This window comes from Hippocampus zosterae, chromosome 5 (genome assembly GCF_025434085.1).
Source record: "Hippocampus zosterae strain Florida chromosome 5, ASM2543408v3, whole genome shotgun sequence".
Classification (NCBI taxonomy): Eukaryota; Metazoa; Chordata; class Actinopteri; order Syngnathiformes; family Syngnathidae; genus Hippocampus; species Hippocampus zosterae.
Window position 1 is genome coordinate 1574737 of NC_067455.1, and position 139783 is coordinate 1714519.

The 139783-nt window shown below is 47.9% G+C and overlaps 10 protein-coding genes and 2 long non-coding RNA genes across 23 annotated transcripts in view; 9 read left to right on the forward strand and 3 right to left on the reverse strand.

The window, feature by feature from the left end:
* The window catches only part of ttyh1 (tweety family member 1), a 25398-nt gene extending 3490 nt beyond the window's left edge, over positions 1–21908 (forward strand). The window contains exons 2-15 of one of the 4 annotated variants that reach the window (XM_052065123.1): positions 1071–1238; positions 4219–4451; positions 5865–5976; positions 7819–8156; positions 9400–9495; positions 9583–9655; positions 12294–12369; positions 12537–12592; positions 12860–12952; positions 13069–13161; positions 13330–13469; positions 13966–14133; positions 19077–19155; positions 20530–21908. In XM_052065123.1, coding sequence (XP_051921083.1) covers positions 1104–1238; positions 4219–4451; positions 5865–5976; positions 7819–8156; positions 9400–9495; positions 9583–9655; positions 12294–12369; positions 12537–12592; positions 12860–12952; positions 13069–13161; positions 13330–13469; positions 13966–14133; positions 19077–19155; positions 20530–20613 — 1776 coding nt within the window. In that variant the 5' untranslated portion in view covers positions 1071–1103 and the 3' untranslated portion in view covers positions 20614–21908. The remainder of the gene's footprint in view (positions 1–1070; positions 1239–4218; positions 4452–5864; positions 5977–7818; positions 8157–9399; positions 9496–9582; positions 9656–12293; positions 12370–12536; positions 12593–12859; positions 12953–13068; positions 13162–13329; positions 13470–13965; positions 14134–19076; positions 19156–20529) is intronic. The other 3 variants (XM_052065126.1, XM_052065125.1, XM_052065124.1) reach the window with 3 other exon arrangements.
* On the reverse strand, positions 21608–25212 carry josd2 (Josephin domain containing 2). Its single transcript, XM_052065352.1, has 4 exons — positions 24753–25212; positions 23981–24106; positions 23517–23714; positions 21608–23423 (listed from the first exon to the last, which is right to left on the reverse strand). The coding sequence occupies exons 1-4, from the start codon at positions 24872–24874 to the stop codon at positions 23294–23296; spliced, it is 576 nt and encodes a 191-aa protein (XP_051921312.1). The 5' UTR covers positions 24875–25212; the 3' UTR covers positions 21608–23293.
* A 1904-nt stretch (positions 25213–27116) lies between these two features.
* ube2s (ubiquitin-conjugating enzyme E2S) lies at positions 27117–29229 on the forward strand. The gene is made up of 4 exons (XM_052065321.1): positions 27117–27298; positions 27972–28119; positions 28367–28557; positions 28654–29229. The coding sequence occupies exons 1-4, from the start codon at positions 27296–27298 to the stop codon at positions 29017–29019; spliced, it is 708 nt and encodes a 235-aa protein (XP_051921281.1). The 5' UTR covers positions 27117–27295; the 3' UTR covers positions 29020–29229.
* A 6900-nt stretch (positions 29230–36129) lies between these two features.
* On the forward strand, positions 36130–43207 carry LOC127600488 (protein shisa-7). Of its 4 annotated transcripts, none has more exons than XR_007962360.1 (6): positions 36130–36989; positions 39103–39257; positions 39642–39707; positions 40472–40657; positions 40738–42660; positions 42959–43207. XR_007962360.1 is itself a non-coding variant. In XM_052065097.1 (5 exons), exons 1-5 carry the CDS (start codon positions 36337–36339, stop codon positions 41706–41708), a joined length of 2031 nt encoding a protein of 676 aa, XP_051921057.1. In that variant the 5' UTR covers positions 36130–36336; the 3' UTR covers positions 41709–43207. The 4 variants fall into 4 exon arrangements, 1 of the variants encoding a protein (XP_051921057.1); XR_007962359.1 differs by having other exon boundaries at positions 40738–42367; positions 42661–43207; XR_007962361.1 differs by having other exon boundaries at positions 40738–42076; positions 42661–43207.
* On the reverse strand, positions 39440–62267 carry LOC127600697 (uncharacterized). The gene is made up of 3 exons (XR_007962401.1): positions 62224–62267; positions 61429–61501; positions 39440–39649 (listed from the first exon to the last, which is right to left on the reverse strand). It is a non-coding gene; the product is annotated as an uncharacterized LOC127600697 (long non-coding RNA).
* Positions 50926–59972, forward strand: si:dkeyp-69b9.6 (uncharacterized). 4 transcript variants are annotated; one of them, XM_052064951.1, is made up of 3 exons: positions 50926–51401; positions 51794–51934; positions 53645–59972. In XM_052064951.1, exon 3 carries the CDS (start codon positions 54131–54133, stop codon positions 58802–58804), a length of 4674 nt encoding a protein of 1557 aa, XP_051920911.1. In that variant the 5' UTR covers positions 50926–51401; positions 51794–51934; positions 53645–54130; the 3' UTR covers positions 58805–59972. The 4 variants fall into 4 exon arrangements, with proteins under 4 accessions (XP_051920911.1, XP_051920913.1, XP_051920912.1 ...); XM_052064953.1 differs by having other exon boundaries at positions 51794–51919; XM_052064952.1 differs by having other exon boundaries at positions 51797–51934.
* A 323-nt stretch (positions 62268–62590) lies between the features above and the next one.
* On the forward strand, positions 62591–71428 carry dbpb (D site albumin promoter binding protein b). Its single transcript, XM_052065255.1, has 5 exons — positions 62591–63210; positions 63331–63653; positions 65058–65501; positions 68190–68455; positions 69308–71428. The coding sequence occupies exons 2-5, from the start codon at positions 63464–63466 to the stop codon at positions 69521–69523; spliced, it is 1116 nt and encodes a 371-aa protein (XP_051921215.1). The 5' UTR covers positions 62591–63210; positions 63331–63463; the 3' UTR covers positions 69524–71428.
* Positions 71429–72622: 1194 nt separating this feature from the next.
* Positions 72623–86866, forward strand: ntd5 (ntl-dependent gene 5). The gene is made up of 9 exons (XM_052065262.1): positions 72623–72768; positions 73457–73581; positions 74973–75107; positions 76193–76384; positions 83046–83172; positions 84263–84339; positions 85005–85187; positions 85806–86003; positions 86119–86866. The coding sequence occupies exons 2-9, from the start codon at positions 73509–73511 to the stop codon at positions 86205–86207; spliced, it is 1074 nt and encodes a 357-aa protein (XP_051921222.1). The 5' UTR covers positions 72623–72768; positions 73457–73508; the 3' UTR covers positions 86208–86866.
* A 642-nt stretch (positions 86867–87508) lies between these two features.
* LOC127600473 (zinc finger protein 653) lies at positions 87509–92672 on the forward strand. 3 transcript variants are annotated; one of them, XM_052065064.1, is made up of 3 exons: positions 87509–87821; positions 89428–91326; positions 92185–92672. In XM_052065064.1, the coding sequence occupies exons 2-3, from the start codon at positions 89452–89454 to the stop codon at positions 92518–92520; spliced, it is 2211 nt and encodes a 736-aa protein (XP_051921024.1). In that variant the 5' UTR covers positions 87509–87821; positions 89428–89451; the 3' UTR covers positions 92521–92672. The 3 variants fall into 3 exon arrangements, with proteins under 3 accessions (XP_051921024.1, XP_051921023.1, XP_051921025.1); XM_052065063.1 differs by lacking the exon at positions 87509–87821 and adding an exon at positions 87828–88091; XM_052065065.1 differs by lacking the exon at positions 87509–87821 and adding an exon at positions 87828–88058.
* A 4766-nt stretch (positions 92673–97438) lies between these two features.
* si:dkeyp-69b9.3 (myocardin-related transcription factor A) lies at positions 97439–109950 on the forward strand. Its single transcript, XM_052066266.1, is given in 19 exon segments — positions 97439–98838; positions 101081–101134; positions 101479–101534; positions 101615–101805; positions 101808–101994; positions 102107–102238; positions 103718–103886; positions 103974–104124; positions 104822–104912; positions 105042–105527; positions 106050–106148; positions 106223–106370; positions 106449–106599; positions 107294–107384; positions 107500–107985; positions 108497–108595; positions 108670–108813; positions 108904–108958; positions 109036–109950. Coding segments are annotated over 19 exon segments (3231 nt in total). The 5' UTR covers positions 97439–98783; the 3' UTR covers positions 109422–109950.
* A 12108-nt stretch (positions 109951–122058) lies between these two features.
* On the forward strand, positions 122059–122558 carry LOC127600704 (uncharacterized). The gene is made up of 2 exons (XR_007962407.1): positions 122059–122152; positions 122356–122558. It is a non-coding gene; the product is annotated as an uncharacterized LOC127600704 (long non-coding RNA).
* A 463-nt stretch (positions 122559–123021) lies between these two features.
* Positions 123022–139746, reverse strand: pitpnc1b (phosphatidylinositol transfer protein cytoplasmic 1b). Its single transcript, XM_052065277.1, has 10 exons — positions 139456–139746; positions 133401–133549; positions 131094–131182; positions 130828–130835; positions 129782–129853; positions 129235–129324; positions 128712–128867; positions 127415–127478; positions 124656–124733; positions 123022–123389 (listed from the first exon to the last, which is right to left on the reverse strand). The coding sequence occupies exons 1-10, from the start codon at positions 139501–139503 to the stop codon at positions 123244–123246; spliced, it is 900 nt and encodes a 299-aa protein (XP_051921237.1). The 5' UTR covers positions 139504–139746; the 3' UTR covers positions 123022–123243.
* Positions 139747–139783: the final 37 nt, after the last annotated feature.

Sequence of the window (139783 nt, forward strand, 5' to 3'; positions counted from 1 at the left end):
TTACCGGGCCGCCACATGGCATACAGTCTGTGCAAAAAAAAACAAAAGCCGTCACGCTTTGTACAAAGTAAAACCGCTCTGCAGCTTATCATTAGTCTACTCATCGTCAAAAAAAAAAAAAATACTTAATTGCTCTTCCACTGTCTTAACTGGACATGATATCATGTTTGGTTCTATGTCAGGGAAAGCCGACCAGAGCAGCAAAACTTTATTTTGAGGACAGTTAAAGGCACCTGTGCATTTAGTTTGCCTTCCCCTCTCAAAAAAAAAAAAAAAAGGTTGAAGGCCACATTTATTCTGTAAAACGTTTTAAAATGATCTAACTTGGTCTATTTTTTGTTTCACAAAAACCCAGCATTTGAAGGGGGCCAGGTAGACTTTTTTTTTTTTTTTTTAATATCCACTGTATGTACAGTAGGCGGCCCGGTAGTCCAGTGGTTAGCACGTGGGCTTCACAGTGCAGAGGTACCGGGTTCGATTCCAGCTCCGGCCTCCCTGTGTGGAGTTTGCATGTTCTCCCCGGGCCTGCGTGGGTTTTCTCCGGGTGCTGCGGTTTCCTCCCACATTCCAAAAACATGCGTGGCAGGCTGATTGAACACTCTAAATTGTCCCTAGGTGTGAGTGTGAGCGTGGATGGTTGTTCGTCTCTGTGTGCCCTGCGATTGGCTGGCAACCGATTCAGGGTGTCCCCCGCCTACTGCCCGGAGACAGCTGGGATCGGCTCCAGCACCCCCCGCGACCCTAGTGAGGATCAAGTGGTACGGAAGATGAATGAATGAATGAATGAATGAATGTATGTACAGTTGAAGACACTTGAGCATATATATATTTTTTACCACGTGTGACTCCTATGTGACCCTCAGCCCACATCTTGACCCCGTCATCTCTCAGGTGATGCGGCTCTTAAATCATCCGCACTGCGCGCCGCAGGTCGGCGACTCCCGTGGAAGCTCGCCTGTCGACCTCGTCGTCCTCTGGGCTCGGCGGGGCCTTCGCCCCCCCCCCCCCCTGTCCCCACCGCTCGCACTTCACATCCTAACGACACGGACACTTCTCTCTCCCTTGCACAGGGTGTATACGAGGGCATCGAGTGAAGGTGGACGATGGCTGCCATGACGACGGTACCCAGCTATACCCCTTCGCTGTGGGTGCGTATGTGTCACGCTCTCCCTCGGCTGGACCTCACCATGCAGATGAGGGACAACCTCTTTGCCCCTGACAGCTGGGAGTACCAGCAGGTAGTGCACACACACACACACACACACACACACACACACACTTGCTACTAAGTCACATACTCTTTAGTGCATTGAAATCACACACATTGCGGTTTTCGTTACGTCATGCAATCGGTGTTTTGTCACGCAAGAAGTCCTTGAATGCAAGTCTAGCTTTCAAATTGTGCAAATTGACGGTCATGGGTGTCGAACGGGTTTTCGTGATGTGTGTAATATATCGAGAATTTGCCTTATACAAAAGTCCGCTAGCTTAATGCTAGCACGGAATGCAAAATGCCATAGATGGGCTAACGATACTAGCGTCGGCGTTGCGTCGTACTCTAGCAAACAGATGTTTGCACACAAACGGTATAGCAATACGTCAACGGACAAAAGAGCAATACTCACAGGCGTATATTAATAAACGACTACTCTTACTCCGGCTTACTGAGCCGTTCATTTTATATCCGTATGTCTCATACTTGCCCCTGATGGCCAATGAGTGCACACCAGAAAGAGCTGCACGTTGAATTAATCATGATGCACCAACTGTTGAATTATTTACACTCTATTTAAGTTTGTTGCTTATGTTTGTAAAAGTACAATTCTCTAGTGTGTTATTTTTTTGTTTTTTGTCCAAACACTGACCGACCCCATCATCGTCTTTCTGAGGGCTGCCTTCCCTCATCCTCCAGCTCGCATAGGATTATTTTGATTATTCATTCATTCATTCATTCATTCATTCATCTTCCTAACCGCTTGATCCTCACTAGGGTCGCGGGGGGTGCTGGAGCCTCTCCCAGCTGTCTCCGGGCAGTAGGCGGGGGACACCCTGAATCGGTTGCCAGCCAATCGCAGGGCACACAGAAACGAACAACCATCCGCGCTCACACTCACACCTAGGGACAATTCAGAGTGTTCAATCAGCCTGCCATGCATGTTTTTGGAATGTGGGAGGAAACCGGAGCACCCGGAGAAAACCCACGCAGGCCCGGGGAGAACATGCAGACTCCACACAGGGAGGCCGGAGCTGGAATCGAACCCGGTACCTCTGCACTGTGAAGCCCACGTGCTAACCACTGGACTACCGGGCCGCCCTATTTTGATTATTTTTATTATTATTATTTTTTTTTTAATGCTTCTCTACAAGGTCACTTAGCTGCACCTGCTCCTGTGCACGCGCGCAGCCTGCTATCAACTTGCGCGTGAAAATCCCAATTGCCGCTAGCTTGCACAGCTCGGAATTTCTGCACTTTGCCGTGCATAACATGAGGTCTCGCCCGTCTTCAACTAACTGTCTCACATTGCGTGCTTGTGACTTTTCTGTGGGACAAACGGGAGGATGTGGTGAGTGGAGGTAAAAAAAATAAAAAAAGAAAAAAAGACAGAGAGAGAGAGAGAGAGAGCAAATGATCCTGCAGAACACAAAGACAAAAGCAACTTAAAGTGCTCTGAGAAGGCAAAGAGAGAGGGAATGAGTAATGCAAGGAGGTTGCTGAGGAGAAGTCCGGGGCTGGGGGAGGCTCACAGAGAGTCAGCCAGCGGCAGCAGTGAGAGAGAGAGAGAGAGTCGCACTGAATGTGTTTAAGTAGGTCACAGATTATTAATAGAGATTCAGGCGCTGTGGATAGATAGAAAGAAAAAAGAGGGGAGAGTGGGGGAGAGAGAGAGAGAGAGAGAGAGAAAGGCGGCCGGAGTGTGGTGGAAAGCGGATGCGGACGAATGGGTCGGAGTGACAGACGGCCCAGATGGATGAGAGGATAATACGGGGAGATGGGCACTGAAAAATGTATTTCAGTAAAGTTGACTCGATGACACAAGGGCCCGATCCGATGCCTGATACGGCTGGATGACATCATCCGTCTCCGCGTGATAGCCGACGGCTGCGCAGGCAACCGCTGGTCACGAGCAAGGACTCGCTTGCTTTTGCACTTGGTGGCGGGGCACCGACCACTTTGGCGGGCTGCCTGCTAGCAAAACCGCTAGCAAAAAAAAAAATAAAAATAAAAAAGTTTAACCATGGGCGGCCCGGTAGTCCAGTGGTTAGCACGTGGGCTTCACAGTGCAGAGGTACCGGGTTCGATTCCAGCTCCGGCCTCCCTGTGTGGAGTTTGCATGTTCTCCCCGGGCCTGCGTGGGTTTTCTCCGGGTGCCTCCCACATTCCAAAAACATGCGTGGCAGGCTGATTGAACACTCTAAATTGTCCCTGGGTGTGAGTGTGAGTGCGAATGGTTGTTCGTTTCTGTGTGCCCTGCGATTGGCTGGCAACCGATTCAGGGTGACCCCCGCCTACTGCCCGAAGACGGCTGGGATAGGCTCCAGCACCCCCCGCGACCCTAGTGAGGATCAAGCGGTTAGGAAGATGAATGAATGAATGAAAGTTTATCATACTTATCTTTTCAACCTATCGCTGGCTCAAAAGTAAAGCGTGGGGAGTCTCTGGTAGCAAAAACGATCACCGCCAATCCCCTTTCAAAAAGATCCACTTTTTATTCCGGCATGTTCATACTTTGTCCCAACCACTTCCTCCTCGAGAGTCGCACCATGTTTTTATGGTTCAGTGAAAAAATATCAACATATCGTTTATATGTGTAGTCCTAAAACCATAAATACAGGGTCGCCGCTTTTCTGTCGCTCAAGTACGGCGAAGGATTGCCAAATGGATTTTATTCCCAACTGTTTAGGTCAGTCATGTTGGGTTTGAGCATTTAATTCAATATTAGAGGGAGAAAATAAATGATAATGATGATGATGATGATGAAGGGATTCACGAGCTAGTTCATTAATATGAGTGGAATTATTGAGTGTGTGAAATTGCAGAACATTATATTCCCGTAAATCTCTTGTGCCTGCCGCTAATGAGGGCCGTGCATTACATTGTAGGATAAGCAAGATGACTTTGTACTTTAATATCTTAAATTTTTTTTTTTTTAAAACAATCAAAGGGACATTTTTCAGAGCCACCCCGCTCACGTCTTCTATTCTGCCCCTCTCCCTCAGACTCTGCTGGTTTTGTCCAGCATATCGGCCATCGCCCTCGTTATCTCCCTCTTGGTGGTCCTGTCCTTCCTCATCCACTATTGCTGCTGTCACCGCGGCGACCGCGGCGAGGGATCTGAGGAAGAGGAGGAGGACGAAGATGGCAGCACGGGTCACGGCTACAGCGGCAAGAAGGGGGGCCGAGGGATCTGCTGCGTCACGTGGGTGGCCGTGGCGTCGGTCACGCTGTGCTGGTGAGGAGGCCGATGGATGCATGTCATTTTTTTTTAAAACGCTGTTGCCGTGGCGATGCACTGCCTTGACCTGTTAGATGGGGAAGACATTTTGAATATCGTGGAATTGGGCTCTGATCAATATGGAGGGTGGGGGGGACATTTCAAAGTGTGTATTCGGAGGAATCCTTCAGATACGCATTCAGAGCGATGGAGTAATTATGTAGAAAGAACAAACGGTAGTTATCACGTAATTAACTTGGTACATGTGCACAATCAGAAGAATTTCATGATATAATCGAACTGCGTCATGTTGGGAGTTGTTGAAGCGGATATAAAATTAGAGAGATCAGTTTGCCACATACACAATGCAGTACTATATATGGAGTACAGTACTGCATTGTGACATATTCACACTTTTCATACAGTGGCTAGAAAACGTCTACACATTGGGGGGAAAAAAAACAAACAAACGATAATTAGTGACGAAAGTGCAGTCCGTACAATATTTGCCCTATAAAAAAAGTATCCAAAGCAGGACGTGACATCAGCAAAGTCGTGAATCACGTGCTGTCATCGCCTTCAGCAGCAGCAGCAACATCATCGTAATCATGTGCTTTTTTTTTTTTTTTTTCTCACCAATGTCACCAGAAACGAGAGGAAGGGCCTACTTGACATCTGACTCATGTTGTGCTGCTCTTTGCTAACCTCGACGTGTGACATGATGACACACATTCTATGACTACCATTTATATCTATTTTTTAGATTTTTTTTATTTTTTTAAATCTATCTTTTATATCTATCTATTGATATACATCCTAGTGATGTCATCAGATGTCAACTTGACATGCGGTCTCCCCCTTATGGAGCGTCCTTATGAGCAGATGTGCGGGACAGCTAATGGCGGTGTTTTAATTGAGTCTGGCTCCCCCTGTACGGATGGGGGCTTTTTCGTCTCTGCTAAGAAAAAAAAAAACTGTTTCAGTGATTTCACGTAACGTTTGCATTGGGTGGCTCGCAATGCACGAAACACACAGGCAGACGTTTCTCCCTTCAGACACCCCCCCCCGACTCCCCACTCGCCCGCCCGTTTTGTAATCTGGGTCACATTCTATGGGAGATTGGGTCATACCATTTGTCTGCGCTCGGAGGGGATTTGATGAACAGCTGGCCCGAGTCTTAATCTGAATATTTGAATAAGAGAATGGTGCGTAAACAAAAATTTCCATCGCTGTCCTTCAAGTGGGCCTCTTTAATTCTCAGCATTGTCCTTTTGCGCGTCCACCAAGACATATCGCATCCCTTGCCATCTCATCCGTTTCAAAATGTACAGTCACACGCATCGCTCTCCCAACGCCTCCGCTATCTGCTCGCGCAGTCTTTTCACGTTTCCTCTCCCTCCTTTCCTTCTCCTCTGCCTCCCTCTTTTGCAGTGTTGCCATAGGCATCGGTTTCTATGGCAACAGCGAGGCTAATGATGGGATGTATCAGTTGACCTCGTCTCTTCTCACAGCCAATTACACGCTAGCTTCCATCGATTTGCTGGTGAGTGGTGCTCTCTGCAAGTAAAATGTCATGCGGAATCCCTACCCTGGCTTCGCGCTGCTTGCAATTGCGCGTATGTGTGACTGTGTGTGTGTGTGTGTGTGTGTGTGTATTTAATCTAAAGGAATGTATTGGCTAAGGGCGCCCTCCTGTGTTTAGAAATGTGTCTTTTTCATTCCTTTGTCAAGCAGAAAGGGTGGTCCTCGCTTTGTAGGCCTTTTTTTACCTGGTCCTCACTGTGCCACAAGTACAGGAATTTGTGTGTGTGTATTTAATCTAAAGGAATGTATTGGCTAAGGACGCCCTCCTGTGTTTAGAAATGTGTCTTTTTCATTCCTTTGTCAAGCAGAAAGGGTGGTCCTCGCTTTGTAGGCCTTTTTTTTTTACCTGGTCCTCACTGTGCCACAAGTACAGGAATGTGTATGTGTGTGTGTGTGTGTGTGTGTGTGTGTGTGAGAGAGTGAAAATGGCATCCAAATGTCGCTCTGATTGATTTTCCCCTCCTGGTCAAACAGCGGTTAGTGTGTCACTTTGCTAATTGTCCTCCTTCCGGAGCAGTCTGCGAAATTTTGCAGGTCAGTCAAATCCGATGGTGGATGATGAGTTTTTGGTACCTGGTCTTTCAGTGGGGACTTGCCCAACTTTACCCAAATCTGATTACCACCATTATGATGTTTCGGTTAAACTGTGATCCAGGGACAGTGTGAATTTGTGCGTGTGAAAATTGAGACCATTGATTGCCACAAAAACGGTTGTCAAAATATTGTGCCAAGAAGGGGCCACTTTTAAAAGCGGTTGCACGGCAAGGAAAGAAATGGAACTGCGCTGAATGTTTTATGACCTTCAGGAACAGCGAGTGCAGGTGCTGCTGATCTGATCTGAGCAGCACTATTAGGGGGGGATGATGCTCTGCTCCACTTAAAAAACGCACGCGCGCACTCCCCCGAGGTAAAAAGTTGACTTCTTCGTTAACTCTCTCACAGTATATAAACGCCTTAATGCACTCACACATAAAAAAGAGCTTTCGGATAGAAGGAAAAACAAACAAACTGGCCGATACCCCCGTAAAATACATCTGGCCTGCAAGTAGGCCACTGGTGTGTGGCAGGTTTAGAGCGCCCCGTTGTTGGCCCCGAGTGCATGCGCGTCACACAGAGAAAGGCCGAGTAGTGATGAGGGAGAACCTTTTTCTCGGCACAGCGATCGACTGGGTAGCACGTCCGGCCCTCACAGTGCAGAGGTGCAAGGTTCGATTCCGGCTCTGGCCCTCCTGTGTGGAATTTGCTTGTGTGGGTCCTCTCGGAGTTCTGCGGTCTCCTCCCACATTCCAAAAAGCATGCACAGTAGCTGAATTGTTTACTCTAAATTGTCCCTATGTGTGACTGTGAGCGCGAATGGTCTTTTTTTTGTCGACAGTGTGCGTGAGACCTGCGATTGGCTAACAACCGGTTCAGGGTGTCCCCTGTCTACTGCCGGAAGATGGCCCGGGATAGGCTGCGGCACGCCCTCGGCCCTCGTGAGGATAAGTGGATTAGAAAGTGGATGGATGGATGGATGATTTTAAAAGTCCAATTTGATAGTCGGAGAGTAGACGAGTGCTTCAAGCTTCTTTCGAGTGCCTCGTTATTGTGACGTGGGAAAGCCTCTAAGCACTAAGCTTGTGTCTCGAGACTTTTGTTTGTGTACCGAATGTGTTGGGCAACTTGGTGAAGCACTTCAGGCATACTTGCGGTTCAGACAGAGGGAGGACCTTCACTTGTCCGTCACAGATCTGACCACAACTTGAAGTGCATCCCAAATTTGCGGTTTACTCACATCCTCCTCCTCCTCCTCCCTTTCCAGATTTCGGATACAATCAATGGTCTGCAGCTGTCCGTCTCGGGCCCGCTGACCACAATGGAGGAGATGTTTACGGGCAGCAAACCCTTCCTGGTTTCCACGCGGAACTGCCGGCGGTTATCCGAGAACGTCATCAACCTCCTCTCCTCCATCTCTGCGGCTCGCTCCGGCTTGGACGCGGGGCCGGGGAATGACAGCGGGGTCAGCGGGGCCTCCATTATCCCTCTGACCCCGGTGCCGCCCTCGGCGGCCCCCACGGTGGCGCCGTCCGGCGGCCTGATGCCCGGCCCCTTTTCACCTGGCTGGGCGGCCAACACCTTAATGATGAATGAGGACTACAGGTGAGGGGAACACGAACAAGGGTATAATAGTTTGGGATTTGACATTAGTGTAGATATTTCGGAGTATCTATCCATCCATCCATTTCCTGTTCTGCTTATCCTCACGAGGGCCGCGGGGCGTGCTGGAATCCATCCCAGTCGTCTTCGGGCAGTAGGCGGGGGACACCCTGAACCGGTTGCCAGCCCATCGTAGGGCACACAGTAGTTAACAACCATTTGGAGTGTTCAATCAGCCCCCCATGCATGTTTTTGGAATGCGGGAGGAATGCGGAGTAGCCGCAGAAAACGGATGCAGGCACCGGGAGAACATGCAAACCCCACACAGGAAGGCATTCATTCATTCATTCATTCATCTTCCGAGCCGCTTGATCCTCACTAGGGTCGCGGGGGGTGCTGGAGCCTATCCCAGCCGTCTTCGGGCAGTAGGCGGGGGACACCCTGAATCGGTTGCCAGCCAATCGCAGGGCACACAGAAACGAACAACCATTCGCACTCACACTCACACCTAGGGACAATTTAGAGCGTCCAATGCCATGCATGTTTTTGGAATGTGGGAGGAAACCGGAGCACCCGGAGAAAACCCACGCAGGCCCGGGGAGAACATGCAAACTCCACACAGGGAGGCCGGCGCTGGAATCGAACCCGGTACCTCTGCACTGTGAAGCCGACGTGCTAACCACTGGACTACCGGGCCGCCACAGAAAGGCATATTCTCCATTATTTTTCAGTAAAAATTTTGCTTTGGCGCCATCTTGAGGTCTGCCAACATGTTGAAGTGAGTCGAAGATCTTCATGTAGTGCTTTGCCGCCGCCATATTGTGGCATTTACAGCAAAACATTGTGTAGTCCAGATCAGATTTTTTGGGAGGGGGTGGAGGGGTTGTTGAGAGCGGAGAGCATGGCTTGGATTTGAAGCCTCATTTTATTCCCTTTTTTTTTGTTTAAGAATCCAAACAAACCGCCCAAATGTGTTGTTTCTTCATTTGGTTTTCCATTAAAAACTTTGCTTCCGCGCTTTAGCCGTACACGAATGCTTCGGAATCATTGAACAAATCATTTATCCATCTCACCAGTGTGTCACATAAACAAACCACACACGCGGAGGAGAAATGGCGCAGCCTTTCCCCACAACATCCTCACCACACATTCCTCTCCTCAGAAACGGAAGTGCTGTGTTGCATTTTTTTCTTCGCCAACCCTAAAATGGAAAATCTGTTTTGCTTTTGTTTTTTTTGTTTTTTAGGTGGTTGTCATACGTCATGCTGCTACTGCTGGACCTCATCGTGTGTCTGTTCATCCTGCTCGGACTGGCCAAGCAAGCACGATGGCTGCTTATTTTGTGCGTAAGCCGTCACAAATTTGCGTCTTTGTCCACGCGCGTGTCCTCCGGCATGACGCCGGCGTTTTTACGCTATTCCCCCCGCAGGATGACGGTGCTGGCGTGGCTGGCTCTCTTCCTAAGCTGGGGCTCGCTGGGCTTGGAGACGGCCACCGTGGTGGTGAGTGGATGCCGACGGAGGTGGCAAAAATACTCCCGCGGTGCACAAGTCGAAGTACAGATACTCGGTGACATACATTCCCGATTGGGGCGTACAGTGCAAAAGAAAAAAAATAAAAACAAAACACATATTTTGTTTTCATCTATCAGTGCGGCCTGGTACCAAGTGGCCCCGCAGATCTAGCACGGGGGGAGGGGCGCTTGTGACCCCCCCCCCCCCCCCCCCCCGGGAACATGCTTATGCTTGTCTGTTTTGCCGTGCTAGAATGAAATGTAATTGAACACTTTTAATAACCAGTACACAATATTTGTGAAGTACATTAACCTTTGGCGTCAAATGAATTCGTTTTCACCCATTTATTCATTCATTCATTCATCTTCAAATAGTAAAACACACTAAATAGTAAACACACTTTTCACTTTCTAGTGTCACAAACAGTGGCAACGTAAGATGGCTGCTCTCCGGATTCATTGTTGATAGTCCATTCAGAGTTCTTGGGCAACAAAGTCAAGATGGCGTCTGCCGACAGCAGACTCCCGGTCTACCGTATATTCATTCATTCATTCATCTTCCGAGCCGCTTGATCCTCACTAGGGTCGCGGGGGGTGCTGGAGCCTATCCCAGCTGTCTCCGGGCAGTAGGCGGGGGACACCCTGAATCGGTTGCCAGCCAATCGCAGGGCACACAGAGACGAACAACCATTCGCACTCACACTCACACCTAGGGACAATTTGGAGTGTTCAATCAGCCTGCCATGCATATTTTTGGAATGTGGGAGGAAACCGGAGCACCCGGAGAAAACCCACGCAGGCCCGGGGAGAACATGCAAACTCCACACAGGGAGGCCGGAGCTGGAATCGAACCCGGTACCTCTGCACTGTCAAGCCGACATGCTAACCACTGGACAACCGGGCCGCGTTTTCACCCATTTAGTTTGGTCAAATTTTCATTCGATACGATTTCATGATTTTTATTTTATTTTATTCATTTTTTTAAACCCCTGATGGCATGCCAAGCGCAGCCAGCGTGTAAGCTATCTGCACCCATCGTGTCGAACCGAGAACCTCGCAGGGAGCGCCGCAGCGATGGCGGAGCACCAAAAAGACAGGGGGGGAAAAAAAAAATGGAGCAGCGATTAAATATTCAATGCGCAATGTTTCACGAGCAGCGTCTCCGAGCAAAGCGCCCCCCGGTGGATTGCGTGGGCGTTTGGCTCAGAGTTGGAAAAGGTGGTGGAAGACGGCTTCCCGTCTCTCTTCTCGGGGCCCTTTGGGGGATTTCGCTCGGCTCAAACACAAAAGTGGCATCAGCGCCATCCAGTCAGAGTGAAACTCACAAACGTGGGGGGGGGGGGGGGGGGGGGGAGTCGTAACCTTTTTTGACATGAGTTGGTAACGGCGCGCAGAGGGAGCTTTTCCAGCTTTCCCCTTGAAAGAATGTGTCGAGAGGCCAAATGGTGGCTGTTTTTCTGCTCTGCTGCCTGTTTTGTGTCACCCGGAGCTGATGGGAGATGTCCCAAAGACCGTTTTGTCCACACAGAGACGCTCTGTCTCTGGCTCGTGAGAAGGAAACAAAGGGCTCGCTGTGGGCCCAGTTTATTCTGTCCTCCGTGGCCACTTTGACGTGCCGGATTGGGCTTGCTTCTCTCTGGGACTATCGCTCCCTCTTCTGGTGAGCGCATCCAGCTGGGGGAGCGCCACGATACTCCACAGCAGCCTTCGCCCAGACGATCGGGGTGCATTCATAACATCTTCCAGCACGTCACCAAGCAAAAATGCGACATCCTCATTGAAATAATCGCAAATCCCAAAGAAAATTAAAAAAGGAAAATAGCACTGTATATTTAAAAAAAATAAATAAATTAAATATTTTAAATTAAATAAAATGATGCGAAAAATATTATTTATAATTTTTTAAAATATTTTTTATATATTTATAAATAAAAGAAAATATTTAAAAAGCAGTCATGTCACAAGTCAATTGAATGAAAAGTGAAAATTGTTTTTTGCCATATTTTGTGCTTCAAAATATGGACATTGTGCTGCTTGCTTCTGCTGTGTACGCCCTGGCCACTTGGTGGCAGTATAATGCAGACATATGGATAGAAACGAAGACCGTCCGTTCCTATTTTACTCCTCGGTAAGCCGCAGTTATATTCGTCATTCTTTGCAGAGGATGAATAATATATGCTTACATGTGCCTGTTGTTCGGCTCTCGCAGAGGGACGGGTAGAGGAGGAGATGAGCGTTTATGCGATTTTTAATCCTGCCAATTGGTTCGCTGTATTGATTCGTGAAAAAAACAGGAACTTGAAGTTTCTACCTGACATTGAACAAATATTGAAATGGAGGTTTGCAAATAGAGGCCAGTGCTTCACAGAGTGTTTGGAGCAGCAAAGAAGGCCGCTCTACTGCAGTCTATTGACAATCTGGGGGGGGGGGGGCTTTATGCGAATGGAAAGATATGAGAGGCTGGTGGAAGTTTATTGAGAACAGCAGCATTGTGTCAATTTGTGTCCGCGTGCCATCTGCATCCGGTCAGATATGTCAAGAGGCGAGTATGTCACTCGGTCATCGTGCTGTCTCTCTGTTTGACCTTGTTGTTTGACCTTTTTTTTTTTTTTTAACCCCGCTTGCAGGCCCTCAGCGACTTCTGCACCGATCCAAACATGTTTGTGCTCAACTCCACAAACTTCAACACGGGAACCAGCTCAGGTACCCATTGCCACCCCCCCACCACCACCACCGCACACACACTCACACAAAATGGCGGTTGTTGTTGTCATCGTCCCCCTCGGCCGCCATGCATCTGTGCCCACATCAGCAGAACGACGATAATCCCACATGACCTCCTTTGTGTTCTCGCTCTGTTTGCCGCTCAGATGTGCTGGATTATTACCTGACGTGCAGCCGACGCATGAACAGTCCGTTCCAGCAGGTACCAAGGCTTCTGCCTCCGTTGTACAGAACACGCATGCATGCACGAGCTACACTTGCACAACCTCACCAGAGCCAATAAGATGCATCCAGAATTCCGCCTGTCCGCCTCCATCGGAATACATGGCCATGCATTTCGAGTTATCGTAGTAAAAGCCGAATTTTTAATACGGCTCTTACTTGATTCGATATAATCAACCGGATGTAATGTTCTAGCGTAGTGCTTGAATGCGATGCTCGTCAATAAATCTCCCTGCTCTGTCTTCAGCTCCTCACCCAGTCACAGAGGGCGCTGTCCAATATCCACACACACCTTTCTAGCGTGCAACGTAACGCCCTCACACCGTTCCCCAAAGCCGAGGTGGGTTTGAGTCATCCTGGGGGGGGAGACCCCCCCCCCACCCCCCCCAAAAAAAAACGTCGGTCATGTCCCTGTATTGATTTCCGCTCGCGGGACACTTTTTTTTTTTCTTGCAGAAATCACTCAGGGATGTTCAACAGATTCTCAACAGCACGGAGGGCAACTTCCATCAGCTGGTGGCGCTGCTCAACTGCCGAGGCCTCAACAAGGTACCGAGCAGTGGCGGGCGGGCTGTGATATCTGCCCACTCAGCGGTGACTTAATCCACCGCAATCGCAACGTTGCAATTCTAGAAACCGACGGATAACATCATGCGACTGTTCCACATACATGATGGGGTCAACATTGATTCGAACATGTCCGTCCGTCCCCCGCAGGACTACATCGACTCACTGAAAGGCCTGTGCTATGACGGGATGGAGGGGCTGCTATACCTCTCCCTATACTCGTTCCTCTCGGCTTTGGCCTTCACGGCCATTCTTTGCTCTCTGCCCGGTGCCTGGAGGAGTTTCCCAAGGTGAGGGAGGAAGACCCTTAAAAAAAAAAAAAAAAAAAAAAAAAACATCCACCGACTGTTACTCCGAATGAGAAGTTTATTCTCGATGCTGCTACTGCACACGATTTTTAACCTTCTTCCCAACTGCCGCAGTTTGAGGTGAGGTAAATTGCCTCCAGGGGAGATGAAACCCATGCGGTAACTTTTACATTTTAACAGGTAAGTTGATTCCAATATAGACGTGGTGGAAATTCCAACGGAGTTAATTCACATGGCCGACCGTTAGAATTTGCTCACTGACTGCGACGACTCCATCAAAGATTGTAGACAAACTCATGAGAAAATGTTCTCCACACGCCCCGTGGAGGAGGTTTGGTGATCAGCCACTAATGCAAAGCCAAAGACGCCAAGACTAAAAATGACTCTTGATGTTCCGTCTTTATCCACCTTCTCGATGTTCTCCATCCATCCTCACGCGTCTCCATCTTTCTCTCTTCCATGGGCGCCGTTTGGCCAGTGATTCGGAAGAGTACGAGGACTCGGACAGCGAGAGTGAGGACCCCTTCACTTCCCATCAGGCACGTAGACAGACGGCCTCGGGGTCTCAGCGCGGGGCCATGGCCCCCTTCTATAATTACCCGGGGGCCGGGTGGACACCCCCCTTTTCTAGCGCGCCGCCCCTCCCGTGAGTAACACCAGACACACGGACACGCAGACAGACAGACAGTCAGACAGACAGACAGACAGACGGAAGCTTCCAGATGTTGCAGGAGAGTCCGTCATACAAATCACATGTAGACTTGCGTATTACATATACCAACCAGCCATAATATTAGATACGCTGGCACAATCTAATGAAATCCAATTGAAGAGGTTTATATCTTGATCTATCTATCTATCTATCTATCTATCTATCTATCTATCTATCTATCTATCTATCTATCTATCTATCTATCTATCTATCTATCTATCTATCTATCTATCTATCTATCTATCTATCTATCTATCTATCTATCTATCTATCTATCTATCTATCTATCTATCTATCTATCTATCTATCTATCTATCTATCTATCTATCTATCTATCTATCTATCTATCTATCTATCTATCTATCTATCTATCTATCTATCTATCTATCTATCTATCTATCTATCTATCTATCTATCTATCTATCTATCTATCTATCTATCTATCTATCTATCTATCTATCTATCTATCTATCTATCTATCTATCTATCTATCTATCTATCTATCTATCTATCTATCTATCTATCTATCTATCTATCTATCTATCTATCTATCTATCTATCTATCTATCTATCTATCTATCTATCTATCTATCTATCTATCTATCTATCTATCTATCTATCTATCTATCTATCTATCTATCTATCTATCTATCTATCTATCTATCTATCTATCTATCTATCTATCTATCTATCTATCTATCTATCTATCTATCTATCTATCTATCTATCTATCTATCTATCTATCTATCTATCTATCTATCTATCTATCTATCTATCTATCTATCTATCTATCTATCTATCTATCTATCTATCTATCTATCTATCTATCTATCTATCTATCTATCTATCTATCTATCTATCTATCTATCTATCTATCTATCTATCTATCTATCTATCTATCTATCTATCTATCTATCTATCTATCTATCTATCTATCTATCTATCTATCTATCTATCTATCTATCTATCTATCTATCTATCTATCTATCTATCTATCTATCTATCTATCTATCTATCTATCTATCTATCTATCTATCTATCTATCTATCTATCTATCTATCTATCTATCTATCTATCTATCTATCTATCTATCTATCTATCTATCTATCTATCTATCTATCTATCTATCTATCTATCTATCTATCTATCTATCTATCTATCTATCTATCTATCTATCTATCTATCTATCTATCTATCTATCTATCTATCTATCTATCTATCTATCTATCTATCTATCTATCTATCTATCTATCTATCTATCTATCTATCTATCTATCTATCTATCTATCTATCTATCTATCTATCTATCTATCTATCTATCTATCTATCTATCTATCTATCTATCTATCGCTAACCACCGAGGTACCTAGCTAGCCAACCTCCTAGCTAGCTAGCTAGCAAGCCATTAATCTATTTTGCTATTAGTAGTTGTAGGAGTAGTACACGTAGTGTAATAGAAATAGTACAAATAGTAGCTGTTTTAGGTGTAGTAGATATCACAGAAACAGTAGTGGAAGTGGTAGACGTAGTATTGGAAGTAGAATTAGTAGTAGAAGTCCAAGTAGTCGACAGGTAGAATTGGGAGGTAGTAGCAAAAATATTGGGGGTACAGTAGAAGCAGTAGGAGTTGTGGTAGATGTAGCAGAGGTAGTAGTTGTGTTCAAAATAGAAAAAAATAATAGTATTTGACTGAATAGAAAGTAGTTATCGAAGTAGGAGAAAGTGTAGTGGAAGTACTTGTTGTAGTGCCGGTATTGTAGTGTAAAATTGGAGGAGTCATGGTTGATAACCATATTGGCATAATGGTTATTTTTCTGATAATGAAATAAACATTATAACAGTGGGGGGTGGGGGGGGGGTAATAAAGGCAAAATAGTTGTAGTCGTCATAGTGATGGTAGAAGTCGTCTTCGAAATCGTCCGAGTGGAAATCGTATTGTAGATAGTCAAAGTAGAAATCATAGTCGTAGTCATGCTAGAAGAAGTAGAAAACCATCCGACCACCCCCGTGAGGGTATATTCCACCACTGCCACCTACAACAGCAATCAAAGCTCACTTTTTATTTTTATTTTTTCCATCCAGCTCTTTTATTGGATCTCACCGGATTGTGCAGGTGTATCGTTGTGCAGGTGTATCGAAGGTTGCGTCCGCTCGGTCTGCATTTCAATTCCACGTCCCTCCTTCATCATATCCAAGTTTGACCGTAACCAGGACACACTTAGAGGCAGTCAGCGAGCCTTGGCGCACGCTCCTACGCTACCATGCGCTATTCCACACGCAGCACTAGTCGCTCCTCCGCAGACAGACAGATATACAGACAGGTCAACACGGGACGCCAGTGTAGACAGAGGAGAGCGGACGCAAATACACAGGCCTGTCTGTCTGTCTGTCTGCCCGTGTTTCTGTCCAATCCGTCCGTCTGTCTCGAGTGTTTTCCCGGACAGACCACGCAGGCCCGCCATTTTTTTTTTCCCCCTTCACCCCAGACTCGAAATTCCGGCGTCACAATCTCCACATAGTAAGACCACTGCTGTGTGTTTTTTTTTAAAAATGGGGATTCGGGGAGGGAGCTGGGGGGTAAATTGGCAAGGAAACCCGAGTAAGGTCACGACCTTTTCCTACCCTCCGCATCACTCGTCATCACTTGTCTCTTCACTGTGATCTCTCCTGGCCTTTTTTCTCATCCTCACACCTCTAACATCTTTTGTTAAGCGCAGTCCCACGACGGAAAGCCGTTGGAATTCCGTGTACTAGTACACTGTCCTCATGTCTAAGATATTTCAGGGCGATAATTCAAAACTAGTAAGCTGCAGCACTGAATTGCCTTCCCAGTGAGGTCCGAGAGTGTCCGGGTAGAAATTGATCAAGGATATGGACCAAATGCTCCAATGGCTTTCCATGTAATCGACTCACTGCAGGCCACCACATTAGGAACAGCTGTGCAATCCAATGGCAGTTTCTCGCATTGTCCTGTCAGATTCAAAACATCGCTCAATGTGACACGGGGGCAGTTTTGCATCAGGAGAATGGGAAAAAATACACCTTATTACGATCATCGATTCAAAAGTTTGGGGGTCACTTTAGATTTTTATTTTTTTTCATGGCACATTAATAATGTCGGGGCGGCCCGGTAGTCCAGTGGTTAGCACGTGGGCTTCACAGCGCAGAGGTACCGGGTTCGATTCCAGCTCCGGCCTCCCTGTGTGGAGTTTGCATGTTCTCCCCGGGCCTGCGTGGGTTTTCTCCGGGTGCTCCGGTTTCCTCCCACATTCCAAAAAACATGCGTGGCAGGCTGATTGAACACTCTAAATTGTCCCTAGGTGTGAGTGTGAGTGCGAATGGTTGTTCGTTTCTGTGTGCCCTGCGATTGGCTGGCAACCGATATGGGGTGTCTTCCGTCTACTACCCGAATACAGCTGGGATAGGCTCCAGCACCCCCCGCGACCCTAGTGAGGATCAAGCAGTACGGAAGATGAATGAATGAATGAATTAATAATGTCAGATTTGTATTTACTGAGCTGAGGAAGAGCAACACATTTTACAATTGAATCGTCCTTCCGGACATCAAGGAGGATGAGTTTTTCATTTTCTGTCCGTCGCTGGTATAGCGAAATGAACAAAGACAGGCGATTTGAAAAATCGGACCGATTACCTGAAGTGAAATTGGATGACTGGGAATCACTGCTCCAGACTGCATTTCTGTTTCATTCAGGGAGATGGTGCTTTTCTTTCAAAAAGAAGGACAATTCTTAAGATATCCTTTATTTGTCCCACACTGGGGACATTTACAGCCTCCAGCAGCAAGAATGTGGGAAGAAAGACGAAAAACAAACAGACACCGTTCAATTAAGTGCAATATAAATACAAAAGGGATCAATCGCAGTGCTATTTACAATTGTTTTTCCACATCACGTAATTATTATTATTATTCATTCATTCATTCATCTTCCGTACCGCTTGATCCTCACGAGGGTCGCGGGGGGTGCTGGAGCCCATCCCAGCTGTCTCCGGGCAGTAGGCGGGGGACACCCTGAATCGGTTGCCAGCCAATCGCAGGGCACACAGAGACGAACAACCATTCGCACTCACACTCACACCTAGGGACAATTTAGAGTGTTCAATCAGCCTGCCATGCATGTTTTTGGAATGTGGGAGGAAACCGGAGCACCCGGAGAAAACCCACACAGGCCCGGGGAGAACATGCAAACTCCGCACAGGGAGGCCGGAGCTGGAATCGAACCCGGTACCTCTGCACTGTGAAGCCGACGTGCTAACCACTGGACTACCGGGCCGCCCATTTTTATTATATAATTATATAATTATATAATAATTATTATTATTATTGTTATTTTTATTCGGAGGGACTGCAAACTTTTGAACAATGTCATTTCATCAAACGAGATCAAAAGCGAAAAACCAGAGAGAGCGGAAGCAACCAGGAAGGTCTACTCTGCTTTCTTAAAAACGAAATTAGAGTTAACATGGACTTGGATGTGATTGGACTGCGCAGGTCGACCCAAGTGGCACTAACACGCACCAGTAACCAGTGGGAGTGCTTTCCAAATAGCTTTTTTTTTTTCTCTCTTCCCCCCCCCCCCCCCCCCCATCACGCATTCACGAGCACGGCAACCGAAATGCTTGCACCTCTAGTCAGGAGCGCGGAGATGCACGCCTACTCAAAGCGAGCGAGAGGGAGAGAGCGGGAGCTGTGCTTTGTGCGCTTGATCTCTAACCGCTGATTCTCCCTCTTCCCTTTTTTGACCTGCCCTCGACTCCTGTGCCACCGTCTCCCGTCCTCTCTCGACGTGTCTTCTTCATCCTCCACCCCTCCTCCTCCTCCTCCTCCCCTTTTGTCTCTTTCTACTCTCTCTACGCAGGACTCCAAACGTTTCCTCCAATGGCAACCCTGGCTATGAGAGCCTCCCCTTGACTGACAGGCAGTCCCCACCCCCCTCTGTGAGTTCCTCTGTTCTTGTGTGTGCCATTTTATCATCATGCTCGTCGCCGACTAGTGCAGGACTAGGGAAAACTTTGTTCTACCGGAGCTCATTTCACGTCACTTATTATTATTTTTTTTGTTCCCCCTCAAACCGCGCATGAAATTGAACTCTATTCAGGGATTGAGGCCTGCCGCGAATATTCCCGAATACTTGATGCCCCCTGTGGTGGGGCAAAGTACTACGTTGGGCTGAATAAAGATCCTCAGCTCACTTCAACGTAGTTTCTTGGTACCAAGCTACCACAAGATGATGCACAAAAAAAAAGCAAATACCAGAGGGTGGTTTGGAAAAAAAAAACATGAATGTGTGACTTTGTGAATGTCAGACCACAAATATGCCGCAAATATGTCACAATAGCAAGAATCCACGGACAACACATTTCTGGTGCCAAGAAAGTTTCAGGGTATTTTGAATCAGAAAATATTTCTTCCAATTTGGTTGTAGTTTTGAAGTGTTCCATTTTTTTGACAAGTGCCAATAATCCCCAATTTATTCATTCATTCATTCATTCATTCATTCATTCATCTTCCGAGCCGCTTGATCCTCATTAGGGTCGCGGGGGGTGCTGGAGCCTATCCCAGCTGTCTCCGGGCAGTAGGCGGGCCCTGAATCGGTTGCCAGCCAATCGCAGGGCACACAGAAACGAACAACCACTCACACTCACACCTAGGGACAATTTAGAGCGCCATGCATATTTTTGGAATGTGGGAGGAAACCGGAGCACCCGGAGAAAACCCACGCAGGCCCGGGGAGAACATGCAAACTCCACACAGGGAGGCCGGAGCTGGAATCGAACCCGGTACCTCTGCACTGTGAAGCCCACGTGCTAACCACTGGACTACCGGGCCGCCCAATCCCCAATTTATGACTTTGATATTCTCTTTTTAATTTTAAAAATATCAAGACCTAAAAAAAAATAGAGCCAATTCAACGGACAGATGGCATTGAAGATTTTTCAAAAATGGGAGGAAAAAACAAAACGTTTTTAACAACCCCCCTAAAAAAACGGCACTCAACCACCCATGACTGTTTTCCTTTTTTTTTTTTTTTTTTAATGAAAAAAGTCTATTTTTAAGTATTGAGGGGAAAATACAAATAGTTCAATTTCCATGGGTCCTACTTTACTCAGAAAAAGTTTGGGATGTTGCTCACAGGTCGTAGGTCTCCCACCCCCTACATTAGCAGACTGGTGTGCAGGTGGGGGGGGGGGGGGTTTACGACATGAAATGATCTGCGTTTTCCGGCAAAAGGCCGTCAGCTGTTGTGGCGTGTTCATGGATTCCAGATGACATCGACGTGCTTGAATGACATCTGTGTTCTTTTTCCGCAGTACTCTCCCAGCATGCTGACTGGTTACGGGGGAAGTCAATCGCACCCTAACCCCGCCCATTCGAGGAACCTGTATTCACGTTGATAACTATTTTTTCTTTTTTAGGAAATGTATAGATAGAAGAAGAAAACAAATGTTTAGTTTTCATATGAATGGACACTTTAAAAGGAACGGAAACTAATTTTAAAGAAGCAAAACGATGGCTTTAGTGTTGCGTATAATGAGGCTATCACAGAAGTGTATTATTCTGACAATTCTGATGATTAGAAGCACTTATTATAAAAAAAAAAAAAAAATGGAGCAGGACTAAAAATGACTGTGGGCACGCCGGTAGGATGTGAAAGCAAACCCTCCCCCTTGTTTGTCCAAACTGTGTAAGCTGTGAACAGTGGTGAGGCACGTGGAGAATGTTATTGACGTGACTACATGATGTAGTTTTTATATTCTTCAATGTATCACCCGTTTATTTGAAAGTTGTTTTATATACATATAAATATATAAATATGAAACTGTTGTAGAAAAAAAAAAAAGCACTGGCACGTAGCAACAAAGCACATTTTTTTTTCTGTCAATGGTTATGCAGTTCCCCCTCACTTGCTATATATTTTTTATTATTACTTTTTATAGGTGGTAATTATGTATTTTCTGTGTATTACCTGAATGGTATTGAGTATATCTCACTGTCTATATATCGGAAGAATAATCATTTCTCTTTTTAAAAAAAAAAAAATAATAATAATCACCACGGTTGAGGGCTACGAGACCCTTCTTTGAATGGAGAACCCTTAAAGAACAGCAGCGACAGCGGGTACAGAGCAATAAAACTAATGTACAGTGGATATAGAAAGTCTACACACCCCTTGTTCAAATGCCAGCTTTTTGCCATGTAAAACAAAAAAAAAATAAGACAAGATAAATCAGTTTAAAAAAAGAGAGAGCTGTGTACTGTATATCCGAATTAGGGTGTGCACATTTTTGCAACCACACAATGTCTTTTGGTTTTGCTTACCCTCCCAATCAGATTTCGCTTTGGCCACAATGGTGGTCAAAGTTTCAAAAAGGATTTATTTTGCACTCATTTTTATTTTTTTAAGATCACAAAAGCCTGCCATTTGAACAGGGGTGTGTAGACTTTTTCTATATCCGCTGCAGAGCACAGCGTTGGGTCTCCGCAATTGTTTTTTTTTTTGTGCGTGCGTGTGTGTGTATATTACGGTATGTTGGAGATTTCATTGAGTCCTCCTCAAGCCCTCCCACTCGACCGTGTTAACCCCCCCCAACTGAGTTTGTACTCTCAATGCTCCTTTTGAATGGCATCCTTTTACACTCAAGAGTCTAATATGAATAACAGTAATAAAAAAAAATGTAACAATAACCTCTCACGCTCAACGTGTTTTTGGCCGTCGTTGAACTCCGCAAAGATGCACATTGAACCCTCTGACGTGTGTCCATCTCATGTCCTATTTTTGGACCAGTTTTGTGGTGTTGATGCAAATGTAGTGAAACGAGGGATGTAGCAGACATTTTATGTTCGCAAATCAAAATGGTGAACATCATTCGAGGCAATGTAATACAGTACGTTTGTGTCCCTGCGTCTGTGCAGAGGAGAGTGACAGTTAAACAAAAAAAAAAGAACAAGTGTAGACCGATAACAGAGCAATATTCAGAGACATATTCTTTCTCCTCTGTGAAGAACGACAACTACGACTGCAGCCTACAAAGAAGCCGCAACCGTGTCCATATACTGCATGTCATCTAAAAGAGTTTAATTCTTTACATTCTGTTCCAATTGCCCAAAAAACAGACAATCTTACCGAGTACGTACGGGCTATCTGAACGTGTTGCTGAAAAGTCAAATCAAGCAAGGCCCGAGTGTTAAAACAACAACCAAAGTTTATTATAAACAATGTCAACCATTAAAAACTTAGGTTGTCAGTCAATAAGTCACAAGTGCGCACCGCAGACGGACACGCACGTCGGCTATGCATAGATCGAAAGGAGACACCTGGAACGGGCGTGCGACTGAGCTAATTCGTTGCTGTTGTTTTGATACGTTGCTAGCTTGACCGTCACGGCAAAACAAGTTGGACAACGACTGAAGTAAAACTGTTCTTTTGCCTCGCTAGAAACAAAAACCGAACAGTTTCAGTGTTTTGGAATGAGTCTTCTTCGTTACAATCATGAGCCACCACTGTTATTAGTAGTCGTAGTAGGAATATGATGACATCATGTCGGCACTTTGTACCACGAAACCGTTTGAGCGTCGAGTCTAAGATGGCTTCCCGCGCGACTTTAGCTGCAGAGGAAAAAAGTTACAATCATCGGATCTTGGCGTCAACCGTGCACAAGTGTGTACTGTGTCTTGGAAAAGCCGGTCGCGCATTTCGTTCACATCCTTGATATCCGGCGACGGGTCCGTGTACGAGTAGTGGACTCTTTGGCGCACTCGTTACGATAGCTGTGTGTGCGCTCGCTAACTGCGAGCTGCTAAAACGACAAGTGATATCAAATTCTAGGAGACACCTATGACCTTGGAATACGAGTAACAGGCAGACATGAACAAGTGGCAGAATGCTGATTTGTCTTACTAGTGAGAACAAAGAGTGCACTCGTGCATGGACCTTAAACTGGATAGCAACGACGTGGAAAAAAAAATGTACAAAAGCTTTCCAAACGAACGTTTGTTCCCTGAATAATGTACTTTCCTGGCATAAAGTGTTAAAAAAAAACAACAAAACAAAAAACAAAGTCCTTTGTTTTGCTCTCAATCCATCCTGTTCGCCCCCTCAACGGCGGCGTCGGCCTTCAGCCAGGATCCGTCCTCCTCCACCTCCCGCGGCACCACCAGGAGCATCTCAGCTACGTCTTGAGAGAGCTGCTCGCTGAGAAACGTTCTGAGGTAAGAGCACCCCGAATACATGTCAGTGGGTGTGACTTTTTTTTTTTTCGTCCAATCAGATTTCAGCCTGTGTGAGTCAATCTAATACCGTAGTTGCGTTTCCCCGCCGATGCAGACGGGACTCTTCAGCTTGGAGTCCAGGTTGTAGTACTGCTCGTTGACTTGGCGGACGGCGAGCCAGTGGCGCCGCCGCAGCAGCGGCAGGGAAAGGATGCCGAACGAGACGCACGAAGGAACGTTCAAGATGAAGCCCTGAACCTTGGAGATGCACAGACTCTGGACCGTCCTGTCGGGAAAGGGAAAACATGACGCGCAATCGTTAGGTAACAGCCTTCATATGCTTTACAGTGAACCCCCCCATAGGCAGTTACATGGTCAATTGAAAACTTGTCCATCTAAATTTGGTCGGTTTCAAATTTCTGAATCCGAATGGGTTTTGGAGCAGCGAGGAATTCCGCCCCACAGTGACCTGAGCGGAATAGTTTAACAAGTGAAAAAAAAAATCCCTGATGTCCCGTCACATTTTCCCTCGTTGTGATTCTTTTGAGCCACCTGCGTTTGTCCCACCACACGGCTGCCAGCTCCCTGCTCTGGAGCGCCGCCATGATGACGTTGACGTCATAGTTGCCCGTGCCGAACACTGAGCGATGTGGGTTGACCACACACTGTGGAGCCAGCCTACAAAAAAAAACAAAAAATTCTGATTCAGTAATGAGGAATGTGAATTTCCATTCACCAAGATTGCTTCCAGGATGCGGCCACAGTCGCAAATCGCTGATTCATTGCGACGACGTGTGTTCATTCAAAGGCATTCTATGGTCGGGATGGTAAACAAGGCAACTGGACAATAACACTTCCGATGCCCATAAAGTCACCACTTTTTTAAAATATAATGAGTCGACATAACTTACTTTCTTATATTTCTTACAATATAATCTATTTTTCTTGATTCAAAACTCGGTCTTGTTATAGGAGGGTGGGAGCGAGAACGCATTTATGACATCTTCATTCCAAGAGAGACATTTCATTTGAAATGTATAGTATGGGTTAACTTAGTTCAAATTTGTCCTTGGAACGTATTAAAGACTTAAGACTAGTTAGCATCGTACAACCTAATTGGCCTAGGAACCGAACGCAAATGAAACTTCACCCGAGGAGGCAGATTTCAAAGCAACGCCCCTATTACACATCGACATACGTACACACACACGCGACCTCAAATGACATCAATCATGTTTTTTTGATCACCGGATTGCAAACGCGTGTCCACACAAGCACACGCATCGTGAAATAAAACGCTACAGTATATCATTTTGCGCCGTACCGTTTGCAGATCTCGTCGGCCGTCTCTTTGGTAAACACCCGCTCCTGCAGCACGTTGTTGAGCGCGTGGATGGCGCACAGCTCCAGACGCTGCTTCTCGTGGAAAACGCCCCCTTCGCTCATGATTGTCGCAAAAATAACAGCAGGATTTATTTTTTTAGGAACCCAACCAAACTAAAGTCAACCGCGTTGGCGCCTACATCAGCAGCACCGAGCTAGCTGGGCATGTTAGCTAGCAAACATGGCTATAAGGACGCCTACCAGTCTAACATAATTTGTTTTTAAACGGCGTGGAATTGTTTGGCTTGTTTTTTTTTCAACGAGTGTGTCGTGTTGTTGAGAGCAAATGAAATAAGTTGATGACGAAGCGATTCTCAGCCAAAAACAAGAAGGCGGTGTTAGGCGCTTGACAGCTCCATCCAGAACCCGGAAGTGCTCGCGCGTTGTTGTTGTTGTTGTCACGAGTGTTTCGTATCATTCAAAACAAAACGTTTCCACAGTTTATGATTTTTGCCCCCAATCCACGCATGTTTTTCTTTACTCGGAAAAAATCTTCATGTGCAATACGCTTCCAGAAAAAATATTGTAATTTATTTAGTAAAAAGTTGATTCCCAATCACCTTCCGTACTGAGAATACATTGTCCTTTTTTCCTTGGTTAAGGGATACGGATACTTTTTTCTTATTATTACAAATGTCTTTCTGAAATCTATGCACAACTATGTAATTTTTTTTGGCAACTTTTACTCTGTTTGAAAACAAACATCTGGACTTGGTAATACCTCATCAAATGAAGCTCGTTACGTTTTGCAATGGTGGAAATTAAAACATTTAATGTTTTACTTGGTTATTGCAATTGCGTATTTTTCCTTTGCAATTGTATGTGAATGTAATACGTACTTTTCAGACCTCCTTTTTCCAACTTTACAGATCTGTTTTTGTGATGAACTTCCGATTATTTCATTTATAAAAATGGGCTTACTTTTAGCGTTTTTTTTCAGTACACCACTGTTTCGTAACAGGGGTGTATAAAATTGACAGTGAAAATTATTTTTGACTATTTTAGTAAGTACATTTCATTCTGTACTTTTCCCCCTTGTACTTAATTACAGAAGTTGAATCAGTAGTTCTACAAGACATTATTTTACCTTAGGCTTAGGTTTTGTTTTGTTGTTGTTGTTTTTAAAGAATTCTTAAGTACTTTGGCCTATGTCTGGTATGGTTACGGCCGTTTCATACCATCCAAAACAACACTTCCCATGGTTCCGTAATGAATTGCTGTCCTAAAAAACAGAAGTGAATTAACTTTGCTTATTTACTTTTTATCGAGAGGCACAGGCATCAGATTTTTGCCGTTGTGTAGGAGCGCCCCCCGGTGCCCATTCTTGGTTATCTTTTATTTCTTGTTATACAGCAGTTAGCAGCAAAACGTTATACTGTAGTCCATTACCGCTACCTACTGTACTACATTGTGAATTAGTCGAAATGCAAGTTGCTGAGGTGTTCTAGGATGCACAGGGCAAATTGGCTAAGGTAAGCATCATAAACAATAACGCTAATGAATTAAAAGCTTCATTAAATTGGAGCGAGTGTGCACGGAAGCGCATCATAGTTGAATGAGTTAGCTACCAGTTACTAGTGATATCAAACATCTTGCCATTATTCCAAGATTCCTGACCACATATTCAACATTTCAATGCGTAAAATTTAAGTTTAACCAGATATTAAATGAGCACCGCAAACGCAACTATGTTCTTGATCCAGTCTGTTTCATAGCTTGTAGCCGCAGACTTTTCCGGTGTTATATTTTATGGCCAGTTCCCTCTTGGAAGTAAAAAAAAAAACAACAACTTTCCACTCCGGTACACACGAAAGCTATACGTGTAGATGTTTGGGAAAGTATTTAAAAAACTAAACAACTAACTACTACTAATAATAATAAAATGCAAAATGCAACATCAATATTTTTTGTGCAAAAGAAAACTGAAACAGGGATTTGTTATTGATGAGGCTTGCTCTCACAGTTTGTGTGTTGAAATTCCTTCTAAATTTCCCGATACATACCCCGTTGTACATCGTCTGTACACACAGTATAAAGTAATGTAAAAACATCTGTTTTATTGTCTCCTTTGTAACAGGAATGTTTTCCTTTGTCATACCCAGAAAGCGTTTATTCCAGTCTATTTTAATAATTTCCTCGTTTTTTCGGGTTTGTTCCGTGTATTTTCAAACGGACCAATGACAGACAAGTGTTAAACCCCTTCAAGCGGATGGTTGGGCTCTTGATAATGACGTGTGCTCTATGTACATTCTGATTGGTTGAATTCAAACAGCGCACCCCACTGCCACGATTCCATTGGGCCTTGCTTTTAGGTTAACCGAGCGACGTATTTTTGTTCCTGTGTCAACGAAAAAAGAAGAAAAGAGCAGCAGCTCGTGAAAACCCAACAAGTTATTCCCAAATATTTTTCTTCGTCGTAAATAAGCGTGAATTCCTCGTGTGTGAAATCTAAAATCCGCTCTTTTGAAATAACTCATTTTGAAAATGGTAAGACGGACGATTGTACGACTAGTTTCTGTTAGCCATTAGCTTGTTTTGGTGTTTAGCTGTCGCCAGGCGTCGAGCTTCCTTACTCCGATTCAGTCATATTAACACACACGCTGATGTCATTTAATTATTCTGACGAATTCTGTTTTTAGTCTGGCGCGTGTCTCGGTGCAAAGAAGTACTTTACATCAAGAGTGTTACACGCGTTATGGGTTTTTTTTTGTGCTAGCGTAGCTAACGTGACGTCTATTTAAAACCCAATCTGATGCCGCTAGGCTAATGCAAACGTTTACATTGGCTTTCTTTTGTCTTTAAACAACGACGGCAGCTTTGTGTACAGTCACAGTGATACACGTCTTTATAAATAATTTAGTCTCGTCAACAACCACCGTGAGAGTAAAATTTGACACTTCGGTTTCAGGCAACGTTTATTAAATGGATTTTAAATATGCAGTGACAAATTGTGTGCGGACTGTTCAAGCCTTTTAAAGGGTGCTTACTGATATATTGTTTGCTTGAGTTCTATATTGTTGGCTAATTGTTTGTGTGTGTTTGTAATGAAGCTTGGTTACAATACAGTGAACCCCCGTTCATCGCGGGAATACGTTCCACATCCACAGGCAATAGGTTAAATCCTGTGCAGGACTGATTGAACTTCTCTGACTTCCAACAGAACTCCAATGTGGAGAATTTGCCCCCCCACGTTCTTCGCTTGGTGTACAAAGAAGTTTCAGCCTTAGCCGCGGACCCGCCGGAGGGTATCAAGGTCTACCCCAGTGATGAAGACATAACGGAATTGCACACGGCCATAGAAGGGCCCGGTAAGACGCTTTTCATATTAATAGTACTCAAGACTCAAGTACACTATTACAGTACCTCTGACTTGCTTCTCTCTCGATGATGTAATTTGTGATTGAGCCCATATCATCCACGTTATCTGGCTCAAAGTGGCCTTCGTAAGGTTTTAAATTTGCCTTCCCCCGAGTTGGTGCGGTGTTTACCGGCTCGGCTCATTGAGTATGACTGGCGGGGTCGACTTGATGTGATGAATTGTTTACGCGTCCACAGAGGGAACCCCGTTTGCCGGCGGGGTGTTCCGAATGCGCCTGGTCCTCGGTAAAGACTTCCCCGCCGTTCCTCCCAAGGGGTATTTCCTCACCAAGATTTTCCATCCCAACGTGGGCCACAAAGGCGAGATCTGTGTCAATGTCCTCAAGAGGGACTGGAAGGCAGAACTCGGGCTCAGACACGTCTTGCTCGTAAGATCTACCGCCTGGTCTTTTCTTTACTTTCTCCCCCTCGCACGGTTTCTAATGGGCCCCAAATGTCCCCCCGCCCCCCCCTCCTCCTCACAGACAATCAAATGTCTCCTTATCCACCCCAACCCGGAGTCGGCTCTCAATGAGGAGGCGGGGCGCCTACTCCTGGAGGACTACACGGAATACGAGGCCCGCGCCCGCCTCCTCACAGAGATCCACGCCATGACGGGGCCCGGCTGCTCTTCGGGGACCTCGCAGGACCCAAACGACGGGCCGCAGCCCAAGAAGCACGCGGGAGACCTCGGCAAGCGGGCGGGATCCGGCGCGGCGGCTGTGCCCGCCGCCCTGGGAAACGGCGCCAGCGGACCCAGCACGACCGCCAGCAGTAGTAGTGGTAGCGCCGTTAGCAACGTAGCCGTCAAAAAGAAAGCAGATAAAAAGCGCGCATTGAGGCGACTTTAATGCAACATTTTCAGCTTGTGCGTGTGTGTGTGCCTGTGCGCTCGTGTGTGTGTGTGTGTGTGTGTGTGTGCGTGGGTGGGTGTAAATACAGATATCCAAGTTCCTTTTTTCATTTTATTTTCCTTCTCAACCACGATCCAGACTGTCCACTTTGTACCATAGCGTTTGACTTGTCAGAATTAAATTCCAAATGAAAATATTAACATGTAATGAGTCTCCCCGCTTTTAAGACACACACACACACAAAAAAAGACGAATTGTGAGAATTTTCAGAATGAGCTAATAATGTATTCAGGAGGAGCGATATTCCGATTCAGAAAACTTTATTTACCCCCGTGGGGCAATTAGATATTGATCTCAAGGTTGTTTTAGGATGCTGAGACAACTCGGGGGGGTTCCTGCACATCCTTGAAAAGGCATTGAATCGAAGAATTGAAAACAAAGCCGCAATTGGCATCAGAATGTCTTCAATCAAACTTTGTCCGGGCTTCCCTGCTGACGCTGCTGCGCCCACGTCAGCAGAAGAGAATGAATAGATGACTACGGTCACATTTTGTGATGTCGTCGTCGTGGATGCTTAAAAGACTGCGCGTTAAATGACTGATAATAATAATTGTCTTAAATGTTGATCTGTGCTCCATTTGCCTTCACGTATCTATATATGGATCCATCCATTTTCTCAACTCCTTCTCACGGGCGTCGCGGACAACACAAAGTCCACACAGGAAGGCCGCAGCCGGACTCAAAACGCTGCGCCTTGAGGTGGATGCGCTAAACGGTCGACCGCCGTCACATATCTTGAAAACAGCAGCTGATGTTTATTGTCATACGGATTCATTTATTGTGAGTTTACGAAAATGCTGGTCGCCATGGAAGAAAAAATGGCGTTTTAAATCGCAATATGGGGGGGGGCATTTGCAATTCAATTATTTCGCCCTAGTTGAAATAAGTGTTGACGTGTCTTTCCAAAAAAAAAAAAAAAAAAACACGAGCGTGTGGAGTCTCCTGAGCAGAATATCCGGTCCAGTGTGCAGCATGACTGTTTTGGATGAACACAAAAAAGACGTTTGTGGACGGCTGGCGTTCGTTTCCCAACGAAAACCGTCCAGCTCTGCTTGAAATTGGATGGAAAAGAGTCTTTTGAAAAACGACTGGACCGGATGTGAAAACTGCGGGTGGGGGGGCTTTTTAGGTCACTTTGACATTTTCCCCAAGAAGGCACAAATGAACAATGTATCTTCCCGTTTTGTGATTTATTTTTTTTTCTTTTCCTTTTCTTGTGTGTGTGTGTGGTTTTCGTCTTGTCAGGGAGCGGAGCTGCTGCAGCACGGCAGCGAGTGGTTTGCTTTGCGTTCCGAGGCTCAAATCTCCGCTCTGGCCCTTTTGGAGCCTTTTTTTTCTCTCTCTCTCTCTCTCACTGTGCCGGTTTTGTAATAAGGCGACTGCGTAGGTTTCATTGAAGACTAAATCACAGGTGTCGAACTCAAGGCCCGGCCGGCCCACCCACTGCATCGTATTTTTTTCCCCTTCCCCCATCTCGCTTTCTTGTGGCTCACCGAAGAAAATGGCGCGGCTGCTTCATGTTTTCTTGCTAACCGGACATTCCATCCCCAATTACAGTTTTGTTTTTTTCCTCCCCAGTCATTCTAGATATTCGAACCATTTTCCCCCTCCCAAGAGTTCTACAGTGGGTGTATTCAAAGTCTACACACCCCAGTTCAAAACCTACCCAGGCTTTTGTGAGACCCAAAAACAAATGAGTTCAAAACGTTTTCCATCATCAATGTTTTGATGATCTTCTTACTGGAGATGCTTTCAAACTCGTGTTAAAAAAGAGACGGTGCACCCCGCCAAGATTTCAATTGCTTCCGATTAGCCCCCGTGCCCCAAAAACCTTTGCTGTTTTCTGATACGTTGTCTTGAGTGCTAATACTGGACTGCTATTTGGATCTGTTCGTAATACCCCCCCCCCCTCCATCCCCACCTCATCTTAGACCCAATTTCCAGCTGGATTCATGAACTGTCCTGATTACCACTCAATATTAGCACAAAATGTTCAGCAGAAGGCCACCAAAACAGCTGAACTTTATTTGAGGTTAATCAGAGGTACTTTGAGCTGGGGGGGTGTACACTTCCACTGCTTCAATATTTTGCGTTTGCGTCAGCGTCTCATTTTCTGACCGAGTGAACGTACACGGCGAGCTTGTCACCGTTCACGTTGTTTATCGTCATCCGCGACGGAACAAGCATGATGAGGGGAGCTCGTAATTGCATGCAGAGCAGCCGATGGGGGGGGGGGGGGGGAAGCACACCCTGTAGAGCGGCACTGGAGCGGATCTAATGACGGCCCACGCTGCCCCCTCCCACCTGTACGGCAATCGCAGCCTGACATGCAAGTAATTACACCCAACAGCCCCAACCTTCTTTTTTTTTTTTTTGCTTCTTCCAGGCGAACTTTTGGCGCTCGGCCCCAAGGGCCAAATTTGCGAGCCCAATTCGCATTGACACCAAGCTTCCACTTGGACGTTGCGTTTCAGAAATGGCGTCTTAACGGGCAGACCAGAGGATGGCTAGGCTTGCAATTAGCGATGCAGGAAATGGCAGTTGGCAAACGTCTACCATTTGGTGGCGACTCGCTCACAATGACGCGTTCTTAGCTCATTCACTCCCAACGACGTTTCTAAACGTCTTTTCAGACTTGCTACTGTGATCAATACAGTGATCACTCCATCCATTCCCGATCAGCATCCATGCATGCACTCCACACAAGAAGATGGGAGGCCCGACCCAAAATTGAAAACTTTGAATCTCGGAGACTGCGAGGCAGACTTGCTCACCACGAGCCCCCCCCCCCCCCCCCCACCCCCCCGCGCATTGTACAATACTCATTTTGCACTTGTGCCCCCCCCAACAAACGCATTGAAGGAGGATGCCAAAGCACTACTTTCATGCACCATTACAGAGACCATATGCGACACACCGTGCCCCCCCCCTCAAAGGAACAGCACACACATTTGTCCGTCACAAAGCAGCGTCGCCTTCTAATTCTTCCATGCAAATGACGAGTTTATTCACGCTTTTTTTTGCGCCAATCTTTTCCCCCCTCCGCTCGCTCCTCTGGTTTCATCTCTTTCATAATTGCCACCAACATAATGACACTGTTGCCTTGGCAACCATGTTTCTATGTCTTCTCCCCCCTCCCCATCCCCTCCTCCCCTCCTCATCTTCTTCCTCCCAACCCTCGCACATTCACCGGAGGCTGATCACCCTTCTGTCGGCTGCCGCTTCAATTAAACTTCTTTGCCGCTTCTGCTTCTGGGGTTGGGCTCGCACTTTCAGTGATTAAAAACGGGAGGGATGAGAAGGCGCCTAATCAGCTCGGAGGAGAGTTGAGAGTCTCATCAGCAGCGGCAGCCGGTGAGCGTCCAATCACAAGATGCGGCAGCGGCAGCAGCGGCAGCATCTCGGCGAGGATCAGCCTTGCGATTCTCTCCGACAAAAGTTGCATCGTTAAACCCCGCCGTGGGTTTCCTCTGAATCGGAATCTTCTAGCTGACATGTGTGAGAACATCTCAGAACATCTCGTCTGGTGGTGCTGACCCTCCCCGCCCCCCCCCCCTGCAAAGCCCCCCCCCCCCCACCCCTCGCTTCCCTATATGTCGTGCGTGTGCGTGGATTTATCAAGAGCGAGGACGACGGAGACCTGCGACACTTGCTCGTTCTAATTAAACAACACAGACACGGTAGTGGTCTAGCTCAGGATCCAGATCCAGGATCCGGGGTTCCGGGATCCGGATCATCTGCTGGTCTTAATAACAACAGGCTGCCCGGTCTGAGTGAGAGACGCGGAGGTTGAGTGCGCAGACCTCACACAGCTGCGCGCAGGTAAGACACGACGCTGCACTTTTGAAAATATTTGCATATTCCTCATCGATGATTAAATTTCTGTGAATTTAATCATGTTATTATCTGCTCATCACTTTTTCATTTCATTCGATTATTATTTTTTATTTTTTTTGTTATCGCAACCACGTGCACGATTCCTTTGCGATGATGTTTTATTTCATTTTGGGGGGATTTGAGCAATCCTATTGATAGTGATACACGAGCGAGCGTACGTGCACGCGCATAATGAGAAGAATGATGTTGAGAGCGCCGCCGAAGAAGCAGACACGCACACAGCGGCGAGGATACACCCACGCACCCGCAAGCAGCGAGCGAGCGAGCAGCCCCACAGCGACGTGCAAGTCATGTCCATTTCCCCGTTGCGAGTTCCAACTAATTCATCTGTCGGTGCGGGTGGGGGGCAGAGAGGGGGGAAACACGTCACTCATTAATTGTGCAGCAGCGGGATATAAAATATTTTTTTTAGTGTGGGGGGGTGGGGGATACGGTGCTGTGTTTTTTGATGAATCTGCCACTGTCGCGCACTCGTGTTTTGAATACCCCCCCTAAATGTTTCCAATGCATGCTGGAGTTTCCCCCGACAAGCACCTGTTGCAACGCGCTAGCGCCAAAGTAACACTCGGTGGGTGTGGCTCAATCACGCAGGATCATTTTGTGGGTTTGGATTCCTTCTTTTTGCTTGTTTGGGTCTCGTTTTGCGTCCTCCTCTCGGTGGCTTGCTCAGAACGATGCATCTTCACACTCGTCGATGTGTGCCATTCACCCCCCTCCGTCCTTCCTGCCGCCCCCTTGCTGCAGCAATGCCTCAGTTGACACAGTGCGCCTTTGCTGGAGGCCGCTGGCCAAAGTGATGCTTTTTTTTTCTTTTCTTTTTTTTTGGTCCAACAGAAAAATTCACACGGATGTTGAATCATTTTACAAGAACGCGTTTTCACCCGTTTTGGGGGCTGGTTTTTTTTGCCCACGGGTTGCAATTGTATTCGCTTCCCTTCCGTTCCCCATCACACAGACAGCGCTGCAGTGCTATTCTGAGAGAGTTGGCTGCCTCAACCCACGCACGGAATCTGAGAGAAAGCGAGAGGAAGGCCGAAGGAAAGAGGCGAGATTTGTCTCAGAAATTTTCACACAATTATCTCCGCGAGTTACACGGTGTGCCCTTATAATGGCTCATCATTTGTCAACATTCTATTCTGCTCGTGAATTGTAGAATCCGCGTTTGTGGATCCGCGGGCACGCGCATTTTTATTTGAGGGGAAAACGTCACGCAGTTCCAATGCACACGCTTCGCACTTCCGTTCCACATGTCGAAAGGCCAGTTTCCCCTCCGTCCACTAGGTGGCGGTGTCGCTGTCTCAATCGAACCCGAACGAGCCATCTCTCGTTTTGTTTCGTCCAAATAATTGACGTTGAAAAACGGAAATTGGCCTTTTCTGAACTACCTACGATGTGTTTATAGAACACAAGTGGTGGAATAACAAAGGACCGTAATTTGTTTCTCTCTAAATCAGTTCTCCTCGGGGCTTCAAGACGTTCTTCTTCTACGCTGTGGCCGCAGCCTAAAGAGGTAACCGCAGCAGAAGTTCTTCGAGGGAAACACATTACGGTCTTATTTTTAGTTTTAAATAAACACATTATTGAATGTTTTTCCAATTTCAATTTTTGGGCTGGAAAACGGGAGGTGACTTGCTCCCATGTAGTAGAGGGAGCAGCGGACGGAGAAGGGCCAGGCCTTAGACACGAGGATGCCTGAAAATCTCGATGCCATTGATCGATCATTTTGTTTTTTGTTGTTGTTGGCTTGTTTTTATTTTTTTTAAACACAAAATTACGATTACAACGGTACACACATTTGGGATGGAATTCAATATCCACCAGATCAGAAGAATCACGCCCAATGCACACACAACGTTCTGACTACGAAGAGGTGTTGCGGAATGGCCGCCGACTTTGCGCCACAAACACGGCGTCGGCGGTTATTTGGCCGTCTATACGCGCGTCCTAATATTGCAGCTCTCGTGTTGCCGTGCCGTGGCGCTTAAGTGCTGGGAGAACTGTACTTGATTGTGTAGCTCCCCACCCACGCGCCGCACTCCCACTCGCGGCCGTCCGTCTCTGCTCCTATACCTCCGGCGGCTCTTCCTCCTCGCCTCTCTTTTTTTTGTGTGCTTCCTTTCAATCCCTTCCCCTGGCTCACCTTTTCCTGGATTTACCTCGCCACTAATCACTTCATCTCTTGTTTGTATTCCAGCGGACCCACCACCACCTCCGAGAGAGGCCATTTTCTGCGCCCCTTGAACCAAACACCCCCACAAAAGCTTCCAGGAGCCCACCCTCCCCGCTGGCTCTCCCATCCATACGTACCTCCATTCTCTGCCACGCATTTTTCAAAATTACATGTAATTATATTTTATTCCCCGCCATCGTCCGATTATTTGCCGGCACAATAACTTTCACAAATTGACATATTTCTCCACAAAAGTGATCGTCTTTGAAAGCCACTCCCCAAATCGGAGATCGTTTTTCTCCCCGTTTGAGTTTGGTTGATTTTTATTTTATTTTTGGTGGGGGGAGGGGCAGTAAGGGTGAAAGAGACGTCATTTATCACACGCTTAATTAGTCACCCCAGTTGAAATGGGACCGGCAATTTGGGAGCCGAGGGCAGAAGAACGGCAAAAGTGGTGGCTTGCGGTGCCTCTCGCGGTGTCTCTCGCGGGCGGGGAGCCATTTCCTGGCTTTGTGCTTACTCGTAATTTCCAGCAGTAGCCTCCCCCACCCTCCTCCCCCTTCTGGCACTTAAAAGCTTCCCTCATTATCACCCACCAGCACCCCATCACAGTTACAGCCCGTGCCAGGCCCAGCGCCAACGCGCGCTAATCCAAACCGGGAATAAAAAGCAAGGAGATAAAAAGTACAGCGTGTTATCTTTAGATATGCCGGAGAAAGAGTTAGAACGACGAGGGGGTGGGGGGGAGTCTCCCGCGGGCTCCCCTGAAGTCACCGAGCGAGTGCCGGTCCGCGTTTACCATGCGCTGATGAGGTATCGAACGAGCGCCTACTTTTGAATGCGCCGTACCGTCATTACGGAAACTTTTGCGGTTGAATCGGTACGGGAATGTGACGGGCCGCCTCCGAACTTGAAGGGGTCACTTTTCCGGGCGTAGTCTGAAAAGCTTAGCCACGCCATTCGCGCGCACTCGACATTGGCAACAATCTCAAATCAAAGCTGCCAGTTTAAGAGTATTCGCCTGCGACCTTTATTTTTTTTTTTCCCGTCCACCAAATTTGATCCGGTCGGCTTTTCTGAATGAAGCTGCTTTTTTTGGCGTTGCGAATATTCACGAGTGCGCTTTTGGAATCAGCCGGCGAGCTCGAACCTGCACAACAGAAGCGGCGTCCCATCGTCATGTAAAAATGACGCCCACGGCCAGGCTCCGCATCCTGGCGCTGGTCGTCCTGCTCAGTGCCGGCGAGGACGCGCTCCCGTCCTCCGCCCCCTCCTCCACACAGCCCGGCCCCTCCGCGCCACGGGCCCCCGAGAAAGTTGCGGAAAGCCCCGCGGAGGGAGTCCTGGAGACCCCCCCGAAACCCATGGCCCAAGCGATGTTCCCCAAGAACGTGACGTCATCCGAGGCCCTGGCCCCGCCCTTGGGCGCCGCCCAGGTGGCCCCGCGCCTCATCGACGTGTGGATGGACGTGTGTCAGGGTTACTACGACGTGATGGGACAATTTGACAACTCGTTCAACTGCACCAAGGACATGTTCATCTACTGCTGCGGGACGTGCCACTACCGCTTCTGCTGCCCCGATCGCAACCGGCAGCTGGACCAGGACAGCTGCAAGAACTACGACTCGCCCGCCTGGGCCAAGACCGAGTCCAACGCCTTGGTCGTCGAAGAGGAGCTGGGGCCCGACCCGGACTTCGACCCCCTGAAGCAGCAGAGCCACAACACGGGCTTTGTGATCGGAGGCGTGGTGGTGTTCATGGTGGCCGTGGCCGTGGGCATCAAGGTGGTCTTCAACAAGGTGCAGCACGAGGCCATCCAGAGGGACCTCAACATGCCAAGGTCAGCACTTCGTGACCTCTCTCGGGCCTTCTGCTTGCATCTCTATTGATTGCAAATCTCTCCTAGCCCCTCTCTCTCTCGCTATCGCTCTGTTTCTCCCTCATCACTCTCTTCTCGCAGATCAGGGGTGTCAAACTCATTTCACATTGTGGGCCACATACAGACTCTGTAGATCCGTTAACATGAAACCGTACTGTGCTATGAATCACCCAAATCTCATCTCTCGCCTTTGTTTTGGTCTCAAGAGGCATCGTTTGGCGCTTTCACGTCGTTTGCTACGTTGGGTCTATCTCACTGAGCCTGCTGTTTTCTTCTCCGATCAAAACAATGTCGTCTTCTCCTGTGATCAAAACAGTGTGCCCTCTAGCGGATAATACACGAATTGCATTTTATTGAAACTATTCCTTCTGTGTCTTCAATGCATTTTTTTTTTTTTGGTTTCACTTTTAAATGATCCCGTGGGCGGATCGAACCTCCTTGGGGGGCGGGGGGGGGGGGGCAGTTCCGGCCACTCTGTCTCTATCATTCTGTTCCGCTTTTTCTCTCTCTCTCTCTCCGTCACTCCATGTCTGTCGACATGATCTCCGCGTTCTCAGTGGTGGAAAGTATTTACCGTTGTCTACTTTCAAGTAGGGCGGCCCGGTAGTCCAGTGGTTAGCACGTGGGCTTCACAGTGCAGAGGTACCGGGTTTGATTCCAGCTCCGGCCTACCTGTGTGGAGTTTGCATGTTCTCCCCGGGCCTGCGTGGGTTTTCTCCGGGTGTTCCGGTTTCCTCCCACATTCCAAAAACATGTGTGGCAGGCTGATTGAACACTCTAAATTGTCCCTAGGTGTGAATGTGAGCGTGGATGGTTGTTCGTCTCTGTGTGCCTTGCGATTGGCTGGCAACCGATTCAGGGTGTCCCCCGCCTACTGCCCAAAGACAGCTGGGATAGGCTCCAGCACCCCCCGCGACCCTGGTGAGGATCAAACGGCTCGGAAGATGAATGAATGAATGAATGACAGTTCCAAAAAAAAAAAAAGTCATTTTTGTTTGTCTACACCCCTAAATGTACACTTGACGCATCGGTACTCCTACTTAGATTTTTTTCTTCTTCTCAATATCTGTACTTGGACGAAGCGCAGCGCATGAGAACTTCTTTTCTGCACATGCGCGTGTGAATGATGTGAAGAAACGAGGTTTTCAGGACTCGATGAATGGCCCAGATTCATTATTCGGCCTTCGCAATCCTTCTCTTAGTCATCGGCTGGAAAGTGCGAGAGGCTGCCGCCGCAAACTCCTCCGCCGGGCCTTTCAGCTCTGATGTCGGCAGTGCGCCGATTCCATACGCGAAGCCGACATTTGATGGATCCAAGAGAAAAATGAGTCGTCTTGAAAATATTCTGCCGAATTCACTTTCTGTGGGAAAGTATTGAGATTTAAGCGGACATTTGGTTGGATAATTCTTTATTCTTGACGATATCCTTCTCCTTAAACCTCTCAACTTTTACATTCATAAATCAATTCTTGCCATCGAAGCCAAATTGCCCATTGAACAAAATTCCATTTCCAAGACTAAAACGTTCATGTCGTCAACCAACGTTTTTTTTTTCTCTTTCTCCTTTCTTTCTACATACATTCTTGCTGCTGGAGGCTGTAAATTTCCCCAGTGTGGGACGAATAAAGGATATCTTAACTTAACTTAACTTAAACAAAGCCGTGTTTTTCGCTAAGCCTTTTTGAAACGCTCCCGGTGCCTTGTGACCCCCTCCATAGTTTCTATCATCCATGAAAATAACCAGAGCCGGCCTATGTCTCCACAGGCCCCCCGCCCCCGAGCAAAATTGGATTTGTTTGTTTTTTTTTTTAGTTCTGCGAAAAATATTGATCATCTATACGCCTACTAGTGCACTCGAAGCTTTGTTGCAGTAGGGTTCGACGAGAAGCGCATGGGAATGGGGGTTGGGGGGGGGGGGGGACGATATCATAACAGTTCAAGTGACAAAGGGGGACCCCGAATATCATCTCGGATGACTTTTTAGCCCCAGAGGCGTCGCCTACTTTTGTAAAGCAGATGATGTTGACCGTTCAAAATCTCAGCGGGTCCTTATTTGGACTTTGCACCCTTGTAGAGCCTTGGTGGACATGCTGCGTCACCAGTCCAGTCCGGTGCAGCAGGACGAGAGGAACAACAGCGTGGCTCTGACCATGGGGGACGGCCAGGGGACGCTGGGGAGAGCTCCCAAAAACCTCTACGCCCCGGGACTGCCCAGCAAGGACAACAGATGTGAGGCCGCACGGCTTTTTTTTAAGAGCACAATTGTCTGCGTGGCCGATGGAATGTGTGGAATGCCTGCTTTCGAATAAATCGTGGAGATGGGAAAAAAAAAAGCGTTGGCCGACGTTATCTTTGTTGTTTAATTTTTATTTTTTTAATAACAACAGCACGACTTTCAAGGCTCATTGTTGTTGGTTTATTTTATTTTTTTTCAACGAGCAGAGGTTTGCAGCAATCGTTATTTAAGATTTTAATTAGCCATTCATGATCCGGGCACTTGAAAAACCTCCGTAAGGGTGTCGAGTGTGCTTGACCAAAAAAAAAAAAAATCTCTTAGTGGGATAAAATTGCCGTTGAGCCGATGATGAAGCATCGTGTTCTTTTTCATTCCAGTGGGCAACCTGCAGCACAATTTCATCCACACGTCAGGCTCCAGCCCCAAACACACCGCCACCATCGGTAAGTGCTGACATACGATTCGGGCCATGAACCGTGTTTGTACCTTAGGAGGAAAACAAACGGTGCAGCAACATGTCGACTGACAATCTAGAGTCAAAGGAGTGTTTTTTTGAAAGGCCGCTTCATTGACGTGAAGGCCTAGCGCAGGGGTGTCCAAACTTTTTGCCAAGGGGGCCAGATTTTATGTGGTAAAATGTCGGGGGGGCCGACCATGGCTGACATTCTTTACATTGAACAACAATATTGTTCAGCAAATTTTTGTAAGCCAGTCTGTTTCACATTTCCATTTTTATTTTAATTTCAACAATCTTAAGAATTTCTTTTGGTTCATTTGAAATATGACATCAGTCAATATAAACACGGAGTGATGTCTTGTTAACTCGTGAGTGATGCCCTCTAGTGTCTAAATGCTATTACTCATTTAGTGAATGCGATTACTCATTTGGCCACTAGAGGGAAGCAGTAGTCTATGAAACATCACTCACCAGTCTACGAGACCTCAGTCAATGCAACACGTGTTCCATTGCGCCCAACCTGCGGCCCAGACGGCACTGATTTTATGACAGGGGCCGAGGGCCGGATGAAATTCGACCGCGGGCCGGATTTGGCCCACGGGCCGGACTTTGGACATGCCTGGCCTAGCGCTTTGATCCAAAGAACAAAATGTGCTCAAATGACCTGAAATGCTCCGATGATTGTCTGATTTGGATGAGATCATTGAACGTAGCACACCCCTCCGCCCCACTCCCTTTGACTTGTCGCAGAACGCACGCCTCGGATGAACAACGCTCAGCTGGCGGCGGGGGGCACCTTGCTGTCCAGTAAGCACAACAACACCAAATCGCAGCCTGCCTTCCACCACTCCTTACACAACCTGGCTCAGCTGCCCCCCTCCTACGAGAGCGCAACCAAGCCCGAACTCAACCGATACTCCTCGCTCAAACGGCTCGGTGAGTACGGTCGTTTCCCCCCGCGGTGATTCTCTCCCAACCCCCTCACCCCCCCTTAAGGAATCTCCTTCCGCTTTCAGAAAAAGGTCTGGACGAGTACTCGTCCGGTTACTGCACCACCAAGCGCCGTCCGCACACGGCTCAGCCGGCCCTTCAGTCGTCCCAGCACCACCTCCACTGGGGGGGCGACTACACCCTCAGCGGGAGGGGGACGCTTCCCAGACACGCGACCCGGCCCTGGATTCCGCCGCCGCCGCCGTCCGGCATGCCGGCCTCGCCCACGCCCACGCCCAACCCGTACCCCCTGGACCTGCCGGAGCCCCAGTACAACCCCAACTACGACACCCTCTCCAAACCCAGGAAGGTCAAGTCCAGCGACCAGCTGCTCAACATGGGCGACGTCCCCGGCAACACCGGCACCCTGTCCCGTCTTTCCAAGAACCAGCAGCACCAGTACTACAAGGCCATGGCCGCCTCCGGTAAGAACTCGAATACGCAGACCCTCACCCGTAAGACCCAAGACCGGCAGGACAGACACGAAAGACACGAGAGACACGAAAGACCCGACCGGCTGCTCATGTCCCCGGACCACTTGGAGGAGAGGATGGGCGGGATGGGGGTCGTGGATCCGTACGCCCACTCGGGAGGGGGTGTCCCCACCCTGCCTCGCCAGCAGAAGGCCCAGTCCCAGCAGAACGTGTGCGCCACCCCCTCCCTGGACCGCCACCACATGATCAAGATGAACTCTCACCCGACGTCTGGCAGAGAGCAGGAGAGGAACCCGGGCGCCACCGGCCACATCAGCGGGGGGATGGGCTGGGCGGGGGAGACGCCCGGGGCGGGCGTGGTCATGGGAACGGGAACGCTAGGGGGCCACAACGCCCGCAGGATGGCTTTCGCAAACAAACGGCAGAACACCATCGAGCAGCTGCACTTTATCCCGGGCGGGGGAGGCGCCGGCGGCGGGTCCGGGGGGGGCGGCGGTGGCGGTGGGGGCGGCGGCGGCGGCAGTCAAATCAGGACGGGGAGCAAAAATGAGGTCACGGTGTGAGGGGGGGGGCCTTGTGCCTAATGACGAGCTCACCCCTCGCCACGGGACCGCAGCGCCCGTCTGCATTTAATCTCTCGATTCACCGCTGCCAGAAATCGAACAAGGCGACGGTCCAACACTCGCAAAATGTTCGCTTGAAATTTCAGGAGATCAACTCACGTCTTTACAGGTCAGGAATTTCAATTCGAGCGTCCAACTGTTCAAAGTTTCACTCTTTTCTGTTTTTTTGCACTCTAACAATAAAATAAACAACAGGTGCCACCCTCAATTGGGATTGTAATTGCCGATAAATAGCACAAGATGGCAGCAAAGGACTACTTTTGCCTAAATGAAGTTCCTCAACTCACTTTTTTTTTTTTTGCACCCAGGTGCCATGTGATTACTCCACAACAATTACTTTGGAGTTTCTCGGCAACTACATCTTAATGATGTTTTTTTTTGTGGTGGGACGTGCCTCCAACTCGGGTTTCCCACACCAACTCGGGCTTCTCTGTCCGAATTGATGAAGTCTTCTTGGGTGGGACGCAAAACGTCCTCTCAGACCAATCGAGCGGTCCAGTTGGGATTGCAATTGCCTATAAATAGCACAAGATGGCAGCAAAGGACTACTTTTGCCTAAATGAAGTTCCTCAACTCACTTTTTTTTTTTTTGCACCCAGGTGCCATGTGATTACTCCACAACAATTACTTTGGAGTTTCTCGGCAACTACATCTTAATGATGTTTTTTTTTGTGGTGGGACGTGCCTCCAACTCGGGTTTCCCACACCAACTCGGGCTTCTCTGTCCGAATTGATGAAGTCTTCTTGGGTGGGACGCAAAACGTCCTCTCAGACCAATCGAGCGGTCCAGTTGGGATTGCAATTGCCTATAAATACCACAAGATGGCAGCAAAGGACTACTTTTGCCTAAATGAAGTTCCTCAACTCACTTTTTTTTTTTTTTTGCACCCAGGTGCCATGTGATCACTCCACAACAATTACTTTGGAGTTTCTCGGCAACTACATCTTAATGATGTTGTTTTTTTTTGTGGTGGGACGTGCCTCCAACTCGGGTTTCCCACACCAACTCAGGCTGCTCTGTCCGAATTGATGAAGTCTTCTTGGGTGGGACGCAAAACGTCCTCTCAGACCAATAGAGCGGTCCAGTTGGGACTGCAATTGCCTATAAATACCACAAGATGGCAGCAAAGGGCTACTTTTGCCTAAATGAAGTTCCTCAACTCACTTTTTTTTTGTTTTTTTGCACCCAGGTGCCATGTGATCACTCCACAACAATTACTTTGGAGTTTCTCGGCAACTAGATCTTAATGATGTTTTTTTTGTGGTGGGACGTGCCTCCAACTCGAGTTTCCCACGCCAACTCGGGCTGCTCTGTCAAAAATCACCTGGACCAATGAGAATAGCCACAAGCATGATCGCTTGCAGGCAAATTTGCTCATGCCGAGCCGTTATTTTGCTGGATCAATTGTTTGATGACGTCAGGATGTCAAAACGTGATCCTAATTGAACCGGGAAAACGTATGCCCCCCCCCACCCCCTCCTAAATCGAACACCTGTTGTCATATTTGCCGTTCCGCCCTCCTAGTTCGCCCCAAAATGGATTGGATAAACCGAAATGAAGTTGACCTGGAAAGTTGACGATGCCTTTTCGGTTTCTCCTGAAATTTCACCCGGAAGGCGAATTGAGCCTATTGAGACAATTCCAATCCGCGTCATAGTGAAACGCCTTCCAAACGACCACTTTTTAAAGCGTCGGGGGAGCGCTCCACTTGTGCGATAGCATACATCAGCCATATTTTGTAAGTGAATTTGCCATCTTTGCCATATACACAGCAGTGCCATTACTTGCACAGAGCGGTAGGGCGGAGGAACGGGGGCGGTACGGTACATGTTGTACAGTCGACGCTTTTGAAAAAGCACTCAGGAGCCATATTAGATCATAGATATATATATGCGCATGCACGCACACAGACGCAAAGGACTGATGAAGGAAGAAGAAGACCTCGTGGGAAAGACAATTTATGAAAGAACGGAGCAAACTAGCTGCTGGGCCAGCCCTCGCCTACAATGATTTACGAGGGAGATGATTCTCGTGGGTAAGCAGAAGGATTGTTGGTCTGCCCTCGCCACAGGGAGGAACTGACTCGTGCCGCTTCCCGTCGGCAAGAGTGACTTTTTTGGGACGACGTAGCAGCCAGGACGACGCGCGCACTCAAAGCGCGGACAAACACGGAGCAGTCCGACGCCCGCGTTGCCCCGTGTTGCCGTGTGACCTTAGCTTCGAGGAGGAAGTCTCGCCGGTCGTCGCCTTTGCACTGCCAAACGTGTCAAAGACGCTATGACAAGACGACAGCGTCCCGTTGTTTGAAATCAGAAGCTGACTGCAAAAACAAAAATGGGCTACCAAATAACCAAGAGCCATGATTGCAGTGGATATGAAAAGTCTACACGCCGCTCTTCAAATGCTTTTTTTTTTTTTTGTCCAACGGGTGTAACTCCATTTTGAAAATCCTTTCGAGAGGGGACAAAGAGCTGAAATAATGAGGGTGTCCACACCCTCCGATAACTCAGACTCAAACATTCACATTGAAAACTCGCGTGAAAGCCGTATCGACAGTTTTAAGGTGTCTCAGATTATTCATTCATTCATTCATTCATTCATCTTCCGAGCCGCTTGATCCTCACGAGGGTCGCGGGGGGTGCTGGAGCCTATCCCAGCTGTCTCCGGGCAGTAGGCGGGGGACACCCTGAATCGGTTGCCAGCCAATCGCAGGGCAAACAGAGACGAACAACCATCCGCGCTCACACTCACACCTAGGGACAATTTAGAGTGTTCAATCAGCCTGCCACGCATGTTTTTTGGAATGTGGGAGGAAACCGGAGCACCCGGAGAAAACCCACGCAGGCCCGGGGAGAACATGCAAACTCCACACAGGGAGGCCGGAGCTGGAATCGAACCCGGTACCTCTGCACTGTGAAGCCGACGTGCTAACCACTGGAACTACCGGGCCGCCCGTGTCTCCGATTAACCCCAGATAAAGTTCAGCTGTTCCCGTAGGCTCCTCCTTCCTTTTTAAAACGCTTCATCCAAAACCGTAGCCTTTGAACAAGGGTGTGTAGACTTTTCATATGCATGGTACATAAGAATAGTCAACTTGCTTTAACGTAACCGAAGGTGATGTTTTTTTTTTCTTTCGTTTTTGTATCGATTTAATCAGAGCACAAATGACTCGTATAGAATGAGTGGAAATGTCGCAGAGGTTGCACGCATCCAACATGTCCTTCAAAGCCATTTTCTGGAGATACTCTGGAGAAAATCTACCACAGAGGAAGCTGGTCAGACAATCACCATTGCAATGCGTTTCGCCAATTGTTCCAAACACGCCAGCGAGATTGTGTACGGGCAAGGAGACGTCGGGACGGCCGGGAAGCCCTTTCCAAAACACGTGCCCACGCAAAGACCTTGTCACGCACTGCAGCCAGTAAAGGGGTGAAAACACGCTGGAGAAAAAATAACCCCAACAAACATCAATAACAACGCTTCTCAATACCAAGGGCTATCCTCTCCTTACACACTGTAGTATGTGATATCTGTGGTCCATAGAAGATGCTCTTTGATTTTGTGTCGGTATCGTCATTGCGTATGGAGAGTATTCATGTCGATAACGATAGAAGAGCAATCGCAGCACAGTTTTGAAAGAGTCACCGCGCGAGAGAGAGACTCAAATTTTGCACAACTAGACTAGCCGGGCCCCCCCGTTTTGCTGATGGTGGGGAAGAATTCAAGCGCTGGCTTTTTGTCGACAAAAGGACACGGATTTCATTTTGAACAATCTTCCTTATACGCAGTGCTCGATGTCGTTGTTCTGAATATGATGGCGTGCTCTTATTGATGATTATTATAATTGTTATGGTTATTATCCGCGATTCTCTTATGATGTGATGTTCATTTACTTGGTGGGGTTTTAGTGTTTTATCGTTTTTCGGGATGACTTTTAGCTTCCTCACTAGGTTCTATTTTGTTCAATACATGTGGTTCCTTGATGCATGCCCGGTTCCGTTCTTTGAAGAAGCATTTCTAGTACGTCTGGACTCTTAAGGTCATTTTCTTGTTTCTAGCTGTACGTACTGTGCCTAGACCTTGACCTTATGGTGTCTTTATCTAATACAATTGCTTGGGTTGAGCAAGAAGTTCTAAAAAGGGTATCGGGGAGTTGTTTGGGATGCGCTTTTTTTTTCCCCAAGGCCCGCCACCAGACGAGCAAAGGTCCCTCGTTTGATTCTCGTGAGTTAAAACCTGTCATACCATTATACACATGTGACGTTTCATGACTTGAAAAACATCCGTGCATATTTCAGGGAAATAGACCCTTTTCAAGGTGATGCCATATGTCCATCCCAATCCGTATTTGCTAATGTTATCAGACTTGTAGGTGCAACAATTACTTGATTACACCAATCAGTGATCAATATAACAAGCAACTATTTTGATATTTGAGGAGTTGCTCAGAACTAATGCTCAAATGTGGCCCAATTGACGCCGCGTGTCGATCTGTCTTAAATTGCTAGTGGTGGCAGAAGGGCTAGCACACGGGCGTGCTAATGACAGTCCAACCTCTTTTCAACCAACCCCGTTTACAATTTCCTCCCCTATAACGTTCACATTTCAAAGTCCCCATTTCACGTAATCCATTTTCCGATTTTGCTGAGAACGAACACCTTTATAACGTAAACGTCATTATATCAACCAGATTTTCGCCACAAAACCTCCGTCGCTGTACGTACTTCCGGAGGCACGGCGGACAATGCTCTGAAAACATGTCTGCCAAACGGAAGCGAATCTCGCGGTTTGTGATGGACGAAACTGTCGCTCATGTTTGCCGGCTGAATATTTTCATATATGAAGTAGGAACAGTGCAGTTGTCTGTTTCGTGTGTTATCAAATCATTTTTCTTCATATTACACGTCCGTCTTTTTACATCTATTAATGTTCGTATTGCATTATTAGCTGGCGGCCATTTTATAGGAAACGGTGGCGACGAACTCCCGTGACGATGTAGAGATTTTTTTTCCCCTCGAGGTGCGTTGTGGCGATGTTGGACTGTTGGGGCGGCCCCTCGGCGGTGTCTAACCCAAATTAATCCGGTTGTTAATACCACCACCATGGCATTGTAGTTGGAGGAGCTGTCAAAACGACATAAAAACGCAACGCCATCACACTAATATCCGGTGGTTAGGTTAGCATGAGGGTCTGCTCGCAGCAATTCTTCCTCTGTTAACGTCTTGGCATCACGAGTGTTTTACTTCTCTTGTTCGGGTTCCTCCGTGTCCACGTCCCAAGATCTTGTTTGTCATTTGTTCTGGTCTTATTAAATTAACAAATACAAGCAAGGCAACCGAAGGTAAGATAAAGCTACACATACCGACGTCACGTGTAAAGGGTCTATTAAAGAGGGAGTAGTACAGTATTGGGGTTTTTTTTAGTTCTTAAATTTGAATAGAGCCACAAAAGCTCTGTAGCAAAGTCTGTAAACTCTCACAAGCCATATCTACCCAAACTCATGTTCTCCCACTTTTCTAAATAGTGAATCTAATTTGTGCAAGTAACGTATTTTGTATAGCTAGTACAATCAGAAAACTATTTTGAGTGATATCTGCATTGATTTGAGAATTAAAAAGCAAATTCTGTGTACGTATTTAATGAATTGTGCAGTGCCAAACTCATAACGTTTGCAGTCTTGCTTATTATGATGGTCTTCTGCTTGGCTATAGCGGTACACCACTGTATATCTTTTTCACCGCTGAGAGCCAACAATACACAGGAATGTAAGGGACCTCTTTTTTTGTTGTTGTTTTTTTTTAGCGAAATGAATGAACATGGTGTGTGTTTTGAACCATTATGAATTCATTTAGAGCGAGGATGCTTAATGGCCACTTGAAATGTCAAACAAAAGCATTGCCAAAAGTAAATGACAATTGTAAGGACCGTAACGGTGTACAGTAGCCTAAAAATGAATTTATTTTCATGATAATACATTTCAAACCTCCCTCCCCCTCTCTTTTTGTTATTGTTCAACGCATATGTCCCCTTGGATACGACAATGACTTACAGAGAATTTGTAAAATAAAGTTGGTGGGAAACATAGTTTTGTCTTTTTTGGGGGGGATGGGGCAGAGGCAGGACATATTGCAATGAAATGGTCTTCACAGATGACATAAAAAACTTAGTTGTGGGTCAGGTATTCATATTATATGTTGCATCTTCCAATGATTAGCAAAAAAAGAAAAGAAATACATTTTATTTTGGAGGAGGGAAATATCTAAAACAAAGAGGATAATGGCCTTCAAGGACCAGAGTTGCCCACCCGAGTCAACATTAATAAAAGCAATGCAGAGAGGATACAGTACAGCGGGAGAAAGGTGGCTCGACGTGCACATAAATGGAACAAGTTGTATAATGCCGGGGCAGCGCGGTTATGCAGCACCTTTGGGGGTGGATAGCTCCACTTCTGATATGTGAAATGAAAAGTAGAAAGAGTCCTCAAATAACTGTCTCGCTCGCACAAAGTTATAGTACCCTTTGCGCTCTCGCCAAGGCAACTGAGCTCCTGTGATTGCATTTATTGCAGTGAGCTGTATTGGGAAATCGCAGGAATGAAATAGCACAGCAGTTTGCTCTTTGGTCCACGCCCGAATCATGTTTGGAGCGCCACTTGTAGTTTGCGTAGTTTGCCACCAGGGAGAGCAAGGGCTGATCAACCACAATTGAGACTTGACATCAGAGTGACCCAACAATATGAGGACCGATTTTGGACAACCCTGGCTTAGACTTTTGCTTGATTTGCACCGGTGCATTATGTTTGCTAAGGAGAGTGATCATGTGGATACAGCTCTTGCGTTAGCCATCATTAGCTTGCGTACTGTAAGGGTCCCTAGTTCTATACTTTATGTAATGACCCCTGCGCCCCTCGTGAGGATAAGCGGACGAGAAAATGGATGAATACTTTATGTAAATGTATTTTGCACCTCGTTTGCTCCTTTCAAGATAAGGCTGATGAGACAGCCCCGTCCAAATGAATATTTCAATGATGCATTCATGACTCTGAAATGAGAGTTCCATTTGATGGAGAAGACTCGCTCCGTCCTCATGATTCAGACATGATGAATACTTTGAAAATGCAGAGTGACGCAGAGCTGCGATGATTCAAATCTGTGTGATTACAACCATTGACGAATAAAAGGCAGGCAGAGAAATGATACGATAATTATTTCATGTTGAGATGGAGAGTCGCATGCATTTCTCTACCACTTGGGAAATTTGATAACCAAATTCAATTTTCAATGGTATGTTCAATGCACTTGGAAATTCTTTTTGTACTCTTCTGACTGACACCTTTGCAAAATGAGATCCCTATGATACCCCAAAGGCTCTCTTGGGACAATCGCTTATGCAGTAAAAGCTGACTACGAAAATGTCGGGGGGGGAAAAGCCAACTAGAACATCTGAACTTTATTTGGGGTTCATCAGAGATACTTTAAATGGTGACAGATTTGCACCGACTTATATTTAACACAAGTTTAAATATGATTTGTATATTCTCAACACTTGGCGGCCCGGTAGTCCAGTGGTTAGCACGGCGGCTTCACAGTGCAGAGGTACCGGGTTCGATTCCAGCTCCGGCCTCCCTGTGTGGAGTTTGCATGTTCTCCCCGGGCTAGTGTGGGTTTTCTCCGGGTGCTCCGGTTTCCTCCCACATTCCAAAAACATACGTGGCAGGCTGGTTGAACACTCTAAATCAGGTGTCACCAACATTTTTGAGGGTGAGAGCAACTTCATGTGTACCGATTGTGTGAAGGGCTACCAAATTGATACACGTCTGAAATAACATATTTGTCCAAAATACCTTCAATAATATGAGGATGTGTTATTTTTAATACTTGATGATTTAAATTGTCAGACTTTGATCGTGTTTCGAAATGTCTCACAGTACTGCCAATGTTTGCATTTTTAAATCATAATTTCTACTAGCAAATCACAATGTCCAGGCACTGGCGGGCTACTCAAGTGGTCTTCACGGGCTACCTGGTGCCCGCGGGCACCATGTTGGTGACCACTGCTCTAAATTGTCCCTGGGTGTGAGTGTGAGCGTGGTTGGTTGTTTGTCTCTGTGTGCCCTGTGATTGGCTGGCAACCGATTCGGGGTGTCCCCTGCCTACTGCCCGGAGACGGCTGGGATGGGCTCCAGCACCCCCCGCGACCCTTGTGAGGATCAAGCGGTTCGGAAGATGAATGAATGAATGAATGTTCTCAACACAGGGTGTTGGAGCCTATCCCCGCTGACTTTGGACAGTTGGCGAGGTACCCCCTGAACTGGTTGCCACCCAATCGCAATGTTGAGTGTTCAGTTAACCTACCGTGCATGTTTTTGGAATGTGGGAGGAAACCGGAGTACCCGTACAAAACCCACACAAGCACGGGGAGTACAATTGAGAACTCCACACACGAATGCCAGAACCCGGAATTGAAAACTGGACCTACACATGCCAAGCCGTTGACCACGGTGCCGCCCAATACAGTAATATATTTAGTAATGTTTATGAATTTAGGTTTAGGTTCATTTTTAGGGTTGGGTGGATTTTGTTCTGAAACATCCTATGTGCGAATTACAACGCATTGTGAAATTCGGATTGCACAAGATTTTATAGGTCAAACTTATCGGGGAATTCAAGCAAAAAAAAAAATTCCAATAATATGTTTTATGCGCCTCCACAAGTCTAAACAATGGGCATCAAAAATATGTTTATGGACACAAAGCACCTTCTGATTAAAATCTGATGTTCATCAGTGGAATTGTTTTTCACTTCCCTATATATATATATATATATATATATATATACACAGTATATATGATTAATCTTTGTCTAGACGGTGTGTGTGTGTGTGTATATATATACAGTGTATATAGGCAAAAAAAGTATTTTGTGTGTGTGTTTGTAGAGCAAAAACATGAGTCTTAAAACTTTTTTTATCCATTGTCTGCACTTAAAAACATTTAACTAGCATGACATTGTCTGGGTCGTCGTCCAAAGAAATTATTCCACTTATCAGAAGATTTTTTTCTTCACTGCAGTGGGCAAGTGATCTTGTGTACAAATGAATAGTAACAGTAAAATGTGGTTGGGGGTTGGGGGTGGGGGGGGGGGGGGCAGCGCGTCCTTAGTACACTGTATTGCCAAAAGAGCAAAGAGTCCACCGTCCAGCCTCGCTGCTGATGCCTGCTACCCGGAAACATTAGGAGGGCCGGAAAGGACCGATGTTTGGGGAGCACACGTCATTCACTTTTTTTAACCCCCAAATAATTATCGACCACCACCATTCCAACCTTTTCCACCGGCTAATAGTGTTTCTAAGCCCCATTCTTTGCTTGAGTTGGATGCGGAAGGACGACGGCATTATCGGTCTATGATTGATTTCCGTGCAGAGGGAGACAGACAGGCGGGCAAACGGGTTGCCGGACTTGCATTAGCCTTTTGGCTCGGCGTTGTTGAAAATGGCTCTGGCTAAGCACTGGAACACGGCACGCAGCAATGGAAACGAGCGCTAGCTGCTAGCCCGTGGCTAATAGCTAGCTCGGCTCGAAGAAGAAGAAGGCGTGACAGGCCGCATCCGTCTTTCACGTTCTCCACGACCAGGTATGTCTATATTATGTCCAAATAATCTAATCCAGGTCGACAAAATTTACTGTTAGCATCCCGAGTGTAGTTTGCGTATGTTTTATATGGGTGTTTGTGCTATGGCTAACGTTAGCATGGTGCAGCCTACCCCCCTCCCCTTGACGAAGGCAGAACAGCTCCGCTCTATCGGGCCAGTTTAAATGATCTAAACCTGGGTGATTTGTAGAGTTTCTAAATATTTTTCCTCACCACTTTTCCCCCCTATTTCTTTGAATAAAGGCGCCTTCCTCAAAATGGCCCGTTGTTAGTTAGCATGTTTAAACCCGCCTCCAGTGTTTACACTGTGCAACAAGGGCAATGCTAATGTGTGCGCTTCTTTGCTTCTTTTCCTCGTTTTTCCCCCCCCGCAGCAGCAGCGGGATTGATGCTTTACCCGAAGATGCGAATCGGCCCAAACTACGATAAAACAAATCCCTCGCTCATCACTCGGGGGAGCTCGTTGTGCAAAAGCTCCGTAGGATCGATTGGAGGAAACGGTAAGAAGTGAAGAGGTGAGCCCCAAGAAAAACAAAAACAAAACACGACGTACAAAGTGAAACATTGGAATGCAGCCAGATTTTTTTCCACATGTTTACAAATGCAACACACAGAAAGGAATACATCAACACCACTTTGTATTCGATTTGAAATCATATTACCAGTTAAATTCCCCATTTGTATATTAAACGAAGGAGACCGCTGGATTGTTTTGTTTGCATTGGTTTTAAGATTATAGTCGTCCCTGAAGGAACTTAAAATGTCATTAGAGCAATATTTACACTGATACACTCATTAATATTTAGCGAACCACCAGTAAGATGAAAGAGATATATTTAGGGTCTATTACTTCTGCCCAAAGTGTTAATATTTTGCCCCCATTGTGAAAAATGACTCGAGCAGTGAGGATTGGATGAAAATGATTTACAATTATTTACAGACATTTACGATGACGCAATGCGTGACTAAAGAAGCGTTTCATCAGTAAAAGGTAAACCCGGGTGAGCGGAGTAGTGGCGCTCTCTCACTCATCAAATGTTCATAATTGTATCAGATAAGAAAACCTTTATTTGTTGTGATGAAATTTGGGGACAAATGAAGTGGGATTGGGTAATTTTCCCACAGTATACAAGGGCGCCTCGACACCCTGGTTGGTAATCTCTGATCTTAATGGCGTCGAGCCGAGATTTATTAACAATCGCTCCTTCGCAAAGATGATCAAGTGCAATTTTGATCATGTAAATGTTTGGTGTATGTTCTCGGTATTTTATTTTACTTGTGATTATTTATTTATGTGGGGGGGTAATCATCTCTCACTAGTGGCGATCCGGTGGACGAGTGGTACACGTGTCGACCTCACAGTGCAGAGGTTGTAGGTTCGATCCCAGCTCCAGCCTTCCTTTGTGGAGTTTGCACGTTCTCCCCGTGCTTGCGTGGGTTTTCTCCGGGTGCTCCGGTTTCCTCCCACATTTCAAAAACATGCTTGGCGGGCTGATTGAACACTCCAAACTGTCCCTTAGGTGTGAGTGTGAGTGCGAATGGTTGTTCGTTTCTGTGTGCCCTGTGATTGGTTGGCAACCAGGTCAGGGTGTCCCCCGCCTACTGCCCAAAGACCGCTGGGATAGGCTCCAGCACCCCCCAAGCGACCCACGTGAGGATTAAGCACTTTGAAAAATGAATGAATGAACCTCTAACTAGTAAAAGGGAGACATTTGAACATTTATTTAGCATCAATGTGCTCCTACCCAGCTGAACCACTTCAGGGTAAGTTGTAAAACGTCAAATGCTCATTAGGATGACTTATCCGAAGTGGCTAAAGAACAGATTGCAATATATTACGCTGTTTGTGGTTTTTTAATATTTTTTTTTTAACCCCACATGATGTGTTTTGTTTTAAACCTTTTCAAAGTATGAATTGGTTGACCTACTGTAAATGTGCCGCACTTGCTCAAATTGTTCAAAATCGGGTCGGAAAAAGACAATTGGTTTCGTTGGTGTTTGGAATCTAAATATGCCGTTGGAAAAAAGAAGCACCGCTGGCTACTGGATAAGACGGGAAGATGGCAAATGTGACCATCGGTTACAGTTTGCAAGTGACGGCATAAAAAAAATCGAACCGAGTCGATAGCTTTCTCAACTTGGTGTTCCTTAAATGTCCGTCAGCTTTGGAAGACATGACTTCCTTCTGTGACATGTATTTTTCTTTAACTTTGTGTTTTTTCCAGCGTCAGGGTCTTCTTGGCTGAAGACAGATGAGGATTCTCACTTAGATCAAGGGAAATGTCAAAGCAGTAACTCGCAAAGGAAGCAAGAGGAAGTCGATTTGAGCCGCTTTGGTAGAAATTATTCGAGGCAAGTTTGAAATTAGGCGGACCACTTTTTCTATTTTTTTCTTTTTTTTTTTTTTTAAATACTTGTGAGCTTCCCAGCTACTCCACTGCTTTTGGAAGTAAATTGTGAGCAGTGGATGATCGCGGGTACCAATTTTGTTCAGTCCAGATAGGAAACTTTGAAGTGACTTTCAAGCGTCTCTGGATAAAACCTTTTTGACAGAAGCGTCTTTAGGCTTTTTTTTTTTTTTTTTTGTCATTGATGTTCCTCCCCTTACTTCACGACTCTGTGTTGGGACTCTTGTTGCTGCTCTAAGCACTGGAGGTTTGACTTTGCACTCGGCCCCCCTCGCCCGCCCCCTCTCCCATGTGAGTGGGGAAATGTTCCAGTTTGGAAAATACAATTTGGACATAATCGAGATGTTAAGTGGGCACCAGGCCCACCAGTTTAAAGGCCTTGGTTTAGACCGACAACTGCAGCATCAGCAGCAAGTGCAACTCCACCAGCACCAACTCCAGCAGCAGCAGCAGCAGCAGCAGCAGCAAGCCGAGTCGTCTGGAGCTCTTCTGTCCGGACTTGGCTTGGGCCCCCTGCAGGGGTCAAGAGGTAACGCCTTTTCTGATTCCGCCTCCATTTTTGCCAAGATGAGTGCCCCTCCTCCCCCGCCTTTACAACAGCAGCCCTCCTCGTCCCAGAGCTCTCGTTCAAAGTCCAGCAAGATGAGCAGCAGCGGCGGCAGCGGCAGCGGCGGCTCAAGCCATTCTTCAGGCTATCCGCAGTTCCTGCGCTCTTTCCACCCGTCTGAGGCAGCAGTAGCGCAGGAGCCGTTGCACCCGAGCGCAGGCCGCTTTGAGCACTTTGCCGGAGGAAGTAGCAGCAGTGCGAGCGCCGGGGGATTAGGAGGATTAGTCACGTCCGCGCCTCCGCCCCCGCCTCCTCTGCATCCCGGCCTCTCTGTCGCCCAAGCATCGTCCGGCCCCTCCTCGTCCTCCCCTTCCCCTTCGACCTCGGCGGCCACCTCTAGCAGCAGTGCAGTCAGCTCCTTGGGACACCAGTTGGTGGGGGCCCAGTCCGATGCACGCAGCCTCCACCAACAGTTTAGTTGCATGCTAGCGGCTAATCAGTACTTCCTGTCTGGGGTGCCCGCTAACGCTAGTTTAGAGCAGTTTCTCGTTCAACAGGGTAGCCATAATCATTTAGGGATCGGTTTAAGTCAGGCCGCCGGGGAAGCTAGCCTCGCTCCGCCCCCGGCGCTGCATTCCTCTCACTCGCATAGCCACTCGGCTTCGCCGTCGCAGCAGGTTCCGCCGCCGGCCGGCCAGCAGCAACAGCTTCCGCCTCACGCCCTTTCTCATCCTCACTCTCACTCTCATCCTCACCACCCGCTGCACCCCGGGTCCCAGCCCTCGTCGCTGGGCGGCTTTGACTTTCAAGGCATCCCCGTGCTCTCCACCAATCAGATCGCTTCGCTGATGCAGCAGGAAGGAGGTTTGCCGCTTCCCTTGCCGCTTCACCTGTCCTTGTCTAAGGATGACGGTAAAGCGGAAAGCGCGGGCGGTGGAACCGGCGGCGGCGCTAGCGCGAGTAGCAGTAGGAGGAAGAAAGCGATGGCCGGCTATTTGCCCCAGAGAAAATCGGAAAGCACGAGCAATGGCCCCGGTAACCCGAGCGCGAGTGCTAGCAACGGAGCGCTTAGCCATAGTCAGCCCCCGGCGTTAATCGGAAGTGGGCTGGGCTTGTCCAATCTGGGCGGAGACCCCTCATCCCTGCTTGCTTCATCATCCTCATCCGTAGTTTCTTCTTCCTCCTCCTCCTCCGCTCCCTCTTCCTCCGCCGCCTCGGTGCCGCTTACTAACGACTCTCTCCTTTCTAAATCCGATAACCTGGGCTCCATACAAGCTCACCCCCCAGAGTCCGACCCCGAGTCGATTTATAGCTGCGGAGAGTGCGGCAAACGCTTCCCGCACCTCTCCAGCCTGCGCAGGCACATGCGCATGCACGAGCCCACCGCAGCCGGCACCAGCAAATGCGCCGCGGCTTGCCCCAATCCCGTGCACATTAAAAGTCAGTGCCACCCCACCCCGCCTCATTCGACCCGAGAAACCCCCCGGCCCGTGTCCAATCGTTGCCCGAGCCCAGACAAAATATTTCATTGCCCCGATTGCGGGAAAGGCTTTAAGAAAAAAGGACACCTCCTGCAACACGGTGTCCTGCACTCCTCGGCCCGCCCGTACGGCTGCCCCACCTGCTCTCGGGCTTTTAATCGTAGGGAGTCACTGACACGGCATGAGAAGATACATGAGGAAAAGCCATTCCGATGTCCTGCCTGTGGTCGTGCCTTCCGCGAGAGCACCTCTCTACTCAACCACGCCGCCTCGGGCACCTGCGGCAAGCCGGGCAGGGGACCCAAACAACGAGGCGGCAAGCCGGCAAGCGATGGCGAGGACGGGATAGGGGGAGGTCGCGGAGGAGGGGGAACTTATCCGAGCAATAGGGGGGCGGTTTATGGCAAAACGGAGGAGAAGGAGGAGGGTGGCGTTAGCGTTGTCGGGGAAGGAGAGCAAAAATCAGGCGTGGGATGTGATCTGTTTCAGTCGGCGAGGGGGGGGGATTCAAATGACAGGGACAGAGGCGACGCGAAATACCCCACTGACTACTCTCGGAATCGTTACACAGGCTACCATGAAGACCACCGTTCTCAAGGTAATCCGTCTCCATGCTACTCGGGCGCATCCCCCTGCGGAAGCGGGATGGCCGGCGGCCCGGCCCTGAGAAAGGCACCCCTGGCCCCGACCCTGCACCCGCACTCTCAGAGCCACAACCAGCACCATCATCCGCAGCAGCCGCAGCAGCAGCAGCAGCAGCAGCCCCCCCACCTGCCCCTCTCCTCCCTCCTGGATGACTCGGAGGATGATGTCACTAGCTCCGTCAATAACGCAATCTCCGCCATCACCGCGGCCACGGGAAATCGAGACGACCGGGGCGACATCATAGGAGGTCTACTCGGGGGGCTCGGTCTGGGCCCCCTGGGCTCGCCGTCGACCTCCGGCATGGACAAGAATTTCCGAGGCGCCGCCGCCGCCGGCAACCAGGAGGCGTTGGCCAACGATCCGCCCAATCCCGCCGCCAAGCCCAAACGTCCCCGCAAGCCCCGAGCCAAGAAGGACCCGTCGGCCGACGGGCAGCCCCCCAAACGTAGGCAGTACACGCCCAGGATGGGAACCGGCGGGCTCCCTCGCACTCACCTCTGCAGCGTCTGCGGCAAGGGTTTCGCGCGCCGCGAGACCCTTCGCCGGCACGACCGCATACACACGGGAGAAAAGCCTCACCACTGCACGGTGTGCGGCAAGTATTTCCGCGAGGCGTTCCACCTTAGCAAGCACCAAACGGTTCACTCCGGGGCGAAGAATTACAAGTGCAGCATCTGCGGGAAGGAGTTTGGCTACTCGCAGAGTCTCCGGCGGCACAGCAAGCTCCACCAGAAGGGGGAGATGGAAGAGGTCCCCGCCACGCCGGCGGCGCCGGAGAACCTGAACAGCTTTAATCCCAACCCTCAATGCGCCGTGAGCCAAGACGGGGGCCAGAACCAAGTCGCGAGCACCTCCTCCTATTACCCCTACCCTCAAGATGTCAAGCCTCACGATTCGCAGCCCCCGGCTCGCCTCTACACCTGCGCCATCTGCTGGAAGTCCTTCCGCCACCACTTCCACCTGACCGCTCATCACCAGACGGTTCACGAGGGAGGGGGCGAAAAGCATTTCTGCTGCGAGGTATGCGGGAAGGCCTTCGCTTACTCCAACAGCCTGACCCGACACCGGCAGTCGCAGCACGGAATCACCCGCGGGGAGCCGCCGAATCCTCAAGATGGCGGCGGAGGAGGCGGCGCAGGCAGCGGCTCCTCTGCGGACAACAGGGGGGGGAGCGACGTGAACCAGTCGGCGTCGGAGAGCGAGGCCGCCACCAACGCCCTGCTGCAGATGGCCCCGGCCGTCGACGGCCACGGGCCTCCGAGTCTGAACGTTGTCGCTCACGGCCACCCGCAGGTGGCGCCGCCGCCGCAGCAGCCGCCGGCCGGCTATTCGCCTCTCTTTTATGACGCCGCGGCGGCCCAGTCGTCGTCCTCCGCCGCCCAGTCCTACTCGCAGCCCCTGCCCCCCAATTCCACCGTCATGCCGCCCCACCACCCGCACTCCCCCGCCGGGGTGAAAGGCGAGCACATCTACCCGGCCGGATCCCGCAGCCGCACCCTCCACACCACGGCCCCGTTCCAGCCCCTCACGGAACTGCCCTCCGCCGAACATCACCATCTGCATCATCATCATCATCACCACCCCCACCTTCATCCTCCTCATCATCAGTCGGGCGTCCAGCCCCAGCAACAGCTCGACTGCAGCCACCCGTCGCCGCACGATGAGATCAGACGACGCAAGAAGAAAAAAAAAAAGTCCGATAGGAGAGAGCGGCAGGGAGCGACTCGGTACCAATCCCAAGACTTAGTCCGATTCGACGGCGGCCACAAGAAGAGAAAGATAAGTTGCACGGTCAGGGGGCGGCCGGACAAAAAACAAGGCTCGCTTCGCTTGACGATTAGGCGGGGAGAAGGATCTGGCGGCGGCGGGTATAAACTTGTCCACAGCGGGGGTGTCAAGGTTCAGGTCCTGTCGTCCTTAAAAGTTCCCGTGAAGCGTTTTGGCTGTCCTATATGCCCCGGTTCGGTGTTTTCCCGCAAAGCGGGGCTGCTCGTCCACATGGCAATTAGACACCCGCAAAAAGCCCAAAGCACTCGAGAGCGACTTCGCTGCGCCGTATGCGGCAAGCAGTCTCGGAGACCCCTGGCGGCTTTCGTCCATCGGGCTTCTCATCGCGCCACGGGGACCTTCTCCTGCCGGTGCTGCCCGGCTCGCTTCTGGAACGCCGTCCTCCTCCGAAGGCACGAAGGATCCTGCGGCCGAGGGAGCGCGGCGAGGCCGCCGACGCTCTTAAAGAGACAGCCCCGAGATGGTGCTCAGGGTGACACGCCGTACCACCCGCTCGGATCCACGTACAGATACTGAGCCCCCCCACCCCCCCCGATGACAAAAAAGGGACTAGGATTGACACTCTGCTGAGTCGAGAACCGAGTGTGGTCACAACTACTGTAAAAGCATCCAATGAAATCACCCGAAATGCTTCCAGATTCTTTTGGAATGTCTTTCAAAAAAAAAAAATGTGACTGTTTCCATAGGATCACTAACCCCTTAAGTGCATTGACACTACGCTCGGCAGACACTGTGCGGTCACACGGCAACTTTAGATAACCTTCCCTGCACACGTATCGCTCCTCCTAACCCGCACAGCTTTATTATTATTATTTTTATTTTTATTTTTTTTTGCTCTATGATAAACTGTGTCTCTGCTGTGTACTTTGTATGGTTCATGTAGCACCTCCTGAGGATTTTTATTTGACATTTTAACATGTAAAGTGCTTTTTTAATTAGGAACTAGGGACTTTGGGATGAAGACATTTGTCGATAGTCTTGTCAGTTGCATGTTTGTTCTCCGGTCGAGTTTTTTGCTGAGATGATATGTGATGGCTTATTCAAGTATATCCCGGAAGTTTGTAGTGTCAATTTGATATACACCCCTAGTGATTATAATCACATATAGATAAAAACATGTTGGTGGTAATTAGTATCGAGGGTCTCTCGCTCACTCACCCCGCCCCTGCCAAAGTGAAGAAACGTACAAAAAGCCTTGCTTTTTACGTTGGCTTCATTGATTTGCATTTTTCTTTTGTTCCTTAGCTTTTATACCAAGGGATAGAGCGCAAGGTACAGTAAACAAACTATAACGCGTTTGTCTCGTGTTATTTGTATGCTCTTTTTTAGCAGTGACTCTTTCTACCAGTGCTTCACTTTGTGTTTAAGACAAGGACCTATTCTCGGAAGAGCAAAACGTACTCTTCCGCATATTTATGTACGTAACCGTATTCATACCAATCGTAGGCTGACCCCCCGCAACCTTTTAGTGTGTGCTGAGTCGCAATCATCATCTGACCGTCGTGCTTTTTATTTTCTTCTAAAAAATGTTCATTTCCTCACATGAAATTTCCATGTCTGTTTCATGCCTTTTTTTTTTCTTCTAAAGAAAAAATCTATAGTTTTAGTAGATTTCTATCACTTTATTTACTGAAAAGCCAGTAGTTGATTATATTTGAAATGAATAAACCTTGTGTGTAATAAATGGTTTGCCTTTCTTGATCCGAGCCGAACGGAAAGCAATGTGGGGGGGTCGTTGCGGAATTGGAGGACATTTTGGGGTTCAAAATTCTTGAAATGTATACTTGCCGTTATGATTTTCTGCTACGAACCCATCAATAATAATCGTAAAAATACAAATATAGTCATACCTCGGTTTTCAACCGTAATCCGTTCCAGTAGGCTGTTTGAAAACCGAAATCACACACTTAAAAAAAAGTAATCTTTATTGAACACTGCTCAATCAAACTCACTTCCTCGTGTAAAGAAGGCGAGAGGAGTTAAGTGGCGCATTCAAGTGCGCCCACATTGGTCGAGAACCGATTTTCTGGCATAACCCGAGGCATAAAAAAAATCGAAATTTATGGTCGAGAACAGAGACGTTCGAAAACCGAGGTTTGACTGTCATCGTTGCCTTTCTCTACCGTTTGTTTATAAACATTCGCTGCGATGTATTTGTATTTGACAAAAGGTTCCGTTAGTTGATAACGGCGACGCACTCGGAACCCGTGAAAGAAAGAACTCAAAAGCCAGCCACTGTCATTGTAAGTCCACTAGGTGGCAGTAAATGACACCGGAGCGCGGTTCCCTTGCTCTAGCGTGGCTTGGCCATCCAAGTCACGTGGACTCGCACTGTGACAAGGCACAATGCTGCGTGGCTGCGAATTCTGCCCGTGCCCCCCCCCCCCCTCCCCATGAAATGGAACAGGGAAAGAATGTATGCATTCGCATGTCTCTTGAACTGCGACCAGTTGACCTACATTCCAAACAAAACTCAGACCGATAGCCACGGTCTATCGGACTGCACTGATTTTGGACAATGCTCCAAATGTACAGCAGCCTAAAAGTTGTAATGATACGAAGTCTAAACAGGTGAGTCCGAATCACTGTGCCGCGGCCCTTCGCTGTGTGTGAGAGATTGTCATGCTTCGGAAAATTCCAATAATTGAAATTACCTGTGTTCCCATAATTGGTCTGAAGGTTATTTAAGTATCTATTGAGTCCAAGGATGTTAAGTGACAGGCAGGGCAATTAAATACGCTTTTATTTTGGCAGGACGTACATCAAGCTGAGGTCAATCAAGCCTCAGCTCGTTTACATTGAATGACACACAGCTGGCCTGGGGTATGTTTGGGACGCGGTGGCTGCCTGGTCACCCCCCCCCCCCAATTTTTTTTTTAAATGAACGCGGGGACACGAAAATCTGACTGATGTTTAATTATGCAAGCCCAACACTTTTGGGTCCCACACAGGCTTGGACTGGCACGGATCCCGTTCAAGTATTTAAGCTCACGTTGAAGGGTTTGAAATCTTGACGTGATATAATTAATTTCTCGACATTACGAGCTTTTTCTGTAACCACATTGTAAGATGCAGTTTCTTTGAAGACCGAATACAAAATTGGATTGCAAAAAAAAACCCAAAACAAGAAGAAAACTCACCCTACCGTCGTGTTACGTTTCTTCAAATGGTTTATTCCAATATTGACCGCTTCTGTACACCAATTTGACACGCCTACGAAACATATTAAAGGAATTTAAGGTGACACATCAAATTCTGATGGACAAACAAGTAACGCATAATAGTAGTCATTCAAATGTGACACAGTTGTAGTCAGGGAAAACTCGGGAAATCTTGGGGCTCGTCCTCGAGACGACCTCTTAAACGTTAGACCAAAAAATGACTAAAAGGGTTGTACGTGGAATTGTCAAGTCCTGATACAACTCCCCAAATCAAGCCTGAATCCATGTCTACGCGCCCCTCTTCTGTATTGGTTCACATCATCGTTCATTTTAAGGTCGTCACGTGTGTTCTCACGCTAAGTAAATGATTCGCCCGCCAAGGGTGTCCTTCGAGCCCTGTCAACTGTTTACTTGTCAACTCGAGCACATCCGTCTGTGGGCCGTGCAGAATTGGATTCCTGTGGCGCGCAGTTTTGCTTGTGCTCGGGTACAGTTCAGCGAGCAGGGCCGCCCTCGTGCCGTTTTGTTTTTTTTTTCTCCTCCTTGCAACTCGCTCTCACGCGGCTCGAGCATGCACGGAGGGAATCCGAGTGGGCGGGACTAACCGACCTACTTCTAGCCAATGGGGGATCTCGGAGACGGCGCCTTCTCAGCCAATCAGAGCGACAGCCGCGAGCGGTCGGGCTTGTCTCCGCGTGCTTGGTACACGTGAGCCGAGGCGCTATTGTACAGTCCGGCGGGAGGCAACGTGGGAAAAAAAAACTGCACACTCACGTTTTCATTGGATTATTATTGAGGAGGCAAATGTAAAAAAAGACACGCCATAACCTTGCCACTCAGACAAAATGCGAACGTAAAGACGGCGAATTTGTCGCTATTTTACGGGGTCGGTCACGTTCGCGCGTATGCTCACTGTGGCGCGGTGCTCTATCCGCGGAGTAAACAAACAAGAACAAGTGACAGCGGCCGTCTCTCTCCTCGAGGTGTGGCACGAGAGTGGGCGTTGCTCATAAATAATGGAGCGACTTCGGAGGGGATCAGTCAAGGAGTTTTGGCCAACCCTCTCCGGGTTTATTCGGCGACGTTTGACGTCACGTGAGCCGCCCGTGTGCGTTCCATCTGAGCTCGAAGAGGAGGACGACGGCTTCTCACGCGCGCGCGCGCACACAAACACACACACACACAACACGCGACACAACACACACCGCTCTGCCCGTGACCGGAGCCATCGGGTGCAAATGAGAAAGAGTACAGACAGAGAAGGAGGAAACAACCCCCCCACCCCACCCACCCTCGACACCCACTCCCATCACCACTCGTTCCCTCCTCCCACTTCCACGCGACGGACAAGTGAGCGCGAGAGAGCCCAGAGAGGAAAAACATCAACTTGTCATTTGAACAACAACCGACACTCGTCGATCTCTCAGCCATTTCTTCCCTGCTCGCCAGCTCATCGATCGGCACTTTCTTTTGGAGACTTTTCAACAAGATCCGTCGCTCCGTTTTTTTCAAACGACTGGATATCATTTTCATATTTTTCTTTCTGTTGCGATTTCACACGTTGCATTGTCCCCCCCCCCCCTACACCACTAAATCTGGTGAGATTTTCCACTCATCTGATCTTCCCACACTGTGCTGAGAATAACAATTTGAACCCCCCCTGGACCCCCCCTCACCCGAGGAGTGCAATGGAATACCTCGAGGCAAACAGTCCTGCAAGGGGATAAAAGGGACCTTGCGTGTCATCTCATCGGAAAAAAGGTAATAAAAGCTGCATGTATGGTTAATATTATATTTGTCATTATAATTCTTGACAGTAGTAGCACAATAAACAACTCTCCTCCGCCCCCCCCCCCCTCTCTCTCTCCGCTGCATGTGCAGTCATCCAAACTGCCATCGGTAGCTCCCTGCGGTCGTCTTACCTCGTCCCTTCCCACCACCCACCTCCACCTCACAGGTGTCTCTTCGTGACCCCTCCCCAACTCCCCCCGGACCCCCTCCAATAAGGCCCAGGATGTCCAGGCAGCTCACACAGCTCCCCACCCCGGACCTGCCGGCAGGCGCTAGCCCACAGTTTGGGAGTTGCACGCAGCCGGCGGTTTCCCTCACTGGGGGGCACCTCAACTCCATGACGGGTCTCAAATCGCTCCTGCAGCATCCCATGAAGGGGGACCAGCGCTTGAGAAGCCCCTGCGATCTCAAAGGTGGGTTCTTGTTTATGTTGCGCACCACGTGACCCCCGCCCCCCCTCTCCCCCGCCTACACGGCGATGAAATCATCGTTCCACCTGATGCTTGCTATCGGTACATAGATGCGTCATTAATCCATCAAAATTCATGATGGATGAGCATAATCCCCCCCCCCCCCCCGTCCCCCTCGGACGAATCGCTTGGCAATAACAATCCGGATTACAATGTGCGTTGACATTCAAGGCATGCATTCTGATCTCCCGCCGCGGTGAGGGACGGCTCGGGAGCTTGTCGGCCGGAATCTAGCAAACTGGTCGTGGCTCTCGTATTAAATACGCTGCTTCTGTCGCCATCTGTGAGTTGTGTGCGGGGGGGGGGCGGTTGGAAGCATCTGAAGGACTTTGCGCCCAAGCGAGTCTCGTTGGAAACATTGTTTGAATTAGATGGGTGCTCCAAGGCAAGTGATTTGCTTCACGGTGCCAAATCCTGATCTGTTGACCAATCACACGCAACAATGGGCACACCCTGGCAACTCGGACATTGGAACCCCCCCCCCCCAAAAATGTTGGGAAAGCAAACTCTACGGGGCTTCAGGTTCTCCATCCTTCGTTCTTCGAGTCTGGTACAAAAAGGCTCGCAGGGTGTGGTGGAGCCCATCCCAGCAGTCTTCGGTCAGTCGGCGGGGGGGGGGGGGGGGGGGGGGGGGGGGGGGGGGGGGGGCGGGGGGGGGAGTACAAAAACAAACAACCGTTCACGTTCACACTCGCACCTATTGACAATTTAGAGTACTCGGTTCACCCGTCGTGCATGTTTTTGGAATGTGGGTGGAAAACGGAACACCCGGAGAAAAGCCACGCAGGATTGTGGCGACGGGTCGACCGACCGCCTCGCCACCCTCAATTCGGTAGACCTTATCGGGCATAATATCAAAGGGAACCAACTAAATGTTGGGCAAGGAAGCCCAAAAAAAAGCAGACCGGACCAAAATGAACTCAACCATTCAGAACCAAATATTGCCGCTTGCTGTAAACGGGGCTTGAGGCTCCATTACTGTCCCTCAAGATCCAATTTAGTAGACCCCGAAAGACAAATTGTTGGGCTCCAAGTTGCAAGTTTGACAATAGAAACGCCAAACAAGGGTACCAGTCTCCACTTTTAGCCTCCGAAGGGATATTGGCGGGCCTTCAAGGTGACCCTTGGAACCTTGGACCAAAGTTCAAGGGTGTTCCCGAGTTGTAAAACTCAAAGGTAAAAAGGTACCCGCCCAAGTCCCAATATGATAACTCCCCCCCCCCCCGGCCGGTCCAAATGCTCGGCATCACCTTCAAAGCAACCCCCCCCCCCGTCCTAAAACCCTTTCAGGTTTTCCCGTTGTTGCTAATCCGATGCTAACGATTCGCGCCTCTTGTTGATCGCTAGACAAAGATCGATCAATGGACCTGGACGAAGACTCGATGGGAGTGTGCTCCATGAGGAACACGTCCGGATTGGCCGCCGGCGGCGGCAACGGATGCAACGGCGCAAGCGGCGGTGGCAATTTCAACCAGTTCCTGGGCCCCCTCTTGTGGGATCGCACCCTCCCGGCGGACGGGGGCCTCTTCCAGCTGCAGTACATGGACTTGGAGGAGTTTCTGACGGAAAACGGAATGGGCAGCATGCACAGCAACAACAGCTCCAGTTCGGCGCAGATCCCCTCCCAGAGCTCCCAGTCCGCAGTGCCCAACCAGAGTTCCCAGTGCCTACCGCCCCCGTCCCCGCCCGGATCTTCGTCCTCGTCGCCTTCGTCTTCCTCCTCCCCGTCCCTGCTGGGATTGGAGGTGGCGCAGCCTCAGAGCCTGACCGGAGGAAACGACTGTTTGCACGGTGAGTTTGGAGCCGGGAATGGGGGGGGGGGGCAAAGCCGGGAATGTGTGTGTGGGGGGGGGGGGGGGCAAAGCACTTTTCGGTCCCGTGGAATCAAAGTGAAGCTTGACAAGAGCATCGAAATAGACTTGAGCATTGAAACAATGCCCGAAATTCACCCCCCCCCCCCCGCTGCGCCCCCCCCCCCCCCCCCCCAGGGTTCAAATCTGCTCCCTTTAGCTCCTCCGTGGCAAAACAGACCACGAGATTGAAATATTAGCAGTCAGCTTCAGGATTTTGCATGTGATCAATGTTCCCTCAAGTGTCTGAACACGATCAGCGTTCAACCCGGGCCAATTATTAATATTCGCCGTCACGGGGGGGGGGGGGCGGGCAAGCGGGGTCAAAACTCTTTCTGGAAGCGAGACAGCGAGAGAGAGAGAGAGAGCAGCGCGTGGAGAGTGTGTTTATGATTGCGTGTCTTTAAATCTCCTCTCACTTCACACGCCACGGCCATGTGCACGCGTCGCTACACGTGCCGAGGCTGCCTGAGTCGGCTGGAGTGAGAGAACTCAAGGCGGGCCGGTACACATGGAGGAGGAGTCCGCACGGAGGGGGGGTGGGGGGGTTGGAAGGGGAGGGGAGGGCCGCGTCGGGCTACAGGAAGACGGCCGCTAGTGGAAACTCTGGACATTTGATCGCCACGGAATCATGTGAGCAAATATCAAATATGACCCTTGAAACCACGGTCGGAGCTTGAAATGAATCTTATATTTTTGTCTAAAAAAAAAAAAAAACAATTCGGTCATCTTCATGATTATCGTCAGCGTTCTTTTGTGATTGGCTCGGAGAATCGCATTCCTTCTCTGCGGGGGCCGCCTTTCAACACGTTGCTCGGCGGCCATTTTGTCAGTTCCTCGGCCTGTCACGTCAAACGGAATGATGAGATCTTACGGAAGGAAGCAAATTGGGCTCATTCGAGCGTAGATCTGTGCCGGAGTTCCAGCTGGGAAAGATGTTCCCGTTTTGAAAGGCCCGGGGACGGAGCCCGCGCACATTCCAACGCAGCCCTGCGGCCGCAGGTGGCCGCTGCGCCGACCGCTTCCTGCTAGCAAGCGCGAGCCGGGAAGGAAATAAAAAATACCACCAAAAAAACAAAAAACAATTCCAAACAATTAAGGCTTGATGGTGGAAAGCGTGACTTCCGACTATCATTGATGAATTGCATCATGATTTTCCATCCCTTTTATTCCAAAGCAGAACATCATTTCAAAATGGATGCTTGGAAAACGTTTTCTTTCAAATATCACCAAAGAGAAACCTGACGGGATCGTTTGGGATGATGAAACATTCGTGCCAGTCGCACTGACCCATCAACATTGTTAAGAAACAAACGCGACAAAATCTCGTCAACGATCCATCGCCGATCAAAATATTTGGCGCAATGATCGATTAGTTGTCAATCAATCGATGACCTGTGGCACGTCGAGCTCGTAACTTACATTTGGCCCGCATCACAATCTCAAAAACTGTCCTTTGGATTTACTTCATTTGGACATGATGAAAATGTGTTTAACTAACAGATCATCAAATTAATATTTTCAAGGGACAGAGAATGTATTCTGCATTACCTAACGCCCCCCCCCCTAAAAAAAATCCCTTTCGGGGTTATTTTGTTTTTGTAAAGTCCTCTTAGAGACCCCAAAAATGGGGCTAATTATCATACCTCAACCCCCACATTCGCAGAGTCACACATGAAATGTTTTTGTTTTGTTTTGGTTGTGCAAGCTAGCTCTTCGTCTATTCACTATTTTTGTCATCAGGCCAAAGCATGCGCAATAAAAAAAAAATCACTGCTTTGGTGCCAGTTTGTGGTCATTCTAAACCTTTTTGTTGGGGTGTTAATTGCTTGCAGATTTAGCTTTCATTTTGTTGATTTATATTCGCAGCCATGCCCCTGAGAAGTGTTTTGGTGGGCCGTAGAAAAGATACCAGCGGGTCGTATTTGCCTCGCGAGCCGTATCGCCTCTTCCTTGAAAAGTGACCCGGACTTGTCATTCAAACAGATGAACATTCACCTGAAAGTCCCATCGCAACCATCTGCTTTTTGCATGGATGTGTGGCCATCTTGTTTTTCCCCCCTGTGTACCGCTTAGCATGCCCTGTCAATAGCATCACACCCCGGCCTGGCTAATATCGACTCGCAGCTCTATTTCGGTCCCACGTCCATAACAAATGCCCTCCACGTGTCGAGTGCATGTTTGTGCGACTGTCTGCGGTGCACTGAAGGTACATCACACCTTCAAGCCGGTCCGGAGGGTTCAGTAAAACCCTTTTTGAGGGCCCCTCTTCATTCAACTCGTTTCAAGGGGAGGGGTAGCACGTTACATAACATTTTCCACCTTTAGATCCCTCTGTCCAAACCTCGACAGTAGTTTAATTGATAAAGTAGTAGTAGTAGTAGTACAAGTATTTCTTGCGTAATAGATTATTCATTTTAGAGATGGATTTTGGCTGGAATGCACTTAAGGCAGCTGGAATGACATTTATGGCAGCAAGAACGTATCCCTCTCGCCCCCTCTAGTGGCCACTTTTATGTAACGCTTCATGTGTTTTCTAACCTTTCCCTCGCCAAAGCATATTCAGATTTTTTCGCAAGAATAATCGGAACCTTAAACACAGAACTGACGTCTTCTCTCGTCATCGCAGGGAGCCAGACCAGTATGAACGACTCGTGCGAGTCGCCGTCCTCTTCGTCCTCTTCGCCGTCGTCCTCCTGCCCGCCCCTGCTGACGCCCACGAGCGCCGGGCCGGACGTGGCGGGAATTTTCAACATGGATTCGTCGGACATGGTTCTGTCCAACGGCCCCGATCAGCAAAACTTTGACCCCAGGCAGACCTTCAGTGAAGAGGAGCTGAAACCGCAGCCCATGGTGAAAAAGGCACGCAAGATCCTGGTGCCTGATAACATGAAGGTGAGTGACGTGCGCCATCTTGAAACTCGGCCGCATACAGTGGTAGCTCTTCTTACGAACGTCTCTTCGTACGAAGTGTTCAAGTTGCGAAACGTTTCAACGGGAAAATATTGACCCTTCTTACGAAACGAATTTCAAGATACGAAAGGTAAAAAAAAAAATACAGTATGGTCGGCGTCTCGCAGCTCCGAGTTTTCTGAACGCAACATGCTTATCTGCTATTCTGCTATTGACTATTACCGAGCACCATCCTGGCAAAAAGTGTTCACCAGGTTACCTTGGACGTTTTTCGAAGGATAGTTAAAAGTTGACAAAAGCAAACGTCCTTGGATCAGTTCTTCACAAAAACACTTCTGAGAAAGAACATGGACGAAAGAGGGCAAAAAACGATGAGGACGCAGTTACAAGTGAAATGACCATCATTTTTATTCTTTGCTCTATTCTTTGTTTTTTTTTTTACATGATGCACAACTCTCATTTATACGGCAATAATTTAATTGTAACATGTATTTGTTACATATTTTTATGCTTTAGGAAACATATAAAGTATGTCTGATTTTTTTGGGGGGCGGGGCTTGGAACGAATTAGGGCATTTACATGGAAAATCAATCTCTACTTACATAATTTTCTAGTTCAGAAATTTCTTCCAGAACCAATTAATTTCATAAGCAGAGGTACCACTGTACCACTTTGAGCTTATCCTTCTTTTTAACTCAGTCTATGTATTTTTGTTTCATTGTAAAATGATTTCACCGTAATTCATGTGTACTTTTTTTTCTGTTGCCCCATCTGTCTCTCTCTCTTTCTCGCATCTCATCTCCGCATCTCCTCCTGCACGGTGGTCTTCTCAGGATGAAAAGTACTGGAGCAGGAGATACAAAAACAACGAGGCGGCAAAGCGCTCCCGGGATGCGCGGCGCCTCAAGGAGAACCAAATTTCCGTGCGCGCCGCCTACCTGGAACGAGAGAACGCCGCCCTGCGGCAGGAAGTGGCCGAGATGCGCAAGGAACTGGGCCGGTGCCGCAGCATCCTGAGCAAATACGAGAACCGTCTGGCCGACCAGTGATGAAGGAGGACGACGACGATGACAACGACGAGTGAAATAAGCTGGATTCCTTTTGTCAAACTTTGAAATTTTTGGGGGGGATTACAGGACGGACAGGTCTTGGAATCATGATGACAATGACGATGATGATGACGGTGATGATTTTGAATGTATTCGGGGGATGAGGAGGAAGAAGGCGTGCGGAGCGCAGCTCAGGTGTCTTGTTTTTGTCGAGCTCTTAAAAGTGACGGAGGGAGAGAATAATTTAACAGATGTGACTTTTAAGGCTTTTGCTATTGGAGAATTGTATATTTTTATAAGACTTCAGAAAACAATTAGCGGGAGAGTAGAAATCTGGAAAATAATTTTGTATATTTTCTACATGACTAGAGATGGGGGGGGGGTGATATCTTATGTAAACGGGGTCAGCCATGAATGGGTATTTTCTTTTCTTTTTTTTTTTTTGGACCGGTTGATTCATGCGAGGGCGAGGACGCGTGTAACAGTTGTAATATAGAGAGCAAAAATGATCTTCACGTCGTGTAGGTCAATTTTTTTTGTGGATTTGACTTTTTTTGACAAAGCAACGCAAGCACTTAATGTTTTCTTTGATTTAACCCCCTCGAATCCCAACACATTCTTCGTTATATTTTGGAAAGTTGAGTTAAGACATTTGTGCATCTTTCAACAAAAAAAAAAAAGAAAAAGAAAAAAAAAGAAATAGACAATCCTCTGTAATTATAATCCTCTTTTACTACCCAGGCTAATCCTATCAGACTGGTGAAAGTCGTCGTGATGCTGCTTCTACTTCTACACCTTTCATTCCCATTTTCTTTTCTAATACTAGGGGATGATAAAATTTCCCCGATTTTTGTTTAATTTTATTTTTTTTTACCTCAATGGTACTTAACACCAAAACCTTGACTTTTTACTTTTAAAGCGTCATCATCCTTTAACAGGGCAAATCAAAACGAGAGTGTACTTTTTAACCCAACCAAACAGTAAACAAAGATAATTCCAAATAAAAATAGACAACATTGATTTTTGCAACTATTTTTGCAATTCAGAATATTTTTTTTTAAAAAAAGCGTTTCTCAGGGCAAACGTTTTTGCTACGTCGCTCCAATCGTTTTCTGGAGTGGAAATTGTCCTTCAGTGAGTGTTATCGGAAGGGGTCTTTGCTATTTTGCGCATCTTCCCGATGATGCGTCTCAGATTCCAAGCCAAGATTGCGTCTGTACTTTTTTCTTTCAAGAATTCCCCTCCTGCATCTAACAAACTTTCTGTACCAACACCGCGTTCAGCCGGACAAAGTGAGAGTGCGATTGTAATCCCTGTCATGAGTAATCACCATGACTGCTGTTCTTCTTCTTGTTATGATTATTATGAGGATTATGTTATGGTTGTTGTTCAATATTAATGACTGTTTTTCTTCCTTTGGATGAAAATGATCCACCTTAAAGCACCTTGATACAGTGTGTGACCTCCCCGAAATGAAAGACAATGATCTTCTCACTCTTTGGTATTCCTCAATGTGGCCCACGGACAAAACTGCTTGAATGGAGTTCACCATTGTGTCCCCCCTCCCACTCCCCCAACAAAAAAACAAAACAAAACATGCCTTTCTTTCCAAGACGAGCTCCTCACGAAGTCGCTGGACTTTGCACGGCGTCGTCCTTTGGTTACTTTTCATTCAGCAATTTCTCACCTGTGTCAAGTGGTGGTTTGCACTCTCCCAACAGGACTCTTCTTGATATCTTGACAGATGTGCTTGATCAATCTTTAGAGTGACTCTACATCTGACCCCCTCCCACCTCCCTGGTGACATCAGTGGGCTCAGCCATGTCCGACCCACTATGTGCTGGTTTTATGGATGTAGTTGAGATTTCCCCAGGATGACACCAATAAAAGATTATTCTCATTTAACGACTTTGCTGTTATTTTCCGATCCACTTGTCCTCACAAGGGCCGCAGGTCGTGCTGGAGCCTATCCCAGCTGTCTTCAGGCAGTAGGCGGGGTTACACCCTGAACCGGTTGCCAGCCAATCGCAGGGCACACACTCACACCAAGGGACAATTTGGAGTGTTCAATCAGCCTGCCATGCATGTTTTTAGAATATGGGAGGAAACCAGAGTACCCAGCGAAAACCCACGCTTGGTGACGTGAAGGTTTTTATTATTATTTATTTTTAAAACATTTTTGGGGTGTGGCGAAAGCTACGCAACAAACCAAATCTTCCAAAAATCAACTTCGCAAATGCCAATGGCAGAAATGGCGACCCGGGCTTGGTTGACAAAATGGCGGCCATAACTGTGAATGTGATTTACTCGTCGACAGAGGAAAATATGGTGAGTTTAAAGTAGTGTAAGTTGAGGGGTTTGCAGGTTTTAGATGGATTGCTCTACGTTTAGAATGGGCAAAAAGGAGAGGACGACTTCGTTTGAACACAGCTCTTTTCTCTTTTTATTTTTTTCTCTTCTCAACCTTTCCCCGCTAACGCTCCAATCAACACTCCCCCTTCCGGTAACGACCCGCCTTCCTGTTTTTCTTCTCCAATCACATGTAAGCAACCTAAGAATATTTCAGGACGTATTAAACAGAGGTAACTAACATAAAAGAATATAATGCATGAATATAAAATGATAATAATTAACAATTTAACAAAAGCTTACAGTAGGATTGAGCAGTTTATTGGAATATAATTGTGATTTTGACTTCTCACGGCCATCAAAGCACGATCATTGTTGAAAAACAACAAACGTGCCGAACGGCGGCATGTTTGTATGAAGTTAATGTATTTTCCAAACACCTTGAATGTTCCTGATTTGCGAGCGACAACCATGTGACGAATGTTCGATCTTCTGGCATTAAGCTGCTTAATGACATCACAGTTGCAGTTCACTGTTAGCTCTGCTTGATGCTTTGCACATTGTCTCGCAGTTGTCACTGGGTGGTTCCACCGCACTACGATTAACTTACATTACGAAATGTCCTTCCATACCTATTTGTCATGATACTAATGCAGCGTGTTATACCGGAGACAAATTTCTTGTGTGTTCTACATACTTGGCCAATAAAGATGATTCTGATTCTGAAGCTTTAGAACAATCGCCGATGCTAATGCGAATCAAGTTAATGTACGGTAAGATCCCATCGACAGGCTAATTGTTAGCATCAAGTTCCAGGAGTGAGATTCATTCAAATAATGAATATACACGATCGCTTTACTAACACGTGCAACCAGATGACACAGCAATACTCAAAGGTTTCTATTCTTCCCAAGAAGTGAAAAATGCGTGATATTAATATTATTATTAATATTATTTCGCCACTTTCCTCTCCTGCTCTTTTTTAATCATCATGCTAGTGTGTCTCTGAGCAGGACCCATACTGCCCCTACGAGGCCAAGGCGGGCATAGCAAGGACAACATTGTATTATATTGCTAGTATTTTCACATTCCTTATTTGACTTTCACTTTAGTACTTTACTTTTACTCTCTTACTAACACAACAGGAACAGCAGATGATTATTTCTATGTATTGTGTTGGTATTATTTAAAAAATTGTACTTTATTGCGATACTTTTACCCTTTTACTTAGTTTTGAAATCGGTGAATAATCAGTGGATGGAATATTTTCAAGCAACTCAATTCAATACATTCAATTGAATACAATAATGATATGTCAAATCCAGTTTAATTCGCCTTTATTTGTTGTTCTCACCCAGTACATTCCGATTGAATTCAATGTTAATCGAATTCACTTTTAGCTGCCGACCCTCCTGAAATGAGTGAAAGGTCATCCTGAGTGAAATTTTGGCCTTTTCTCCTCCTCACCGCAGACCGCAAATGTCGCACTCGCTCCCTCCCTTCCAAAACATCCCTCGTTTTCTTTTTGATGACCCCCGCCATTCCCTGTCCCTCCCCTCCCACTCTTCCCTCTTCCCTCCAAAGGCCGCGTGTAGGCATATCCCACCCTCAGAAGGTCGCAGGCCTGGCTTCAAGGATGGACTGTGCACTGCTGCTCCTGTCCCTCATGTGCGCTCTGACTGCAAGCGTGACGCCGCAGGCTACCGCAGGTACAGTAAGCCGTGTATCATCGGCAAAAAAAAAAATGAAAGAGTGATAATGACGGCTATCCGTGCTCAAGACGGTTCAAGGGTTAAATCAAAATTTGAAGTTAATTGTAATTGCACGCTACTGTAAGGAGAGAGTCCAATCTCACAATTTAAAAGCCAAATCCGTGAAGACACGATGCAATATTTATGTATTTGTCAGGTAAAATACGTATAAATATGAACTGCACTGCCATCATTCAACGTGTTTCACAATGGTGTATGTGCCCTCCGCATATGTACTGTACACCGTGTTTCCATGATGAGTGTTGCATGTGACCGTGGCACGTGTGTGTTTTGGTTTTAGAAGAAGAAGAAGAAAAAAAAAACGTGTTTCCATGTGTCTGACATACAGCAGCGCACACACACACACACACGTTTTCATTCCTGGACAGTAATCGCATCTCCTCGTTCCGTGCCCTCTTCCTCCTCCAGTGTTGTGTCGGTCGGGAGGTTGGCATGCTACGAAAAACAAGCATTTGGCTGTGGGACATGTGATATGGTGGCTTATTCAAAAAAGGCAAGAAAAATGAATGAGGCTTTGAAACTCGGTGATCAAAGCAACTGAAAGCTGTGATGCCACTTCTCTGAATGTTAAAAAAAAAATAATCACACAAACCCAAGCACCATCTGTTCATCTAAACATATAATATATTTGTATATATATTTATTATTATTAGGGATGAGTGAGTACTGCGACCAGGTTTCAGGTTACAAGCTTCATTTCATGGTATGGGGTGTTTGTGAATGATGCCGATACCAGCAACCGATACAAAGAAAATGAATCGTACATCAAATAAGTCTTTTTATGCCAGTAGTTGGTGCTCCACTACGGCCGTTTGACACTTTGGTGAATCATCAAGTGCGTCAGAAAGTCATTGTCCTCTTTGACATTTTCCTGATCTAAGTATTAATAGTATTGGTGAGTCCTGAAGAATGATTACAGATATTGGTACTGGTTGGGAAAAAAAAAGCGGTCGCAAACTTCCCAAATTATAATGATTTTCATTATTTGATCTTCATTGAAATCGGAGAATGGGCAAACTTTTTTTGCATTTGCCACAAATTGCCCCCCCGCAAATCGAATCACTCCAAAGGCAACCTGGGTGGTGAACATTTGGCCGGGCCCACCCACACTGAATTCACTCCTTCGTCAAACACAACACAGAGCAGAAGAGGCCAACAAAATCTCTTTGTGGACTTTGAGGTGTTTGCTGTTTTTACAAGTAGGGGGGAGTCGGGGGGGGGGGGGGGGGGCTGGGGGTTCATGACCGCAGGGTGGCAAAACAAAAGGCCAAATGCCAGGAAATGTAACGTGTGTGTGTGTGTGTGTGTGTGTGTGTGTGTGTGCGCAGACTCGTGCCCGAAGAGACTCGTTGGAGACGAGCGGAGGAGGACGTGTCCCCGTCCGTGCAAAAGCGACCGAGACTGCGGCAGCAAGCGGCAGTGCCTGTGCGACGGACAGTGTGGGCTCAGCTGTGTGGCTCCAGGTAGCTGATTTCAATCTGCGTGTGTGTGCGTGCGTGCGTGCGTGGGTGCGTGCGTGGGTGTCCTGGCCCAGTTGTTGTTGTCGTGTTTACTCACAGCTGTGTCAACACACTTGGTGCCCGTCATCGACTTGCATCAGAAGGATGACAAGAGAAACATGTGGTGGAAGGAAAGTATTAGCTCGTGATCCAAAGCATACCACATCAGGAGACATGTAGTGTCATGTGAGGTCGCTCACTGATTGCGATGAATGAAAATGACTTGTGAGGGGTAAAGGGCGATTTGGTGAGGTGGCATCTTGGCCAAGAATAACATATTACCTTTCAAACACACATTTAAAAAAAAAACCCAAAACCACTCACACATACCAAAATAGTTCCATGAGGGACTTAACCTGTACAGTGTATTTATTTTGGGATGGTTTTCATTTACACTTTGAATTTCTTTCACACCACAATTTTTGACTCTCATATGAACAAAAGCGAAAAGGCATGTGGGAGAATCTTTTTCAAGTGCCTGATTTTTTTGGTGTTTTTTTTTTTTTTTAGTAAATGTTTTTGGTTGTGCCTGAAAGAGTTTCTTGACTTGAGTGGTTGTGTGTGTGTGTGTGTGTGTGTGTGTTACTGTTCTTCCTACCATTATGTACATGAAATGGTGGTTCCTACAGTTATTTTTTTTTTTTGGGGTGGCCATTAGAAAGTGACTTGAGAGAGTGGTTTTGTGAGAGTTTTTTCAAGTGTAAAAGCTTTTTTTGTTGCCTTTTTTTTGGTGGGTGTTGGTGTGAAAGTGATGAGTGTGTGTGTGTTTTGCATATGAGAGTTTTTGGGTGAATGTGTGAGTACCTTTCACATGTCTGTGATTTTTGGTGAGTGTGGGGGTTTATCGGTGGAATGTGGGAGTTTATAGGTGTCTGTGAGTTCTAGGGTGAATGTGTGGCGGGTTTTTGATGATGGTGAGAACCAAGTAGCATTCAAGATTTGAGATTCTTTGAACACAATTTTATTCACTCCTCAGTGCTTCTGATCAGATGGAGACCAGCAAAGGCCTGCTGACCGTGTTGCCCTTACACCCCTCCCACCCCCCCCAGGTCGCACTTGCCCCTGGCCGCTGCCCCACAGAGAGGACGCCGTGGTCAGCCTGCTCTCCCCCACTCACGCCTTTTCCGCCTTCCTGGAAGTGCGATGCAAGCCGGGCTTTGCCTTACCGAGTGGCCTGGATTTCACCATTCGGCGTTGCCAAGGCGACCGTCGGTGGAGCGGAGACGAGCCCATCTGCACAGGTAAAGGCACGGGGGGGGGGAAATTTCGCTTCGGATCCGATTTTGGCGCTCACGATTCAATGAACCTGATTGGTCAACGGCATTATTGACATTTCAAAGTTGGCTCATCTCATTCGGTAGTCAGCCAACCACCAGGGGGCGAACACATCGCCGAGGCTTTGTTTAAACTGGCCAAAAAAAAAAAACAAGCGAGTGCATCCTGCTGAGTCATGGCAAGAGAAGGCGGCAGAGCAAACATTGTTGGAGTTGAAGTTGAAGTTGAGGATTTGGACATTGACTCGTTTGGACATTAACCGCATATTTCTTCAGTTAGACCTTGGTACATTGTTTTATTATTATGTACTTTGTGTGTGTGTTTGTTTGGTTTTGTCGAACAAGTAAGGCAAAACATGAACCGGGAAAACAAGAGATAACATGACACACACAAAAAAACAAAAAATACCCAAACATACCTTAAAATAATCTGAACAAGCATCATGCAGATCATAAGACATTCTAAAAACCGGATTAGTTTTAAAGTTGTATTCTCGACTGAAAACGGCTCCCATATTCTCAACTCGGCTCAAATGTATTTATAGAGCACTTTAAAACAGCCATCGCTGTATACAAAGTGCTGCACGTGGAGCAAATATCAAACATACGACAAAAAAATAAGAACTGAATAACGAAGACGGCAGAAAGCACAAAACAGTCAAACTAAGATCAAGTCTGAGTCATGACGCGTCAAAAGCCAAAGAATACAAATGAGTTTTAAAGATGGGCGGTGTACGGGTCTTGTTCGGCGGGAGCTCATTCCAAAGAGAGGGAGCGGCAACGGAAAAGGCTCGCTCACCTCTGAGCCTCCGCTAAGTTCTCGCTAGCTTTAAGAGTGTCTGGTCCGCAGACCCGAGGCGGCAGGGCGGGTGTGGAGAGCGGTAAGGTGGAGCCGGGCCATTTGCGGGTTTGAAAACAAGTAATGGGATCTTGTGTGTTGAAAAAGAGTCAAAATAAGTATTTTTTTTCCCCCCAAACATGATAAAGGATTGTGATAAATAACCGTGATTTGTGGTTAATTGTGATTAGCAGTCCGTTTATTCCTTCACGCTGTTTTGTCGCATTTCATGATGATTTTACACCTTTCTTTATTAAATAAAAAAGCAAGAAAAAGGTGTGGCTGAAATAGATTAATGAAATTTCAATTCAAGTTGAAATAGGAAGTCACAGTTTCACTGAGTAATTACATTCATTCATTCATCTTCCGAACCGCTTCATCCTCACTACGGTTGCGGGGGGTGCTGGAGCCTATCCCAGCCGTCTCCGGGCAGTAGGCGGGGGACACCCTGAATCGGTTGCCAGCCAATCGCAGGGCACACAGAGACGAACAACCATCCACGCTCACACTCACACCTAGGGACTATTTAGAGTGTTCAATCAGCCTGCCACGCATGTTTTTGGAATGTGGGAGGAAACCGGAGCACCCGGAGAAAACCCACGCAGGCCCGGGGAGAACATGCAAACTCCACACAGGGAGGCCGGAGCGGGAATCGAACCCGGTACCTCTGCACTGTGAAGCCCACGTGCTAACCACTGGACTACCGGGCCGCCGTGGCTGAAATAGATTAATGAAATTTCAATTCAAGTTAAGTTGAAATAGGAAGTCACAGTTCCACTGAGTAATTACTTGTTGTTGTTTTTCGAGCAGACGCGTGCGCATGTGTTCAAAGAGTGAAAATCGCTCTTGTGTTGTGTCGGCGACAGACAAAGTAGAAACGCGTCCTCAAGAATGAAAGCCATTGTGTTTGACTGGCCTCCTCGTCGCCATGGCGACCACGGCGACTGAAAAAAAAAAATATTTTGCAGTCAGCCTTGCACCTTAACTGTCAACGCTTGCACAACAACTCTTTTCTTGGAAAGAGAAAACTGTTCTCCGCAACACTCGGCACAGTGGTTGCGGTTTTCGTGCTTAATGGCGACACGATCGCGATGCAAATGAGCGAGTCGCGATACCAAATATCAGTATCGGGCCGATACCGGCTTTATTTCAAGGTGTCGGGTACTCGTGCAGACGGCAAACCGTACATGATGTGTTTTGGGAATGTGGCAGGAAGTCGGCGCCAGCAGGACATCCAAACGTTGCCCAGATTCGAACCCGCAACCACTCGCCTGTCAGGCAGACACACTAACCGCTCTGACGGCGTCTCACCTTGAACGAATGCGCTTCAAAATACGTCACACGAGTCAACGTTGGCTTGCCGAGTACAATCCCACTACTCCCTCACGGCGCACTTAGTGGCGGCATAAAACGCTTTTTTCCCAAAACTCGAGGCTTATTTTTACACTTTCCGAGGTCAGATCTTTTCCAGCCACGGGAAGGCCGTTGAAATGTTGAAATCGGGATACCGTCGCCGGCTCCGTGCACGGTGTTGAGTAGCCGCGCTGCCGAGAGACGGCCAGAAGGTAGGTGGATTTGAAAAACGTGCGAGAGCCGCTTTGCAACCGCGCGTGCGTGCACGTATGCGCGAGCGCGCCCGTTGGAGCTCCTTCATGCCTGCTGAGAGGTTGTGGGCGGCCGATCACTGTCAAAGTGGCACACAGAGATGCGAGTCTCGATGTGTGTGTTTTGCGGTGAGGGGGGGGGGGGTTCATTGTGTGTGTGTGTGTGTGGGCGGCCCATCACAGTCCACAGAGTCAAAGAGGGAGCGAGAGAAAGAACTGTGCCGGTCATGCTGCTTGAGGCCTTTCTCTTCAGCGCTCATCTCCTTCTCCCTCTCATCCTCTGCCACGCGAGAGGCCTCCGATTGGCGCTCGCTCGACAAACGGCAGGCAAAAGTGGCGTTGAGGCGCTGGGGGGCTTGAGTTTGAGGAAAAAGTGCCTTTTATAACCACTGGTGGGAAGTAACTGAGTCCTCTCGAGGGATTTCGGGTTTTTATCGCGAAAGGGAATCATCCAGATAGTTGTCGGGATAAAAATGGAGAATAATGAAGAAACTTTTGGACACGGCTCATGTACTGTTATCGCTACGTGTTGGATACTATAGGTATGTTAACGCAGGTCAACAGCAAGCCAAACTCATTTATTCATGAGCCAGGAAACTGAGCGTCTTGCTCCTTTATTACGGTCTTCTTGACGGCGTACAGTGAACAACTGTGACATCGACTCAATGAATTGCAGAGTGAAACTGAAATGAACAGATTTAAAACACGCATTAATATTGTGTACACAAATACAACACAAATCGTCAGGTGTTTAACAAGGACATAAATACAGCTCAAAATGTGACAAATAACGATAAACAATGCATTTTCGCAGCACCTTCGCATGCTAATTAGCTTGTTAGCACCGATTTAGCATTGTCGCTACGTCGTTAGCAACACTCTAAACTAGCGAATTTCCAATAACAATCTCTGAAACACATTTCTAAATAATGATAAACAGGAGCAGACTTACAGCCATTGCTTTCGAAGGTGAAACGAAAGGAATATAACTCAGGAGGACCAGTTGCAACCATCACGGTCACGCTTTCTGTAATGAGTCGTCTGTTGAAACATGACGTCTGCTACAATACAATACAATACAATACAATACATGCTGATTTATATAGCGCTTTCACAACAGCGGCAGCTGTAACAAAGCGCTTTACAAAACAGTTAACATAAGGTAAAATAATAAACACAACACATAACATAAAACATGGACAGTCGTCCAGTCCTAACCACTTTTCCGTCACACGCTTTGTTGTTTGAAGCGGTTTGAGATGAAAGAGGAGAGAATCAAAGTGTCCTTTAACCAGTGGATCAGAGACGTCATGCTCAAAATGTGCACACGTCGGCTACAAGCTAAGTTTCAAAGTCAACAAGAAGCTGTAGCATCCATTGCCGAAAAAAGAGATTGGTTCACTTCTCCTGTCCCATGGAAATCCATTTCAATTCCAAGCGGCGACTCACGGTTCCAAATACCTACCCACAATGCACCGCAATAACTAAATGAATATTCTAAACGGAATTACTATTCATGAAATTACCCAAAACTTTTACTGTGGGCAGAACAGCTCAGCTTATTTGATTGATCGAGTTTTCTTTCTACATATATGGCAAGTGCGTCTCGTGCCAGCCTTCAAAAGCACCCTAATGCGAAAAAAAACACGCGTTAGCTCATGAGCTATTTTAGTATTATTTGGCTACAATGTTAGCAAAGCATTGGCAACGTATTTTGGATAGCCTTAACGCTGCGCTAATGCTAGCTGGTTCTTCTCGTGACAGTTCTGTCCAAGTGCTGCCTGTTGTGAAGCGGCTCAGCTTCTTTGATTGATCGAGTTTTATTTCCGCATATATGGCGAGTGCGTCTCGTGCCGGCCTTCAAAAGCACTCTAATGCGAAAAAAAACACGCGTTAGCTCATGAGCTATTTTACTATTATTTGGCTACGATGTTAGCAAAGCAACGGCAACGTATTTTGGATAGCCGTAACGCTGCGCTAATGCTAGCTCGTTCTTCTCGTGACAGTTCTGTCCAAGTGCTGCCTGTTGTGAAGCGGCTCAGCTTCTTTGATTGATCTAGTTTTATTTCCGCATATATGGCGAGTGCGTCTCGTGCTAGCCTTCAAAAGCACTCTAATGCGAAAAAACACGCGTTAGCTCATGAGCTATTTTACTATTATTTGGCTACGATGTTAACAAAGCAATGGCAACGTGTTTTGGATAGCCTTAACGCTGCGCTAATGCTAGCTCGCTCTTCTCGTGACAGTTCTGTCCAAGTGCTGCCTGTTGTGAAGCGGCTCAGCTTCTTTGATTGATCGAGTTTTCTTTCTACATATATGGCGAGTGCGTCTCGTGCCAGCCTTCAAAAGTACTCTAATGCGAAAAAAACACGCGTTAGCTCATGAGCTATTTTAGTATTATTTGGCTACGATGTTAGCAAAGCAATGGCAACGTGTTTTGGATAGCCTTAACGCTGCGCTAATGCTAGCTCGTTCTTCTCGTGACGGTTCTGTCCAAGTGCTGCCTGTTGTGAAGCGGCTCAGCTTCTTTGATTGATCGAGTTTTCTTTCTACATATATGGCGAGGGCGTCTCGTGCCGGCCTTCAAAAGCACTCTAATGCGAAAAAAACACGCGTTAGCTCATGAGCTATTTTAGTATTATTTGGCTACGATGTTAGCAAAGCAATGGCAACGTGTTTTGGATAGCCTTAACGCTGCGCTAATGCTAGCTCGTTCTTCTCGTGACAGTTCTGTCCAAGTGCTGCCTGTTGTGAAGCGAGGCCGGTCGCATTCAATCACTACTCAAAGTATCTGTATGAGTCGGACCGAAATACGTTTTGTCGATACTTCAGTCACCTCTGACTATGCGGCGTCTTTTAGTCTCTGTGCATCGATGCGCCGGTTGCTCCATCATGTAGCTTTGCTTTGTCGAGTGACTGTGATGATACACCTGCTCCGTTGCGCTTTGGTGCTGCTGTGTGTGTGTGTGTGGGAGGCAGCAACAGTGAACTTGAGCTCCAGGCTCTTATTCGCAGCCAACCACCCTCACTTCCATTCTTAGAGATGCCCCCCTCCCCCCCTCCCTCTAAGGCCAGCCCGGCGTTTGATGGCGCTCCCCTTGAGCAACCTGCGCAGCCTCTTGATCTTTTTTATATGCACTCGAAAGTTTTCCAGGAGCCAACAATGCGCGCCGTTACAGAACGACGCTCTTGTGGAGAAGGTGCTCTAACGTGTTACCTAAGAACGGCGGCGGCGGCTTCTATAGAACAAGACCCTCCATTAATGCGTGACCGTTGGCCTCGTACTCGAAGTGCTTCAGCCTCATCTGCGTTGAAAGTCCCGCCAACGTTGTTGCCACCGTCCTTTTTTTTTTTTTTTTTTTAATGGGGTTCATTTCTCCATTTGTGACCTCACTCTCAGATTGTTTGTGTCTGAACACGTAAATTATAATAACAAGCACAACCGTAATACGAATTTACGGTATTTTCCGGACTATTAGTCGCACCAGCCATAAAATGCATAATAAAGAAGACCAAAAAAAATCATACATAAGTCGCATTTTGGAGGGAAATTTATGTGATAAAATCCAACACCAAGAACAGCCATGTCATCTTTGAAGGCAAATAAAACAACAGACTGAATAAGAGTATCGTATGCTAATGCTACATGACGCATAAACAATGAACTGAGAATGTTGCCTGGAATGTTCACGTAACATATTAAGAGTTATTTCGATAACTGTAGCATAATGATGATGCGAACAAGTTGACCAAACCATCAGTGTCATTCCAAATCACTAAATCCAATGAAATCTTCATCTCGGTGTCACTTTTAAGCAAACTCTGCCAACTTCGGAGGTAGAAGAGACGGACGGTGCTTCCTCTTTTACTTCGCTGACGTCAGTCATCGTTTTTTTTTTTCAATGTGGCAATCGTCAACACAGGCCTAGAGCCCCCTCTTGCGGTCTGATGTGAAAATAACATGTCAAATGATCGAATGTGTTTATTATTTCACACATAAGTCTCACTCCCCCCCGGACAAACTATGAAAAAAAACCTGCGACATATATAATGTCAATCTAAAGTTTAAAAATTTTAAAATTTTAAAAATTCATTTAAAAATTGTGATGAAAAATCTAGGCCTCATAAGTCACGCTCCATCGCTTGTCAGTCTTAAATGAACGAATTGATGGATGCGCTCTTCCAGAATCTGCTCTCCCTGCACCGAGCCCGCCGTCGCCGACGTGCCTCCTTCCTCGGGAGGTGACGAGCGCCTTCGCCATCGTGGGCACCGCCGCCGTAGGAACGGCCATCCGCTACAGCTGCCTGTCAGGGTGAGTGAGCTCGGCTGGAGGGGGGAGGAGGGAAGAAAAGAATGGCTTTCAGGCTGCGTTGAGTATGTGAGTAGGCTGCAGATGCGTGTGAACCTGAAGTGCTTCGGGGGTGGATGTGGAGGAAGTGACAGAGCGTGAAGAAGAAGAAGAAGAAGGGATGAGGTGTTTGAGAGCGAGCCGCTTGATGGCTGATGAATGGCAGTCATGCCCTTTTTTTTTTGGCGGGGGGGTCAGGAGTGGAGTCAGAAGAGAAGTTAGCACCCGTAAACACTACGAAGCCCCGGGCAGCAGCTTTTATTCGTCTTTATCCGAAACGGATCATAAAACACTGGTGGGCATATACTTGTTAGCCTCTGTGAAGAACGAGTCAGATGACTGCTCGGATGGACGGTATATCTGTATTATACTGCCCCCAGGTGGCCAAGGCGCACACTCCAGAAGGAGCGGCACAATGTCCACTGAAAAAATGTGGCCCAAAAAAAAAATCTTTAAATAATATTGAGATATGTCTCATTTCCGTATGGTTTTATAGACTACAGTATTATAGATTTTATAACGGAGTTCGGTTGTATTTAACTTTGTTTTGCAATGCGTTTTCATGTAATCTTTCAGATTTTGTTCGATGCATGCATGTTGTGCAAATCAAAACAAGTTTGCTCTTACTGGTTATTATTCTTAGTTTTTTTCTCATAAATTCGATTGAATTAAACCCATTATAGTCCTTCAAGTGGAAATTGAACAGCTGACAAAAATCTGTCCTCTTGGCAGAAATAAAGGGCCCCGAAGTCCAATTTTGCCAGAGTGACGTGTGCCGGCTCGTTCTCTCCCTCCATTGAGCGAAAGGAGTCATGCTTGCAGGCTCATGTTGAATGGCCTCCCTTCCGCACTGACTCATATCCACAGCAGAAAGATGATGTGGATGTGAGCCACACGGAAATGAAAGGGGATGCTGCGGAAACGGAATCATTCACACCTTTAGACACCCCCCCTCCCCCATCCCCCGCCCTCTGTTCATGTTTTGACGCCTATCCCGGCCGTCACATGTCACTCACCAGCCATCTGCCCGCCGCTCTCTCTCTTCCCCGCACAGGGTCGACATAGTCGGAAGCAGTGAGAATTACTGTCGGGACAATCAAACCTGGCAGTATCCGCACCCCATCTGTAAAAGTAAGTGAGCAGCGCATGGGAACACCAGCCATGTTTGTTTGCTTTTCACCTTTTATTTCCTCCTCCACGTGCACGCTGGCCCGATGGCATCGTATGATGATGAAGATGATGATTTTTCAACGTAACCGGAAACGCAAAGCTTCCAAACGTCGGCCTTTCTCCCCGACGCCGTCAGTTTCACAGAGCTTTACTGCCCTCTAGCGGTGGCATATGACACTGCGCTCATTATGAAAAGAACTGCATCATGCAGTCTCGTCTCATCTGACCCATCACGTGTGACAAATCTATTCATGTATTTGATTCTTTTTATTATTGCTGGGTCATGAATTTCTAATATTAGAGACATTCATAGAGAAATATTCATTCATTCATTTTCCTAACCGCTTGATCCTCACTAGGGTCGCGGGGGGTGCTGGAGCCTATCCCAGCTGTCTCCGGGCAGTAGGCGGGGGACACCCTGAATCGGTTGCCAGCCAATCGCAGGGCACACAGAGACGAACAACCATTCACACTCACACTCACACCTAGGGACAATTTAGAGTGTTCAATAGAGAAATATTCGAGAATGAAAAAGATTTTGATGGAATAAAACACGAGTTTTTGTTGATCATGTTGGTGACTGCCCGGTACGAACCACCAAAAATGTCTTTGTGCGCACGGGTCAGAGGTGTACTGTGAGCCTCCTCGCGAGGTGGCGGAGGGCTACGTGGTGGCCGTGCAGAAGACGGAGTACGAGGTGGGCTTTGACATCCATTACCTCTGTAAGAAAAACTTCCACCTGGATGGACCGCAGAAGGTCACCTGTTTGTCTAGCGGCAGCTGGAGCGCGGCGCCCCCATCCTGCAGAGGTGAGTGACGTGCCGAGTGTGATGGGGGTGGGGGGGTGGGGGTGACGTATCGTAGGGGGTCACCAATTCCGGTCCTCCGGGGCCCCGATCTGGGATGGTTTAGATCATGGTGTCCAAACTTTTTGCCAAGGGGGCCAGATTTTATGTGGTAAAATGTCGGGGGGCCGACCTTGGCTGACAACAATATTGTTCAACAAATTTTAGTAAGCCAGTAAGGATCATTTGAAATATGACATATCAGTCAATCTAAACACGGAGTGATGTCTTGTTAACTCGTGAGTGATGCCCTCTAGTGTCTAAATGCTATTACTCATTTAGTGAATGCTATTACTCATTTAGCCACTAGAGGGAAGCAGTAGTCTATGAAACATCACTCCCCAGTCTACGAGACCTCAGTCAATGCAACACGTGTTCCATTGCGCCCAACCTGCGGGCCAGACGGCACTGATTTTATGACAGGGGCCGAGGGCCGGATGAAATTCGACCGCGGGCCGGATTTGGCCCGCGGGCCGGACTTTGGACATGCCTGGTTTAGATGATGTCCTCCAACACAAGTGATTCAAATGAGCAGGCTAATAATAATAATAATAATACATCACAAATGTCTGCTTTTGCCAGCCCGCTGCCCCATCCCTGCCACGAGAAGCCGCGTGATGATTGACGGCGCCAAGCGGTGGCCTTCCGACATCACAGACGCGATGGTCCCTCACGGAGTGAACGTGACGTTCTACTGCAAACACCCTCACAAGCAGTGCAGCTTCAGCGCCTCGCGGACGTGCTTCGACGGCCAGCTGCAGCCGCCGGCCTGCTACCTCGGTAGGGCGTCCGCGTGCATCTCACGCGCTCTCGCTTCTTCTCAACCGGACCCCGGTTGTCGATGGTTCGAGGTTGCTGCTGCCGTGATTTGCCTGAGCCCGTGTTTGATTCGCAGAGCCCACCTGGCTGCAATTTCAACTCTTCCCTCACCGGCTGGTCTCCGAGATTGAAGCGTGCGCCGACGCCGACGTGGGGACCTTCTGATCTCGTAGCGCACTCGTGACACATAAGGCCGTCAACGCCTACTGTTGCTGTGGATCAGAGGGAAAAACTAACTGGTCCGGGACTCCTGGCGTATGGTGTGAGCCCTGATCTGACAATTTGCACCCATCTCTTCCAGAAGGGAAGTTTGGAATTACACACACACACACACACACACACTGTTTGTAATATTTCTTAAAACAATTATGTTTTGACAGTACCACAAAATTAATATGACCTGTCAAAAATCATCCACGAGTGCATGTTTTTTTTTTTTTTGCCAGACACAGTACAAAATAATTCGAGGCTTTGGATGGGTCCTGAAGACAACTTTTTTTTCCTCCCTCAGCTCATTTTCATCATGCACTCATGTCAAGTCATAATGACTGTTTGAACAAATATGACAACAAGTTTGTTTTTAAATTGCAACTAATCCCCCTTTTATACAAAACACCAAACCTATCCGGTAATGATCCTGCGATTTATTGTAAATAGCAATCACCGTGACCCCATGGTTACGCATACACCGAGTGGATATTTCATTAGGTACACCCAGAAATAGAAAAATCTGCGTTCACGAGATAGGGGGGTGAGGGCAATTTGTATAGCACCATTTATATTACAAGCAAATCCATAGTGCTTTACATAGGCAAAGAAATAAATACATTAAAAACATGAAACTCAAGACAAAAGTCAAACATAAAATGACAAAACACATGAAATAAATAGAAGCAACATGGTGAAAGTAATATTTTGATTTATTTAAAAAAAAGAAGAAAAAAAAAAAGAAACGAACGCACGAGACTACATCTCACACATTCTTCGCTATGCTAGCTACACCGTAGCAGCTCCTGTCGGTGAGCTTTCTTCTTCTCTGCTCGACGCGGGACACATCAAATATTTGATAAATTTTTGTAGTTTTTTTTTTTTTTTAGTGACTGGAGTGATTTGAAATAAAGTCAATATGGACTAGAATTCCCCCCTGACTCTTTTTTTTTTCTTCTGACCAAGGTGAGCTCTTGACTTTTTCACATTAATATTGATTCTGAACCACTCCCTGTAATTTACATGGCATGTTGTGTTTTGTTGTACAGAATTGGGACTAATTGTGACAATTAAGAGATGGATTAGTGGTTTATATATATATATATAAATATAAACACAAACAATGTATCCCCACAAGGGTCGCGGGGCGTGCTGGAGCCTATCCTAGCTGTCCTCGGGCAGTAGACGGGGGACACCCTGAACCGGTTGCTGGCACGCGTGGTGTGGCACACACCCCACTTTTGACTACATTGCACTCCTTCCATTGACTCTCTTTAAATAAAACACCATTCAAGCAGAGAGAGTACAGGAAGTGTGACTCCATACTCGAGCTGGATGTCATCAGACTTAAATAAAACGTCTCCGACCTCTCCAGCGGTTGCGGGGAGCCTGCAGGCTGCAGGTTCCACGGCAGCCTAAATGCCTAATAGGCTGAGCATGGCCGTTGCTCGGACCCGGTAGGCTGCTCCGCCATAGCAACTCCCCCTGACCCCTCCCTCGCCGAGCCCCAGCCAGCATCACCCTGCGCGCAGCTCAGACATATTTGGTCCTCCGGAAGTGTGCGCGGCTCGGGTAAGCCAGTCCCTTCATAGCACGGCGGCTGCGTATGGGTGGAGCACACTTTCAATTTTCTTTTTTTTTTTTTACAAAGATTAAAAAAAAATTGGCATTTTCAAAGCGTTGCCCGGTCGTCGTCAGCAGCCGCGAGGCGTTCGGGGGCGCGGCCGTAAAGTTTTGTCCTGCTCGCGCTCGGACCCTCGGCTTCGAAAATGGCTGGCTGGAGGTTCGAGGAGGAAGCACTAAGCAGCGGTGCGGCGGTCTCCCTTCCTGCACGCATAAGCTGTAAATATAACTCTCGTGCGCATGCTTCTCGGCTGTCGGAACGACGCGTCAGTGTGCCGGCTGGCGACGTCGCGGGTTCGAACGCTCGTCACGGCGCACTGACAGCTCGCACCTTGGACTGTGCATAATGGCGTCCTACTGTCCGCCTCGTCTCTTTCATAGCCTTCTTCTCTTTTTTTTTTTTTTCGCGACACGGCCGGAGCCACTAACACGTCTTCTGATAATCATGTCGTTCCCACGGCGCGTTTCGATGAGGAAGTAGGAGAGACGACGTGCAGTGTGCTTCGGCTACACCCACACGCGAGCCATTTAAGATTTGTTTTTCAACGTGTTTCATAATTTAACAGAGTGTCAGTGAACGTCACATTTGATAGGACGTCGCGGAGTTTAGGGAGGTCACGTGACCGCTTCATTAGCATCTCGCTCACTGAACTTGACCCACATACGTTCCTCCTCGGTTTACGACGGAGTTGCCTTGCTACGGCGGCGACGTTAAGCGCAACCTGTATGTAAGTCGGAACGCGCCAGAGCATATCCACAAGAGTCAGATCTCTGTACTGGACAGAAAATATCAATAGTAATAATTAAAACCGCAAAACAGTAGACTACGGTGGGAATCAAATATGCCACACAAACCTATGCTAACGCTGTAGTAACGTCACATTTTCTCCTAAATCCCCATTTTGTTTATATTTATAAAATACTGAGATGATAAACAGTATAGAGTAACTGAGCGTGACTTTGTGCCACGTGACCATGTCATTTTCACGCTGCGCTGTAGTCTAGTCAGCTAATGCATTTGTAAAGTCATAGTGAGAGTAACTATTAGCAAGAAATACAATTCCAGGGCTCTTGAACATTCTTAATTTAAGGGCCTGTCGCACCGCGTGTGCCCACGGAGCACATTGACAAGCGCTTGGGTTGGTGACCGCGCACTGCTTGTCGCTAAGTGCAGTGTGAAAAGGCCTTTACGCTGTGTAGTCATCTGTCGCTAACCTACGCTAGCTAGCGCAGTAGTAACGTATTGCGGTTTGCCTACTGCATTCTTACATTGCGTCCTTATCGAACATATGCTGATGCAATTATTCAGTCAAAGTAACTTCTTGGACATAAATATGAAATAGTCAAGACATAATCTTACCTATCGTGCAAACGAGTTATGTGCCATTCCTACCCTTGAAATGTTGTACGTCAGACCTCTCTTAAACCGAGCAGTCTTCTATTCTCAAGACATGAGGACCCCCACCCGAGGCCCCCTGCGCACACTTATTTGATATTTTTGTTTTTGCTGTGCTCGTTTGACTCTCTAACGCGTTGTTATGCTCTTAAATTCAAGATGTCTAAATGGGTGTGACCCAAAATGGATGGTCAGCTGGCTACAGTCCCGCCGAGAGGCAGCCCGGAGGGCCCACGTGGCAGCCCGGGCGCACAATCGCACGAACTGCTGCGATCGGAGCCAAAGACGGAGCCGCAGGGGACAGGTTCCGAGGCGATCGGGGCAGGTAGCCTCTGGGTGCGCCCCGTCAACCAGGATGCTCTGTCAATCAACGTGAGAAAGCCAGCGGAGGACGGTTCTTGTGAGTCCGCCCCCCAGGAATTGAGAGAGACTCATGGGTCGAGGCAACCAATCAGAAACCAAATTGTGGTTTCCCCTCCGCGCCAAACGCCCAACGCCGACTCGGCCGCCGGACCCACCAAAGACTGGCCTTTCAGTAGTGCACAAAAACCAAACCAAATATCTACGGTCAAGACCGAGGACCAGCGAGTCGAGCTCACGGCAGGGACGCACGCTAGTGGCGATGTTTTGCTCGCAGGGACCGTCCGCTCGGATTTCTCAGAAAGCCTAAAAGAATCGCATACGGCCAGTGGCGTGGAGTTCGTGGGTCAGGGAGCGAAGAAAGAACCTTTCGAGAGACGAGTCGAAGACCGTCTGAAGGACTTTGCCCGGGCGGAGGAGCAAAGCGAGCCGCTGGACCTGAGTCTACCCAAGAAAAGAGAGAGCCGAGAGCCCAGGCACGCACGCTTTCTGGACCCGTGCGACGGCTTGCTGATTATGGAGGTGGACGAATACGAGGGCGAGGGAGACCGGGATGTGGTTGAGGAGGACGAAGTGGAACCGCTTTCCTTTTACCCGACATCTGTCATTACCCGGGACCTCCTTCTCATCGACGACCAGGGCATTCCGTACACGCTCAGTCCGGACGGACTCAGGGTGCCGCAAGTGGACGTCGGCGTCTCCGAGGGCCCGCTTGAGAACCAAGGGGCCTTGCGGGTGCCCGACGCAGCAGTTTCGGACCTCAGCCAAAGTTTGGCCGATGCACTCGATGCACCTTGCGGTGATCCGATGCCTTCGCGGGTTTCCGAGACGCCGCAAGTCTTGACTGGTTTGGATAGGAATCCCTCCGACGGCTGCGGACAAGCCATCCCCAACCAGCCCATCCAGATTCTTAGCACGCCTTCCTCCGGGGCTCCCATTCTGCTCCCCTCTGCTCCACTGAGTTTTTCTCTTCCTCTGTCCGCCGCCCCCGTCGCCGCCGATGCTTCCGGCCCAATGTTCCTCCTCCTCTCCTCCAGTGGTTCCACCTCCACCCCGATCGCCATCCTGAACCCCGCCACCGGTCAACTGTCCCAGCTTTCCCTTCCCCTGGCTTCCGGTAGCACCTTGTCGTGCCCCGTCACGGGATTGGGCCTAAACAACAACCCCACTGTGATCCTATCGGGGGGATCCGGCGGAATCCTGGCCCCTAATCTGGCCCCCGTTTCCTCTTCGCTCCTTCCTAGTCACGTCGCCTCGCCTGTTGGAACTGAAGCCATACCGACCGAGCAGGTCTCCGATGAGAGCGATAAGCCATCGTCTTTAAGAACAGCTGCTGCTACTTTGACGCCCGACCCCTCAGACACCCGATCGATAGACCCCGACCCCTTGGCGGACTCTGAACATTTACCTCTGGACGACCACATGTACTTTTCCAGTGCCGCCGTTCCTCCCTTGGCACCGAAACTGGAGCCCATGGACCCCCTGGATCCCCTGGACCCGCTGGACCCAGCGGACTCTCTTTCTCCCACGGAGTCCCCCAACGACCCTTCTGCCCGGCGGGTGCTCTACTGTCAACTCTGCCCACGGATCTTCTTTTACCTCTCGGACCTAGAGCGCCACGCCATCACGCACTCACAGAAGAAGCCTCACGTTTGCCAGCAGTGCGGCAAAGCCTTTAAGCGCTCCAGCCATCTGCAGGTCAGTGCTGAGCTAACGCCGCCGTTCCTCAGGAAGCGTGACCTCGTCGAGGCCAGGATTCAAACCGTACGTTTGCGCTACCGAGGCCCCAAAAGTACCCATAGACGTGAACACGTTGACTTGATGTTTACAATTTGGTGAAATCAGCTAACGACAAACCTGTTAGCTCGACTCAAATCGCGCAGACAAATCCTCGTAAAAGAGACCTCCGTCCGAGTGGGTTTCATTTCCTGGTCACGTACGAGGTTTTGAGCGACCGATTGATTGAAACTAACACAGTGCCGCTCAACTTCCGTCGAGCGAACCTAATGACCAGCGAGATGCTATCGAAACCGCGTTTCAGAAACGCGATTATCAGCGCAGTTATTTCAGCCTTTAATGTTTCGTTTTAAAAGTCATGAACTCTGCTGTCGATTTCCTCTTCCTCCTCAACAAAACAGCATGTGGTTAACGTACAAAACCATTTGATATTTTTGTGGTGTTCACAGTTGAACCAGTTGAACAATCTTGCGTTAGCTTTTAGCATTAGCTTGCCAGCCGTGCTCTCAACCATGCTCTGTGGTTCTCCTCTATGACTAGCGGCTGTGTTTCGAAATGTGTTTCGGCCGTTACCATAGCGCTGAGGTTAATCTACTGTTTTATTTTTTTATTATTTTTTTGGGGGGTGGGGGGTCAGCCAGTTTAACAAATCTCAACTGGGCAGTTTAGCGTTGTTGCCAATATAGCTTCAGTTCTGATGCTTTGCGTTAGCTTGGTCGCGGAATCAATTTCAACCCATCCTGTAATTCAAGCTACCACTGGACCGGAATTTGGCTGCGATTAAAAACATATTTCTTTGTCCTTGATTCGCTCCGCCAGAGACACAAGCACATCCACACGGGTCAGAGGAACTTCGTGTGTCCCATCTGTGCCAAACGCTTCAGGGAGGCCGGCGAGCTCCAGCGCCACCAACGGGTTCACACGGGCGAGAAACCCTACCAGTGCCAACTTTGCCACACGCGCTTCGCCGAGCGCAACACGCTGCGACGCCACACCAAGCGCAAGCACCCCTTCCACCAAGTGGCCGTGGAAATGCTCAGCGACCGCGGCGGCGGCGGCGGCGGCGGTCGTCATGAAGAAGAGGAGGAGCCTGCTGAATGGTACAGCTCCACCGTGTCTCATCTCGAAAACTCTGATTCCGAAACGGAGACTTAAAAATGTCCCAGACGGACAAAGACGGGAGCACTTGCAATATTCCTATTTATGTTTTGAAAGCGACTTTATTTTTATGAATGAATGCTATCCTCGTTGCATTTAAAGACCCCGTAAAGTGATTTCGGAGATTTGTTTCGAAATCCATTAGGCTTCGTTGGATTGCGGAGAGCACGACACACATTTTTTTTCATCATTTCACTTTTACTCGTTTTTGGGGCGGGGCCAAAACGGTGCCTGATACACTTTGTGATTTGTCAGGAATCACCCGTCCCCTAATAGGTAAGAACTTGAGCGCCTTTGTTTCGCCTCAGCAGGTGAGCCAGCTACACGTCCACCCGAAAATTGCATCTTCCTTTCAGTTAATTGCCGTGGTTGCTTTCGAGTGCCTCATAGTCAGCCACAAGTTTGCGCACGATGCGGAGAAGGCGAGGTAAATTTCTTTTTAAAGTCCCCCACGTGACGGCCAGTGTAGGGAGAAGGTGGTTTTGCGCCGTCGTGGCCGCTGTAGAGCGCCTCGTTGTTGCAATGACCCGTTAAGATTCATCCAACTACTGGAGGGATTTTTGGCATAAGAATGATGCTCATCCATCATTTGGCATCCATGGCTCCAGTTGGTAGTAGCGGTATTTGATTGACAATTGAGTGGGCGTGGTTCTAACTCGTGAAGAGAACATGGCACCCGGCATTCAGGAGTGGAGAGAACGCCTTAATTTTTCATCATTTCATGTACTTTCTGATTTATGTCATCCTTCGCATTTGGCAGTAGTCTTACCATCAATCTTCCATGTGGTGTGTCGCTATTTATTTTCACTTCAAAGGGACTTTAATGGGCAACAAATACTCATAATCATGAGCTTTGTAGCTGATTTTGGCAGCGCAATATTGAAATGGCGATTTTGTTGTCAATTATTTCCATGCAATTACATTCCCGCACAATCAATGATGAGACCTTCAAGTGCTTAAAAAAAAAACAATACAAAAAAACCCCACCTTAAACTCTTCTCAGCATCTCCTTGTGTTAAACAAGGAGACGCTGCACTACCTTGTAGTGGAATCTGTATTTCTTAACAGAAACACTGTGAGTCATTTGCACTTATTTTGTTTAGCACAATATTCACCTTTTTATGTGGTGAATTGAAAAAAAAAAAAGAAAAAGAAAGCTTTCTATATTTTGTTGCTGGCTAATTTGATGTATTTAATACATATATTTCAAGACCAAATGAGTTATTCCAACACAGATCTCTCTCTCTCTCTCTCTCTCTCTCTATATATATATATATATCTATATATGTATACAATACAATATATATATATATATATATATATATATATATATATATATATATATATACACACACACAAAAAAAATATCAGTTTAATTATTTGTGAAGTATATTCAATTGTATTTAATACAGCTTGACAACTTCTAACCAAGTCTTTGCCCATTTTTTTTGGGGGGGGGGGGGTGGCGTGTTCACACAATATCAAAAAAAGAATCTCAAGGCTCATTCGCAGTCTAAACGGCGCCCGCAAAGACGCTTTGGTTGTTCCTGTGCGATAACATTTCTCCTCTTTTGTATTCTTTCGACTCGTCTTCTCCACTCAGTCGGTCTGCAGAGGCTCCTCGAACGCCGCACAAGCTCCCGAGTCGTGATGAAATACTTTTTCATCGCTCAAATGACCCCACTTGGTCCTTATGGGCTGCCCCATTGAGAGGAAGGCGTTAAGCTTTGGCTTCATTCTACGTTGGTAAACAGACTTTTTTTTTAGAGGGACGCTGGGAGGAGAGGCAGGTGTGTTTGCAAAGATTGGAATAAGCTCTGAGAATAGATTGCGCTTGTGCGTGCGGGCACGCGCTAAAATGTAAGATTTAATTGAATCTGTTGAGGTTTTGTGGGCTCACTTTATTGTAGCATGCCACCATTATATTTGTCAACCATCCAACAACTTACATCATTCCAATAGTGTGTACTGTGACTTCTCCGCGCCCGCTAATGATGTTCTCGAATACATGAAGAAGAAAAGTGATCTTCTGCCCCATGGCTAGATGACTAATCATAATGCACCAAAAACAGTGCTGCTCCGACAGCCGCCACTCATGAGTTCCTTTGCCAAGCTCAGTGTGATACTTGTAATGATAACCGCAACAATAGGAGCAACAATAATCCGAATCATAAAAATGTCCGGTCCTTCGGTGACTTCACCGTAATTATAATAGTCAGCCGAAGAAGAAACGACTGTTTTAGCCAGCCCAAAAATCCAATTCGTGTTGTTTACAGAGTACGTTTTCTTAGAATACGTCACTTTGCGGCCATGTTTGGTCATATAAAAATGCTAATAATAATTAGCATTCATTAGCATAACATAACATTAGCATCAGCCGAAGAAGAAACGACTGTTTTAGCCAGCCCAAAAATCCAATTCGTGTTATTTACAGAGTACGTTTTCTTAGAATACGTCACTTTGCGGCCATGTTTGGTCATATAAAAATGCTAATAATAATTAGCATTCATTAGCATAACATAACATTAGCATCAGCATTAGCATAACAGTTCGCACTGTATGTTACTGCTTCGACCACTGCTGTATTTCCTCATGATCTATATTTTTAATGATTAATCTCATTCAGTACCAGCCAATTCTGGACCAAGTCCGAATAAGATGTTTAAAAACGTCTTTGGGAGTGAATGAGTTAAGAATTATGGATGACGGATGTCAATTCAAACGAAACTGTAGTGCTCATTTGTGTCCACGTGGGGGAGCTCTTATCTCAGCGATGGTTTTGGAGCCGTTCTTGCTCAACTTCTCAGCAGGCTCGCTCACCATATTCAGCGCCTGCACAATTTTGTCATCTATAAATACTCATAATAATACATAAAAATGATACATTAAAATACAAGTGATCGATTAACATAGCACATTTTCTCCGCGGCCTCGTTCTACAGGCTGCGCGTTTTGCCGCAGGGAGCACACACTGAGAAATCTGATATTGCGCCAAAGAAAAGGTTAACATCACGCGAGGCTTCAGAGCAGGATTAACACCGAGGGGAGTGGTTTTGTGGGAGCAAAGATGGACGCTGGCAGGTGTTGACCGCAGAGGCAGTCCAACCGCAGCTAACAAGCAATTCCAATCACTTTTACTGGAAATGACGTGTGTGAAAAGATGTCGGAGGCGAACCTCCTTCGGGTGGAAAACGTACAAGGTTCATTTCAAATGGCAAATGAAATCAAAGCTTTTTGATGCATGTTTCATTTTGCTCCATGGCAACAGGAAGTGACCAATCCAGTGTTCCCTTCTTGATTACTGCTATGAAAAACAAAACTAGTATTATTTTTTTTTTTTGCCATTCTAAAAACTTGCAAGCTTGTTCCATTGAAGGCTCCAAGTTGTTCCACGTGTGACTTGCGATTGGCCGGCGACCAGTACAGGGTGTACCCCGCCTCTTGCCAAAGCTAGCTGGGATAGCCTCCAGCTCACCTACCACCCTAATGAGGACAAGCGCCGCTGGATCGAATGGCAGCGTGGCTCGCCCCGCATCAGAGTAAGTCAAACATTTTGCGCCCACCGGCGGTTTCTGCTACGTGCAATCGAATGGCGACATGACTAGCTGTTAATTGGCTAAACTGTGGGCGGGTCGCTGAGCAATAACCGTCTTGTTTATTTTGCCGCGGACTTGGCCCAAATGCGCGCATCCAGCCGATTCATTAGATTTCAATTCCTTGTGGTGGGGAAGAAAAAGGCTTTCACATGACTCGAAAGCTCGTTTAACGAAAGACTCGGAACTCAAAGCGCCACCGTATTTAATTTTTTTTTTCCATACCCTACTCCGACTCCCCCGCTGCGGTTTTCCCATCAGCCCCTCTTGTCACGCTCCCACACCGTGTCCGTCATTACGACTTTGCTCCCACACTGCCACTTCAAAGCGTCGCCGTGCCTCATCATCCACAAACCGAAGCGCCGCTTCCACCTCCTGTCCTCTGCCTTCTTTTACAGCCCCCCCCGCCCCCCCGCCCTCCCCGGCCCCCTTTGCCGCGGCCTGCTGAACCAGCACACACAGGCCCGTCCATCAAAGTGGAGGAACAGGTGCTCATGCCACATCCTCACTTCCCCCACTTTACCAGGCCTAATGCAACACACACACACACACACAGAGACCGGTTTATGTGATTTGTGGGGACCACTTTTTAGTTCATCACCATTCGGGGACCACCCTTTCCAAATGACATACAGCTCTGCAAAAAATCAGGGATACACAAGGTGGTGGTGTTAGCCTATAAACACCTTTAAATATCAGAATTTATGAAGTCACATGTTGGACCGTGTCTTATGGCACACACACACACACACACACACACACACGGAACACAGAGTGTGCAGTGTCCGTTCTTTGGCCAAGCTAAAGCATGGTTAGTTTAGTTCAGTAGCTTTGCTGTAGCTGTAAGAGTATAGGCTGTGTATGCCACACACACACACACACACACACTTTGGACAAGAAGATAAAATATTGCTGATTTCGTTCACTCGCGCCACAAGAGTCTCAGTGGCGTATGACACGCGCACACGGCAGTAAATCACTTGCGGAGGGGTGACCCAGAGGCATCCCGAAGGCAAGCATATGAGGAGCCTTGCTGCACTTGAACCGTTTGAAGCGGGTCCAAAAATGCTCCCCGTTGGCCCCGCGCTAATAAAAAGGTCTTTTGGGCCCAGGTGTCCGCGGATCACATGATACACTGACGGTGAGCGACAGACATTCATGCGAAAAAGTTGCCAACCCCCCCCCCCAAAAAAACCTGAAGGAATTGTTGTACAAAAACAAAAAAAAGGGAGAGGGGGGGGGCAGATGTCAGGGGTGAGGTTGTGAGCCGGGAGACATGGCGGGGTGGGCAAGGCCGCGGCGGTGGGGGGGCGGGGGGGGAGGGTTTGACAGTCTCTCCCAGTTGGCACCCGCGACCCATGATGCTTTGGGGCAGCCAGAGAGGGTGGGAGGTGGTGGGGGTGGGGGGGCGCAGAGCGAGAGGAGGCGACTGGCTGAGTTGGCTGAAGAACGGCAGACGGACAGAAAAAGAAGGACGCGGCGGTTCAGAAATAAAGCGGCGATGAAAAGGGCGGACATGAAAAGAAACATGAAAGAAGGAACTTGCCATTAAAACACTCGGCCACCTCGTTGCTTTCTTCTCTTCTCTTCAATTTCATCTCAAATCAAGTCCAGTTGGACCACCACCCCGAGGGGCCGCTCAGCTTCTCTCCTCGCCTTCCTGTAAGTATTTTCCTCCTTCATTGGCAGCCCGCTCTTTGCTCCTCTTCGACTGTCCTAGCGCCACGCTCACGTCTTTGTTGTTTGAGAGAAGAATAATGCGCTAGTGGCCAGTAAATGTTTTGAGGGGGGGGGGGGGGTTAACTTTGCTGCTAAGACTAGTCTTGAAAATTAAAAAAAAAAAACATTTGGAATATTTACTGAATTTGAACAAAATCATCTGCCAAGCTAATTTGACCGAGTTAGCTTAGCTAGCTAGCCTAAAAAAAAAGCAAAAAACAACAAAAAAAAAGGGAATTTAAGCTAAATTATCCACCACTAAAATTGTTCTATGTTAGCATAGCTAGGTAGCCTCGAAAAAAAAGTGTCATGTTTGACAGAATTTAATCAAAATTATCCACAAATAAAATTTTGATTAAGCATGGCTAGCTTAAAAAAAAGAAGAAAAACACAACGCTCTGATATCAGAGAAGAGGCAGCAAGCGGTTTGATGCCCCAACCAAAGGTCAAAGTACACATAAAACAAAGTGAATGACATGTCGTGTATTTCAAACAACAACTTTACAACTTTTTGGTTTGCTCCTGAATGCTAATCGGAAACACCTTTGACATGCTAACCGACAGCATCTGTGGACTGGTGTTTTCACGCTACAAGCATCGCATTTCGGAACGAAAAACATCAACAAAATCCTCACAGACTTCTCCATCTCCATAAAAAAGAACTAACGTCGCTGCAAATTGTGAAACTCGTCTTTTGATTGTAACGGCCTGACTAGAATTTGACGCATTGTGATCATGGCGGGCCGTCCACAGGGGATGTAGACTGTGCCTCGATTAATCTCACTTAGTGTCCGTCAGTGGATTTGCGAGCATTTGGCTCTCTCACGTTGTCGCCTTCCCCGCAGTGACACCCGGAAAAAGGCAAAGAAGAGGTTGCATTCGTCCTGGCGGACGCACACCGCGTTGAGCCTCTTGTGTCTCTGTGCCTCGTCGCCCTTCGGAGCCGCCATGACGCTGCTTGCTTCCGAGAGGTCGCTCCTCATCCGGAACAAGTTCCGCTCAGGTGAGCGCACGACAGCGGAAGCAATTAAGTAGACGGCCACACGGCGGACACTTAAGGTCCCCCTTCGCAAAGCGCAGGGTCATTGGCTACATGAGCATGAATATGCGGAGGTGAAGGCGAGGTGGAGATTGCGTCGCGTGAGCGATAGCGTCAAGGATTCGATGGCGGGGAACGGATTGAGTGAGCCGCGGGGTCGTCTCCGGTCGCGGCTTTGTGGTTTGACGCTCGAGAGAGACGCGTGACGTTAGCCCCCGACAAACAAGAATAATTCCACAGTCGACTTTCTGATGAGTGACAGGAACAGGCCCCGCCCCTGCCATATTTTTCTTTTTTTTAATGTGAGGAAGGCATATGTGAGCCCACAATATCACTTTGAACATATCCTCTCATCGGGTTGATTTTATAATCATGCTTACCTCACGCCTCAGGAGAATCCCTTTAGCTTAATGCTAACAAACAATGGCAAATGCCATAGACAGGCTAACGAATAGCATCTGTATTGTAACCTTTTTAAACAGCAGATAGTTGAACACATACAGTCGCCACGAATATAGCACTGCTCACGGGCATATCTTCTTTATCTTCTGTGAAGAATGAATAATATCATCACACCTTACTGAGAGACTCCGATGGTCTCCATGTAAAGTGGTCTACAGTACAGGATTTGTGACCTGACTAAAACTTTAATGGTGACTTAGTCTATCCTCGATCAACCTTTTGAATACGCAATAGCAGTTCACAATTTATCAGCTGTCGTCTTTTCGAGCGGAGGAAATCACGTCATGGTCTTTCAGGATGTCCCCAAGGTGGGGCAACACCTGCTGGAACACGTGATTCCTGGGTTGGGGGAGGGGGGGGCAGGGTTTAAGGGGGCCGCAGGAGGAGGAGGAGGAAGGTTGGCAGCTGCTTTGTGTGTGTGCGCGCGCCGTCATGCGTGTATAAGGGGTGAATGCCAAGACCAGAATATCACTTTGAACATATCCTCTCATTGGCTTTATTTTGCTCAACACGTGTTGCTTCGAAACATGCTTAGCCCACGACTCAGGAAAAAAAATCCCTTTAGCTTAATGCTAGCAAACAATGCAAAAAGCCGTAGACAGGTGAGCGAACAGAATCTGTATTGTAACCCTTCTAAGATATTTGAACACATGTAGAGTAGCGCATTAGGACCGATAATATAACAATACTCATAGGCATATATTCTTTATCCTCTGCGAGGAATGAATACTATTACTGCAGCTTACTGAGAAGCTGCGACCGTCTCCGTGTAAAGTAGGTACAGGATCTGTATGTCTGGATGATGCTGGACAAAGGCGGCCATGGTATGCGCAATGGAAGGAGCTGCTCAATGTCCGTTGGCAAAAGTCTATTTCATTGTTTTTAAATAATTTGGGCATTATTGTGCATTTTTATTTTTTTTAAAAAGTGCAACATAGTGCTGTTTTTCATATTATTTCTTTTTTTTTTTTTGGTGACTTCTGCAGGAGCTGCTGTCAGCCACTGCCCACGCTCAGACACTCACACGCAGACATCACATGCCACCCTACCAGGCCCCGCCTCTTAAAGGCACATATCAAACATTCAGAAACATTTTCTACACATTTGTGACTTGCTTATGTGTGTTCAAAGATGTCCTGGGTGTGTTTTAACGAGTTTAAGGCCTTTTATTTTTATTTTTATTTTTTTTTTGGGGGGGGGGGGAGTGCCTTGGTCTCCTGGTGCTGGCATCAAACTGAAGGCAAAAAGGCTTTGGTGCTTTTTATTTCTCTGCGGTCCATTTGTTCAACTTTTGTCTTGTGCAAAGTCCACAGGACGAGAACAGTTCTGGCAGTACCAGCGAGGATGACGTGAGGGAGGGGGTGGGGGTTGCATGAAATGCCGGGACAGCTGAAGGGGGCTGGGGGGGGGGGGTGGCGTCTGACTGAAATAGATATATAGAGAAATAAATAGTTACTGGCCTCCAATGCCCACCCCTGGGTAGGCCTCACCTCCCCCGCCCCCCTCCCCTCGCTAAGGTCTCACTCAAATGTATCATTGGCTTCACCTGTTTGTGTGTGCGTGCGTTCCAAAGTCATTAGGTAACATGAGCCGGCTTCTTCAACGGCGCTCGAGTCTTGCTTCTGTGTCAACTGTGATTCATTGATTGGAGCGCCGTTTACTTGTCATTCTTCATGGAGCCCTTCAAGCCAATCGATACCGATGCTTGACTCCCTCTTCATTTTTTTTTTTTTTTGTCTTTCAGTGCTGCAGTTGAGGATTCAGAACCGAAGGCAGAGTGAGATCAATGCAGACTTGGGTTGGTTTTATGCGCGACGGTGAACATTTGTGACTTAATTTGTCTGCTTAGTCACCATCTTGGGAGAGTTGTTGATCGAACGCGATCGTTCCTCGCAGCCAGTCGGTGAAAAGACTTTGAAATCTTTTTTTAAAAACGTTATTCATAAAGTCTCTCGTTGTGATTTATTTCAGATTTTGGACATCTGCTGACTGAGGAAAAAAAAATCGAACTGTTTCTATCAAAAAGCATATTTGTACAATTAGCATGTTTTTTAAAAAAATTTTTGTCACTGCATATGAAGTCTGTCTCTTGGAATTTCCCCGAGAGCGTTTCTTTCACCTTGGTCCTTTTTCTTTCCGCAGGCTTGAAGTCGACAAGTTCCACTAAAAACAAAGAAAAAGACAAAAGTGAAGCTCCGGTGAGTCGAACGCTTCCGTGGAGCCGCCGAGTGAATCTTGCACAGCGGTTTGATTTTTTTTTGCTGCTTCCTGACCGCAGCGTCCAACTGACGGTGGTGCAGGAAGACATGCAAAGACGCCCCCTGGTGGAGTCGCTCCTGCAAGCGTGCAAGGTGATACCGGGACAAATGCACACAAAATAAACTGCCGGAGCTGCTCCGCGCGTCTCTGTTTTCTGGCTGTCCTTTTCCACCTTATATTCCAGTCGTATTATAAACGCGCACATTTCCAAACGTTTTTTTTGGGCATTTAACTTGTCTGGGACAAGCTCTTGTCAAAATACACAGAGGATCATTAACTCATTTCACTCCCAAAGACGCCTCGGCCTTCCATTTGCCGCTGGGGCTCTCCGATGACCGATTGCTGAGCGACTCGTCATCGGCGGGCCCGCCCCTCAACCGCGGTCCGCTTCTAATTCAGGTGAGACCACAACGGAGTCGCTTTGGGATTCCCCGCTGGGATGCGTTCAAAGGAAACGAAGCAAAATCCTTTTGAGGGAAGCGCCGACTGACGCCCGTGTCCCCCCTTTCAGTCCGCTTCGGCGTCGCTCCCGGCAACCGAGGGCAGCCGAGCGCCGGGCACGTGCCAAAGCAACTCCACTGCGGGCGCGGCTCGACCAAACGGGATCTTTCTGATTTCCCCGCCCCCGCCCCTGCTGCCAAAGGTACAGTGATGGATGTGCGCTCTCCGCCGGCCTCGTCTTGATCACAAGTACGGGCGTTCGCCTAAATGCTGAGATTTGTTCCGTGAGTTGATATCCGTTTATGCAAAGCGGGGAACGAAAAATCGCATCCATCCATCAACTTGCTACCGCTTATCCGGGGTCGTCGGGTCGCGGGGGTCGGCAGTAGCTTTAGCAGGGAAGCCCGGACTTCCCTCTTCCAGCTATTTCCAGGGGGGGTAGGGTTAGGGTTAGGGGTTAGGGTTTCGGGTTAGGGTTTAGGGTTAGGGGTTAGGGGTTAGGGGTTAGGGTTATGGGTTAGGGTTAGGGGTTAGGGGTTAGGGGTTAGGGTTAGGGGTTAGGGTTTGGGGTTAGGGGTAAGGGTTAGGGGTTAGGGGTTAGGGTTAGGGTTAGGGGTTAGGGGTTAGGGTTAGGGTTAGGTGTTAGGGTTATGGGTTATGGGTTAGGGGTTAGGGTTAGGGGTTAGGGTTAGGGTTTGGGGTTAGGGTGTAGGGTTAGGGGTTAGGGTTAGAGTTAGGGGTTAGGGGTTAGGGTTAGGGGTTATGGGTTAGGGTTAGGGTTAGGGTTAGGGGTTAGGGTTAGGGGTTAGGGTTAGGGGTTAGGGTTTGGGGTTAGGGGTAAGGGGTAAGGGTTAGGGGTTAGGGTTAGGGTTAGGTGTTAGGGTTATGGGTTATGGGTTAGGGGTTAGGGGTTAGGGTTAGGGTTAGGGGTTAGGGTTTGGGTTTAGGGTTAGGGGTTAGGGTTAGGGTTAGGGTTAGGGTTAGGGTTAGAGTTAGGGGTTAGGGTTAGGGGTTAGGGTTAGGGTTAGGGGTTAGGGGTTAGGGTTAGGGTTAGGGTTAGGGGTTATGGGTTAGGGTTATGGGTTAGGGTTAGGGGTTAGGGGTTAGGGTTAGGGGTTAGGGGTTGGAGGTTAGGGGTTGGGGGTTAGGGTTAGGGTTAGCGTTAGGGTTAGGGTTAGGGTTAGGGTTAGGGTCTCTCTCCAGCGTCGTGTCCTGGGTCGACACCTCATCTGGCTCCTCTCGACGGGGAGTAGAAGAGGCCCGAACACCCTGCGGAGGAAACCCAAATGGCCGCTCGTATCCGGCATCTGGAAAAGTCTTATCATACGTGTGTGAGTGGATCTTAGAAATAATGTGGGGATGAAGTACACTTCGAGCCGGCATTTGACCCGCTAATTAGCATCTGAAATGACAACCAAGTCGGCTACATGGAGACGCTGACCCGAACAAAGACGCTGGCGCTTGTGCTTTGTCAGCGCCACCCGACCGCCGTTCCGCATTCATTACTGTGAATTTGCCCACTCGCACGCTACGCGCTGTCAATCCGGAGAGCCGTGACGGGTTTAACCTCCACGCGTCAAACAGCTCGACACCCCCCCCCCTGTCCCCCCACCCCCCGCGTCACATTTTCTATGCGCCAGCTTTGGAGTGACTCCACTGAGCCCGCTTTGAACCCCCGCAGACAGCCGGGCCTCCAAGTCCTGCCGGTTCCTCTTCACCGACGGCCGCCTTCAACCTCGGCCACCTCGCTCCCTCACGGAAACCGCGGGACACCAAACCCAAGATGAAGAAACTCAAGTATCACCAGTACATTCCTCCCGACCAGAGAGGGGCGGCGTCTGGGCCCGGAGGTAGCCAATCGCTCTCAACGGAGTCAAAACCCGAAACCTGCGTTTTACCTGTGCCGTGTGTGTGTCGTGTGTGTCGTGTCTTTCAAGAGGGAGGAGCCAAACAGAAAAGCCCTCCTACCCAGCCATTAGGCGCCGCCAATTCTCATCTGCTCAAGCAGCAACAAGTCTTTCTCCAGCTGCAAATCCTTCAGCAGCAGCAGCAGGAGCAGGAGCAGGAACAAGTCGGCGTGCTGTGCAGGTATTCGCTTTCGCTCATTTCCTGAGACTTGTACGCACATTCCAAGATGGCCGCCAATCTGCGCGGCCACCTCTGTCGTCGCCCGATGGGTTCGCGGACCACTCGCATTATTTTGTCGCCGTCGTCATTCGTTTCCCCGAAAGTATCTTCGGGCAAACGGTTGGCGAATGACGCGGTTCCCCTGTTAGTATCGGAGAATGTTTACGCTCACCGCTAGCGTCCTCGGCGTCGGTGCGTCCCCAAGTCGAAATGATTGATCGACCTCATCCGAGCAGGCGTCTTGAGTTAGCGTAGCGAGCTTTGCTTGGTTCGGGCATGCCGCCAGGGTGAGGACCGCCTCACCGAGCCTCGTTGCGGGAACCCATGCGGCCTGAGAGGCGAAACCTCTCGTCAAAACGACCGCAACGCTCCGGTTTCAATCCATTCGATGCCCCCGACGGGTCCAATCATCTCAGCGCTTTGAAGCCACCCCCCCCCCCCCCGTTTCTTTCTTCAAATACTCTTTGAGTAGGTTCCTTTGATTTGAACAGAACAAAATAAAATGGGGGATCTGGAAATGGATTCATGGCGTTTCAATTGCTTTCCATGGGCAATATTGACCAGGCGGAAGCAGGAAGATGTTTCGATTCAATTATCGAAAAAATTTAATCCTGTTTGTGTTGAGTAAATCCAAAGAATCTATTTTTTTTTCTTCCAGTGAACCCGCCGCCGCCGCCAAGCGCACGCCAAAGGACACAAACAATGCGCCCAAACCGGAGCTCCTTCCAGCAAATCTCGTTGATCTCAAAGTAAGACAAAGCGATGGCGTAAATCCAGAAATATCTCAGACCCCGATGGGTCATATCCGCAGTTAATCCCGAGCGCCACCCCTGATGACCCCCCCCCCCCCCCCCCCCCGCGCGCTTTGGCCACCTCAGGTGTCCGAGTTGAGGCAGCAGCTGCGCAAGCGAGGCCTCCCCGTCTCCGGCACCAAGCCGGCCCTGTTGCAGCGCCTTCGCCCCTTCCAGCTCCCGCCCTCGCGCGCCACTCCTGCGTCCCTCCGTCCGCCCCCCACGGACCCCCCTGGCCCGCTTCCCGGCTTGAGCCGCAGCTCGACGGACTCGCCTGGAAGCGGCCCCGACCGACGGACGTACGCGTCGGATCGCCGAGTCCTGAACGGCGTTCCGAACGTAGCCGACGGCCTCTCCGTCAGTCTGTCCGGCGAACGTTGCGGTCCTCTGGACGCGGTCTTCCTCGCTCCCGCCTGCACCGCCTCCGGAACCCCGAGTCCCAGTTTACCCACGTCGTCCTCGTCGCCCCTGCGGCGCGGCGCCGCCTGGAGGACCGAGCCGGCCGCCGACTCGGACGGGAAAGAGCGGATCAATTGCGGGGCGAGAGAAGCCCCGCCCAACACTGTCCAACAAGTGAGGGAAAAACTTGTGGGTCTTTGCGACTTGGGTGGAGAACAAAAAGTGACGTGTGACTTGGATTTTTGGCTTGCAAGACCATTTTTCGTTTCGGGACTCCTCGGACAACTTGAACGAGCGAATGGACAGTCGCCATTGACCCGTACGTTTCTCGTTTGCGATTAGAATTGCTAATTGCTCTTTTTGACATCGTGAGACCCTGACGACACCTGACAATCCAAGAAATTCTTCCGAGCGGGATGGAAACGCCTCGGTCGATTCAAGGACGGCACCAATTCACGTTCAGCTCCTTAGAGAACTCGAGTACCAAAAGGGGCAATGAACAGTTGGACGAGTTCAAGCGCTCGCCGCGCATTTGGGCTTCATCCGAAAAATACGGACAGACCTCACCTTTTTGTTCACGATGGCTTTGCGCAAATCCACTTTGAGGGTATTTTCGAAACTGACGTACTACGGAGACGTTGGACCGGTTGAGTTCTTTCAAGCTGACGCCGTTTTACTCTCTGCCTGTCCCGCCAGTCTTGCGCCAGATCCCTTCATCCGTTCCTGCAACAGGAACCAGGGTGCAGGAGGGGGGACCTGGAAAGGGATCCTGGAACCGAGGTGTTGTTTGCTCAGGTAGTCCGGCCGGACCTCTCCCAAGCCTTTCGCGCCTCGACCCAGTCCGCCAACTCAACTCTGGTTTCTCGAAGGTCCTCTGCTCCAGGCCTTGGCCCGCCGATACCATCGGCCGAGACTTTGAGCTGCCGCTGCGGATCACGGCGAGCCCGGTCCAAAACTCGCCTGGCGTTCATAGCTTGGAGGAGGAGCTCCAGGAGGCCATCCTGAAAGCGCAAATTGGTAGCCAATTGCTCTCTACAGAGTCAAAACCCGACACCTGAGTCTTACCTGTGCCGTGTGTGTGTCGTCTCTTTCAAGAGGGAGGAGCCAAACAGAAAAGCCCTCCTACCCAGCCATTAGGCGCCGCCAATTCTCATCTGCTCCAGCAGCAACAAGTCTTTCTCCAGCTGCAAATCCCGCAGCAGCAGCAGCAGGAGCAGCAACAGGAACAAGTCGGCGTGCTGCGCAGGTATTCGCTTTCGCTCATTTCCTGAGACTTGTACGCACATTCCAAGATGGCCGCCAGTCTGCGCGGCCAACTCTGTCGTCGCCCGACGGGTTCGCCGTCCACTCGCATCATTTTGTCGCCGTCGTCATTCGTTTCCCCGAAAGTATCTTCGGGCAAACGGTTGGCGAATGACGCGGTTCCACGTGAGTTTCGGAGAATGTTTACGCTCACCGCTAGCGTCCTCGGCGTCGGTGCGTCCCCAAGTCGAAATGATTGATCGACCTCATCCGAGCAGGCGTCTTGAGTTGGCGTAGCGAGCTTTGCTCGGTTTGGGCATGCCGGGAGGGTGAGGACCGCCTCACGGAGCCTCGTTGCGGGAACCGATGCGGCTTGAGAGGCGAAACCTCTCGTCAAAACGACCGCAACGCTCCGGTTTCAATCCATTCGATGCCCCCGACGGGTCCAATCATCTCAGTGCTTTGAAGCCACCCCCCCCCGTTTCTTTCTTCAAATACTCTTTGAGTAGGTTCCTTTGATTTCAACAGAACAAAATAAAATGGGTGATCTGGAAATGGATTCATGGCGTTTCAATTGCTTTCCATGGGCAATATTGATGAGGCGGAAGCAGGAAGATATTTCGATTCAATTATCGAAAAAATTTAATCCTGTTTGTGTTGAGTAAATCCAAAGAATCTATTTTTTTTTCTTCCAGTGAACCAGCCGCCGCCGCCGCCAAGCGCACGCCAAAGGACACAAACAATGCGCCCAAACCGGAGCTCCTCCCAGCAAATCTCGTTGATCTCAAAGTAAGACAAAGCGATGGCGTAAATCCAGAAATATCTCGGACCCCGATGGGTCATATCCGCAGTTACTCACGAGCGCCACCTCGGATGACCCCCCCACGCGCTTTGGCCTCCTCAGGTGTCCGAGTTGAGGCAGCAGCTGCGCAAGCGAGGCCTCCCCGTCTCCGGCACCAAGCCGGCCCTGTTGCAGCGCCTTCGCCCCTTCCAGCTCCCGCCCTCGCGCGCCACTTCTGCGCCCCTCTGTCCGCCCCCCACGGCCCCCCCTGGCCCGCTTCCCGGCTTGAGCCGCAGCTCGGCGGACTCGCCCGGAAGCGGCCCCGACCGACGGACGTACGCGTCGGATCGCCGAGTCCCAAACGGCGTTCCGAACGTAGCCGACGGCCTCTCCGTCAGTCTGTCCGGCGAACGTTGCGGTCCTCTGGACGCGGTCTTCCTCGCTCCTGCCTGCACCGCCTCCGGAACCCCGAGTCCCAGTTTACCCACGTCGTCCTCGTCGCCCCCGCGGCGCGGCGCCGCCTGGAGGACCGAGCCGGCCGCCGACTCGGACGGGAAAGAGCGGATCAATTGCGGGGCGAGGGAAGCCCCGCCCAACACTGTCCAACAAGTGAGGGAAAAGCTTTTGGGTCTTTGCGACTTGGGTGGAGAACAAAAAGTGACGTGTGACTTTGGATTTTTGGCTTTTCGTTTCGGGACTCCTCGGACAACTTTAACGAGCAAATGGACAGTCGCCATTGACCCGTACGTTTCTTGTTTGCGATTAGAATTGCTAATTGCTCTTTTTGACCTCGTGAGACCCTGACGACACCTGACTATCGAAGAAATTTTTCCGAGCGGGATGGAAACGCCTCGGTCAATTCAAGGACGGCACCCTCGGGAATTTTGGCTCCTTAGAGAAGTCAAGTACCAAAAGGGTCAATGAACAGTTGGACGAGTTCAAGCGCTCGCCGCACATTTAGGCTTCATCCCAAAAAGCCGGACAGAGCTCACCTTTTTGTTCACGATGGCTTTGCGCAAATCACTTTGAGGGTATTTTCGAAACCGACGTACTACGGAGACGTTGGACCGGTTGAGTTCTTTCAAGCTGACGCCGTTTTACTCTCTGCCTGTCCCGCCAGTCTTGCGCCAGATCCCTTCATCCGTTCCTGCAACAGGAACCAGGGTGCAGGAGGGGGGACCTGGAAAGGGATCCTGGAACCGAGGTGTTGTTTGCTCAGGTAGTCCGGCCGGACCTCTCCCAAGCCTTTCGCGCCTCGACCGAGTCCGCCAACTCAACTCTGGTTTCTCAAAGGTCCTCTGCTCCAGGCCTTGGCCCGCCGATACGATCGGCCGAGACTTTGAGCTGCCGCTGCGGATCACGGCGAGCCCGGTCCAAAACTCGCCTGGCGTTCGTAGCTTGGAGGAGGAGCTCCAGGAGGCCATCCTGAAAGCGCAGGTGAGCGTCGGCGGCGAGCGGGAAAAGTCGAGCTCTCTTGGATTTGAGAAAAGGAAAAGTACTGGACTTTGTTTTTTTCTGGGTCAATAGATGGACCCTCGACAATCCATCGATGACATTCTGGATGAGCGCAGCGCTTCCGTCGGTGAGTATCTGGTAAATAGGAAAAGCCGAGCTCAAGATGGAAAGTGGCTCGCTAGCATTTTATGGCTTCCTTCCTAGACTCTGTCCACAAATCTCCTCCGCCGTCATCTCCTCCTCCCCAAGCGGATCCGTCGCAGAAATGCCAGCGGCACTCCGAGGACAGCGGCTTCCTGCCTCTCTGCTCCTCGCTTCTCCTGGAGCTGCCCCCGTCTCCCGCCGCGAGTCACGCCATCCCGGCGCCGCCGGCGCCCCTTTGCGCCTCGCCTCCGCCGCACTTTTCCGGCAAGTCGCGGAAGCGTCGGGCGCAGGCCGCCTTCGAGGCCGCCGACATCCTGGAGACGCTGACGTCCGGCTTGCGACTGCTCACGCCGCCGCCGCCGCCTCCCTTCGCGGAGGCCGACTTCAGTCTGGATTCGGATCTCAACATCAATCGAGTGTTGGATCTGATGATCGAGCAGTGGTGAGGAAGCGTCCGGACTGCTCTGCCGCTGGCTACGCGCAGTCCGTCCGTCCTTTCTTTCGTAGTTTCTCCCTTCTTTCATCTTTGCTGACTTCGTTCTTTTCCCGTCGTCCCGCCTCGGACCCGAGACGTTTTTCCTCCGTTGATCCCCGCGATTTGTACCGATGGTGCCTCGCTCCCGATCTTCCTTTTGTCTTTCCAGCACCTGCAAAATCCCTCCGCAGTACGCATCATTCCTTCCTTGGTTCCTACTTTCTTTTCCTTCTTCGTTCCGTCGACTGCGCTTTCTCCCTTCCAATTTCCGGACGGAAAGAAAATCCATCCATCCATCCGGCCGGCCAGCACTGCTGTCAGAATGATTGACTCCACGCAAGGTCGGGGGTTTGATTTGTTGCAGTGTTGAGTTCATAAAAGCTAGGACGGGAGAAACGGACACAAAGCTCCGCACGGGGTGGCCCGCAAAATGTTCTCGTTCTTTGACTGACCATTACGCAAGTATTTCCGTTTTGATTCGGGTATTTATTGACTTTGATTCTTCTCGCCCTCGTTGAGTTTAGTCATTGGTGCGTGTCCACAAACGTTGCAACTGGTTTCTACCATTCTCTCAAGACCTTGTGGAACAATATTGTGGAATGTCCTTGGCAATTGTGAGACCTGATCTTCCCACGATGACTTGAAACTTGACCTTCAAAAAGTGGATCTTGGTTTTTGATGAACCGATCAGATGAAATCAGATTTCAGCCTGTTCGTTGCCTAATCTGGCCCATGTCATTGAAACGATTTTCAAGCAGAGCTTCAGGGTTCAAATCCGGCTACGGTCTTTCTGCGCGGGGTTTGCATGTTTTCCCCGTGATTGCGTGGGTTTTCTCCGGATACTCCGCTTTTCCTCCCACATTCCAAAAACATGCACGGCAGGTTAAATTGTCCCTACGTGTGATTGTGAATGCAAATGATTATTTGGCGATGTGTGCCTCGCGATTGGCTGGCGACCAGTTCGGGGTCTACGAGCCAAAATCATCTGGAATTGGCTCCGGCATGCCCGTGACCCCTGGGAATAAGCGGATTAGAAAATGGATGGATGGATGAATGTGAATGGATGATATTGGCCTTTTTTACACACCCTCTGGTTGGCGAAAGCAAAATTTGTTCAAAACGCATCTGCAGCAATCCAAACACGTCAAATGCGTTCGTTTGCTCCGCAAACAAAATGGACCGTCAAAGAGGAAGTCAATATTTGGGGGACACCTTGTTCACTTTTAGTAAATCGCGACGGTCATTGAAAAGCACTTGGACTGGACTCGAAATCACAACAAACAAGAGCACCACTGGAGGGGGGGGGGGGGTGACATGCCACAGCCCCATGCTTGCAGAGCCAACAACAAACAAACAAAATAAATAAAGTGCTCCAGACACATGAACGCAAACATGCCTCCAGCATGGCAGCATTGGGGCAACATACCAAAAAAGACCCCCCCCCCCACCAAAAAAAAAACCCTGCTGTGGGCCTGATTTGACTGCTGTTGACTGAACGGTTGAGTCGCAGCCATTCATCAAGCCCGCTCGCCGGGTGCGTTTAAAAACCAGACAGGGCGCACGCGGCGCGGCTTGAGCGTGGCACCAGATCTTCACCTCCATGCCAGACGCACAGTCGGCGTGCAAAGGTCGACAACGAGCTGCCGCAAGCCGCGAAACGAGCCGCGGGCACCAAGGAGAGAGCGAACCGCGCAAGCTCAAACTCTGCTTTTCTGAAAATCATTTATATTTTGTGACCGGTGCGGCAAAAAGACAAACTAAACCAATGACTCCTCCCTTAGCTTTGGGCTAATTACATTTTTTTTATATGATCAGTTTTGCTGATTAATAACTTGATCCGAGGAGCAACTTTCACATTTTGTGGGGCTTTTTTTTTTTTTTTTTTTTGCAGGTCAGGGAAATACAATACAATACAATACAATACATGCTGATTTATATAGCGCTTTCACAACAGCGGCAGCTGTAACAAAGCGCTTTACAAAACAGTTAACATAAGGTAAAATAATAAACACAACACATAACATAAAACACAGACAGTCGTGCAGTCCTAACCACTTTTCCGTCACACGCTTTGTTGTTTGAAGCGGTTTGAGATGAAAGAGGAGAGAATCAAAGTGTCCTTTAACCAGTGGATCAGAGACGTCATGCTCAAAATGTGCACACGTCGGCTACAAGCTAAGTTTCAAAGTCAACAAGAAGCTGTAGCATCCATTGACGAAAAAAGAGATTGGTTAACTTCTCCTGTCCCAATGAAATCCATTTCAATTCCAAGCGGCGACTCACGGTTCCAAATATGCATCTGCGCTCTTCGCCAACGCTCCTCTCTCCTCATCCTCAACTTCAGCGGCCATCCATCCAGCCGCACCAACGCCAACTGTCCAACAGCGCTGACATAGCCACTGAACAAATCGGGGTTGTGAAAAATGCTGCCCATTACTGGCGCAAAAAACACAAGCGCCCCAGGTCTGTCCAGCACCGACAGTCAATGGCGCCGACATTCCTCCCAATCAAAATCTGTGCTGGTACAGGCGTGCTGCCGAGAAGGCGCAACCACCAAGCACAGATACTGCTCCTTTGACGAATGTCGTGGCCAAAAAGCGCTGAAAACAGTCCATATCAGGTCCACACAATGAAACAACAAACAACATGTGACAAAATAAAAGACAAAAACAGCAAAAAAGAACAAAAAAGCAAGGCTCTTGAAGAGCACTTGCCGAAGGCTGCCTACTCGGGCGCCATCTTGGCATCAAGTGTGAAGCAAGAAATGAAGCAAAGGTTTTATTAAACAATAAAATTCAGACTCTATAATGGACTTCTTCCGCTGTTAAACATCGTTTTTTTTATGTCACATTACAAGCGTCTCTGAGAAAAATCCAAACTTTATTCTTTCAACCCTGATAAAATGTCTTGTGAAAAAAAAAAGATCCCAACATTTTCTTGATTTCTCTCAATGATGACATCTTTTAAATCATTTCCATGCATGTGGGCGCCTTCTTTTAAGATTATGAGGGGTTTCCTTGCCAAAATTTCAGGGGTCGCCTTACCCAAAAGGTTTTTGAGAGTCCCTGAAATCGATGAAACGGGCCGGGAAAACTTGACGTGCACGAGAAGGCGACGCCGTCCTCTGCGTGTGTTTTTTTTTTTTTTGCTCGCTGTGCAGCTTCCGTGACAACCAACGATGCAGTTGCAGTTGCATCGCCGGTTGTGACGATCACAAGCAATCGGCAAGTATTTCTTGTACAAACAAACAAAGAAAAGAAACCGGCAGGAGAGTAAGATGCTGCCTCCTGTGACTTCCAGCGCTTTTTATTGTTGTTTTTTTTTTTTTTTTGTGGCCTCCACCATCTCGATCAATGTTGTTTGACCAGCTCCATTCTGATACGATGGACGTAGTATTTCCCTTTGCGGAATACATGGATGTCACAACACGTGACCGGGGGGCAAGTTTTTCTGCTGCTATGATTTTATTTATTCTGTAACTTATTGATGCCCCCAAAAATGTATTTGAAACATTCATAAAATTAAAGTCTTAATAGATTTTCCATGCGTCTCCACTTTGTCTGCAATATCAGAACTTGTTTTTAGAATTAATAGACAGATTTTGTTTGATGATAACAGTACACAGTGTACTTGAAGAGATAAAATAAAAGCTAAAAGCCTTGACTTGACTAGATTCAAGTCCTAGCCGTAACCCTAAATCTGCAATCTTAAAACTGCTGCTTCAAACAGGTGAGGTAGCGAACCCAATGTGAGCTCAACACCTAAGCGCCCCCCCCCCAAAAAGGAAAAAAAAACTGAGTGCAACATTTAAACTGAAATCCTATAGTGTGGGCTTCAGTGTCAGTCTTTTCGATCTTTTCGATCAATGTTTCAAGCATCATGTGGGCCAGAGCTCGGCATGTTACGGCCCATGGGCCAAATACAGGGCTCTTACTGGCCCGAGAAGCCGTGCTTGGAATTAAAAAAATAATAGCTACCGTACTTTCAAAATGTTTTGGATAAGACGTGTTGGCCCGCGGTCGGGCTCTTCCTGGACTGTGAAAAGATTTTGGGAATTAAGAAAATAAAAGCTACTTTCCAAAAGTTGCATGGTGCCTGGAATAAAACAACATAACTTTTACTTTGAAATTTGCTTACGGTATGCGTGCTTCGTTTACGTACACAGGTGTTCTGGCCAAGTCCGAGTGATTGACAACAACTAGTCACTCTTCAAAATGTCCCCCCCCCAAAAAAAAACCCTCAATGTGGACGCTGAATGCCGTGACTTAAAGACAATACGGACTGTTACATATTTATTTACTGAAGTCAGGTGTCAACTCGTGTTTTTAGTTTGTGGTGAACCGTTCGTCATCTTGAAGGACGAACAACCTGAGTCGACATGAGACGAATTATGCGGGAGAAATGCCGACATTTGACCGAGGCTGGGAGAGCGCAGATATCGAGAGGAAAAATACCAACAACAAGCTACTAAGCTGCAACCAGGACGAATTTTGTGTTTCGTCTTCAACATCGCTCAGGACACGAAGTCGTTTTCGGAAGGGGAATTCGTTCAAGAATTCTTGGTGGACTACGCAATGCGAATTATGTCCGGAGCGACAAAAACAAGTTCAACAAAGGTAAAGAACATCTTTTACTCATGTTCATGTGTAGTGTGTGTGCTTCACATCTCCACTTCAAACATTCAAGCTGCTTTGATGTACTTCTCAAAGCTCAACAGAGGCTAGATTGAACTCCCTGAACAAGAAAAAAAAAGCACTGAAACATGCTTTCTTGAATTTTTTAAAAAGAAAAATGGCGTCGTTTGGCAGTTGGGACACCAAATAGTACAACCTACATCCATCAGAGTTAAAATGATAAATTCTAAACATTAAATATAATGATAAATCAGAACTAAGTTGATAAATAAAGAAAGGTATTATGAACACAAGAGAAAATTGACACAAGAGTGCCAGGGTGAGGATGTATATAATCCCGATACAAACCAAAAGTTGTGAAAATATCACGGTTAAGGGTAAAGTATGAGCCTTAATGGAGACTTCTTCTTACTTTTTCTTTTCTGATTGATATAAAAATGATTTAGTAGATATAAACACATAACGGGGTAGGACTAGATAAGTTTTTTTGACTTCATCCTACTCCCTTGAACATGATAAGTGTGTTGAATGAAGACTGATTTCTTTCTTTTTTACTTTTTTATCTACCTTATTTTCTGTCAAATTATTACTGTATATGTTTTATGTTCAATAAGCAAACAAAACAAAAATGACTGGCATACAAAGACATTTTGGTATCTTCACGGTAAGTTCAAATCAAAGTGTTGTCGTGTTCATGTTACTCGAATCGAGTTACACGCGTTGCGCAATGACTTTGCGTAATTTCACTGAATAAATACTGTCAGGTTTTTTTTGGTTTTGTTTGTAAAACAACAGCATTCTCATTATCTAGCAATAACACATTTTTATCAGCTTCTGTAAACAATCTCATTTACTTATTTCAACCTAAAATTTGGACCATACCAAATGAAGCTGACTGTTAGCCGAATCACAACAAAAGACGACGATCTCTAGAATAAGAACATCGGCCCCGGACAGCCCAAGCGCAGTGCTCGCGGATCTCTGACAAACTCCGTTAGATTTATTTTTATGAGCTCCTTGAAGAAATCTACTCGGGGGAGACACACGGGTCAAGTATTGAAGAATATTTATGCGCTCCCGACTGTGCGCAGTGTTAAACAACTGCGCGCCCAGGGCAATTTCACGGAGAATCCTCGGGTAAGGCCGTCTCGGAATGGAATGTAGTGATTTTATTTGGTATAATAAATAGTGTAGTGATGTTTTCATTAATCAATATATATCGTTGTGTTAATGATTATTGTGTTTAAAGTTTGTTTATTGCATAAATGCTTGAATAACATGTTTTTACTGAAACTCTTGAGACACATCCTGTTGTTGCCGAAAACTCATGATTAAAAGCAGAAGTACATCTGCTGATAGTATGTGGGAAAAAGTACAAAACAGGATGTTCTCATAAGATATGCCACTTGGTTACACAACGAAAGTAATGTGGCTGGGGGGGAAGTGAGAATGGCCACTCACCCCCTCCCTAGCACACATTATAGAATAAAAGGAGGAGGACCGAGATCATTCGGCAGAGTCTGCTGCGGGTAGCGTACGGACGCCCAGCTGAGGATGTCGGCTCTCCATCCTACTGGCATACGGTAAGAGTATATCATCTTTAGCTTCATACAACTTGTTTGAACTGTGTTATCATTTCTGTGTGGGACCAATAAAGTGCCTATTGTTGGTAGCCAGAAGTGTCTTGTCGTTATTTCTGAGTGCCTATCTCCGACGATCCTTTACAAAACTTGATATTCATTCAAATTGAGTATCAGAAGTGTTTCAAAACATTATTCATGATCTTTTTTTTTTAATTCATCAGTTGTGGGAATTTTATCCTGACCCATCGCAGTTTCCAGGCGGCAGAATTTTTTTGGGGTACGCTTCAAGACTCCATTTTCTTCTGCCTTCAGTTTTGCAATACATGTTTTTTTTTTCATGTGTCCTATGACGTGATGAGTTTCTTAGTTTGGAAAAAAAATTGCTTTATTCCATCCATCCAGGGTCGCGGGGGCAACAGCTTTAGCAGGGAAGCCCAGACTTCCCTCTCCCTAGCTACTTCGTCCAGCTCTCCCCGGGGGATCCCGAGTCGTTCCCAGGCAAGCTGGGTGACATAGTCTCTCCAGCGTGTCCTGGGTCTTCCTCGGGGTCTCCTCCCGGTGGGGCATGCCCGGAACACCTCACCGGAGAGGCGCTCAGGAGGCATCCGAATAAGATGCCCAAGCCACCTCATCTGGCTCCTCTCGATATGGAGGAGAAGCGGCTCGACTCTGAGCCCCTCCCGGATGACCGAGCTTCTCACCTTATCTCTAAGGGAGACCCCGGACACCCTGCGGAGAAAACTCATTTCGGCCGCTTGTAACCGGGGTCTCGTTCTTTCGGTCACGACACATAGCTCGTGACCACAGAACAATAAAATTGCTTTAGTAACGGCTCATTTGCAAAGGGCTTGGTGCTAAATGCTAGCTCATCAGCTGATCGCATCGTACAGGCGAAAAAGGATGATGGCGGAGGTCTGCGCGCGCGTGGCCGTACCTTAGAGCGCCTCGTCGTTTGGCTGCATGTGTGCTACTCCTTAGCTTGCAGAAAAGCGGGCGGGCTGAGGCGCATCCACCCGCCGGCTATGCTTCATCCATGTTAATGAGGACGGGGGAGAGCTTCCGTTCCTCCAAGGTCGCGCGCGCACAATGCAGCGCCGCTGTCGGGATTAACCGCGGCGTGCGCTTTGATCGCACATTCCGGCAGTTTGTGCGGGGGATACTCGCGGGTGACCTCGCCATATGCGGGGTGCTTTGCGGCGGAAAACAAATTCCCACCCGTTGACGTTCACGCTTTGCTTACATGCGACCTCCTGTGTTCCTTCTCCGAAGGCTAACCTTTTTTTTTTTCGTTTCCAGGTTCATTATGACGAATATTACGCATTTTCAAGCTGTTATGAATGATTTAGGGAGCGATGTAGTCTTCCTCGCTCGTGAAACAGTAAATGCTGTACAGCAGCTACGCGCATGAAATCGTGGTGAAGGTTTCAAATGAGGCTTTCGGACTTGGGTTTGAAACTCGAGCAAGAATTTTGGAATGTGGGTTTTCAAGCCGCCTTTTTCGGTACCTTTGACGTCGCGCATCCTCAGCAAGACCTCCTGCAGGGAAGGTGGCATGACGGCAAGCAAAAAAAAAAAAAACCTCGGCCGCGCCCCCCTCGCAGCATGGCTGCACGCGATGGCCGCAGCGCTGCCCTTTCAGTGCGCAGCATTTATTTCCCCGCACCTCCCGTAATCGCGGCGCATGAGGGCTGACTGCGTCCTGGCCTGGTCGTCAGCGGAAAAAAACACCTCAGCGCTGTCGACAGAGACAGATGGAGAGCGCGGCCGGCCAGCCTCCTGCTCTGCTCCTATGATTAATGCTCTCTCACATACACACACACACACACATGCGGGATCGTACATCAGTGGCGGAGATGGCATGCCTAAGTAGGCGAGGACTCGCGCGATGATGCAAGAGGCGAACTGCATGACAACACCTGTCTGATGTTCATGTTAAGCGCCAGTGCGTCGGGCTGTTTTTATTAGAACGTATACATTTGAAGGACGTCTCGCTTTGTGACATTTCTTTCTTGTGAAGACGGTAAAAGAGGCCACGGAAACAGTTTTGCACTCAGGTGGGGTGTTTGGGGGGGGGGGAGGGGGTAAGGGGCGCTCTCAATGCACGTGCAAGGACATTGTGCCACAAAGCAAAGATTGCTTACAATCAAGAAGTCCATGCACAGCAGGTCTGCTAGCTTCATGCTAACATAAAATGTGAAACTCAATAGACAGGCTAACATGAGTTAGCACACGCAGAAAAATAACATTCATTCATTCATTCATTCATTCATCTTCCGTACCGCTTGATCCTCACTAGGGTCGCGGGGGGTGCTGGAGCCTATCCCAGCTGTCTTCGGGCAGTAGGCGGGGGACACCCTGAATCGGTTGCCAGCCAATCGCAGGGCACACAGAAACGAACAACCACTCGCACCCACATTCACACCTAGGGACAATTTTAGAGTGTTCAATCAGCCTGCCACGCACGTTTTTGGAATGTGGGAGGAAACCGGAGCACCCGGAGAAAACCCACGCAGGCCCGGGGAGAACATGCAAACTCCACACAGGGAGGCCGGAGCTGGAATCGAACCCGGTACCTCTGCACTGTGAAGTCAACGTGCTAACCACTGGACTACCGGGCCACCCCAGAAAAATAACATAAAATCAGAAATACAACAATATTTATTTGAATATCGCGATTCATATCCTCTATGCTCTGTGCAAACGACGAGTACTTGAGCGCGCCGTCGTGAGGGACCTTCTCTGCCTCTTCTTCATGCTGTTAATGACACTGACACTGTAGACGTCAGTGCTTGTTGTGGCACAACCTGGTACTACACTGAAGGGGCCCCGACTCAAAATTCAGACTTGTGAAAGCATTCCAAAAAGTGTCTGTCAAAAATGTCTGAAATTGACGGAAGGCGAATATTTGTCGGTACCATTGGGGAATACTGCACTTGAAATGGAACGTATTAATAGCAATCCCATTCGTTTCAATGGGGGAAGGCGATTTGAGAATTCAACTCAATCGCCTTTTCCTTTTGTAAAGGACCAACTGATCGCCGATTGGGGCCTGTTGTCACTTGCTGGTGTTGGGGAGCCGCTTTGATTCTGCGACCCGGGTCAAAATGACCCGTTTGTCTCAGCGGGCCTTCGCTGGCTCTCTAATTAAGACGGCAAGCTAGCGAGACACGACTCCATTCCACATCGGACGCTTCTGGGAATTCAGCAGAATTTCGGCTAACGAGTTAAAAAGTTGATCTGCCGTGACATGTTGGGACCAGAAAGCCACAGAGCAAATCCAGGACAAATCAACATGTACAGTCAACAATTACGGAAATCAAACACCATTTTCTGAGAAGTACAAAAATAAAGCCAGGCAGCAGGTCACGCACATTGAGTCTCGGGAGAATATAGCATTCGTGCCTTTTGTCCTCTAAACAAATTGGAAACAGCAAGGCTTGTTGTGTGGTGTTTTTTTTGGGGTGGGGGGTGTGGTGGAACCCAGGTAATTAAAGTTAACAAAAACTAGTAAAATAACCTAAATAAAAATAAATACAGGGCGGCCCGGTAGTCCAGTGGTTAGCTCGTCGGCTTCACAGTGCAGAGGTACCGGGTTCGATTCCAGCTCCGGCCTCCCTGTGTGGAGTTTGCATGTTCTCCCCGGGCCTGCGTGGGTTTTCTCCGGGTGCTCCGGTTTCCTCCCACATTCCAAAAAACATGCATGGCAGGCTGATTGGACGCTCTAAATTGTCCCTAGGTGTGAGTGTGAGCATGAATGGTTGTTCGTCTCTGTGTGCCCTGCGATTGGCTGGCAACCAATTCAGGGTGTCCCCCGCCTACTACCCGAAGACAGCTGGGATAGGCTCCAGCACCCCCCGCGACCCTAGTGAGGATCAAGCGGCTCGGAAGATGAATGAATGAATGAATGAAAAATAAATACAATTAAAAAAAAACAGATATACCGCATTAGCCACTAGCTAAAGCCCGATTGTTTATTTATCATTTTTATTGAACCTTTTTCTATTGCGGTAAGACAAAAAATAAAAAATAGCAAAATGGACGCCCACTGCCACAATAAACATTGACTTGCAAGCCCTTTGCCTGATGCCAAATGCAAATTAAAACGCAATCCAAGATTGGGAAGCATGGCAAAACAAAACATGTTCATCAAATAGATTCCTCTCATGCTGGCTACTGTTTCGTAATTAAGAGTGCTGCTGCGGCAATTAAAATTGGGAAGTTTTATGGGCTTGGCTAATTAAGACGTTTATAAAAGGCTCTCGTTTTGCATTGTGCATTCTCACTTTTGTTGAGTGTGTGCCGGGGCGGGGGGGGCGGGGGGGGGGGGGGGTTGGCCTTGATGGAGCGCCAAGTGGCAAAGACTTTTTAACACTTGGCTCTTTTCGTTAGCTGCCGCGCAATTAATTAGCCAGCCGCGGCGGCGGCGGCCATGGGATCAGCTGCTGAGGAAATGAAAACACATCAACGCAAAAGCCGCCCGGACTCTCGGAGTGTCGTGCTGCACGACGCGCGCACTCACTCACACACACACACACACGAAGAACTTTGCAGCCCATCCATTCGCCTTGACGAGCATTATCGTGCGAAAGCAGCGGCGTCCGACTCAATCCCATCGGGGGCCTCGCGCGCGCGTAGCCCCGCGCTAATCTATATTTGCTTTCTTAATTGCCAATAAGTTTTTTCCACCCTGCCGGCTGCCTGATAAAGTCCCGTGAAAAGTCATCCCGGGTCTGCCGTTACAAATTGGAGAGCGCGCAGGAGGATTTCCAGCCATTTGCGTGGTCGAGTGGGCTCATAAGTGGGATTGCTGACACTGTAATGTGCGGGGGGGGGCACCTTGTTTGCTGTGCTAGCGCCACGCAATCTAATAACACGCCGAGTGCTCCGTTTTGAATGGCGACGTCAAAACCGCTACTCTGATTTTCCTGAATGGCTTTTGACAGCGTTCTGGTTCACTGTTGGCGCCGGTTTGGATTTTTGTCTTTCGGGGGTTACGGGCCGTGTTGATGAAAGGCGACAAAAGAGAAAAATGTCTCGTCGTCATTGAGATCAACTTTGACGGAAGTTGTGAATTTTTTGTGGTTCAGTTCTACTGTGTCAATTGACTCGTTTTCAAATTTTTTTGGTGTTTTGAATGCGCTCGGGGCAATTTGTGTTTTCGCTCCTTTCAATGTCATCGATTATTAGTAGAACGCACGTGCACGTTCATTTCACGTGGTTAAGCTATTTTTTTTTAATATTCAGCTTTTTCCTCAACATTTCCGTCTTTCTTTCTTTTCAATGGAATTGATGAATTGTAATGATGAGAGGAGATGCTGGGCGCAGGTTGTCTTTCCCATCTGATGATTTTGCATACTTCACTCGCTTTTCTCTGGTGTGTTTCTACTGAGTCTTGACAGAAGGTGTGCAGCAGCCCCCCCCCCGCCTCAGTGGCAATGCAGGCGAGCCTCCCGTCTTCCCTTCCCGCACACTATTTGTGGGATGTGATGGGCAGAGCGGGAATGGCGGCATGATTCCGAGCTTGCAGGGTCAGGATCTATGAGAACGTACCGCGGGGAACATTTCCATATAATGAACACCGGTACATCTTCCTTCGCGGTTCTCCGGGGGGGGGGGGGGGGGGGGGGGGGGGGGGCACGCGCACGTCCACAAAATAAGACCGCGACGTACTTTGATCATCTTAAGAGGAGATGGCGCATTCTAATCAATGGAGGATTTGGAAAGCCCCAACAGAGAGGGATGATGTGACCGCACTCCCTAAGGCAGGGATGGGCAAACTACGGCCCGCGGGCCAAATCCGGCCCGTTGCTCTTTTTAATCCGGCCCGCCGGAAGGTTGCTACACAATTAAGGTTCAATGTCAACGACTGCATTAATTTCATTTGGACTTGCAATGACAGACATTTCAACGCCAGGTGGCGCAGTTACTTGCAGAGCATAGGGAGGAAGGGGGAGACGATAAGGAAGCCCGCGGTAGCGCCAAGTCAAGCAAATCCCGTTCGATACGACGGAATAATGTACTCTTAAAGTCGTGCCCAAAAATGCAAAATACTGCTTTTTAAATAAAGAAATCCAATTAATATTATGTCAAATTTAGCTCACCCCTTTTGATCCGGCCCTCCGTAATATTTTCTGGTTCTCATGTGGCCCTATGCAAAAAAATAATTCCCCACCCCTGGCTCAAGCCCCCCCCCCCCCCCCCCCCCCCCCCAGTGGTGCCGGACCGCCATACAATTTTTAAGCGTGTACGACGCAACTGTAACATTTTCATTCTTTTCCCCTTGAGGATGTGCGCCATTGAGTCCGTTGCCTCCACCCGCCTGCGCAGATTTCACAGACGCCATTCACCGGAAATAATTTTATATTTATTGAAAAAAGGAAAAAAAAAAAAGACACCATATCGTTTCCTGATACATTTCCCCGTTTGATTCCTAGAAAACCGTACGCTACATCTAACGTTATGCAAATTGCTTCCTCACAGAAAGCGTCTTCTTTGCTTCCAAATGAAGCAAAGAAACTCACCAGAGGCAACGTCATTGACTCATAATTGACGTTTTAGCCCGACCCCCGACCCGAGAGAGGCAGACCCGTAAGCGTTGACCGCGTGCCGCTCTCGAGCTCCACTCCCCTAAACACCTGGAGCTCGGCTCGCAGGATTTTTTACAGCTACAGTATGAGCACCAAGCAAGAAAAACAGAGAAAACACCTCAAATCAGCACTTCGGGGCTTTTCCAGATTGACCTTTGATCTTTAACAGTCCAAGGGCTCCTTTCGAAATCCTCTTGAGGCAAGTTCCATTTGAGCGCGGTGACATTTGGGGTAGGCATGTCCATTGCCAGTTTTTGGACGAGGCGTCCGGAAGATTTTTTGTGCGAATGCTTCCAAATGTGAATGTGGAAAGTGTTTGGTTGAAAAGATGTTGTTTGGTGAAGATCCGGAAGGAACCTTGCAATGTGGGCCTTGCTTCATTTCTCTGGGAATACTGTTTGCATGAAGTAGGTTATGAATGTCAGAAAAAAAAACAAAAAACAAAAAAAAACGACAACAAAAATAGTTGCATTGCATAGGTTTGGAAAATTTCACGTCCATTTTTGGAACGCTTCTGATTAATCGCATTCCACTTCAATAAATCATGCTAAGGCTGTGGCTAACGTCGGCTCGTTTTGGGTGTGATTTGCTAGCTTAGCGCTGCAATTTTTGGACGAATCTGGATGCGAGTTCTCTGTAAATGATTCTTATTTTAGTTTGAGAACGGGGCTTGTAGTATGCTAGTGAAGCGGCTTGGTCAGAAACTCGAGACGGCGGCGGCGGCGTTGTGACGTGAGGCTGCAAACACTTGTAAAGCTTTGTCAATTTTGCAAAGGATTGAAGTCCCATGGGAGGTGTCCAACTTTGAAAATTCCCCAAATTTTGCGACCCTATTTACTGCCGAGGTGCCGTTGTTGTTCCATGAATGCGTCAGCAGAAATATTCCTCGTTCGAAAAAACAAAAAACAAAAAAAAAAATAGCTTTGTTGTCCTCTATGTACATGAAAGAATCAACAAGTCACTCCAAACGTCGGCTGCGTTTGATGTCCTCATTCGGAGGAGGAGTTGAGCCGGACGGGCCCCTGCGGAACGGCGGAGCCACCCGAGGGCTCGGACGCGCCCATCTTCTTCAGGGTGCGCTCGTCCGTCACCGACATGGAGCGAGAGTACACGGGAGCGGACGAGTTCGGAGCTCCTGAAAGCCGCAAAGAGTCAAATTGAGATTTTTTTTTTTTTTTTTTCAGGCCATACTGACATTTGGCAGGATAAAATTCAGATCATCTTTTTTTTTTTTCCCTGTCGTCTTACACAGAAGGAATATAAAGAAAATTGAAAAAAATTAGAAATTAATAAAAACTAGCGCCGTTTGAGTGTCGTTACTTTTGTTGTAATGTTAAAAAAAAAAAACGCGCCCAATTTTTATCCCATTTTTCAATTGGCCGTTTTCTCACACGGCGTGTCGGAAATCGAAAGACGGATGAGAAATGACCCGTTTGCAATTTACTCGAGTCCAATCAGGCTAAGTGGCGCTTCACACTTCAGCTTGCCATGAGTTGAACCCCCCCTTTTTGCGATTCAAGTCCAGCCACTGGTTTTCCCCTTGAGGTGGGCGGGAAGGGGGGGGTGGGGTTGTCGCCGGCTGACTTTGAGAGCGATACGGACGACACCCTGGACTGGACGCTATATCGCACGAGGCCACTTTTTACAACTCGCCGGAGCAAAATGACCTCCGTTTCATTTTATTATGGTGGATGAATGAAATGCAAACCATTAATGTGCCTGCGTGCTCGGGGTGGGGGGTTGGGGGGGGGGTATACGCGAGCAGCGGGCAGGCGAGTCGAGCTGCGGCCTCTTGAGCAAGGACTGCACATTTGCGGCACCTTGAAGTCGTCATCATCATCGCACACGCACGGGAGTGGGTGATGAGCGAGAGATAAAGAGTGGGGGGGCCCCCACTGAGGTTTGGATCTGCGATATTGCTGAGAATCTCAGATTGTCTGCCCTTGGATAGTTTTTTTTTTTCCGAAGACTACTTCCTGTCCTACAAAGAGAGGGCGGGGCTTAAATGTGAGCGGCGAATCGAACTGCGCCTTCGCCAACGGACAAATTCCCGGTTGGGGAAAAGTGCTTTTGCCTCTTCATTTCGAGCAAACTAATCCGCGCGCGGACGTTTAGTCCGCCCGGCCGAGTTATCCAAAGCGAAATGGGTTTCTGGTTGAGTAAATTTTGGAGCGGGACTTTTTTTTTTTAAATCCGATTGAAGTAAAGCATTTTTTTTCATTTTTGCCACCTCTGCATCAGGCCGAGGTTGGCAACACTAACCAGCAGGGGGCGTGTTGGGAACATGCGCGCCAGGTGGCTCCGTTCCACCGCTTAGCTCCGGCGAGCTGGCCCGCACCGGCGTTTGAGTTGCATAAACCCACCAGAAAGGGAGGAAACTTTTTTTTTTTCTTTTCCTCACCTGTGCTTTGTTTGACTTTGATGTTGGTCTTCTGCTGCATCATCTTCTCGTACTGTCTCACCTCCTCCAAGCTCAGCCCTATGAGTGCAAAACACACACACACACCGATTAATTTGCGCGTCTTCCCCCAAATAGAGAAAAATCACAACCTTCGGTTTGATGACTGCCCAACAAAGGTAACGTGTGAACTATCAATTTTTAACCTCCGACTTGCTGAAAAAGTCACTTCGTCCCCATTTTTTGCGCTCTAATACCCCTTTCCCACTGCCGCATTAAACACGCTTTTTTTGGGGGGGCGGAGGGGCAGTGGGCAAGACTGACTGGCCAGTGCGCGCCATCGCCGGCGGGTTGCGATCGCCTCGGAACGCCCCCGCTAGCAGTTTGAAAGCCTAAGACGGGACTTCCCGCTAATTACGTGATGATGAGTCATAAGATCGCGCACCATCGGCCTCGTATGTAGCACGCCCCCCCACAACAAAGCTAGGAGATCGCCACTTAAGCTGTTGTCTCAGTAAGGAGCAAAGAGTTGATCCTCCGCTGCTTTTTTTTGGACCATTTTGAGGACGCTAAAAAGCATGATAAAAGTCAAGTCAAGAGTATTTCTCGAGCACTCTCAAAACAGCCATCGCTGCATACAAAGTGCTGTACACGGAGCGATTTAACATGCACAATAAACAGTAAGACGAATCGGTAATAAAGGCGGTAGAAAGCACCAAGCAGTAAAATCAAGAACAAATCTAAGTCATGCTGAGTCGAACGCCAAAGAATACAAGAAATAAAATAAATAATAATAAAATAAATAATCTATGTATATATTGCGCGTCGTCCCGCACGCGGTCTGTCCTTCCGTCTGTCCCTTTTCAAAACGTACCTACTTCACCGCGCCGCTGCGCGCCGCCACTGCGCCGCTCAGGCGGTGGCTCACTACGATCGCGCGGGCATCATAGCGAACAAATGTTGTCTACCCACAAGCATTGCAATGAAATTATTAGTTATTTAGTAGAGCTAAACATCTCTTTATTTTCACGATAAGCAATGAAGATGAACAAAAAGTCGAACCAAGCAACAACACTTTTGTGGGCCGAAGGCCCACCTTACCAGCCTTCCAAAGGAATTAGCTGATGAGCCGCAGGTTGTTTACCATATTGCCAAATTGGTCGCGTGTCACCACGCATCACTCCTGCCCACTAATTTCAGTGGGAAAAGTGGTAGAACGGGAAAAACCCCAAGATGCCACCGAAGCCCCGTCCGTGTCTAATTAGAGCGCAGTGTGTTGGCAGCATTTCGTCGCGTCTAATGGCAGGCAATCATCAAGCTTTTTAGGGCTTGGCTTCTGACAGGTGATGATGTATGCTTGAAATGTGGCGACAGCTCGACTTGACTTGCTTGATTTTTTTTTTTTTTTTTTTTTGCCACATCAAGTTGGCATTTGCTTCAAGCGGGAAGATTTGGACTTGAGACTTCCTGATGTCTTTCAAATGTTGTTCATAACTTTTGGGTCACTTTGGTGCTAACTGCGTGTCCATGCTCTCGCCATTGGGGCGGGGCGAGAGGCGGGGCATCAATCCCGAAAAGGCCAATACAGTGGAAATGTGTCATGATGTCACTCTTTCACTCTAGAAATCAATCTTGGCATTGTTGTCGTTGAATAATGAAAATAATCTGCTCATTCACTACATTCATCTCGTCAACGGACCCATTTTTGGGGGGCGTCATTTTTATGTTTCTTTTGGGTCTCCCTAGCAGACGCTGACACACTAGCCTCACTAAAAAGTGTTTTTTACTTCAAGCTACACAGCTGTCGATTCCCAATCCCGGTGTTGTCTTCACGTTGCGTGTGTGGAAATGTTTTTATTTTCCAATACGAACCTTTTCCTGCAAATTTGTAACATTTGATTTAAAAAAAAAACAACTTGATTTAATGACCACGGTGGCTCATGACTATTCATCTGGGATTTGCATATTTGCATAATGAGTTGGAGTGTACGGTTTTTGCCCTAATTCTAGGAAAAAACTAAACAAAACAAAAACCCTCCACACAGAGCCGCGGCACTTCCGTTAAGTTTTGAGCTCTACGGGGGCCGCGTTGGAAAATGTTTTGCATGCATGCACTGCGTCGAAATGTGTTGTTTGGTTATTCAGAGGGCACCAAAAGCGGAGTGTCGGCGCGCTTTCGAGGGCGCTCCGTCTGGGGCGGGGGGGCACGGTGCAGCGGTGCGTCAAGCGTGACAGACGGAACACAGTTCAAAGCGCGAGCTGCTGATTGGCTTACAACATCGGCTGCATTCGGAAATGATTACGGGAGGGCAGCGTGCTCTTGCCTCTCCAAACAGACGCAATCCGAGAACGCTGCACGGGCCTCGGAGGGAATTTCCCAACGGGACCCTCACGTCCATGGTCTCGGTTTATGTAAAAAAAAAAATTAATGAATTAAAAAGCAACATTTCTTGACTGGTCAACGAAGAAAGAAGAAAAATAGCCGGAAAACCTGCCAAATCGTGAGGTAAAAATGCGCTGGATGAAGTTTCGGTCGCAAATGAAAATACATTACCGAGTGAATCGGCAACAAGCGAAGTACCGAAGGGGGGGGGGCACGGCGTCATTTGAATTTGGCCGAAGAGATGATAAAGAATCGCTAATTATTAATCCAATGGTCCAAAGGTCAAGGTCGGTCCAAAGGTCAAGGTCAATCCAAAGGTCAAGTGCACCATTTGCACGTTGACGTCACGGAGCGAAGCGTCGGGTGTTCTTTGACCCACCGTGCCATTCGTCCACCCAAGCCACTGCTTGCCGGTGACCAATCAGGAGGATGTCCCGAATGTTCTGACGAAAGAACAGATGACAAGACGGTAAAACGCTCGGCATTCACGCAAACATTCAAGACGCTGGCGACGTCGCCATCGCACTCGTCCAAAACCTGACATGGGGATGCGACCCCCCCCCCAAAAAAAATAAAATAAAATTCAAACCACCGCGATATCAAATCATTGACTGGACATCCGGATAACGTGAGCTGAAATTTGCATCTGAATTGGTTCGGGATTAAACGCCAGATTTTATGTCGCGAACCGGATTTCAATTGTTCAGAAATTAATGAAAGCAAATGATGTAATAATCATAACATTTTTTTAGAGGGGGGGGGGGATGCGCTGCATACATTTGCCCGTGCGCTAAGGGGCTGAGAACAGTGCGCGACTGCACATGCGCAAGGCTTTGAAGGGAACATCGGTTGTTCATGGAAATTCGTTTTTGTCTTTCTATCCTTTGCGAAGGCGGCCCGGTAGTCCAGTGGTTAGCACGTCGGCTTCACAGTGCAGAGGTACCGGGTTCGATTCCAGCTCCGGCCTCCCTGTGTGGAGTTTGCACGTTCTCCCCGGGCCTGCGTGGGTTTTCTCCGGGTGCTCCGGTTTCCTCCCACATATTGAATATTCATTCATTCATAGGCTCCAGCACCCCCCGCGACCCTAGTGAGGATCAAGCGGTTAGGAAGATGAATGAATGAATGAATATTCACAAAGGATTCATTCATTCATTCATCTTCCGAGCCGCTTGATCCTCACTAGGGTCGCAGGGGGTGCTGGAGCCTATCCCAGCCGTCTCCGGGCAGTAGGCGGGGGACACCCTGAATCGGTTGCCAGCCAATCGCAGGGCACACAGAGACGAACAACCATTCGCACTCACACTCACACCTAGGGACAATTTAGAGCGTCCAATCAGCCTGCCACGCATATTTTTGGAATGTGGGAGGAAACCGGAGCACCCGGAGAAAACCCACGCAGGCCCGGGGAGAACATGCAAACTCCACACAGGGAGGCCGGAGCTGGAATCGAACCCGGTACCTCTGCACTGTGAAGCTGACGTGCTAACCACTGGGCTACCGGGCCGCCCCTTTGCGAATATTGTTTCCTTAATTAGTCATGACAATAAAAGCTGCGGCCTAATTAGCCGCCCGCACGTCATCACCATCAAGTAAACAAGGAAGACTGTCATGAATACTTTTGGCAGCTTTCCCCCCCCCCCCCAAAAAAAAATCAAGACACAAGGTTTGCGTCTCACTTTGTGGATGAAATCCTCAGTCTTGGTCTGCAAGCCGTACACCTCGAAGCTGCAGTGCACTTTCTTGTAGGAGCACATGATGGGCTGGTGGTCCTTCCTCCAGCCCTCCTCTAGAGGCCCTCGCTGAGTCTTACGCGACTGCCAGCGAGACAGGTCCTGGGCCGAGCAAACACACAGGTCCCATCAGCAAAAGCGCCGAGCCGGCGGAAAAAGCCGGCCGGCCGGCCCTGCGAGGCGCGTGAAGGGGCGGGATTGCGGGCGAGCAAAAACGCTTTGCGCCGCGCGGCCCATAAAGTGGCACCGTGTGCATCGGCGACTTAAGGGTGATTACAACGGACATTTCAATATCCTCCTTGGATTCGCTTGCGCTCTTGTTGTCTTTTTGCTCGTAATTATTATTATTATTATTTTTTTTTTTACGAGAAGGCTTAACTGGTGCGCATGTCAGCTTCTGGATTCAAAGGCGCCAATTGTAAGCCTCCGACGCGGACGCCTTTTGTGTCGAATGACCGGACGGACGCACCTCGGACTCTTTGTAGTGCTTTTCGGGTATGGGGTCACTCAGGATATCCAGGAAACTCACATGCTCCGCGGGCGTCGGCGTGCCGAATATCTTAGTCCAAAACAGAGAGGAAAAAACACGTCAGGAGATTTAAAAACAAACAAAGACGAGCTTCGAAGCGCACATCAGGCAAAAGTCTGACGTAAAAAGAAGCCCGGTAATTCCTTCCCGAAGACGCTATTAATATAATTTAGTATAATAATATAATTAAATATAATTTATAATTAAATATAATTTAATTTGGTGGACGGCGCAGGCGAACGTCGGGAGTCCGATCCGGGCCAAAATGTCGAAATTAGGAATTAGACTGGAAATTGAATTTCCCCTCGTAGTGAAAAAATAAATACAAAGCGAATGGAATTACTGGGAGTGACATTAAAATTTAAAAAAAATTTTTTTAATGTAATACCGATTAAGGGAACTTCACGATGTCTTGTAAAATAGAAAGCAACAAAGTGATGCGGGTTACTCCGGTGGCTAATTTGTCTCTCACTTCGACCATACTCACATTGTCGTTGGAGCCGTTGTTGTTCTCGAATCGCGTCTCAATACGGACGCTGAACTTGGGCAGAAATGACAACTGGAAGGCGAGCGGAAAGCAACGTTGGTTAGAGTTGACGACCAAAACTCATGAAATGACTGCCAACTTCAAATATGGTGAAATGAAATGAAAACACAAAATGCTTTTTAAAAAAATGGTTATTTTTTGAATTAAAAACAACCCAAAACTATAATAAACGGAGAAATCCGACGTCCGAAAAAAAAAAATGGAAGGCCAAAACTGCCCAAGCCACCTCATCTGGCTCCTCTCGATGTGGAGGAGAAGCGGCTCGACTCGGAGCCCCTCCCGGATGACCGAGCTTCTCACCTTATCTCTAAGGGAGAGCCCGGACACCCCGCGGAGAAAACTCATTTCGGCCGCTTGTATCCGGGATCTCGTTCTTTCGGTCACGACCCATAGCTCGTGACCATAGATGAGGGTTGGGACGTAGATCGACTGGTAAATTGAGAGCTTCGCCCTTTGGCTCAGCTCCTTCTTCACCACGACAGACCGATACAACGTCCGCATCACAGCAGACGCTGCACCGATCCAAGGTGAGGTGGCTTGGGCATCTGATTCGGATGCCTCCTGAATGCCTCCCCGGTGAGGTGTTCCGGGCATGTCCCAACGGGAGGAGACCCCGAGGAAGACCCAGGACACGCTGGAGAGACTATGTCACCCAGCTGGCCTGGGAACGCCTCGGGATCCCCCGGGGAGAGCTGGACGAAGTAGCTAGGGAGAGGGAAGTCTGGGCTTCCCTGCTAAAGCTGTTGCCCCCGCGACCCGGCCCCGGATAAGCGGTAGAAGATGGATGGATGGATGGATGGATGGAAGGCCAAAACTGTTGTTTGTATTCGGGCGGAGTATCGACTCCGATTGGACAAATTCACGATTCACTTCGGTTTATTTTCGACTCACTTAATCACTTTGCGCAGTCCCGATTTAGGCCCAGGTGTCTACACATCGCTTGAGTTCTATTGGCAATCTACGTATGATACGGAAAGAAGACTTACCGAGTATTCTGTCATGCCGCAGATGTTGAATATGGGGAAGAAAAAAAAAAGGGGAGGGGTGTGGGAAACTGCGTTAGCTCTTCCCACATGCATCGACATGGATTTGCTCTCATGCGCTCAGACACACATGCGAGCAAATATGATCAATATTTGATGGCACTCGTGCAAACATTTGTTGAAGGTAAACATGAGCTGCATAATGATTGGGCGTGAAAGCGCCGCTTAACAATGAGGCAAAACAAACAAACAAACAAACCGACAAGCACCTGTGATGGTGTACGGGTAGAAATTCCAGGCCTTCTCCGTCACGTAGAAGAACCGCGGGGCAAACGCCTTTGCCCAGGCTGGCAGTTTGCTGAAACCGCAACGGGAGGAACGAGGACGGGGAGTGGTGCCATACGCGCACACACACACACACACACACACGCGCACACAGAGAAAACAAATTCAAGAAATGAGTTTCGTCGCCAGATTACCTGTGGGCAACTCTCTTCACGGCACTTTTTGTTTAGCGTGATTCATGGTTGGAAAGTCATGGCTAACGCTTGTTCCGCGTCACGTGGTTGCAAGCAGTCAAAATCGTTGTTGGGGCGTGATCATGCGGTGATGCGTCAATTTCCATGAAAGATAAATTTGGTTGGGGTGAGGATGCCTTTCTTGGAAACGAAATACTTTTTCAGGTTCTTTTCAGGTCATACGCCACACGCTTGCCGGCTGGCTCGCCGTTTTTATGGCAATCGCTGGATCAATCGGGTTTGATTTCAAAAGCACTTTTCGTACCCTTGCCCCCCCCACCACCAAAAAAGTGGTTCGCATGGATCACGTAAAATGATGCGGTGGGCCAGATTTGGCCCCTGGGCATTGTGTTTGACACCCATGGCCTAAGGGAGCTAAATGTAGGAATGAGTTTGCTAACACACGAACTATAGCTACATGGCATTTGTGCTAATACCATGTTGATCCGAAGCATAGTCCAGAGATTTAAAAAAATGTATTTAAAAATAAACAAGTGAAGTAAAAAAATATATACAAGTACTATGAGTCAAAATCAAATATGCTAATGAGTGAACTCCATTTTAGTCCTTCCCGCTGCCTGCTGAGGATGTGAATAATGCAACTTTTATGTGACTTGTGGAAACCTGCGGCATATTTTTACCGATGAGGATGCGAAGTCGTTGTGGTGAGCCACTATGGCGTTCAAGGTCCTTACTTTGGCGAACGGTGTGAGGACTCCGCCAAGTTCTGCTCAGCTCAATGTACCCATTAGATACCAAGTACAAGAATGCGTGTGCAACAGCTCAACTTTGCTGATGTGGACCAAAAATTTCTGGAGTGAAGTCACAATGTACTGAGTGCATTTGGGCAGCTTTGTACTTACAGGACTGGGTGGTAAGATTTCAGCATCGAATATGAATCTGTATGTGTGTAAGTTCTGGCATATTCTAGTAATGGGGACCGCAATTCCAAGGAGCACAGAAAGATTGGGAAAATCCTCCGCGGTGTGAACATTTCTTCTTTCAGAGTTTATTTTCGGATTAGTTGGTGGCTTTAAAGTGGTGATTAGAATAAGCGTCGAGGTTGCTTGAGGTTAATGAGTTGGGTGAGATTAGGTGTGGGAAATTAATTTAGCAGTTAAAAAATTTGGAGGGGAGTATCGCCATTATCTTTACCGATGAGGATGTGAAGTCGTTGGGGTGAGCCACTATGGCGTTCACGGTCCTTACTTTGGCGAAGGGTGTGAGGACTCCTCCGAGTTCTGCTCAGCTCAATGTACCCATTAGATACCAAGTACAAGAATGCGTGTGCAACAGCTCAACTTTGCTGATGAGGACCAAAAATTTCTGGAGTGAAGTCACAATGTACAGAGTGCATTTGGGCAGCTTTGTACTTACAGGACTGGGTGGTAAGATTTCAGCATCGAATATGAATCTGTATGTGTATAAGTTCTGTCATATTCTAGTAATGGGGACCGAAAGTCCCATGAGCACAGAAAGATTCGTAAAATCCTCCGCGGTGTGAACATTTCTTCTTTCAGAGTTTATTTTCGGATTAGTTGGTGGCTTTAAAGTGGTGATTAGAATAGGCGTCGAGGTTGCTTGAGGTTAATGAGTTGGGTGAGATTAGGTGTGGGAAATTAATTTAGCAGTTAAAAAATTTGGAGGGACTTATCACCATTATCTTTATCAATGGCAACAATGTCACTGTCAATTGCGGCACATATGTGCAAACTTTACCCAGAAACGGCTCGGCTCATAACAGGACAAAAATAATCATGGCAAGTGCCATAATTACTGAAAAAAAAGATTGCGCCTCTCACACAACATGTACTCGCGCATGAGAATTCTTAAGCCGTCTTGGAACTGTCATGCGGTATCGGCCTCAGCATGTCTCTGGCATTTGGACTTTGCATGCAGACAGTTCAAACGTCACTCCGGGAAGGTGTTTGTCGAAAATACTTTGAGTGCACGAGCTGAAGTCAGATTTGGATCACAGCTTGTGCAGTTAGTCATCCAACGAAACGCAATCGGATGCCTTCATGGCGCTGACCCAAATGAAAACAGAATTCTTCTTACCTGCTGAGGTAGATTCTTTTCTCCGTCACCTGTCCCGGGCCGTGCTGGGGGTGAGTATCGGCCTCGTTCCTCACCACCTCCACCCCTTCTCCACTCTCGCTCTGCTCGCAGCTGTGCTTGCTGATCATGTACAGTTGCCCGATCCTGTACTGGAGCCCCGGAGCAAGACACGGGGGATTTCAGGCAACGTTTTCCCCACATTGAGGAGACTCAAACAATCTTTGATCACGCCAACGCGAGGGGATGAATACGCGACTTGGCGCCGTAACGTTGAAGCTGACATATTCTGTTGGCGCAGCGCCGTCACGACCGGTCAACAATGACGCCCTTTGAGAACAGCCGCTGACGAGTAGTACGTAACATTTACGGCACAGATATACGGTAGAGGGCGGCCCGGTAGTCCAGTGGTTAGCACGTGGGCTTCACAGTGCAGAGGTACCGGGTTCAATTCCATCTCCGGCCTCCCTGTGCGGAGATTGCGTGTTCTCCCCGGGCCTGCGTGGGTTTTCTCCGGGTGCTCCGGTTTCCTCCCACATTCCAAAAACATGCGTGGCAGGCTGATTGGACGCTCTAAATTGTCCCTAGGTGTGAGTGTGAGCGTGGATGGTTGTTCGTCTATGTGTGCCCTGCGATTGGCTGGCAACCGATTCGGGGTCCCCCCCGCCTACTGCCCGAAGACAGCTGGGATAGGCTCCAGCACCCCCCGCGACCCTAGTGAGGATCAAGCGGCTCGGAAGATGAATGAATGAATGAATATACGGTAGACCGGGAGTCTGCTGTCGGCAGACGCCATCTTGACTTTGTTGCCCAAGAACTCTGAATGGACTATCAATAATGAAGCCGGAGAGCAGCCATCTTACGTTGCCACTGTTTGTGACAACTTGGGATCTCTCCCCCCCTCCCCCACTAGAAACATCAGTGCTTGTTTTATGCTATTTAAGATCCCTGTCTGAAATACTTTTGATTACTATTTGATTCCCAAAGTGTTTGTGTCTAAAAATATCTGGTTAAATTTCAACGGCGTTCTCTCATTCCGTTTGTTTGCTTAAGCTTTGAGCGTGTACACAAGAAAATGTTTTCTTTTTCTGGCTGGCTGCATTGTTCAATAGCTGCATGTTTGTCCAGTGAGAGCAAAAAAAAAAAAAAGTGTGTCTGACGTTATCGCAAACAAATATGCCACATAATTCTGCATCCCAATGCCGCCGTCTCCCCCCTGGCCTGCACACACAATGCGTGTTTATTATGTGCCACTGTTTAGCGATGCTGGGGAGTGTCAATGTGCCCCTAGATAGTATAAACAAAAAAAAAGCATGCAATAGTTTTCTATCATGTCAATCATTGGAGAAATTGATCAGGCCTTTTGGGGACAAGATGCAAGTTACAAATAGGGCCTGACAGATGTGTTTTTTGATGCCGAGTCCAATATTTGGCAGAAAAAAAAATCCAATAACCGATTCGACTATTAAAAAAAAAACAACAACACATATTGGCAAAGACACACATGAATTATAGGCAGAATCTTTTGACTGTTTGACACCACCTAGCCCTGAACGGAACGTTGCTTTTACAAATTCCCCACGTTAAGAACGTACCCCGAATGCACCGTGTCGCTTGAGTAGCAAACGTTTCACGATCTTGTCGTCCCCGATATAAATAATCCAGATATATTCATTCATTCATTCATCTTCCGAGCCACTTGATCCTCACTAGGGTCGCGGGGGGTGCTGGAGCCTATCCCAGCTGTCTCCGGGCAGTAGGCGGGGGACACCCTGAACTGGTGGCCAGCCAATCGCAGGGCACACAGAAACGAACAACCATTCACGCTCACACTCACACCTAGGGACAATTTAGAGTGTTCAATCAGCCTGCCACGCATGATTTTGGAATGTGGGAGGAAACCGGAGCACCCGGAGAAAACCCACGCAGGCCCGGGGAGAACATGCAAACTCCACACAGGGAGGCCGGAGCTGGAATCGAACCCGGTACCTCTGCACTGTGAAGCCCACGTGCTAGCCACTGGACTACCGGGCCGCCCTAAAATAATCCAGATATACCGTATATATATTTTTTGGAGCGCTGTGTATGGGATGAATCCATGCTGTCAAAGGACAAACGTGTTATTCTTGATGCTAATAACGATACACGCCGTGTGTGTGTACGAGGTCGTTTGGCTTGCCGTCACAATCTTTTCAACCTCTCGTCAAGTTGAGTTCCGGCACGTTCATATACTTCCCCGCTGATCTTGCTTTCCATCGATCTTGCCTTGGCTGAACATGATTTCTCATAAATAATTCTTGTCGACTTTGATTTAAAAAAAGAGCTTGATTCGCATAGGATGGAAAGAAAAAATTCCAACGCGTGCAAAATGTTATTCATTTCTGTCACACCGAGGCAGATGACAAAAGAGGTGAAAAAGAAGATTTGAGGCATCATCCTTCACTAATGACATTTTGATGACGCTCCTCCTCGCTCTAATTACTGTACAGCGTCAACACGCAACATTTACTTACAAGTCATTAAAAAGATCTTTTTTTTTTTTCTTTATTTTGGCACAGCCAAGGCAGAACGGGCCCTGCCAGATGAGCGGCTCCATTTCACACGAAAGATTTGGATGTTTATCTTTCAGACAATCCTAGCAACGCGTGACGTCCAACAGGCTCGTCTGCTTTTCAAGCACAAATTCTTAAAAAAAAAAAAAAAAGGACAGTGACAAGAGACTTGGCATTCATTTGCATCCCGCAGTTTTCAGAGAATAAAGGTGAGGATGACTTTGCAAACAGCCAACCCGTCCGGCTCTCCCTCCCCCCGTGAATGGGGAAATGTTTTGCGGCGTAATTTTTTTTTATTTTTTAGAATCGTTAAAAAGACAACTTTGCATTAATGTTCAACTCTTTGTCTTTCCAATAGCAGGCCAAACCCAATGAAAGATGTCAAATGTTCAATCACGGATGAATATTTTTATATGCCGGGGAAAAAAAAAATCTCATTACAATTTGAAAACTAACAAAAAACTTTCAATTATGTCTAATTTTATGGCATTTTTATGGAATGGTCATTGAAGACTCGTCACATTGTCTTCTCTTCCGCATATGAAACCAAATGGTATCCATTTATTATTTAAAAAAACCAACTATTTTTATACAAATACAATTAATATTAAAAAATTGACACACCCCTGTTCAAATGACAGTTTTTTGTGATGCATTGTAAAAAAAACAAAGAACCCGGGATGAATCATTTCCAAACTTTCAACTGCGCTGATTTAAATAAAAATATATTTTTGAGAATATATGTAGAAATAAACAACTGAGTTAGTGCTTGCACAATTAATTGCACGCGCAGCCTCTTCTAAGTAGGCATGTGGCTGTTTTTGGAATGAACCAATCACGTTCGAATTCATGTGAAATGCCAGTGACTTAAATGGCCTTGGATGAACCCCAAATAAACTTCAGCTGTTGTAGGCAGACTTTTTTTTTTCAGGGCTGGATCTTTCGTATTTGGAACTGTTCATAGTTCCCTCCACCTAGATTTGAAGAAGTTGGGCCTTGAGAAGGGGCCGCAGATGGGAGAATTCCCCATCCGGGATGACCAGGCTGCAGTGGATGCCACAAAATGGTGGCAAATGTTTTGACACGATTTATCTTGGCCTCATTTTTCTTCGCTCCCAAAAAAAAAAGCAAGCTGGTATTTCAACAGGGGTGTGTTGACTTCAAATCCAATTAGGCGGCATCCTTTTGTCCACTTTCTCATCATGTTTCTGCTTTGCTTAAAGTCGTTTCTCCAGTTCTGCCTTGTCATCGACAGAAACGTGGTCATGGTATTCCTTTCATTTGTTTTCGTTCTTGAAAGAAAGTTTATCAAAATCTCGCTTAAAAGCGAGCAAAAAGCTTTTTTGTGAATTAATGTCACCCGTCTTTGAGTCAGAAAGTCATTTCTTTTTTTTTTTGTCTTTTTTGAAAACCAAAAATCAGGAAATTATGATGATTCTTATTGACTATTAGTACCAAAAGTATCTGATTAAATAACGTCAATCTCATCGAGATTGACAGCGCGAGTTGTGGACACGAGCTTTAATTGACTTGAAGCACCTCGCTCGGGACTCGCACGTTTCTCACCAGACGCCATCACGCCAATCATACGGCAAATTGGATTCTCCGACTCGGTATTTGGTGGCTGAGCGGCCCGGCTCATGTGTTGTTCAAGTTGATGGCTCATACCCGCGACTTTTAAATCCCCCCCCCCCCCCCCCCCGCCCCCGAAAGGATTTAAAGGTGAGCGTTATAAGTGCACCCCTGATGTGACGGCGTCTTAAATGAGCCGCAGTCGTTCTTAGATTATTTCAGGTCAAGGAGGATTTGCTGCAGGATGAAGCTCCCGTGAGCCCATCATGGGCTCCTGTCATTGTTAACAGGTAAAACAAGGAGGGGGAGGGGCTGAGGGGGAGGGGGGTGGAGTCAAATAGGAAGAGGACACGCTCATCCCTGTGAAATCCCGACATTGTACATAAACTTGCAAGGTCAAAGTTTTTTTTTTTGTGTTTGTTTTCTTTGCGTCGTGGGTATCGCCAAACGGTAATCCGGTCCAACGAGTTTGCAACTGCGCAGCATGGAGTGCTTTGATATGCGGGAGGGGGGAGAAGTGAATGTCGGCGATACTCATGTGTCATAGAGCAACGGTGTTGCCAGTCAACTAGCAAATCATCCCGGAGAAAATACTTTTGCTTTCTTGTGCTCAGTTATGTAATATATTTGTCCTCATTGTGAAAAGCGCAACCGAAAGTATGTCGCGTCGCACAATGCGAGGCGTTTCCTCCATGACCTTGCTCTTAATTTGATTAGCATCGCTTAAAACATTTTTGTGACGCAGGGAAATAGCGCCGCATTGTATGAACAATATTAAAGTGAACACCGAGAAATTTGGCTATTTTTGTTCAGCGGGGTTTACTTTATGTGCCACGCAGGCACGAGGACAACATGCAAACTACACACAAGAAGGCCCGAGACGGAATCGAACTCGCCACTTCTGTACTGGGGGGGGGCAGACGTGTGTTAACCAGTCGGAAAATCAATTGGTAACATAGCATTACAATAGAGCAATTACAAACATGGAAGACTAAATATTGGCTGCTCCTGCTGTGTGCGCCTTGGCCTCTTGGGGCAGTGTGGCGCCATATGAGCTGTAAGATATATAGTGTGTAAAAAATGTAGACTGCTCTTTATTCATCGATCTTATTTTTTTTTCACAGATTAGGAAGAATATATGCTTTTGGTTATTAGTAGGAATATTCGTCTCCGAAATTGCTACTAATTAATTTGCTGTTAGCCCGTCAATGGGGATTTTACATTGACTGCTAGCATGAACACGGCCGGCGTTTATTACAATTAGTGCCTCGTGTATTCGGCAGACTTGTTGGGTCGAATTTGGTGAAGTTGTCATCGTCAACGCTTAAAATACTGCAATTCAATGTGTGAAGTAATTTAGCAATGCTTCATTAGCCTGTAATTTAGCCTGCTTCATTAGCCTTTACTTTTTGCCGAAGACGAACCGAAAAGACATATTTTATGTATCACGTTAGCATTTAGCTTGTGCTTGTTTCAGATAAGAAAAAACATGAGAAAAGTTGGTTGAAAAAATAAGCACGTGATACATTTTGATCAAAATATAGAGTGGCAGTCGGTGGAATTTGCAATTAGCTTATTTTTGTTGATCAGGAGGGACTCTGAACCCACACCGAAGCACCAGAGTTCGCATTGAAACCCCCCCCACCTCAGAACTGTACCCATCACCAATCACTGAAAAAGGGACGTTGACCGCAATATTGTTATTTTTGTTTTTTTTGTTGTTGTTTTTTTGTCACTTATCGGAAAATCAAGGCTAAACGGAATCATTAAAAACAACTAAAAACTGAGTATGATCGTTGCTTCAGCCCATCGCAAAATTCCCGGCAAATTAGTCGAGTGGCTTTAGCGTAATCCCGTCGCCGGGTGTGAAAACATTCCCCCCCCCCTCCTCGGCGGCGGTCATCAAAACTCGGGTGACGGCAGGACACACTTACCTCATCCACAGTGAGCGGCATGCATATGCGGTACTCCTTCACCAACATGGTGCTGCCGCTTTGCTTTTCTTGCTTTTGTTTTTGGGCTAGCTCGCATGCAGACACGCTTTGGCACACCACCCGTGACCTTTCTGGAAACGCTCCTCTTCTGGAGGGGGGGGGGAGCGGGAAGGGTGTGGGGGGATTTCCTTCTCCCCTGCTGTCGTCACAGCTCCACGAGCTTCTTTCCGTCAATGAGTGCGTCTCGTCTTACTCTGCGCAGCTCTGCATTTTAGTAGAACTTTCCGATCTTTGCAGCGGTTCCACCCCCCCCCCCCCCGCCGCCCCC

What these genes read in the sequence shown, in the direction of transcription:
- josd2 (XM_052065352.1), bottom strand. Translation starts at nt 24,874, where the DNA reads ATGAGCGAAGGGGGCGTTTTCCACGAGAAGCAGCGTCTGGAGCTGTGC. An exon ending in GTGTGGTGGGACAAACGCAG is followed by an intron (nt 23,715 to 23,980) that starts GTGGCTCAAAAG and finishes CTTTCCCGACAG; the next exon opens with GACGGTCCAGAGTCTGTGCA. An exon ending in GGCGGGGAAACGCAACTACG is followed by an intron (nt 23,424 to 23,516) that starts GTATTAGATTGA and finishes CTCTTACCTCAG; the next exon opens with AACGTTTCTCAGCGAGCAGC.
- ube2s (XM_052065321.1), top strand. An exon ending in CACGGCCATAGAAGGGCCCG is followed by an intron (nt 28,120 to 28,366) that starts GTAAGACGCTTT and finishes ACGCGTCCACAG; the next exon opens with AGGGAACCCCGTTTGCCGGC. An exon ending in GGCTCAGACACGTCTTGCTC is followed by an intron (nt 28,558 to 28,653) that starts GTAAGATCTACC and finishes TCCTCCTCACAG; the next exon opens with ACAATCAAATGTCTCCTTAT.
- LOC127600488 (XM_052065097.1), top strand. Translation starts at nt 36,337, where the DNA reads ATGACGCCCACGGCCAGGCTCCGCATCCTGGCGCTGGTCGTCCTGCTC. An exon ending in CAAACACACCGCCACCATCG is followed by an intron (nt 39,708 to 40,471) that starts GTAAGTGCTGAC and finishes GACTTGTCGCAG; the next exon opens with AACGCACGCCTCGGATGAAC. An exon ending in CTCCTCGCTCAAACGGCTCG is followed by an intron (nt 40,658 to 40,737) that starts GTGAGTACGGTC and finishes TTCCGCTTTCAG; the next exon opens with AAAAAGGTCTGGACGAGTAC.
- si:dkeyp-69b9.6 (XM_052064951.1), top strand. Translation starts at nt 54,131, where the DNA reads ATGTTCCAGTTTGGAAAATACAATTTGGACATAATCGAGATGTTAAGT.
- dbpb (XM_052065255.1), top strand. Translation starts at nt 63,464, where the DNA reads ATGTCCAGGCAGCTCACACAGCTCCCCACCCCGGACCTGCCGGCAGGC. An exon ending in AAGCCCCTGCGATCTCAAAG is followed by an intron (nt 63,654 to 65,057) that starts GTGGGTTCTTGT and finishes GTTGATCGCTAG; the next exon opens with ACAAAGATCGATCAATGGAC. An exon ending in TGGTGCCTGATAACATGAAG is followed by an intron (nt 68,456 to 69,307) that starts GTGAGTGACGTG and finishes TGGTCTTCTCAG; the next exon opens with GATGAAAAGTACTGGAGCAG.
- ntd5 (XM_052065262.1), top strand. Translation starts at nt 73,509, where the DNA reads ATGGACTGTGCACTGCTGCTCCTGTCCCTCATGTGCGCTCTGACTGCA. An exon ending in TCCGCACCCCATCTGTAAAA is followed by an intron (nt 84,340 to 85,004) that starts GTAAGTGAGCAG and finishes CGCACGGGTCAG; the next exon opens with AGGTGTACTGTGAGCCTCCT. An exon ending in GCCGCCGGCCTGCTACCTCG is followed by an intron (nt 86,004 to 86,118) that starts GTAGGGCGTCCG and finishes TTTGATTCGCAG; the next exon opens with AGCCCACCTGGCTGCAATTT.
- LOC127600473 (XM_052065064.1), top strand. Translation starts at nt 89,452, where the DNA reads ATGGATGGTCAGCTGGCTACAGTCCCGCCGAGAGGCAGCCCGGAGGGC. An exon ending in AGCGCTCCAGCCATCTGCAG is followed by an intron (nt 91,327 to 92,184) that starts GTCAGTGCTGAG and finishes TCGCTCCGCCAG; the next exon opens with AGACACAAGCACATCCACAC.
- pitpnc1b (XM_052065277.1), bottom strand. Translation starts at nt 139,503, where the DNA reads ATGTTGGTGAAGGAGTACCGCATATGCATGCCGCTCACTGTGGATGAG. An exon ending in CTGAGGATTTCATCCACAAA is followed by an intron (nt 127,479 to 128,711) that starts GTGAGACGCAAA and finishes TTCTTTCGTCAG; the next exon opens with AACATTCGGGACATCCTCCT. An exon ending in CAAAGTCAAACAAAGCACAG is followed by an intron (nt 123,390 to 124,655) that starts GTGAGGAAAAGA and finishes TGCGGCTTTCAG; the next exon opens with GAGCTCCGAACTCGTCCGCT.